General features: G+C 37.9%; 13 protein-coding genes and 1 pseudogene across 42 annotated transcripts; 8 read left to right on the top strand and 6 right to left on the bottom strand.

The window, feature by feature from the left end:
* The first annotated feature begins 5,728 nt into the window (after positions 1 to 5,728).
* LOC124406759 (proteoglycan 4-like) lies at positions 5,729 to 11,987 on the top strand. Of its 3 annotated transcripts, none has more exons than XM_046882347.1 (3): positions 5,729 to 5,810; positions 9,937 to 11,080; positions 11,165 to 11,987. In XM_046882347.1, exons 1-3 carry the CDS (start codon positions 5,793 to 5,795, stop codon positions 11,518 to 11,520), a joined length of 1,518 nt encoding a protein of 505 aa, XP_046738303.1. In that variant the 5' UTR covers positions 5,729 to 5,792; the 3' UTR covers positions 11,521 to 11,987. The 3 variants fall into 3 exon arrangements, with proteins under 3 accessions (XP_046738303.1, XP_046738312.1, XP_046738295.1); XM_046882356.1 differs by having other exon boundaries at positions 11,176 to 11,567; XM_046882339.1 differs by having other exon boundaries at positions 9,937 to 11,987.
* Positions 11,988 to 19,674: 7,687 nt separating this feature from the next.
* Positions 19,675 to 22,677, top strand: LOC124416488. Of its 2 annotated transcripts, XM_046897624.1 has the most exons (3): positions 19,675 to 19,712; positions 19,994 to 20,173; positions 20,261 to 22,677. In XM_046897624.1, exons 1-3 carry the CDS (start codon positions 19,695 to 19,697, stop codon positions 22,277 to 22,279), a joined length of 2,217 nt encoding a protein of 738 aa, XP_046753580.1. In that variant the 5' UTR covers positions 19,675 to 19,694; the 3' UTR covers positions 22,280 to 22,677. The 2 variants fall into 2 exon arrangements, with proteins under 2 accessions (XP_046753580.1, XP_046753571.1); XM_046897615.1 differs by lacking the exon at positions 19,675 to 19,712 and having other exon boundaries at positions 19,951 to 20,173.
* Positions 22,678 to 25,005: 2,328 nt separating this feature from the next.
* Positions 25,006 to 26,183, top strand: LOC124416502 (potassium channel subfamily K member 15). Its single transcript, XM_046897636.1, has one exon. The coding sequence runs from the start codon at positions 25,075 to 25,077 to the stop codon at positions 26,104 to 26,106; it is 1,032 nt and encodes a 343-aa protein (XP_046753592.1). The 5' UTR covers positions 25,006 to 25,074; the 3' UTR covers positions 26,107 to 26,183.
* Positions 26,184 to 28,277: 2,094 nt separating this feature from the next.
* On the top strand, positions 28,278 to 36,890 carry LOC124416510 (carbonic anhydrase 1-like). Of its 2 annotated transcripts, XM_046897658.1 has the most exons (7): positions 28,278 to 28,366; positions 30,008 to 30,345; positions 33,731 to 33,781; positions 33,846 to 34,001; positions 35,117 to 35,340; positions 35,472 to 35,705; positions 35,967 to 36,890. In XM_046897658.1, the coding sequence occupies exons 2-7, from the start codon at positions 30,303 to 30,305 to the stop codon at positions 36,165 to 36,167; spliced, it is 909 nt and encodes a 302-aa protein (XP_046753614.1). In that variant the 5' UTR covers positions 28,278 to 28,366; positions 30,008 to 30,302; the 3' UTR covers positions 36,168 to 36,890. The 2 variants fall into 2 exon arrangements, with proteins under 2 accessions (XP_046753614.1, XP_046753605.1); XM_046897649.1 differs by lacking the exon at positions 28,278 to 28,366 and having other exon boundaries at positions 29,746 to 30,345.
* Positions 36,891 to 40,657: 3,767 nt separating this feature from the next.
* On the bottom strand, positions 40,658 to 72,741 carry LOC124404988 (opsin-2-like). 7 transcript variants are annotated; one of them, XM_046879591.1, is made up of 8 exons: positions 53,908 to 54,062; positions 47,423 to 47,552; positions 46,587 to 47,347; positions 45,600 to 45,773; positions 44,593 to 44,802; positions 43,929 to 44,300; positions 43,104 to 43,434; positions 40,658 to 40,905 (listed from the first exon to the last, which is right to left on the bottom strand). In XM_046879591.1, exons 3-8 carry the CDS (start codon positions 47,243 to 47,245, stop codon positions 40,738 to 40,740), a joined length of 1,914 nt encoding a protein of 637 aa, XP_046735547.1. In that variant the 5' UTR covers positions 47,246 to 47,347; positions 47,423 to 47,552; positions 53,908 to 54,062; the 3' UTR covers positions 40,658 to 40,737. The 7 variants fall into 7 exon arrangements, with proteins under 7 accessions (XP_046735547.1, XP_046735554.1, XP_046735563.1 ...); XM_046879624.1 differs by lacking the exon at positions 47,423 to 47,552 and adding an exon at positions 41,931 to 41,970 and having other exon boundaries at positions 40,776 to 40,905; positions 46,587 to 47,329; XM_046879598.1 differs by lacking the exons at positions 47,423 to 47,552; positions 53,908 to 54,062 and adding an exon at positions 72,536 to 72,741 and having other exon boundaries at positions 46,587 to 47,329.
* LOC124405031 lies at positions 65,128 to 66,095 on the top strand. Its single transcript, XM_046879625.1, has 2 exons — positions 65,128 to 65,690; positions 65,862 to 66,095. Exons 1-2 carry the CDS (start codon positions 65,616 to 65,618, stop codon positions 66,093 to 66,095), a joined length of 309 nt encoding a protein of 102 aa, XP_046735581.1. The 5' UTR covers positions 65,128 to 65,615.
* Positions 65,837 to 70,796, bottom strand: LOC124409139 (annotated as a pseudogene).
* A 906-nt stretch (positions 72,742 to 73,647) lies between the features above and the next one.
* On the bottom strand, positions 73,648 to 79,159 carry LOC124404730 (protein regulator of cytokinesis 1-like). Its single transcript, XM_046879067.1, has 11 exons — positions 78,919 to 79,159; positions 77,354 to 77,486; positions 77,060 to 77,158; positions 76,705 to 76,845; positions 76,120 to 76,236; positions 75,634 to 75,948; positions 75,320 to 75,543; positions 75,095 to 75,239; positions 74,683 to 74,841; positions 74,298 to 74,519; positions 73,648 to 74,185 (listed from the first exon to the last, which is right to left on the bottom strand). The coding sequence occupies exons 1-11, from the start codon at positions 78,936 to 78,938 to the stop codon at positions 73,802 to 73,804; spliced, it is 1,959 nt and encodes a 652-aa protein (XP_046735023.1). The 5' UTR covers positions 78,939 to 79,159; the 3' UTR covers positions 73,648 to 73,801.
* A 672-nt stretch (positions 79,160 to 79,831) lies between these two features.
* Positions 79,832 to 83,122, top strand: LOC124404795. Of its 2 annotated transcripts, XM_046879194.1 has the most exons (5): positions 79,832 to 80,038; positions 80,531 to 80,605; positions 80,952 to 81,315; positions 81,404 to 81,921; positions 82,060 to 83,122. In XM_046879194.1, exons 3-5 carry the CDS (start codon positions 81,048 to 81,050, stop codon positions 82,534 to 82,536), a joined length of 1,263 nt encoding a protein of 420 aa, XP_046735150.1. In that variant the 5' UTR covers positions 79,832 to 80,038; positions 80,531 to 80,605; positions 80,952 to 81,047; the 3' UTR covers positions 82,537 to 83,122. The 2 variants fall into 2 exon arrangements, with proteins under 2 accessions (XP_046735150.1, XP_046735158.1); XM_046879202.1 differs by lacking the exon at positions 79,832 to 80,038 and having other exon boundaries at positions 80,513 to 80,605.
* Positions 83,123 to 84,126: 1,004 nt separating this feature from the next.
* On the bottom strand, positions 84,127 to 85,132 carry LOC124404831 (SAC3 domain-containing protein 1). Of its 2 annotated transcripts, none has more exons than XM_046879264.1 (4): positions 84,994 to 85,132; positions 84,668 to 84,859; positions 84,436 to 84,597; positions 84,127 to 84,224 (listed from the first exon to the last, which is right to left on the bottom strand). In XM_046879264.1, the coding sequence occupies exons 1-4, from the start codon at positions 85,050 to 85,052 to the stop codon at positions 84,221 to 84,223; spliced, it is 417 nt and encodes a 138-aa protein (XP_046735220.1). In that variant the 5' UTR covers positions 85,053 to 85,132; the 3' UTR covers positions 84,127 to 84,220. The 2 variants fall into 2 exon arrangements, with proteins under 2 accessions (XP_046735220.1, XP_046735229.1); XM_046879273.1 differs by lacking the exon at positions 84,127 to 84,224 and adding an exon at positions 84,238 to 84,345.
* A 163-nt stretch (positions 85,133 to 85,295) lies between these two features.
* Positions 85,296 to 86,972, top strand: LOC124404816 (mediator of RNA polymerase II transcription subunit 4). Of its 2 annotated transcripts, none has more exons than XM_046879237.1 (4): positions 85,296 to 85,499; positions 85,661 to 86,067; positions 86,273 to 86,389; positions 86,629 to 86,972. In XM_046879237.1, the coding sequence occupies exons 1-4, from the start codon at positions 85,432 to 85,434 to the stop codon at positions 86,796 to 86,798; spliced, it is 762 nt and encodes a 253-aa protein (XP_046735193.1). In that variant the 5' UTR covers positions 85,296 to 85,431; the 3' UTR covers positions 86,799 to 86,972. The 2 variants fall into 2 exon arrangements, with proteins under 2 accessions (XP_046735193.1, XP_046735184.1); XM_046879228.1 differs by having other exon boundaries at positions 86,273 to 86,392; positions 86,629 to 86,967.
* Positions 86,973 to 87,634: 662 nt separating this feature from the next.
* Positions 87,635 to 94,050, top strand: LOC124404705 (chaoptin). 5 transcript variants are annotated; one of them, XM_046879047.1, is made up of 17 exons: positions 87,635 to 87,703; positions 87,996 to 88,284; positions 88,377 to 88,547; positions 88,661 to 89,136; positions 89,214 to 89,433; positions 89,511 to 89,821; positions 89,894 to 90,118; positions 90,267 to 90,488; positions 90,568 to 90,736; positions 90,805 to 91,052; positions 91,191 to 91,475; positions 91,549 to 91,743; positions 92,066 to 92,281; positions 92,364 to 92,489; positions 92,608 to 92,721; positions 92,841 to 93,076; positions 93,154 to 94,049. In XM_046879047.1, exons 1-17 carry the CDS (start codon positions 87,701 to 87,703, stop codon positions 93,431 to 93,433), a joined length of 3,786 nt encoding a protein of 1,261 aa, XP_046735003.1. In that variant the 5' UTR covers positions 87,635 to 87,700; the 3' UTR covers positions 93,434 to 94,049. The 5 variants fall into 5 exon arrangements, with proteins under 5 accessions (XP_046735003.1, XP_046734997.1, XP_046734993.1 ...); XM_046879041.1 differs by having other exon boundaries at positions 91,997 to 92,281; positions 92,608 to 92,715; positions 92,835 to 93,076; XM_046879037.1 differs by having other exon boundaries at positions 91,997 to 92,281; positions 93,154 to 94,048.
* A 91-nt stretch (positions 94,051 to 94,141) lies between these two features.
* LOC124404810 lies at positions 94,142 to 95,415 on the bottom strand. Its single transcript, XM_046879214.1, has 4 exons — positions 95,217 to 95,415; positions 94,802 to 95,081; positions 94,539 to 94,744; positions 94,142 to 94,433 (listed from the first exon to the last, which is right to left on the bottom strand). The coding sequence occupies exons 1-4, from the start codon at positions 95,361 to 95,363 to the stop codon at positions 94,224 to 94,226; spliced, it is 843 nt and encodes a 280-aa protein (XP_046735170.1). The 5' UTR covers positions 95,364 to 95,415; the 3' UTR covers positions 94,142 to 94,223.
* A 2,782-nt stretch (positions 95,416 to 98,197) lies between these two features.
* Positions 98,198 to 117,469, bottom strand: LOC124404739 (sex determination protein fruitless). 13 transcript variants are annotated; one of them, XM_046879175.1, is made up of 6 exons: positions 116,939 to 117,442; positions 115,592 to 116,160; positions 114,428 to 114,607; positions 110,830 to 110,953; positions 104,875 to 105,004; positions 100,844 to 101,029 (listed from the first exon to the last, which is right to left on the bottom strand). In XM_046879175.1, the coding sequence occupies exons 1-6, from the start codon at positions 117,048 to 117,050 to the stop codon at positions 100,975 to 100,977; spliced, it is 1,170 nt and encodes a 389-aa protein (XP_046735131.1). In that variant the 5' UTR covers positions 117,051 to 117,442; the 3' UTR covers positions 100,844 to 100,974. The 13 variants fall into 13 exon arrangements, with proteins under 13 accessions (XP_046735104.1, XP_046735122.1, XP_046735113.1 ...); XM_046879183.1 differs by having other exon boundaries at positions 100,844 to 101,017; XM_046879148.1 differs by lacking the exons at positions 100,844 to 101,029; positions 104,875 to 105,004 and adding an exon at positions 98,198 to 98,509 and having other exon boundaries at positions 116,939 to 117,451.
* Positions 117,470 to 117,974: the final 505 nt, after the last annotated feature.

The raw sequence follows: 117,974 nt of genomic DNA, 5'->3' as shown, positions 1-117,974 counted from the left end.
ATAAAGGTTTATTCCGCACAATTTTTACCAGTCAATAGCGAGCAGGAACTTATCGCAACTCGGACTTATGTCATCGCGACGCTCCGCGCTGTTTATGCAGCTTGATATGCGCGTTTCGCTCGATCTTAGCTGGTACAGATTATAGAGAATACGAGAAAGGTGTTTGGGTGTGGTCGGCCCTCTGCGAGCTGAGAAATAAACGCGTAAATCTATCTTGCATACTACGCAAACACTTCAGGCTAAACCAGATTACGTTCACCTTCACCGCCCTGGAAATTCTCTCCATTTTATCGTCAGGCACGTTGAGTCGGCCTCTGGTAAAACCACACTGGTAACCCAAAGAAATGGGGAAATCGAAATTATACCTACTCATTACGCAACGCATCGACCAAAATATGGCCCAAGGCCCTGATTTATTTCATTTTGCAATTTTTATAGCTATCCAATTTTCGATATGGTCAGTTACCATCTATTTCACAATCAGCATTTTTTAAATCCATCCAAGTTTTGTTTCCCTATCAGGGCCGACGCAAATTCCCTGGAGTTGAAAATTTTCTCAATAACAACTGATAACAGTTCTATAGCAACCAACAAATTGCTATTTTTCCATGGTACTTATCCATGTTTTTACATTCCTAAGACCTAACTACGAAAACTCTATTAAAAAATTGGTTGAATTCTAAAAGAGCTACTTTTGTCAAGAGTAAGATTACGAAAAAAATTAAACCATACTACAAGAATAAACTTGGGATGTAACCACGGTCCAATTATTTTGATAAAAATTTGAATTGTCTCGCTATCAATTGATAAACTAAAACGAGTATAAAAAAGTTTCGATTTTATTAGTAAAATCAGTACAAATTGACTCAATCACTAATGCGCCTGCATATAGACAACCGAAGTCACATTTACGTAGGCCTGATTGCATCAGCAAAGGAGTATCGAGTATCAAACGCCTAAAGTTGGACCCCGCTAAATGACGAATGGGCCAAAAAGTGACGCAACGCCGTATTACCGTACAATGACAGTGCGGCTAGGTAGGTATATAAGAAGTAGTGACAAAAAGTTCCCACGGCTAAAGTGTCGTTGCACCACGACGAATTTGTGACCTCGAGTAATTTTACCCACCAGTATGTATACTTCGAATTGTTTTAATTTTCAAATATACATATTATGTACACAGGTTTGCCTAAAACCTGAATTATATACCGAATGAACGAAGCTCTCACACTTTGCATCGCCTAAAAGAACGATAATTAACGCCATCCCGGTTCTCATTGGTGTGGGATAAATCGGTTAATTAACAAATTTTTAAGCGTAATATTAAATTGTGAAATTATACCGCATGCGAGGCAAAGAGTTTGAAAGGCTTCAACTCGATATTGCAGATAGAGCAATTTCTCCGTGCAATTTCCTTTTTCGTTTTTTGTTCGGAATATAACTGCGGGAATTTCTCAATTCTGAAATCGAGCCGGTGGCGGCATACGAGTCGCTCGGAAACGCGTCGTTTGCATGCCAGAGAAAGAGTTTTCACAACTTTTACCGCGGAACGCTGAGTTATGAGGTGCAACAATTTTTTCCCTTTCTTTCTCTTCTCTTTCTGCTGCATCCTTGGCATCGAGTCAAAGCCTCGTATAGCACGATTCTGCGGCTTCGTTTCCGTACAATTGACACTTCGGGAAACTCGCAAATAGGATTTTCTAATTACCTAATTACGAGCAGGTGATAATGCGACCTGCATCAATATCATACCATAGATTTTCACAGCAATTTTTCAACTCCAAAATCCAATGAAAGTTGTCAAAAAAAATATTGCGAGAATCAAAAAAAAAACGAGAGTATAATTGATAGCCAACTTACAAAGAAAGCTTAACCGTATCAGAGAAAACCGAAATTTTTCTGCCCACCTCCGAATCTGATCTCGTCCTGAACTTTCATTCGATTTGCGTACCTTTGAAAATTGCTCGCATAATCAAGAATATTCAATTTCGAGCTCCTCAAAGTTCAGTCTTCGAGCCCTGAAGCACTGCGAAGGAAATGGTCTTCCAATTCACAGAACTTGATCCAAGTTGCGAAAATTCAATAATTTCTGAAACCAATAATGCAGAATAAAAGATATATATGAATCAATGGGAGAATATGAAAGTAGAGATTGATCGCTCCTGATTGTTTCTAGCTAATTATTTTACCCATATTGTAGATCCTCTGACATTTTTCATCAATCCAATACTTGCGCCGCGCAGTAGGAATCGATTTCTCATTTTCCAGGTTGAAGTCCAAGTTCTGCTTAACGCCCACGATCCAGAGCCGAGAGCCGGATTGAGTTTTTTCATTCTACCCATGGATCATAAGTCCGCGATATAAATCGTTCCGTTCGAAGATATTAATTACATTATCCACGGGTTTCGAACGGCCGCATGGCGGGGATACCGCGTCGCTGAAAGAAGTCCAAATTTAGATCCTAAGGAAGAAAATCAGCGCGTCTGATCTATGCTTGATGAAGGCGGACGATCGTTTGGTTCGAAGAATAGTTGCAGCGTACGGATTTCAACACCACGGGTGTCCCGCTGTTTCTTGTATTATACCGATGCGTAGGAAACTCGTTGAAATAATATAATACGCAGTCAAGACCGCGTGCACTGTGCAATTTGGCAACATACACACCTAACACTGCGAGAAATTTCTACTATTTGTGGTTACTACACAGTTCTCACCTATATTTTCATTTTACACTTTAACCGAAATCTTCAGCTCTAGGTACAAAATAAACATAAATTGTCTAGCAGTCAGTATAATAAATCTGCAGTACGTGTAACTCCTCGTTTTGATATATCCACTTGTTCTATATCTTGTTGTGACTATTGCGATGATTCGGTATTTGTTAATGCAACAATAAATTGACGTTCAGACCTTGCTTGACTGGAAAAAAAATTTATCAAACTAAACAAACGGATTCAATGTTGGAATGTGTTGTAATAAATATAGTTACTCCAAGTGAATTTTTTTCGTAATTTCAACAATATTTAAATCAAATATCAATGACAAGTAAAATTTTTTCTCCGCACTACGAGCAATCCAAGAAGTTAAAAGTCGAAACAACGACAATCAATGATAAACTATCAGGCAAAGTACCTCCACATAAAGCACGCGCTATATTGTATCCTGTTCTGTTATTCAGGTCGATGGGCTGCCCGCCCATGATGTAACTCGGATTCTTGGCATCGACTCGCGCGCTCGCATACAAAGGTAAAAAGAAAAGAGAAAAAAAAATAACAATCATAAGACTAGCGACGTGCGTTAGTTAAAATCGTCAGACCCGGAACCCCGATTTTCTATCCGGAAATATCGGTTTTTGAGCCGCTCAACGAGGCGGGTGAAACCGTGACCCGATCTTTGAACCCCGGCGTTATTCGAGCCACTGTAAGGTATAGATAGACATAATGTTTAATAATAATTGAAGTGCGAATTGTTCCTTGTCTGCAATTCGATCTCACGTTTAACCACGAGCTTAAATTTAACAACGAAGAGTCGCCTTGTGTGTGGGAACGGTATAGCGACCAAATAAATGTCCAAGGCCAGAGGAGGAATCACATCCTGCCAATTAGCCGGAACGGTGTTAAAAAATGCAATGAATTATGACGTTTGCATAACATTCGGACGCCGGTCTGTCGATGCCTCGAGGCTTTTTCTCATACCCCGATAGCAAATTTTCGACTTCGTCAAACGCGGAATACCAAATAAGCAGATTCGCACTTTGATCGTTTGAAAGATTAACCGCGGACTTTGAAGAACCAATAAAGGTGTTCAAACCGTTTGAAACGACTTATTCAAAGATGTTTGATTGGCATAATTTAGACTTTTCGAGCTTTATAGAATGAAAGAAAAAACCAGGATATTATTGTATAAAAATTTCAGTGTCAAAAATACTCCGACGTTTTTCTCGGACTGCGGGAGAGCCGAGGCGAGGAACAGCTGATACTGAAACGTGATTCTGTGAGAGGGAGCATCTCCACATTCATTCACATCGAGTCTTCATTGACGAGTCGAAGCACCGTGATTTGATAGTCGTGTCTAGAACGAGCTCTGCAACCTCGTAAAGTCAGCTGGCGCACAGTGAAAGCAGACGAAGAGCAAGCTCATTGTCAGCGAACGCATCTCCCCGTGTAAATCTGCCCTGGTGGAAGGTGTAATAGAATTTAATCACCAGGTTAGCGGGCGCCTAGTTTCGTAATTTCTTTTGTCTAAAGAAGTAAAAAAATTACGTGAACAGCCCAATTACGCGACTGGAAGCTAACGGGTTCGGTTCAGAAGTCGAGTTACACATCATAACCGCGCTTTCCTAATTCTCAGCGAATCCTCGAGTGGCTAATTGGCCAGCTGTCTTCAAATGATAAGAGCACGAACGTCGATCGCTCCAATCATCGACAATCAATGCGAAACTCCTTATACGAGATATATATATATTTAGTATACATGAAATTCCACGATGTGTAATATAGATAGTTTTGCAAGAAGGTTGACTTAATGTGGGCACGTGAAATGAGACGGTGATACATACCGCGGCGATCGTACGCGCATGAGATAGTTGTATGAGAAAAAACCTTGAAAGGTCGTAGCTGGTAAACTCCGCGCAGATTTACTCCCAGCCCGATGACACGCCTACCACTTTTCTCACGATCCTATCTTCGATACCATTGACACCCGTCTCTATCTGTAACTAATTCAAAAATAACCCGCAAGATATATTATCAAGGATATTTTAATACATGTCGGTTGGGACTGAACGATAGAAAATCATCATCATCATGGCCTTGCCTCGGTTTTTTTTATCATTATATAGTAGTTCAAGTATGTGAGACAACCTGTTCATAGACACAGTAACTATAAAGTTGACTACGGAGAAAGACGGTGTCATTCGTAATATCATGATGTAGTTGTTTCAACTAGAAGAACTGGATTTCGTATTAGTCTAAAGAAAGAAAATCATAAACTGTCTGAACTTCGTTCCGGTTTCCTGATCACAAGCAATTGACGATACAGTTGTTTAATGCTGACAATTTTTTTACCAGAATAACTCTGTGATTGCCAAATGTCAAATGAATCGTTGGTCTGACTTTTATTGCAAGTCACCAAATCCGTTAATTTTTCTGAACAATTGACACTTCGTTTCCTCTCGGTGTATGTATAGCACATAAATAACAGAAACTGTGGCAGTCGAAGGATAATTCTGAAAATTAATGTCAGAAAGCCGGAAGCTTGACTCGCGTAAAGTACACTTTTCAGAATACAATTACATCTGTATGTACCTACCCCATCAAGTTGCCGGCATCTCTGGTCCCCTCAATCACCTTTCCAAATTTCCCATGACTGGGTGAGAGCTACGAAAATGAATCCCGGTTGCACCTGCACCCATAGAAGAGCAGTGCAATGGTCCTCGTTTTATACCCAGAGCTCGTTTGAATCAACACGTACGCATTTGGCAATGTGCGTGGTTGGGTTTGGCAATGGCCCTGTCATGGCGATGCGGACGTTTGCATGGTTCAAAAACGATGGTACAAGCCGGATTACACGAGGAACATGAACGCAGGAGGCATAAGCCACGGACAACAGTGCTTGCAAAGGCAGGAAGGTAAGGAAGGTAAGGTACGCGAGTGTCAGAGCATTACCCCTCCACCTTACCCCACTCGAGGTAAAACGCTCGTGTAAGTTATAAAGGACCAGGTTCGCGACTTCCCGCTTGCACTTACTCAGTGAAACTCTCAGATACCCGTTGCCCGAGCCCATTAACCACCATGAGGATTATTCTACTGGTAAGTACCCCCGTTTTGGGGTTGAAATTCCTTTCATTCCCCTCGGTCTTTCGGCTTTTCCATATTTTTTTTTCTTCTTCTTTTTCTTTGTTTGTTTTTCAAGACTTTCGCTGTTATGATATCTTAAGCTTGAGTTCTAAAAACGTTAAGAAGTTTAACCTCATCGCGCCTGTCGGCTGTAATGGACGTACCAAAAGATTGCGTCTGGTCTTACCACTAATTAAAAGCGTCGGCAAATACTTTGTGGTTTATATGGAAAATAAGGGTACAGATGAAATAATATAGTGAAACTGGTTGAAACATAAACTTTAATGTAAACCACGCTGGCTCAGTATTCGTTGTTCTTCATTCGCAATCATGGTCACGAAGGGTACAAGTCTTGGTAATTATGCAATCACCTTCCAACTTAATACCATCGATACTCTGGTTTCCATTTGTTGTCGTCATAGAGTGAAAATCGCTAGGCTGAAAGCAGAAACGTCGAGTTCCAAGTCAATTGATATTTATAAGCATTCATATAATTCGTCCCATATATAGGACAGAAAGAAAGTTATACTATGAATTATTTCACGCATAAGAGAGCTCTTGATAAATTTAAAACAATTCTTATATATTATGCACATTGAATTGGATGCCTGATTGCGCAACTGCGTTCCTAAGTATTTGTAATACAAGTACGTTGAAATTAAAGAATACTAACGAAGTCTGCCACATTTCATCAATTCACCTCTCACTCGATGTAATTTCACCGATTTAATTTCCCAGGTGAAATATACATCCAGACCAGATTAACTTTGTTGATTGAGGGAGTTTTTATCGCTATAAAAACAGTTGAGACTTTCCACAGACTCTAGAACGGTGCGAAAACGCGGATCTGCACACCCCGAGTTTTTTTAAATTTGCACGTCTAACATTTAGTGCAAATTATAGCAACAAACGTATTGCCAACACGTGTCGATCGCAGAAAATCGTTGCGACTAATCAACTCGCTTTTCAAAGAGGCCTAGTTTTATCTTAGAAACTAGCCATGGAGAAAACTGAAACATTTACTGCGAAAGCGAGGCTAATATCACAAATGCTTTCTTGAATAGCAACCTGCATCGCGACAAATCGACTTCAATACCGAGCTGCTTGTGCCGGTCTTGCTACTTTCTTCGCGCCGCTGTCAATTCACGCGGTGTTTTACACCGGAAACAATGCTTGTCCAAATCGTTCTCCAGTTAAACACAGCCACCGGTGTTCCCCGACCGATTCTTTCTCCGTTTCGCACTTGTATCGCCTGCAGCCTCGAAGTGATCGGTATTAGATTTCAATCTGCGGGTAAACAGTAGTCAAAACAATTATGTTTCATCTGGTAGCTACCACGACATTGTCCGTGTTCCAACAATGGGACAAATGCGCCACAGGCGAGTGGTTCCAGTTCGTAAATCTCTAGCCGAGGGCTCTAGTACGGAGTGCAAATGGTGGTAATTGGCAGTCTTGCCGATCAACGATCGCACCGAATCCCAGCCGAACAATCGGTGATTGATTACCATACCAGTCGCAAAAAGATCCGTTTCACATTCGGCACTTTGCGTGATTCAAGGGTGACCTGAAATACATATTGCAAAAAATCAAGGCTCCAAAACAGTCGATCGGCGCAGCAATTAGCGATAAATTGCTAAATCGGCATAACGCGTAACCTTGAGGCTTGATGTTCCGGAACATTTTCATCAAAGGGTTGACTTTGACCCTTTGGCGTTGTCATTCTGAATTCACACTATGGTTCGAGCTAGCCGAAGATCGGTACAAACTCTGCTGCCTGTATTAATCACGGCATGTCGTTTCCGGTCGCGATGACCAGCAAAATTATACCATAATAATATACCTTGGATCACCTTGATTTATATTTCAATCTCTTTTTAACACGGTCCCAGGCTATTTGTTTACTATTCTTAACGCTTCACAGCCCACAGGCTCTAATCGAACGGCGATTTTCACGCCATTACGATTGGCCGGTCAGGATTTACAACTGGTCCTTTGATCGTGAGGTACTTTCCTTTGCCGCTTCACGCGCACCGCGACAAAAAACCACTGAAGCTTCTCATCTTCGCGGTTTCATCTGCACTTTCCATCAAATTATTGTTAATCAATAGAAGGAAAACGATCGGCAATCAGGGGGAACGGATCGGCGGCATTGCGCTTGAACTTGACTCGTCACAATTACAGTCACTTTCGATTCTTCTAAGAAGGGAATTTTGGAAAGCCCAATCCTTAGCGGCGAGGTGCATTTGCTACCGATCAAAACGTGATCCATAGAAACTCGAAGTGCAACATGGGGCGTCGCCGAGGTGTCGTTAACGTCACCGACGATCGGTTGTGTCGTAATACCGGCAATGTGACTCAGAAGTACTCGACTCTCGCTTATTATTTTACATACCAACGTGAACCAAATAGCGAGGAGCCATCCGCCTTGAATATAGATTCGTATGTCGGTTTCACTGTCCTCAAATAATTCCGTCATTTTCATAGCATCGCCGATGCAGCACCATTCGTTCAATTTTCAATCCCCAGTCCTGCGATCGACCGGTTATGACAGTGAACACGAGCCAACCTTGATCGCGTTTTGATCACTGATTCGCCGAGGTCGCTGCTGGATCTAAGTCGGATCGTAGTATTTACACAAGATTATTCTAGACGCTAAACAATTGCGCGAAATATAAGTGGCTTAACGATCATCGCTCGGCCGATCTGCTCGAAGGCGTGTTCGGCCGTCTATTTCACTTTCATTTCACCGTCCTTGTCGATCGACACGGAGACCATATACTTTAGTGTTCCCAACTCTGCCAAGGAATATTCCAGAACTCACTTATCTCAGATTGGCTACGGTCATTTCTTGACCGTAAATGACCGTGCGCAATGGTGTTCGTGCTTCGATTTTTACTATATTTTACCCAACGTTGGTCACAAGACCATGCATTTTGCTCGCTTGCTTCAGGCAGTACCCGGTTTAATTATGCCTGTAATAAAATTGCCAATCCTCTTTTTCCATTCTCGATAGGTATTATATCCAACGTTTAATTTTCCAACGATTCTCATACAACAGTCTACGTATTTGTCGGTTTCATTTCCCGCGGTTTTATATTTCCCTTACTTCTCCGCCACGTTCCGGTTAGGAAACAATATTAAAAGTGATTGGTTACGTGACTAAACTGAAAGAACACGTCGTTGAACCATCCGTTCGAAATCGATGGATATATATCACTGACGCGCTTTTTAACAATGAGTTGGGAATATTCCGAAGGTTAGCCTAGGATGCCCACGAGCAAGGGTCAAGATCTTTTCTTTCAACCAGATCAAATTCGGCGATAATGGTTCATTGTAATTTGAGTATGATGATAATTGCGGGTGCTTGTGAAGAGAAAAAAAAAAAAAAAAAACTCGAGGTGGCTTGTAAATTGTCTCGAATTTAACGTTTATGAAACGACCATTAGTCATCAAGGATCCTTTTTCTGCCTCCTTCGTACGTGTCGCAAGGCGTCAATCGAGATTTCGCTCTATATACAAGATTTAAGCCTTTGTAATTAGTGAATACAGAGTAAGTGTGTAAGCCACGGGTAATGACTTATCATAGTTTAGGCCTGACCGACCAATTCTAATCGTTCAGCATCAGTGCCAATTGCCCTGTAAAAACATTTCGTGTAGTTTAGAATTCGTACTTACTCCCGCAAATTTGACTTAAATTTGTAAAAATTGTGCTCAACCATGTGAAAATTCACCCAAAATTCATTCTGCGAGACATCAATAACCCCCCCCCCCCCCCCCCCCCCCCACCCGCGCATTTTTACATTAAACTGCGAACCCGATCCAAAGACTGCGTCGACGGTTCAAGGCGATCTAGTCCGCTGGATCCGAATCTCACGCCGGTCTCGAGGTGCTCCGTCGGATTCGGGTCAGCCGAGCAAGGCGGTTACGAAACCGCGAGGTAAACTGGCGCAGGGCGTTCCCACCGCAGGAAGTATGCGGGCGGCATTGCGCGGTCACGATTCTCGTTATTACACGAGTCTGAAGTCAGGATCGGCCGATAGTAGTTACTGGTCAGGAATTTGCACGTTCCCGGAAGGCTGATCCTTTCAATTTTCCGCAGGTGATCCCAGTCTGCCTCCTGGTCCTTTCGGAAGCGCGACGCGTTCCGCAAAGCCGACAGCGAGTGGAGGAACGGCAGGTGTACTACGTCGACGAGGACGAGGAGGGTGCGGGGGTCGAGGAGGAGGATTCACCGGTCGTCTACCAGCCGCGAACCCGGGCACTTCCATCGCCACGTTCCAAGGATACGAGCGCCTCGAAACCACCGCCTGTCCAGACCATCCGCAACTACAACAAGGTGAACGACGACGGGTCTTTCACGTTCGGTTACGAGGCGGCGGACGGTTCGTTCAAGGAGGAAACCCGGGGCACGGACTGCGTGGTGCGCGGGAAGTACGGGTACGTCGATCCCGACGGTAACAAGCGCGAGTTCACCTACGTATCCGGTAACCCCTGCGACCCCAACGCTCCCAAGGACGAAGACGAGGAGCCGGTGCGTGGGCAGCCCGAGGACGACGTCTCCGGGCCCGCGAACTACCCCTCCGTCAGGCCCGTCCAGCGACCCACACGCCCCACCTTCGCTCCCACGACACGCGCCCCCACCACCATCTTCCAGACTCAGTACCAGATCAGCGACGACGACGAAAGCCAGGAACTCGAAGACGTCAGGCCCCAACCACCCCAGCGCCGTCCCCCCGTCGTCTCCATTCCCCGTCGTCAGCAGTTCACCCAACCACCGACGACCCCCGCCCCGCGTCCAGCCGTCTACCAACCGACCACCCCGCGATACCAGGCCCCGACCACCCCCGCCTCGACCATCTATCGCGCCCTTGAGGCCACCACCACCCCAGCCCCCCAGCCTCAGACCTACAGGCCGCAGTTCGTGCCCGCCGTCGCCATCACGCCGAGGCCCCATGCGGCCCAGGTTGCGGCCCAGTACGCGCCCATCGCGCAGACCGAGAGGCCTGGCGTGATCTATGCCCCGAGGCCCGGGCCCCAGACGGTTCGTCATCGGAGTACCAGTCCCGCGCCGCTAGGTGGCGACGACTTCGCGGCGGAGATTGAGCGGTACGTAAACACCGTGGGACTCAGTCCCAGACCCGTGAGGCCCACGCAGCCCGCACCGCTGCAGAGCCAAAAACCGAAACAGGCGCAGCGCGCCGACCCCATCTACCAATCGGAACTGGTCTTTGACCCGGCAACCGGTCAGTACAATACACAACTTTATCAGACCCTGCCGCAGACGGTCGGAGATTTTAGTTTGAGTCACAAGCTGCAACCGTTTGTAGCACGGCAACAGCTCGCTCAAAGACAGCAGACGGAACAGGAGCCCAGAGCATCCGCGGCATCGATTTACAGGCAAAGAGAACAGCTCCCACAAACCGCCGCCGCCTCCCCCGCCCCCCAGCCTCAAGCCGCCATATACAGGCAGCAACAGGCCCAGCTTTTTCAACAGTCCCAGCAACTCTACGCTCAGCAACAACGCAGACAGCAGCAGCCTCATCGGTTTCAACTTCTAGAGTCCCAGGAAGGTTCTCAACCCTTTTACTACATCTCGCCGTCCCCGTCAACTGGTAGCGATTCTTCCCGACTTTCCGCTGGGCAGATTGATCAGTTCTTGCGCGGTGCTTCCGCTGGCTTTTAATCGCGCTCACGTCGCTGAATTAATTCACTTTGAGAAATTTCTGTCTTTTTTTTACTCGCGACGGTAGAACTACGTCAGATCTTTAACTTACGGTGAACTAACGATCTATCAACGCCAATCGCTCTCATAGAGAGCGTTCGATGAATTCAAACCTTTTATGCATAATATATACGTTATAAAAATATGATTCTTTTTCTACGCGATAATGCTGGTATAACACTTGTGATCTTCATCGCGAAATAGAGTCAAATTTTACCGGTAAATATTACCGACGCGTGCCGATCGTGGCCCGTGAAAATCGATTTAAAATATTCCCCAGCAGTCATTTCTAGCATGATTTATGGATTCAGCTAACGTTATGGAATCCAGCGATCGATGACGAGGTTTTCCGTAAATTTTCTTATAAGGAACAAACGCAGTGAAAGCTCTCTCCTGACGCAATGCACGGGTGTAGCACAGATCACGTTCAAAACCGATTTCCGTGTTACATGGCAAGTATAGCGGTAACAATTCGGTCAATATGTCCGTGTAATCCTAATGTGCAGTAATATCATTTATGCATCACTACGTGATAAGAATAATTCACGGGGCGAGAATTAAATCCGAAAAGAATGTGTCAATTTTTTGCTCTTTCTCTCTTGTTTAATTGCTATTGCAGAAGCGTTTTCGATTTTTTTAGCAATCCACGTAATTTCTTCTTCCTCCTTTTAATTTCGTGGGATCTTATTTCATACACGACGCTATACATACATATGTGCCTAATATATGCCTAAAAGTGGATGTGGGTCACGGTTGTTGCCTCAGGATCATGCACCTCTCTGCAAAAGAATTACCTCCTCTTTCCAAACAATTATAATAGGCGCATATACACTCACACACTTCCTCTGATCCAATCTCTGGACTCTAGACTTAAAACTAAAAAGCCGAGACACGGTGGCCGCGATCTTATGCAAGACACACAATTCGCGTCGCGAACGCTGTCTGCAAGCCACTCTGCCTGCCTGGCTGCCTTTATTAGCGGACACAGGGGAATAAAGAACCCGCTCCTGTAGCCTATAATACCCACGGTATAAACGCAATCACTTTCATTGGCGTGGCTGCAGCTTGTTAAACAACATTCTAATAACGATTCGCAACCGGTGCTGAACCGCGTCAGCAGCTCAATTCCCTCCAAATGTTTGCAGCTGCTGGATTTTCCTTAGAATGAAATGGAACTGCCCGTTTCCCTGACACGAAAACTATATCAATTATTAATCTATCCATCCATCCATTCATCCATTGATTTTTCCTATTTTCTTTTTCTTCTCTTTCAATCCTGTACTCGTCGGCTTTATTTTTTCTCTTCATCTCACACGCAGCACCAGACTTCACGGCTTTATTTAATCTATTTTCTATACCTGTATATATATATATATTATACAAACATGACACACCCGATATTACAATTTCTAATGATATGTAAACTTTTCTCATCCGCATACTAGATTGTACATAGTGTTTAAATTTTAATAATAAGTATACTCTAATTCTCTTACACACAGCGTATTATTATTATCATTATTTTTATCCGCAGTGATAGTTAATATTTAAAGAGAAAAAAAAAAAAAAAAAAATTACGTACGCGAACGTGAGGCGGAAACTCGATAATTGTATAACTTTAAACAATCTTGTGCGTTATAGTGATTAATGTTATTATTATTTTTATACTGTTTGTATGTATTACGATAGTAAGTGAATAAAATGTTATTACAAATTTGCAAATACGCGTTATATGTGTGCACGTAACGTACAGAATAATAATTTAGGAGGAAAAAAAAAATTGGTCAAACAAGATAAGTGAGTGTATAAACCTGGATTTTAATTTATCCGTTAATTTGCAATACCTATATTCATGCCTTGCAGAAAGAAACGTGTTCCAGAATGTACAGATCCTAATTATCATTTCCATTGAAATAAATTGTTTTTCCTATCTCTCTCCTTTTCGCGACTGAGCGAAAGTGCGGAGGCAAGTTTCACTCCCTCGCATGATCGCCCCGTTGTCGAAATAGAAGAAACGAATCGACAACTGCACGAGTAAAAGGGAAAAATGGCATATCGAGCACCGGGAACTGATTACGGTCTGAACGTGTTCGACGGAGCAGCATAATGCGGAAGTTACTTCCGTGATAACAAGGTAGAAAAATAAGAAAGTTGTCGAGTGGCTTATAGAGCGTGCGGCTAATATGACACCTTGTAATTTCTTATTAGGGGGCCCACAGGCGTCGCTCTGGTTATTGGACGAGGTCCGCTTTCCTCGTCGTTCGAAACAAAAGTGAAACTTGAAGCCATAGTCTAATGTCCGAACCAATAAACCCGTTTCGTGAACAATTTGTGGGGGGCGTGATTCTTCGGACAGCTTGTGAATCGGATTTCGTTACAATTGCTAATGGACGTCATTTTTTACGTCGTTGTCTTGGCCCGAACACGCCAGATTTAAAATCACTCCGGCAATTACACATGTGCTCGTTTTTCTTTTTGCTAAAGTTAAGGCCTGATAGAGTGACCCAATGAAACACCTCGCTGCTATTATGAATTACGTAAAATGGTCGTTGACCAAGGCGAAGCCCAAGTCTCCTCGTAATTCTACGACGAATTAAAAATTATCTGTATATATATGCAAGAGAGAGAAAGTGAAAAATGGTACTGACAGAAAGGAGAATATCGAAAAGCAACGGTCGATACGGATAAATCGCGTGTAAATTGTACAGAAAGATGTTTTACGTGCGTTAATTACACACGACAGAATGGGTTTCGTAACAGCTTCGTTACCACCCTCGGAAGTACGTTTGCACTTTTACCTGAAAGAAATTTGCCTCATTACCCTGCCGCTGCATTAGCGTGTATGCATGTGTACCTTGATCCTTGTCTGATTGTGTAATTAGCATTTTTCCTGCTATGTAACACCTCTATAATCCTCGTTTCTAGTTGTGTTCAACCAGTTATGAGAATTCATGGATCGTTGTTCCCTGCAAAGGAATGTTTATAGAGACGGGCACATTTTCATACATTCCTCACTATTTTCACATTTGCGCCTGTTTTACCTTCGCAGTGAAATTTTTACAGTTTGTTCACACCCATTTGACCCATATTGAAACGCCTACGGGATAATGATTCCGCTTGTCACAGAACTGAAACAATGGATCGCCGTCCCGGACGGTGAATTTTGTCACCGCAATAATATAACGCTACGTGATTCACGGACTTAATTCGGCCACAAGATACGGTCGGTGTACAAACGAATGTTAATCAATCATAACGATTCGTCGTTAGAGTTTCTCCCGGCATTTTGCACATTTGTATTTAGAAGGTACAATTTCGACGAGGCGATAAAGTTAATAGTAGAAAACTTCTCGCTCGGAGTTCGGCCTGTAATGCAAATGTAGAGTTAAAAATCGCAACTCGACAGACTGGGAAGAGAGACAAAATTATTACTGCTGAAAAGAAAACAAATTAGATTTAAAATTGGGACTGGTAACTTTTATTTCGAAAATCAGCATAAAGGAATGATTAATCCTCACAGAGCTAATATGCGTAGAATTGAAGAACTTAAGTGTTGATTTCTTTCGCGTTTCACGATCGATTATTAATTGAAATCTAATTATTGACCGTGGGATCAGTTTGCTGAATTGAATGAATCAGCTGGCCAGTGAGCTGACAATTTGCAACTCATGCAACTCTGGTGTATGAGAAAGCGAGAATATCCGATTGTAAATTGAACAGAGCAGTTGAGCTGTTGAGCAAACCTTGACATTGAGGATCTGGCAAATGTAGGCCAATATGCAGTAGCAGACACACGTGACTGCAGAAGACTTGGCAAAGTGGTATATGTAGAAGTTTTGTTGAACCCCGTCCGTTCTGCGCAATTCCATTGCCAGCGAAAGCTGCACACAACGTTCAAATCGAGAGTCATCTATACTTTCTAAACTTCTGCGTTATTCCATTTCACGTTTATCTCATAGCAACGCGTCTTATCGCCAAAACGACGAGTAGCCCATTCGCTGATCGACATCTTACCTCTGGTAATTTTCTTCTGAGAATACCAGCAGGTTGCTATTGCCGTTCCAGATATGCGATGCAGAGCTGGTATCCAGTTTACAAATGCACGCTCTGCGAATACTTTCTCGTTTGTTGACCTCGGGCATAGCTTGTTTTTGCAAATTTATTCCTTGACAAATAATTATATACATGCATAGTGCTTAGCAATTTTCTCAGACTATGCATAACTCGTTACTGCCATTTTTTTTAATTCTTGACCACGAGATACTCAACAGACTTAAGCCCTGATAAAAAAAATTGACCTAAAAAAAACGTGAGTATCCAAATTTTCTGCTAAATTTACATCTCGTAATTTGAACCCTTTTACAGGTTCAAATACAGGAAAACTTATGTGCGACCGGTCTGATTTGGCTTGAAAAAAAAAAAAAAACTCGCGCTTTTCTGAAATCGTTTGAAACCTGTGAAGATGACCTGTTCCCTCCAGTTTCCAGACAAGTTTTTTGACCCGGACCTGAATAGAAGGGAATTTTTTACTTGTCTGATGTATCGAGTAGATTTTATTCTGCAACTGCTGCTACATTACTCGCATTAGTTGTAACACCTACAGCAACTTTAACGCAACATCCTTTGGCCACAGGTAAATGTTAAGCGGAAACGAATGCTCTCTCAAACAAGAGAGGGACAACTAATATGTGCAGTATCCGTGCAGGTGACCCGAATACGTCGTCGAGATCGTCATGTCATATGATCACGTCGCATGCATATAGGTATGCTAAGCTAAGGAGAATCGAACTCGCGAGATATCGGTCGTAAGAACCACGAACCGTGCAAGAAAGCATTTCCATACCTACGCGTGCATTATAATACTCACTGATCGCTGTCTTTGCGAAACGAAAAATCAGCAAAAAGTCGATCTTGGTAAGAAAATAAAACAAGCAAATTTCCATGGTTCTATTATTTTCACTGTTACTTAAAACCTGAATTCACATGACGTTTTTGCAGTCATTACAGCGGGAAAAATAATTGATACTTATTGCGAGTAATTACTTTCATCGTTTCGTCAGATCAATAATCTACGAATCGATTTTCTGATAGATAAACAAAGGTTTAATGTCGAGACGCCAGAGGGATAATTATTAATTTCATGCTGTTTTCACGATTCTATCGGTGGCATTAATCGCCTTACCTTAGGCAACTCAATCGGCACGAATGTAACGCGGGTGGCGATCCATGAATCGTGATACCTATTCGTTTGCAAGGAAATATCAGCTTGACGCCATTACTCGCTGTTTTAATCTATATTAATGCGTGAAATTTATTTAGTTTTTAGTATTTGTGCGGTTTTTCTTTTGCTCTTTCCTCTTTTTTCTCCTTCCGTGTATATAGATGAGCGTAAATGATGGGAAAACTGAATTTCTTGCTGAAAATAATCGGAAAGAGTTCTTACCACGATTAAATTACGTGAAAGATTTTATGTGCAGAAAAATTCATGGAATATTAAAAACGATTGGTTTGAACTCACTCCGACTTCAAATGAATGGAAAGTTGATAATTCCTGAAGCTAGCAATCAACCAAAGTCAAATCAAGGTCCGAAGGAACGACTTGTTTCAGAGGAGGTGATTTAATTTTAGGCCGAGGTATTTCTCACCAGATGCAAATTTCTTCGACATTATCTTTATAACGATCGCGATAGCCTTCGGGGACTTTAATTGTTTCGTTTATTTTTATCGCTGTTCCTTAAACACTTCTCCAAATAAAAGAAAAGGAAAGATAATAAAAAAAAATAACTTCTTTCCCAGAACACAGTAATAAGTTCATATATTCAATCATTCTCGGGGATTTAACGCTCTATCCAGTAAAATGTTGTAAATCGTGTAAAACATTTATATCAACCGGAAACTCGAGTCTTTAAATTATTCCACAGGATATTTGTAACGTTGGGTAATTGAGCGGTCGACGTTAACTTTGTACTTGGCAAATTACAGACGTCATTCGTCAGATGTAAGTTTGGTGAACTCAGTTGTGACTTACGAGTGGAGAGTGAAAAAGGTAGAGACGCACTCCAGTTCCCAGAGAACCGGGCAGGAATGTCGACGACCATATTTGTTTTTCACGTAGACATAAGGCAGCTAGGTACAAGGCAGCACGAATGAATGCAATTAAATAGGTGTGCCGCCTTCATACTCGTAGTAATAACGCATTTTCTGTGGTTATGATGAAGCTAATAACGACTGCCACCGTAAATTTGCCCAGAGAATAATTAAGACTTGTGTAATACCTGAAGGAAATTTAATTGAATTGAAGGAAACGTGCAGCATGTAGAAAATAGAAGACCGCGAGGATATCAGAAGGAATCAGTTTAAGACGATCAATCCTTTTTACTGGTAAATTTTTGCTCAACCATCAAAAATCGCGATGAGATAAAAATTCTTACTTCGCGAACACTCGACTCGAAAGCATTGATTCCTTCGGGTGACTTTGTTCAGAAAGAAAAGAAATCTTCAATGGTTTCCACCAAGTAGCTACTAGAACCTACTGTTACAGAGCTCGCGGAACTGCTTAAAACTCGAATAAGGCTCGTTGTAGGTACTGTAATAACAGAGCAGGCATTGTGACGCTGAAAACGTAACATGAATTTCTCTACCGCAGGAAAGAGACATCCACTAATGTAGGAAGTGAAAAAAAGAAGAATAGAAATGGGCAACAAGAAGAATGAAAGGAGATTAGACCAGACGACAATTGAACCGTGTGAATAACGTTCTGCAATTAAAAATGTACCTCAAAAAACAAACATTCATAACGTGGTTGCTATTTTTTTCTCTTCTGTTTTTATCTATTACCAAATCTGCCTAGCTTACTTAAGGCACTTACACTTCAGGACTCCATGAAAAAAAATATCACCGTTTCGTATCATCAAGTCGGGTAAGAAAAATCGTTAAAAGCGTCAAAACAACAAGGACAGAAGTGAGAAACGAGGAAAATCCTTAGTCGTGAAGTATGGAATGGGCAAAAGTCGATGAAGTCGCTGCCTAAACGACATGCCAGAGGAAAACCCGGGGACAATGGCTTTACATACTCGAGATACAATTTGTATCACGTATCAGGTGACGGGAGATGCTGCGTATACGAGTGTGTATCCAGCACGGTATATACGGAGATCAAAAGAGATAACGAAACGCGAAAAGGAAATTGCGTGATATAATAATTGTCGTGTGGGAGTAGCAGCTGAGGTCTGCTAAGGTTCTGTAGTAGGTATAAGAACTACGGCACAATAAGAGTATTGCACACTATGGGAACTATTGTTACAGATTTTAGTCTACTACTGTTCTACTCTGCTATATACAGCGTAGCTTTGACTCCCACGTGGCTTTCACTTGTCCCCTCGCAACTTTTCAACGTCTAAATTCTCAATTCTGAATTCCTACTTATGTACGTTTGTTTCACTTCACTCTTTCTTCATCCGTTCAATCTCCTTTCACAAGTCTCTATTCCGTTATTAGAAGAGAAATAAAAAAACAAAAAAAACATGATCGTCATCCAGGTTGTAATTCGGACCACATTCGGACAATCTTGGATCTCACATACTGTCCAAGTCAACATCATTTTCCCATTGGATATTGGAAAGTCTACACGCACCCTTCATATACGTCAAACTAAGATTCGAGGCACAGATATAAACGGACCGTTCAAGCCAATTTATTCCCCTTCCATGAGGGACAAGTATTTCTTGATGAAATTCGCACCTCTGTCTGAAACAGGCGCAGGTAAATACTGTGGTATGGATATCAATTATCGAAAGTGTACGTAACGCGAGAAGATTGTGGGTTACGTATCACAGGAACCGTAAGAAAGTAGCAAGGGTATAGAATTCCAATTGTAAAAGGGTGCACATTACACATTCTGTTTACTTCACTTTGCTAAGCTACGCGTTTTAGGTCAACCAGTTACCCGGTACTCACAGGCGTCTCATTGTAATTGGCGAATGTTTGGGGGTCATCAAGGTCGCTCCGTTCCACGAAGAGGGGAACGCGTCTCCGGGGAAGCCAGGGTGAACGGCGGCAACCATTGTGTCACTCTATATAACCAGCTCCGGGAAACTCGGCATCCCATTGTCAACACCAGCCGCATTCGCGGTAACATGGGTTCTACCTGCAAGGTGGGTCTTCCTCGTCGCGTTTCCATCGGCCCTCCATCCACTCCCAATCGTATCCAATCAACGATCAAATGTCCCGTGTGTGTTCCCGATCAGTCAGTGATTGACATCTAGTTGTTACAGATTTTTCGTAGAAAGAGAAATTGATAGTAGAAAACGTGAAACTCGAGTCAAAATGTGATATGATTCAAGTGTGCCAGAAAGTTAAAATTTTAGAAAATATAATAAATGTCGAGTTTTTTGTATATCTACATTGAATGACGAACCGTCTTCTCTGTTTCAAGATGACGCCATGGCTAATAGCAATATTTTGCTTGGTGACGGCAAGCTGCACCAACCCAATGGATCAGCAAACGTCCGAGACGAGTAACGACCAGCAGGTGGCGATCCTGAAGCAAATAAGAAAGGTCAACGAGGACGGATCGTACACCTTTGGCTACGAGGCTGGGGATGGCTCCTTCAAGGTAAGTTGGAGCGGTTCGCCGGATACCAGTTATCACACTTTAACATGCCCATCGTGCACTGACCATGGTCACTAATTACCCCGACAGGTGGAGAGCCGCGATGTTTTAGGCAACATCAAGGGCACCTTTGGCTTCGTCGACGCCGAGGGCGAGATCAAGAGGGTGTCCTACTCCTCGTCAAACGGAACTGGTTTCAAGGCGACCACGGTTTCCCCACTGCAAGAACAGGTCTCGGTGGTCCAGAGCATCCCTCGTCTGAACCTGACCTCGACGTCGACGCGAAAGCCGAGCGTCGTTTACGCGACCGAGGCCAGCGCCAGGTCTTCGGTGGTCCAGACCATTCCGCGTCTCAGGAAGACCACCACGACCTCGACGACGACGACGAGCACAACGACGACGACCGAGCCGCCGTCCTCGAGGCCAACCTACAACGGACATTACATCAAATCATCACCGTCCAGAAACAGGCCTCGTTTCAGCCCGCACCAGCGTCCGGCGCCACTGGTGGTCGAGGAGGACACAGAAGCGGAGGACGAGGACTCCCAGATCACGCGACCGGTCGTCGAGGACAAACGAGCCCCGGTTCATCGGAGGTTAATATTCGCCAAGAGGCCGATCGAACCGAGCCACTCTCTGCGTCCCATCACGGAGGAGTTCGAGGACCACGAGGACGAGGTGAAAATCACTACGGGCAACAACCTGCGGCGACAGCTCAACGAGGACACGACCAAGGCCGACGGCGCAACGGAAGAGGCGGTGGACGAGCACGGCGACGTCTACGGGGGCGCGTTGTCGCTCTCGAGGCCGCTATTCACGACCTCGACGCCACCCCGGGTGGCCCAGAGGATCGCAGGCTCGCGAGCCGAGCGACCAAAGACGATCTACGTGAACCAGGACAACCTGGGCCCCGCGAGGTTCGAACCGAACTCAAAATACGAGGGCCTTAGGGCGTATGAAACTCGGGAAAAGGACCTCCAGGAACAGGAGCGGAACGCCCAGCCGCAGCAACAGGTCCTCTTCAGGACGCCCGTTCAACCCAGTCGCGACTACGCGAGGCAGAGTTCAGAGCCGGTCTACGTCAGGGAACATCCGGACCAGCAACAGTACCTCAGAGAAGTTCCACCCGAGGGTATAATCGTCGAGGCTCGAAGGGTGCCCGATGACGAGGACCCCGCGTCCTACCGACAGCTTCCGCTGAGCAGAATAATATTCCGTCCGCTTCCAAACCACCTTTTCCCCGAGGCCCAAGAGCAGACCCAGCCACGGTACTTGGCGGAGCCGACGGCGCCGGAGCAAGGTCCCAAACCGCGAGTTCAGGTCGGACCCAACTTCTTGCGGCCCCTGATGAGACCTGTTCCTCGTCCACTGCCGTATCCGGAGGACGATCAGCAGTCTCCAGTTGACGAGGCGGACTATTCGTCGGTCCAGGACTACCCCTATAGGGCCCAGAATGTTGCTCCACCCCCGGAACCCCTGCAACCCATAACACCGCCTCTCAGTCGTCGCGACTTTCAGATCCTCCTCCGGCGACTCCTCATCAGTCAATACGGGGCCCGAGCCCTGGCCCACCCTCGAACCTACCTCGAGGACGCTCTTTACGACGAGCAGACCTTCCCCACCTACCGGAACGACTATCAGGCCCCGGTTCCACGGCAAAACCTCTTTCGAAACGGGTACGAACAGGGCCCGCTGCCCAACCAGTACGGCGAAAGACTCGCCGTCCAACCGGCGTCAGGAAGACGCCCGGGATTATCGAGGGTTCTGAACCCCGTTTACCAGCCCGGCAGGTACGAGGATTATCAGGAGCCCGCTTCTGGGTACGGGAAGAGGGTTTACAGGCAAAAGTTCTACGCTCAGGAGACGGAGAATCCTGGAAATGATGAGGAAGTCCTTCCACCGCCGGTCAGGGAAGCTCTTCTGCTCAGGATGCTGCAGCTCGCTATCAACCCCGATCGACCCGTAATGGCACCGGCTGTTATGGCTGCCGCTGCGCCGGCCCCGAACCCCTATCGGTACAGAAAAATGGGACCGGTTAGAAACGTGCAAATAATATCCGATGACTCTGAGGAGGAGAAGGAACTTGGACAAGGTAAAGGAGGGATGTAGATGTTTGGGCCTGTTTCGCAACACCACTGTTGGATGCTGCTCGCAGAAATACGGTACGAACAATGGGCCTTGCGAGAAACTCGGTTAATTGGGTTCGTCGTTAGCGTTGAGGAAAAAACATACCGGGGTCACAAGGCTGGGAATATGTATAATTTTGATGGAGTGGAACTAGATCGAAGAAGAATACAGATGGGGGAATTTATATAACATCATCTGGATTCGTTATTATAAAAAGTTAGATGTACGCCTATTTATGTAATTTTATTTTTAACGTAGTTATTTTCCGCGTGATTGAACGTTGTAATTAGTATAAATATGAATTCCCTTTTGATCAGTGTTCATTCGGAGGTTGAGAATTTGTTAGCTTCGTTCTGTCTAGACAGTAATCATATGAGTAAGGAATCGATTTTTATTTTAAATATTCACCATATATCATACCGAGTGTAGTCAGCGTGTATTTCTGCGTTTCATTTTCATATGTAAATAAATAATAAATGATTATACACTGCGATGAAACGTTATTATGTAAACTATTAAATAAATAAAAGTGAAAGATGAGTAAGATAAGAGGACTGGAGTGTGTGAATTAATTTCATAAGACTACGTCTCGCGAGTGTAACGAACCTCGCACCAACCAGCGGAGAATAAGAGATGGAATAATAATTACGCATGTAGACACACCGGGGCGTTGTGCATATGCTGTTTATGCTGTTTATGCTGTTTACGGTGCATTACGACATTCCACATAACGCCTCCTCCCACCCACGCCACGGCCAAGTATAACGAGTGCGTGAAAAGGTAAGTAGAGAAAACGACATCCGTGAGATTTCCAGGCACTCGCCTAACCGTCGAAGACAATAAAGCCAAGATTGTTGCCGCATTGTCGTTATGAATGAACGTCGAATTTCCGAGAGTCGACTGATAGTGAGTTATATATAACTCGGATCACTTCTATTTTTAGATTCTACAAAATTCTTTCTACTCCGAAGAGAGGCGTCGGAGATCAAGGTTTCGGATAACACGAATCAATCGCGAAAAAATTGGCAAAGAACATGAGTGTGATTCATCTCGTGAACTTTGAACAATTTGATAAGGCTCTGGACCTGACGGACGATCAGGTAATCGATCAATCGCAATTTTTCCACCCATACTCTGTAGGAAGCAAGATAGATCAGATATTTCTCATTTCGCAACCCCCGGCTGGACTTCGATGGCTGTGAACCTTCCTCCAATTATGTCTCAATAAATGTGACAGCTGTGGTTATACTAATTGTAAAGATAGCATCGTACTGCGCGTCTAAGACGTTCTTATCAGATCTGCAAGAGTGGACGGGTGGTTACATCGTTTGATCCAGTGCACGGATAACAAGATTGACAAAACACGACAGTTGCTGTTGAAAAATGAGAAGATAAAATATTGCCGTATTACAAACGTAGAAATATTCGCGGAGGTTTTGAGCTTGCGGGTAAATTTATGGTCTGTAAAAACTGAGCCCAACGTACCCGATCCAGACAACCAGGCGATATGGAGTTATAACCGAGTATAATCGGAGCAGATAGTGAAAGAATAATAACAAGCTAAAATTCTCGTTTTATGAAAAGGCTACGTCAATCGAAAGGCAGTGAAGTAAAATTACCCAAAGAGAAAACGAAAAGCTCGTGTAGATGTGTACCTAATAAAATTGGTAACTGGAAGTCGTCCGGCGATATTTAATCTCTCTCTCTTTGAATACCTGAATTCGACAGGGAGTTAAACAACGGGTGGTCCGAGACGAGGCTATCTGATTCCGTTACATATGATCAAACTCCATCAAACTCGATCAACACGATATTTTTGTATCCCTGCCAACAGCTGGTGGTATTCTTCTACTCCAAATAATGAACTGACTAACGCCGCAAATCGCTTGAACGTGAAGAATTATTGGTTGGAATCCGGTGACTCAAAATCAACGTTAAAGTCGTTCTCATTTCTACCCCGTTGACAAAAATCCTCAGTTAAGGGAATGGAGTATACGAATAGACTGCTAAAAAGGTGAATGAATTTTCGAAATTCATTTCTCGACAACCAATTATTCAATAAGATAACATTTCTTGTATTCAAACGTGTGTAAAACAAGCTGCATCGGAATATTTTTTTTTATCAGAACCAAATAGTACGAGGAATTGTCACTGACAATAACGTCAACCGTATAGCTCAGTGACATGTTTACAATGCCAACGGTATCTCAAAAACAGCTCAAACTGATTCACTTGAAATTTTTCCGATAGCGTGTATGATGCCTTGCATAATTTATCTTCTTAGCAACGGTCGGAGTTTTTTCATGAACAATTTTTTTTCTCCAACTAGAAAAAATAAGACGGTTAAAAACGAGACGGAATCGTAACAAAGAAGATAAAGAATTCAACAATACTGTCTCCAAACTTAAAGTAAATGGGTTTAAACCGTTTTCAGGATATCACGAGAACCGGAAAACATGTCACCGAGAAAAATGGTTCGCGTTATATCGTGAATGAGATAAAAAAAAAAAAAAAAGAAAGATGCTCGGAGCTTACACCGACTTTTTCAGCGTTCCAACGAGCAGCTACCAGGTCGAATCGCGAGCATTGAGCCGAGCGCGGAAGCACGGCTAGAAGTTCGAGCTGGCGAGGGGAGGAACATAGCAATAAAGGTACAGAAATAGAAGAGCCGGAGAGGCTGTGAGAATCCAAATATCTTCTCGGCGGCAGTTTCCGAGCGTCCATAAGCCCGGCCTCCACGTCCGTCGTCTCCGTCTTCCTGTTCCTGGTCTGATTAAATGTCTCGCAGAGCGATGCGGTCGTCGGTGAGGAGCCGCGACTCCTCGAGTACGTCGACGGGCCCGGACCCAAGAGAGCAAGTGAAAGACTGCTGCCGTAAGCTGGTGGCCTTTATGTGCACCCAGGTCGGCGTCGGGGGTCTGATAGTGGGGTACGCGGTGGTCGGAGCCTTCGGCTTCATCCATATAGAGACGATGTCCGAGTACCCGGAAGTCGAGATCGCGGCCCGAGCACTAAACACCTGCGCGAATGACCTCTGGGTCAAAACGGCGGGCGACAGCCTGGTGAACACCCTGAACCAGACGGCGTTCGAGCTCCGGACCAGGGCGGTTTTGAAGGACTTCCAAAACGAACTTGTCCACCTCGCCAAGAAACAAAAGTACCACGGTCGTGGGGTCAAGGACGTCTGGACCTTCCCGGCTGCCCTGATGTTCTGCATGTCGGTCTTCACGATGATCGGTTACGGGAACATCGTGCCCAGGACCCATCTTGGCCGGTGGGTGACGGTCGTGTACGCCGTGATCGGCATCCCTCTCTACATACTCTACTTCATGAATATGGGCAAGGTCCTCGCCCAGAGCTTTCGGTGGCTTTACAGGCGAGCCCACGAGTGCACCGGGAAGCAGAGAACCGGCGGAGAGCGCATAATCGTACCCTCGACGGCCTGCCTCTGGGTAATTTTCGGCTACGTCTTGGCCGGATCCGTGACCTTCGCCCAGTGGGAGAACTGGGGCTTCCTTGACAGCGTTTACTTCTGCGTTACCTCGCTCTGTAAGATCGGCATCGGCGACTTCGTCCCTGGCGTGACTAGCTTTGGGTCTCGCGACGGAAGTCACGCCTCAAGTCAAACCAAGCTCGTCATCAACTTCGTCTTCCTGCTACTCGGCATGGGCCTCATCGCCATGTGCTACAACCTTATGCGCGAAGACGTGCGTGTCAAGGCAAGGGAACTCAAGGAATTCCTCAGAAGGACGGTCGAGGAGGTTCGCCTCAAGTTTTTACTCTGCTGCCACTTGCCTGTCAACGAGTAAATCGTTTAATATTACCGGACAGGTCGGACACTCGGTATTTGCAACGATCTCAATTGCCACGGACCTTTTCATTTCGACAGTTTATTCATTTATGCATTTATTTATTTATTTATTTTCCTCAATTCGAAAAAGGTGACACAAGTTGCAAATGGAATCAGATCGTTGTTTACAGAAATGTGGACGAATAGTTGGATAGATAAAAAATTTTAGTGCCTATGAAAGTTCGGTGTCTGAACATAAGCCTGAGAAAACCAAATCCGAGATCGAACAGCCGATGAACAGTTTTTTAAACGTAGAAATTTAACTTACATATCATATATTTATATATTATATACCTGTATGTGAATATTCTTAATATTTATATACTTTTTTTATATACATGTCTAGTGGTACGCGGGTGAAAAATTGTTTTCCTTTTGTTATCAATTGGCTTCACGGAAGTTGGGGTATAATTTGCCGATAAATAAATCTTTGCGTATATATAATACAATAAGTAAATGAGTTTTGATATTCGCATATAATCAAATTAGCTTGATAACATGTTTGAGAATTCGAAACAAATTACAGGACGCTTAAATCTGCGATACGCGAATGTCAGGTTAGTCGTAAAATGAACATGCATGTACTCAAAAGTAGATTTGCGTTGGAGTTACGCGTGTGTCGAAGAGCAAAGTCGATTTGAATATGAAGCTCGCTTCGGGTGATCGACGACGAATCAACATGATTCCACAAAAGTTCCTGATTTATTTATAAACGATTATTTATCACACGTTTGTATAAACACATAACGAGCAGGCTACAAGACCAGCAAAGTAGAGTGGAAAGTTGGAACTTTTTTCATTTATTATTGCTCTCACGCGACCCCGTTCGGCTATTTAAATTTATATTTAGTAACTGCAGCTAGAAACCTTAGGACCAGACGAACCAAAAGTGAGCTCATTAATCTTCGTTAGTGACCAACGTGAGAAATAATTTATAAACATCGTTAGTCGAAAATTGAAACCCTCATCCGCACTCAAAGTGTTCCGATAATTTTTGTAAAATATTTCTTACGCAAAATCGGATGCGAAAATCAAAGAACGAAATCTGGACTCAACGATACACGGATTTCTTGTTACGTGTGGGCGCAATTTTCAGTTCCAATCAGCCTGGTTATATTCTAAAAAAAAAATTTTACCGCTCAAAATTAGGGTTCAATTAGACTTGAACCAGACTCGAATTTACGAGGGGAGAGACCGGGCCATCAAATAAAGTCTGAATGTCAATTGTAACGGTGTCAATGTCAAGCTATTAGCCCAGAACGACCGAGGGAGCAAATCTGACCGCAGGGCCGGAGTCAGGGGGCCCGGAGCCCCCTGCAGGCGTGAAAATAAGTTCTTTGCAAAAAAAAAAAAATAGTAATAAACAATTCTTCTGATACATATAAACTAGAGAAAGCTCGAATAATTAGACAGTTTTTTCCCCATTTTTAATGAATCAAAAATTGAAGCAAATATCAGCTGATTGGAAACTCCAAACAAAATGTCACAACGACATCATCCATACTAAATTATCTCTATAATATATATTTTAAATAATTCCTGGGTGTAATGTTCGTAATAATCTTTTCTCAGATAAATAGAAAAAAACTCATCTGGATAGCTTTATAAATTATAATAATTCTTTTTCTAAGCCTGTTGACGAGGCCCCCATGGTAGAGTTATTTTGGTATCCCGATTTCTCAATAATTAAGATAGATTTCGAGAACTTTTCGGGGGTGAAAATGGCACCTTGGATTCAATTATTGATGGTAAAATATTCGCATGGTCAGACAGAGATGAGCCTCAAATTGGAATGAAATGTTAATAAAATAATCTCGGAACAGTTGAGACGGGGATGCAGGCATTGCCACGAGAAAAATGCCGCCGTCCGAATCAATTGGAAACACATTCTGAGGACGTGATGATTTTGTGCTCTCTGTAGACACTGAGCACCACTTCACGCCCAATAATAACAAGAATAATAGAATCGCAAACTGAAATTTCGAATCAGTCTAAAGTCAACTAATTTGAAGTGCAAAAATCACTCGTAGGTGTGTAAGTTTCTATGTAAATACACGCCCCAGCACCATCGGGGCTCTTCTTCACAGCCTTATAACGCAAAGAGCTCCTATTGACCAACGAATCAAATTTATGTCAGGGTGTTTACCCGGTATGTAAACCTGGCAAAGAGTATACGAATGAAATTTCTACAAAGAGGGTATATCCTCCGTGAAATTTAGGTAAGCATATATGTACAGAAGGGGTGGAAAGGGGGGAGTTCACGGAGCACTTGAAAAAGTAAAGGGGTCTGAAAATCGCGCGATTCCACACGGCTGACGGAAAAAAAGGTCGATAGTCGCCCAGGGCGAACCACCCTTACAACCCCTCAGTTCCGATCGACAAGCACTGTATCGTTTTTCATTTATCGAATAAAGCTCAATCGCCCGGCTGCCTGCGTAGTTTCCGGTTTCGGATTTAACGACGCTTTTGTGCTTATCGCGAAACGGCCGAAACGCAATTTTTAGAGCGACGCGGGTATTCCGCGCGATTTTTTTTTACCTGCTATTATAATATTGATGAGATACGTTTCGGACTTTCTTCGTCGGGCTTCGAGCCCTTGTGCTTCCGGATAAAGACAGAGGGGTATTCTCTTGAGATCGTTTCATCAGCCAGTGAAATTGGATGAAACATTTTTACCGATAGGCATACCTGTGTAAATGAAAGACAATACATTTTGCAGGTTTGAACTGCTGAATCGAAAATTCAATCATTTTTCGGACGAGTTTATATACATGAAAAATTTCTCAACATGCAAAAACGAAATCATTGAAGTCACAAAAGTGTTTGTTTTATATTACAATGTAATAAAGAGATATCGGATGTGTGAACATTTATAATTAACAAATATACGTACAATCGCAACAGAAATATTCATTCCACAGCTATAGAGTATTTTAATTCACATAATAAATATGCCTTACTTTCGAACGTATAAATATCATTATAATATTTTTTAAATCTACCCAATTCTGACTCACATCTTTAATCTTCTAAGTACTATTTATTATAAATTAATTTACAGTTGTAGAGTAACTGAGGTATTATGATTCGAGAAATTTGTTTTCTGCAAAGTGAAAACAATTTTTTTCCAAAGTTATTTTTGTATATTGATTTCAAGGAGACTTTGTACGGACGGTAGTTCAATTAAAACAAATCAAAAAAACCAAAAATGCATTCGACTATGAACTTCAAGATGTGCCTTTTACGGGTACTTTGCCAAAGTGACAGCAAGAATCTGGGTTGAGAGAAAGATTATTATAAAAAAAAAAAAAAGATATAAATATAAAAAAAAAAGCAATGTCCCCTCGTTATTTTGAGAATGAAAAATTCCCAAACAAAACTACTCCAGATCTTACACCGATATAGCCTTTGCAAATACATCTAATTTTGTACAGCCGTTGTGTGTAATGCGTAAGCAAATAATTGCGGGCTCATGAGTTCTGCGGAATGGTCTGAACGTTACAAAAATAAAGAAATCGGCATACCGTCGTATTTACTATGGCCATTAAATTGCCAGCATTCGCATGTATTCTCTTTTCATATCCGCGATGTATGCTGATACGGCACTTTTTATTCACGACAATTGTAGACAATAATAGCAACTCGATCCGACGTATTAATTAATGAGCCTCTGAACGCGCGCCTTTCGTACAAGTTTCGAGTACAATAAAGATAAAAATTATCACTTGAAAAGTTTTGGAGTTCCGAATGTCGCCATTGCTGTGCCCACCGTTTAAACGAGATCGAGGTAGCAATTTATATGCCCCGGGCCAACACTTGCCGACCGAGTCTCACCGACGGACCGACGGTTTTCAATGTAGATTGCCAATGTACCAGGCAATTGGTCAGTGTACAGTACATTATAAACGCTGTCCGAACGGTGTGCGAGTTTAAATCCAGGGCGAGGAAGTGATCTTCTGCAATATCTATGTGCCCGGCAACGTTATTTGTTCGAGTATCAGTCGCAAACCCGTCGTCCTCCCGGTGGCATCAAATTCATCTCCCATTACCACATCTGTGAACAACGAAGTTTGTTTTTCAAATTCGAAACGAAATTTTTATACTTGACTTATTCTTATTTCGTTGCGATTTGAAAAATCAATTTTCACCGACAAAATGAAGTTCCTCATCTTTGCCGCCGTATTTCTCCTGGACCGAGGTAAATTTTTCATTATTTTTCATCAACGTACTACGATTATAATCTTTATTTATTTATTTCTTTACTTGTTTTTATTCATTTTTTATTCCATTGAATACAAGAAGCTTTATACGTAAATCTTACCGGATTACCGCCGTTATTTCATAGCTTGTTTTTCATATTTTTCTTTTCATTCAAAACACAAGGAAACGATTTACCCTTCCCTGATATTCTCAACCGGTAAAATCGTGTTTTAAATTTTGTTAAAAATAAAGAAGCCATTCCGTCAATGAGCTTATCACAAAATGTGATTTCAAAGCTTTTCATTTTTGTGGCTAAAATTCCGCAACACTTTGCAATCATTTTGAGATGTAACGCTGTATAAAGCTTAGCCGATTGAAATTCTTCGAGTTGCTTAAGTGTTCAAGTCGTTGCTAAGAGTTACCCGGGGCACGAAGTGTGAACCCGACCCCTTGACATTAGGCTCCAATCAAGAATAATGGCATTGCATCTTTTTTCTGCAATATAAATAATAACGCGTAAACACGTCGTTATCGTCGGAATACAATTCTCCAATTGTACAAGTAAATGCTTGTTTCGCGGGAATGATCGGTAATGATTAGCCGTAATTACACGAGCTGTATATAACAAGCACGTACAAAATCTCTTCTTAAACTTTTCATGGGAATTGTTTTTTTCTTTTCTTCTTGTTTCCATTGTTAACTCGACCGCTATCAACGCGCCACAATTGTTTATGTAATGAGAAATGCGAAAACGGTCACGTCCTTATCATCACGGCTCCATACGAGAACGTGCTAAAGATACTGTCAGTGCACAGAGTTTCTTAAACGATACAAGACTTCCACCCACGTTGAAACACTAACAATATTACACACTTGCATTCTGGCACGCTCAACTCGGCGTGAGCTATTATCGAGCTTTGGCATTGCACAAGTTTGTCCTCCGGGAATTTGTTGTAAATTCGGAACGGAAACTGGGTGTGTAATATAGGTGTATAAATCGTCGTCGAAAATAGATGTAAGAGAAAAGGGGGGGGGGGGGGGGGAAGGGGGGGGGGGAAGAAAAAAGAAAGCCTTGCATCAAAAAAACGACGTCAACCGAATACCTTGGAAAAATTAGCAAAAAAAGCTGAGATCCGTTAATTATTTTTTTTTCCTTAACACGGTTACAAGCCTCATTACGATGGCTTACTTATGTATTAATAACAACAAGGACACCCTATTGTTATTAATAAATTGTTACGTACAGAGAGCTGAAAGCCGGCTCAAGTGCAACCGTGCAATGCAGTTCTGCGGAGGTATAAATTGTTGGACAGCACTCGAGTAGTAAGGACCTCGATGATAGCTATGCGCGTTTGCATAAGGTGAATCTATAACGGTAAAGCAGGAATTGCAAAATTGGGAGAAAACATATCATTTGGTAAATGTCGTATTTTAATAACGTCGGAGATAAAAATTTCGCAACAATTAGAATAAGCGAGGAAATTCCGAGACTCGTAAATCGGGTCTTACAGCATATTCAGGGCAACAGGTGGCTCGAGACTTGCCGTTTATATCTACACTTCGGAACTAATCCTTCGGTATTGGAAGAGTTTAAACAGGACGGACGATGATATATTGAGGGTGAAGTAAATTGAGTGACAAATATCGGCCGTCAGTCGACTTAATATGGCTTTAATAGCCCGTCGTACGACTTATCTCGATCTTCCTGTCTGATAGTCATCGTGACATTTCACGAGCGTATTAGAGTTGGGCCAAATCATAGCCGTACAGCGTCGATAAGCGTGATCTTTGTTTATACAAGGCACATCAATTGGTACGATGGCATTTAGAAATGACGTGAAAAATACTTGGCGATGCGAAATACAAAATTAAACTATTTATACCGAAAAACGGTTCTACGTATAATGATTTGCAGTTTTTGCGGTTTATATCGTTGAACGAATTACGAAGGATGTTAAATGCGTCAATTCGAAGTGTAATATTTTACCAGCGGTGTCAAAAGCTCATCCGCGATAAGCGCGTTTTTACAGTCGGTTGACAAGTTGAGCTTTCGATCGCCTTGTTCCGTCGAGAATGAAACCAATCGCAATGTCGCCAAGTTGACAATGATAAATATATATACCTAATGCGATGTCTCATAGCTGTCAATGAAAATTTGTGACTTTTGCAAAACACTGGCGCTTCAATTTCTGCGAAAAAAAAAATACAACTGCGCGTTAAAGTATTCAGCACGTCGTTTTGCCGATTACAATCAGTACCGCCTACCGAATTATGATGATTATGCAACAATGATTTGACAAATTGATAAGACTAGCAATAATAATAACAAATAGTTTGTAATTGTTATATAACTGAAAAATGTCGTCGAGAATGTTTGATTATTTCCTTTTTTTTTTTTTATTTGTTTTTCCTTACACGTCAGGCATCCGATTAATTAACTTTTTAAAATTGATCAAATTGCCTGTGATTAAAAGTCGTCAGGACAGGAAGTAGATAGCGGGAATAAGTCTCCGTCGACGATTTTTGTTCGAGCAATTCATCGGAACGATCTTAACTGATATTACGCTTTGAATTGAAATCAGCGTTACGTAATTTCAATCTCTCATAAGCGTTGAAGGATCAAGTATCGCGGTTCAATAGAGACTTGAAGCCCCAGGCTCTCGATTATGAATACCTACAGGCTTTGCGCACTTGACTTATAAATGCCCTGTCAGGGAATTAATACTTATCCACCAATTTAAATTGCCCAAATAATCTCCGGCTCGATCTTTAAATACAGAGAAGCAGGCCTTCGTGTCTTGTCTTAAGCTATACGTCAATTAAATGGACTTAGTCCGGTTAATCTGCTACCGCGATTACACGATAATACCTCCCAAGACTTGGACGATGCGACTAATTGTAAACTCGGCGTTTTTCGTTTCCTGCGAATTACGCGGTGATCAATACCTGGGCAAATCGAAAGGGAAGGAACGTTATTGTTTCTCATTCCAATTGTCAATTCATCCTCTGCCACGAATTAGGCGTTTATAGTCAGGACTTGCGTCAGCTCTAAGGGAGTACCTATTTCAAGCAGCTGGGATTGCCCGTGATATTAAGTTACATTAAATGTAATTGGTTAGTCCGAGGGGCCGAAGGCATATGCCTTCATGCCTCGTTTACCGACCGGAAATACAGGCGATAGGGGAAAGGCTAGATATCCACTGGATGGCGCTTTGATTTCAGTAACGATCCCGTGGGACTTTTGAGCTGCAGGGAAAGTTTGCTGCATTTTTATACCGAATCTTTCCTAATTTTATAGAGTTGATAATGTGAAATTGAAATTTATGGCAAATTTTTTAGCTTAGATATTGTATTCACTGTTCACGGTTTTCGCCTTTTTGCAGACGCGTTCTTGGCTCATGGTTCTGACGACTGGAGCTACTGGGGTGAAAACGGTAAGAATTCTTTGTCCCTAATGATTGTCGTTGCTTTATGTGATTGGTTTTATTGATATTTCAGGCCCCGAACACTGGCCCGGACTTTGCAACAGCGGTGAAAATCAATCACCGATCGATATAATCACCGATGATGCCGTGAAGACGGATCTTGGCTCTCTCAAGTTTACGAGATACGATTTTGCCTTCAGCGCCGACGTTGTGAACACTGGCCACTCCAGTGAGTATAATCCCTGCAACTTCGATACAGTAACGTGCGTGAGATTTTATAAAAAAAAATTTTAAGGCGACGCGGGAAAGGAAAATTAAATTAGCGATGGCCACTAATTTTAAGCTGAAAATAATCGCTGCATCGGTTAATCGAGTCCAAAAAACTAATCGAACACGTCTCGATTGAATCGGTAAAAATTTTTCGATTAATAAAATATTTTGTATTTTTTTAAATCAGTGCATTTGAAACTAAAATTTCGTAAATTTCAGTAATCGAGTTTTAAAAATAATCGATTATACTCGAACCATCGTGAAAAAATATAAAAAATAATCAAAAATCGATTACTTCTGATCAGTATTAAGAATTCACAGTCAAACCTTTTCGCTGGACGAATCGAAGCCTGGAATAAAAATATCGCGCGTAAAAGCTGAAATTTATTACGTCGAGCTGCATTCGCATAAAAAAAGACGGTCAACCATATTTTCGTTTTTCCTTCTTATCCCCAATATCTATTTCTGTTTCATTATTATTCATCTCCAACGAAGCGAACGCTCTTGGAGATTACCCATGTATGAGTTATCCGCTGTCAAATGCAATCTGGCCGAAATTTTGGGCTGAGGGTGAATCGGTACGAGAGAATAAAACTCTGCAGCTAATATTCGGCACCCCTCCGACTCAGAGAACCTTTCTTATCTGGTTTACGAGCCCCAGGATTGTCGGTTCGTAGATTATTCCGCTTCCCTTGTTAAACGGGGTGAATGCTCGGCAGAAACGCACGCGCACGTAAGATCACGGGGCGAAGATTTCACGGGATAGATTATTACAGAGGCAGCGAATCGTCATTGACCCTGTATGGTTTTTGCATCAGCGAGTTACTTCCGGACTTTACAAATTACCCCCGACCTTTCTCTTCCGTGAGGATTTATTTCACCTGTCTCAAAAAGGATCGTGACTTTCGTCGCTCGATGTGATTTCGCAAAGCCACCTTCGTACGAGGGAGGCTTATCCCTAATTTTGGGGATGAAGGGGCGGAAAATTTGGAACGTGACAAATATTCTCACCGAGATATTTGCGACTCGAGATGCTTCGTCGAGAAATTAAAAATTTCTTTTTTACCTTTTCAGTTCAAGTCGCGATGACGGGGGTGCCGATTCACCTGAAAGGCGGAAGTCTACCTACGACCTACGTCCTCGATCAGATGCACTTCCACTGGGGCTCGGAGCACACTATAAACGGCGAACAAGAAGCGCTCGAACTGCATCTCGTCCACTACTCGAAAGATTACGACAACGTGACCTACGCTTCTGAGTTTGAGAATGGATTAGCGGTGGTGGCTGTCTTGTTTGAGGTAAACGAACGACTAAGGTTCTTTGTTAATTTTAAGAAAACGACAAACGTATACAAAATTCGGTAACACAAGATAAACAAGATTTATCACATTGATCAGAAAATCTTGAGACTAAGTCAGACGCTTTCCAGGTGAGCAACGAAGACAACGTCTATCTTGAACAAATTCTGGAAGCGGTGAAAACCGTGTCCTCGATAAACTCAACGGCGACGGCAAAATTGCAGACTAAGCTGATACCCTCCCTTCTATTACCGAAAGATCACAGCTCGTATTACAGATATTACGGTTCCCTAACCACCCCGGAATGTAAAGAGGCCGCAATCTGGACCGTCCTGGATAACAAGATGCCAATATCTGTGTCTCAGGTAAGCATGGCAGCGATTCGAAGTTCGCGAATGTAGGAAAAGACTAGCTTCCCGGATTCCGACAACATGCAACTTTGTTATAAAATATCCACGGGCAAAGTTCACCCCGTCTTACTATTCGAGTATAAACTTTCCACCGTTGTCCGATGCAATTTTTCCATCATAATATCGTCCTTCGCGTACTGACGGAAAGTTGCGAATTCACCCTTACGACGATGGGAGAAAAGTGATTTTTCAAATAAAATCCACTTCTTATTTCAGATCGAAGTTTTTCGCAAGGTGGTTAATTCCAACAACGAAACGCTCGTCTACAACAACAGACCGACTCAAGATCTGGGATCCCGAACCGTGTATCATCACTTGGAGGGATATTCGTCGGCGCCTAATCTTCAGATTCCAAAAACGCTGCTCGTTATCGCCGGATTTTTCTCTGTCCTGATGCAGGGCGGAAGATCCCCTTGAAATTGCAAGAGCGACGGCATCGTGTCAAGATGACCGTGTGCAAAAATATATTTCTCGTTATTTGGCCTCGCCTTATGCAGCCGCGGCGTAATTTGTATGCTTGGCATATAAAATTTTTTGCAAATTCACTAGGCTTAAGGACATTTCCGAAATGTGAGACTAATTTGCTTCGCGATGACAAAAACAAAACGAAAAAAAAAAAAAATAAGTAGAAAAAAAAGGAAAAGAAAATGAAGAATAATAATAATAAAATTATATCGCGCCAAGGACAGAAATATTTTTCAGACGAACGGAATTTGTTTGAGATAGGAAATGCTAGCTGCTGTCAAGAAAGGACGATAACGACGTTGGTATGCGCGTCGAGTGGATTCGATAGGGCGGAAAAGATCTTAAATTTACGATCGTTGGATCGTTTAACAACGCGGTAAGAATAACGTATTCAGGCATAGAACGTTGACGCAACTAAAACCGAATTTGTGTGTTATAAAATATGTAATTCGAACGTCAGGCTGAACGCAAATATTGTATTTAGATACGTTGTAAGTTTTGTAATACATGACGCGTATCCTGAAATACATACAGAAAATCGCAGGAAAATTTCTCTTCCATTAAATCCTCCAGCTAAGGGGTTGCCCATTTTTTTCTTTCAACTACGTTATAAAAACGACATTCAACAACTTGACGAGGCTCGAAACTACGCATGGATAATATTTATCAAAGGAGGAAAATTTTCGGATTACTGGGTAAGAATAATTGCTGGTTTTGTCGTTGCGAGAAGCACGATTCAGCCAGCTAAACTTGACTACCAATTAAAGGATAATAAGAAATAACTCACCAGGATGAAATTTAGGTGTAGAGAAAATTCTTGTCGTCTGCTTGAGACCGCCTTTCCACGCGCACTTAATTGCAGTGAAAGAAGAAAAGATGAAAAGCAAAAAGTCGATGAAACATCGTGTGTAAAGCTTGCAGGTACTCGCGCTAATCAACGAGAACGCCGTTCAATCACCGGAGGACTTTATTAACTCGGCAATTGGAATTCCGCTAATAAAGGACACACTCATTACGGCTATAATTACTATTCAGTGATACTTTAGCTTCGGTTATCCAACAGGAAGCACGCTCGTCCCTTGTGGATGCAGCGCACGCTTTATACCACCAAACAGCTTTATACACAGGCAGTTTCACCACGCGATAAATCAACAGGATGTAGGGGTGAGACGACACTGTTGTTTGCGAAAAGCGTCATGCCTCGTACAGCAACGCGAAGAGAAAAAGAAAAATTTACATCACGTCGCACTTTCGGGTGAACGTAAAAATTCAATTCAATGCCGAACAATTTCACACAGTTCATAGAAAGATAAATGTAAAGAAAAAAAATTCATTTTTCATTTATTTAATCCCAAGTATCCGATTATTGATAAATTTTATTTAACTCTGGGATTTATTGTCAATGAATAAATAAATAAATAAATAAACAATCACTGTCGTATTTATTGTTATACACGCCGCTCTGTTTTGGCCAAAATTTGGCAAAGTCACGATCGGATATTATGATCGAACAGCTTTCGGCGTGTTTACGGTTTGCCGGTCGGTCGTTGGCTGATTGTGAGTAAACTTTCACCACCGAATAATAACGGCCGGCGGAATCAAGAACTACGTTCGTTTCATCAGAATTACCGAATATTTCGAATTCCAGTTCGAATGCAAAGATAAGACGCCGGCTGTATTGATCCCGCGGGAATACGTGACTCACTTCCAGAGGCACCCCATAAGCCGATCAAGGAACGCATTCTATGCTCACAGCGATCTTTCATCTCGCGATTCTCCGGTGACAGCATGACAAGGATGTTTCCCACAATTCCTATGCCAAGCATGTTTTTATCGCCGTGGGGATTATATTCGTTTCCCTGGCGTCAAAGCGTGGCTTGAATCTTGACTTATGGGATTTAATACGTGTAGACACGCGCAAGGTTTTCTCAACGTATTAGAAAGTCCTGCAATGCAATATTTGCAATAAACAAATACAAATAATAACGAGTGATTAATTTGGCTCATCTTGATGGGACCAGCATTTTTAAATCTTTCAGCATTTTTTCAATTTTATCATTCAAATGACACAAAAACTACAAAACTCAAAACTTAATCGATTCTAAGCTAAGAACAGCTGCGTGAATTGAGACTAAAGCCGTTAAAAAAATTCGTGCATCTCCTCTGGAAATATAATTTTTCTCATCAGTTCTATGTTAAAAAAAGCTCCGTTGGTTGATACCAAAACCGTCCAAATACGTTATACTTTTTTCAACAGATATCGTCGCACAAAAATTGATCAGAGACACAAGCTCTTGTCAAATGTTCATCCGAAAATTGTTGGAGATGGTTCTCTATATCATGAGACGTCGAGATCTTGTAAAAACTCAACTTTTCACTGCCGGAACGATTAAAACGACTTCCATTATTTTTTTATTCTTAGTTCTAAGAATCGACCAGGTCTTTTATCCACTTTGTTGAACTTTCATCACGATTGAATTCCACGATGAATTCGGTTCAATGAATTTCATTCACTAAATTTAACTTCACCCTTTTCAGTATCTTATACCTTGAACCTTGTATTAAACCTTTCTAAGACTAAAATAAATGCGGGTAAATAAAAAATAAAGAGCTTCCCTTTTAGAACAATACGTTTTCAATCAAGGAGGTCGAGACCATTTGGGATCGACCTTTAACCTTCGAAAAAATCAAATTCATTCAAGATCGCTACAGTCGCGGACTTTACATTATGTCGAATAATTAAGGGATGTATTTTGGCACAATCAAGATCAAGCCACTGTCCCGATTCCGTTTCTTGCAAGTTAGTCTCGTTTCCGAGATTTTGGCAATCAATTTTTCCAACAGCCTCGATAAAGCCTCGGAACTGTTGTAATTTCACTCAATTATTTTACAAGTACCTCGCACTAACCAGCGACAAGATGAACCTTGCAGAGGCCCTAATTTTTTGGTAAATTTATATAAACCAATTAAGCTGATAATATTCAATTAAAAAGTCCAAACACAAAAGCAAGAAAATTTGCTGCGGTAAATAAAATTTGGCACGTACAGAATTTCTACCATCCTTCGATAAAATTTAACCTCTGGTTATAAATGATAATGTGTTTTTTGATCAACGTTGTTTTTCTTCTTTTTTTTTTCGACAGAAAACAAATAAACGAGGCATTGATTATCCAATCCTAAGAATAATAATTACTGTATACACGTGTGTCTTTATACTAGATCGTAGGATTAGGTACACGTATAGTATTGTTTCAGTTTACGTACTATTTATACGTACATTTTTTACATTTTACATTGTTTAACAGACAAGAAAAATTTTCATATTCTACATCAACCATGTACATAAATAACGATTTTTCTTTTACCTGGATATAATCTCGCGGAAGAATAGTTTCATAGGGTGTCTAGATATTTCGGTGACAAAGGGGGCAGAATACAAAACATATATATATATATATATATATATATATATATATATCTATGATACATAATACAACCTCATTCTCTGTTAAAATTCGAGTATATATGATATCTAACTTATATTTATATATATACATAAATATATATGTATAGACAACTAAAAAACATCGAAATTTACATTATTTATTCCGAAGCTTCCCGACTTTGTTTCAATTCTAATACCGCAATGCTTACATGTATAATAACTGTGGATAAACTAAATCCTAAAATTTCCTGACACGAATATGAGGTAATTAGAGATTTGAAATGAAGCCGCGGAGTTTGTTAAAAAAAAAAAAAAAAACAGAAAGAAAACTTTTGATCATTGGTCCTCCAGCACATTTTCACTGCTGCGACGCGTGATCGACAGCGACTTAACGATTTTAGTATATTGAAATAACGATATAGCATTTTCTTAGCTAAATATTAAATATTTCTTACAGGTTGGTTATTACCGTTAAACTATTTCCAAAAATAGTTGACATCTTAAATTAGCGCTTGAAGAAAATATATATTCACGGCGTTATTGTGTGTATAGTATAACACACTTACGTCAAGAGTTTCATACCAAAATATTCAATATACTGTATCACTATACGTATAGACTATATTATTACATAACATGGCTAAAATATAGGTAGACATTTATACGTATAATATATAAAAATATACCCCTGCTTCGATCCGGATTGAATACGATACCCAGCACGTGATAGTTTTTCCGTTGATGATCGCGCCGTTAATTTTGAGTTTCGTATATTTTTTTCTTTTATTGTTACCTTCATCTCTTTTGATAAATAAATAAACTATACATTGATGCATTGGTAGACGACTAGGATATTTTGTAGAGATCGATTATCGGAGTGCTGATATTTATACAAGTTTGACATAAATTGAAATGATAAAATAGAAGAATGAAATTCTCTCGATACTTGTAAAATATTATTCCTATTCGCTAAGTGTTTTATATATGATAGACGCGAATTTTACTCAATCAACGACTTATGTCAAACAACGATTATCCTGATACGGAAGAATCCTGTAAAATAAAATCTGGTCTTGATCACCCGATTTCCGGTGAGTCGCTATACAACGCCAGGACAGTCCTGGGTTGGTTAAAAGAGCAGCTCGTGGTTCTGACCGAGGAACTGAAGTTCGTCGCTGTATCTCTGGAAACTGATCGACGCGATGCCATCGATATTATCTCGATACTTCCGAGGCTCTGCATTTCCTACCAAACAGTAGAAAAAAAAATAGACAAACGTCTAGCTTCGTCTTAACGCGAAATCGTTTCTGATTTTTTTTTTTTTTTTTTTTTTCAATTTTTTTTCGCTTCTTTTTCCTTTTTCGTTCATATTTTTTATCGACAACAATTACGTTCTATGTTAATCTAGCGCTGAAATTACGTCTGTAATATCATATAAATAAAAGTAAAATTTACAAGCTTGTTCGCTAATTTCTAAACAAAAAATCTAACACAAGTGTGTGGCGATTCAAAGCATTTCAACGATTAAGAAATTAACATTAACCGCCGTAAGCTGCACAAATGCTAAGTCAAAAAAAAAATAAGCTCCAGATTTTTAATCGCTAAATTATATTTCTAAGCTTTTTTTTCATAATTATTAACATTTCATGACAATTTTTAAGCAAGCTTCGAACCTCACCTTCGATCAGTCTAATACTCGAGTAACTACTGCTATTGCAAACCCATACGAAATCTATACGAAGCAATCAAACAGATACTGCGGTACGGATCAGCTCGAAGCACTGAGAAATTAACAGAAAAATAGGATTATTCAATTTCACTTGTTATAGTCGATTTAAATTTTCAAGCTTAGAGTTACAGTTCTGAATTAGAGTCTAATATATACATATACGAAGCGAAACGTACTGTTGTCAGAAAAAATGGAGCGTTAAAGATAAGAATGCTGCGTAAGCATTCATTTTTGGAGTGATGTTATTCTGCATTTTGTAAATCAAAAAAGATATATATGTGTGTCGTGCATTTGATATTTATCACTGCAGATATACCGCTATTTTTAGTCATCTGAATTGCATGAAGATTTACCGTTGTATACATATATTCAAACCCCGTTAACTTGTATGTAAGTCCCTTGAACAACAAAAAAAAAAAAAAAAAGAAAAGAAAAAACGTTCGAATAAGTTTAAAACTGCGGTGAAAAAATATATTCTTGTAACAAAAATTTCAACGAATTTTTATACACTTGAAGATTCCTTCAGCAATACAAGACTTACATTAACGAGGATGCACGACACGTCCCAACGATATCCAGTGCTGCGTAAGCGATTTCAATTTTATAGTGATTCCAAAAGGGTTAAAATCTAGTCAGGCTTTTTTTTTGCATATAATGTCATATGTATATATATATATGCGTAGATAGACCTAAATTCTACAAGCTGTTTTACTATATCACGTATGGAGCATTGTATGCCAAGTTGGGTAACATTCTAGGCTGACTGTCTCAGATCTGATCAACGTTCTTTTATTCATATCACTCTACCGGCATCAGCAACTTGAAACGATCTCACATTTTTACCACATTTTTTGTAAACGGATATTTATTCATGAATCAGCCGTTTCCAAGAGTAAATTTATCTGTACAAACAATATTTGTCTCAGGGTTTTGGTTGAATGGTTGAATATTTACTGAATAATATTTCAAAGAGATAGCCGTAAGAAATATTGAATTTTGAACTGAATAGAGAAACAATTTAACTGACTCATTCTCCGCAAAATTTTTATTTATTAATCGTTATTTTGTGTGTGGCAGAATGAATGATTATACACATCGAACACATAAATTCCGAGTTACAATCTGCAGGAGAGTGGAAATGAGCGTAAATTTTTCAGCTCTGAAAAGTTTGAAAAGATTATTAAAAAATAATGTGATATTATTGTGAATTTGAAAATGTGGTTGTGAAAAAAATTCCGAGTCTAGGTGGCATAAAAGACTTCTATACTGCAAGGAAAATCACTATTATCAAATTTCCCTTCTCCACTCGCTATGTCCTACTTCGACTCGGTCGATTTAATTATTCTGTAATCTTGATTACATTATTGTGCAAATATTAGTCTACATAAAAACATTATATGTTATTATACACATGACGAAAATACAAACACACACAGAGACGTGCACCAAGGCGAAAACGATTCGGCGCCATGTATCTTTCCCCCCCTCCAATTGATGAACAAAACGAGGATGAGGAGGGTGTATACCATAAAATCTATAGAAAATCAATTGAGAAATAACGGCAATTGAACATACAACACAACCCGAAGAATGAAGAGAAAAATAAGGAAACACCTATGAAAAACACAAAGAAGAATACACGTGATTGCTGCTCTGATATAACGACTAGACGTAAGTTAAAAGCAAGCTACCGGGAATTTATCGGTAAAACAACCTCTTCGACGCCGTTGTCGAGGCCATCCGGATGCCGCGTTAGACGTGGACAGGTCGTTTGACTCCGGTGCTGAGGGCTCCACTGTCTGGCGGAGCGTTTGCGTCGGCTACGTTTCGTCAGATGATGAAGCTCGCTTCTGAACCGAGGATGGGCAACCGCGTAGACGTAGGGATCCAGGCAGGAAGCCGTCTTGCAGAAGAGGGCTGGGACCATGCTGGCCAAAGGTGTGACCAGGTGACTCTGCCCGAAGACGCCGAGAAGCGCGACCACCGCGTAAGGACTCCACGAGACGAACCACATCCCGATTATACCGATCACTACGAACGCCAATCTGTCGGGTTTCGTCAGGGAGAAGAAGAAGAGAAAGCAGAAAGTCAAGTCGCTATTTTCTGTGTCTGGGTGGTGAAGTGGCTGTTATAATATAAACCGTCTATTGGTGCTTCGAACGGGGATTTTTATCGGCCATAAACGTGCAGTGTGAAGTTTCGGAATAACGTGAAGCCTCGTATCGTGTTTTTTCGTAAACGATTTGGACTGACTTTGGTAAAACGATCCGAGATTTGAGGAGAAAATTCTAGGTACCGTAAAAAAATCCGCCATGGACTTCGGATATTGCATCATTTGATGTCAATCTAATCTACTGCCTGATGTTGAATTTCGAATGAGCGCAAAAATTTCGTGTAATTTTGTGGTCAATTTGAAAACTAAAATTGTTGCAGCATTTACGTGTAGAGTCTGGGATAGCGGAGTCATGCAGTTCGTTATCAGCAACGGTTTCTTCTCCCTTTCGTTATTTGTACACCGAAAATAAGGGGAAAATCGCACCTTAGCTCCGTCCGCCTTTTCTCTTCCTCCCGGCAGTGTTTGTTGGAAGTCTCGACGACCTGATCGCCGACGTTCAAGTGACGAGCGGCCATAACGACGCGAAGTATCCCGATGTAGCAGAAGGATATCAGTCCAAAGGGCAGGAGCCAGGCTGCGACGAAGAAGCATAAAATGAATGCTTTAACCCTGGGCTCTGGAGTGAGGTAGTCAAAGCTACAGCTGGTCAAATAGCCCTCGGGCTTGTATCTTCCGAGGCTGGGAATGACCAGTGGAAGGCCGGCGAATGTCACCCCGTAGACCCATGTCAGGACGACGGTGACCCGAGCTCTGGCGTAGGTCGTCCGCTTGAACGGTTCCGCAACCACGTTGTACCTGTCGTCAAATATCGAGGGTGGGTAACCCAGCTATTTCCTGCAGAGTCTGTATAAATCCTCGCAAAGCCTTGCCGAAAACACAGAGGGTTTTTGTACAATGAAGGACGAATATTTTATCTTAAAAAATTTCCACTTTGCATTCCTTTTTCCTCTTTCGCGAATTTAATGCCTTCCTCGGAACGGATTCCACGCAGGTGAAAAACTAACGCGGATAGGGAGGGACGAGAAAATACAGATTTCAGTGATGGTATCTATTGTTCCGAAACTGTCGGAAACGTGTCTTATCTCACCTGTCGGCAGCGATACTGGCTAGGGTCATGATAGAAACGGTCCCAGTCAGACCACCGAGGAACCCGTATAATTGACAGGCGAAATTTCCGAGCGCCGGTCCGTGGTAGATACTGTTGTAGATAAATATCGGCATTTTGCTGAGTAGTAGAAGATCGCTGACAGCCAAATTCATTACCAGAACATTGGCGGGCGTTCGCAGGGATCGGCATCTGCCAGGTTACACAAAACATTTTCAAACTTTTGTTACAACTGTGTAAATTAAACTCGTATTGCGGCGATAAGTGTTCGTGAAAGTTGTCTCACGTATAACGTGCGTAAAATTTGAACATTGTGAATAGGTGATTGAATTGAACAGAATTTAAAAATCGCGTAAAAATTTATTTTGAATAATACAGAATTAATAAGTAATTTGAATACAAGTAAATGCAAATACGAAAAGAAAGATAAAAGGCGGAGACTTTTTTTTAAATAACTTTGCTCAATTTTCTTTCTAATGATAAAAAATCAAATCCGTCTGAAAAGGGTGAATTTCAATTTTCGAATCGATTTAAAACAAAGTTTAATCTTATCCACAGAAGACCTGATTCTTGGCAATTTGATCGTGAGATCAAAGGAAGAACTTTGCAAGGCGGCAGCTCGCCGGCAATGTATCCATGACAGAAAATCATCTTGTTAAGAAAAATATGAAGACAATAAAAACAGAAGCATAAAATATTACGTTTCCAGAAGTCGTTCGACTTCAAAGAACCTCGAGATCAAAGTCAGTATCTGTATATCCAAGAGTTTCCTTTTCGTATCGATTAAAAGTACCTCGAAATTCTTGCTACGTATACAGTGCGATTGACATTTTTTGCCGAACGTGTAGTATAAAAGTAAAAATAAAAAACCGAAATGCTCACGGATTGAAATCGTTAATCCTTGTACAGCCATGGGTGAGCCCTCGGCGATTTCCAACTTTCAATCGAGCCATTAACGCGTACGACAGGTTTATCCAAAAGATACTTACCTTAAGAACATGTAGATGGCAAATGCGTTGCCGCAAACGCCGAACACCATAATAACTGCGTAAAGAGCAGCCAGAGTGTAATAAGCGGCCGGAGAAGGCGGCGGAAACTTTAGCCAGTGGGTGTTGAACGATGAAAAATTTTGTGCCAGCCACAGGTGAACCGGCCACGTTGATCTGGTCAATTTGAATTAATTGACGTTATCAAGTAGAGTTTTGTCAGGTGTGAAACAGCCCAATTAAACAAAGCGAGAAACTGAACATTACAGCGAAAAAAATATTCAACTCATATAGTTCATTTTGGTATCGTTTCGATGTTTTACTTTGCGAAAAGTTCACGCAATCATTATACTTATATTGGATTGAAAAATATTTGCTTTTCCGTTTATTTCACTGTGAAGAGTAGGTTTCTCCTCGAGAATTCGAGGTAATATAATAAAAGCCAACCGACCAAGGGGAGGAGAAATGAAAAAATACCGTCCCTTTAATACTTGGCATTTTTCTGCCCCACTTTTGCAACAAGCTGAAATTTGTTACAAACTGTCTTCACCATACATCCAAGTAACGATCGCTGAACGCGCAGTGTTTCAAAGAATTCGTCGAAAATTCACGGGTTATGAAAGGCTTGCGGAATATCAAAGCTCTCATACCCCAAAAAGCAAACCACGTTCTTCGTTTATCGAGCGTGCGAGTAAAATTGATCTCCGGTTTTATATACCGGCGCCTAACAAGTGTGCTTGACCTTAGCGAGTGAAAATGATTGGTCACGCTTCGTCTCGCAGGTTCAAACGTCGAGTATACGTTTGTGGTGTAATTATACTGTATTAATTAATAATAATGAAAAACTATAGGTATAACGAAGAAGAATCAGGAGGGTGAGGTGTTACAGGATAATAAAAAAAAAGCAAGAAAAGAGAAGACTAGTAAATAAAATAAAAATCATATAACGAATAACGGGTGTATTTATCGAACAATTTCGAATACTCGTACCTGAAATGGTCAATTACATCATCAGCACAGTTGATACTTCCGGTATACTTGTTAGTGCAATTTTCTCGCGTAATCGGCTGAGACCTGTTCTCGTGTATTCCGCGAGAATTATTGCGCGATGACGTTGATATTTCAGCGGTATCCGTGACGTCGGATTCCATGCGAGAAACGTTGTGCTGCCAGGAGTTGAATTTCTGTCCAGGATTGATACTGTGACTACGATAAATGCCGATCTGCAGCCTCTTCTCGAGCCTCGGACGATTTTTCTTATGCTTCTTACCGTTCCACAAACCCTGCTTAAAATCTCCCGTGAAGTTAGTCAGCTTAACGTTAGGAATAAGATGTGTTATCTCGCTTATGAATTCCTCAGTTTTTATGTAGATGTTTTCTTTATCTCCGGAAATTCTTTTCGGCAATATCTTCACGGCGTTCAGACACGGCTGCGTGTTATTCCCAGATTCCGGATCGATGGCGGACCAAACGCAGGAAAAATTCAAATTGAAATGCACCTCATGGAAGCCAGGACTGTTCCCATAATGATCTCGAAACACAAACGTATCGCTCTTTTCACCGCCGCTTGTGCACAGCGCCGGACCGACTGATGTCAATGGCATTATTGGCGCTAAATTCAGTATCAAAAGTAACCAAAGCGAAGGCATGGGTGAATGTTCCTCCTGGCTTCCCACATCCACTTTAGAATTTTACATTGGGTCCGCAGCTGGGCCTTGACCCTCACAAATTGTCTGAAATGAGAAAACGGAATCAATCATTTCAATGTACAGATAATATTTTTTTTGTCCAGACGTAAGCCATTATCAATCCGTATTTTGGAAAGATATTCGATATCTGGCAATAACACGGTTACAAAGGAGTCCCTTTAACGTTATGTACTGCGTACGCACTTGGCTGGCAGTGATTCCTGATCGCGAAAAGGCAACTTGATAGTATTGTGATAAATGAAACTTTCTACGAACAGCATCACGGTGCCCAAGGTCAAATTAATGCGACAAGCTTCGTATAACAATACGCCTTTGTCCGGGCCTTTTGGAAATGACAGAGAAGTAACTAAATTCTGGATGCTTCTTAACGACGACCGCTTTTCACGTCTGCGTTACACAGGACGAGAAACGAACTTTCACCTTTTGCGTATAATTATCTGGATTTAAACGCCCGATAATACTCAATCATGCTGATTTCAAATGTACGTATATTTTATCGTTGGGCAATATTATAACGCGAACTTGGGTAGTTGGAATATGTGACTAAAGTGACTACCTTCAAGCAAGGACAATTGATCTTTCCAAATGCTCTATCGGTTTTAGAAAATCGCGTCGTAGGTGTAATCGAAAGGTGATTAAAGCTTTCAAGGGTTATTGGAAATCTTCAATAAGCATTTCCAATTCGGTTCAAGTTTCGTACAATCGTCGACGACTGGCTTCTAGATGTTCATTTACTTAAGTAAAGGGTTGTATTGACTTAAGATCTCGTCGTAAGCTGACCGATCCGCCTACGACAAATCACCAAGTACGAGAATGCTTTTGATCGGAATGAAAGACCTTTAAATTATTATTTCCATAGAATTTATATATCAGTGGACGGTTATTATAATTACGACTTTTATGTGACGAACGTTATCCACGGAAAATTGCTGCCCGTTTTCAGGGCATGCGGCATGCTCGTTAAGTGTGAAAATAACGATCTGAAACAAACTACATGCTACCTGAAATATAAGTCACGTATAAACGATCCTCAAACTCATCCGGGCGAAATCAATTCAGTGCGAAGTGTTGCCAAGAAATTCAAAAAACGCTTGGGTACGACTACGAGGACCAATTAGCAACGAAAGCTTTATACCCTTGACATCACTTCATGCCTTAGACGATGACTATACGTAGAATCAGAATGTGACGCGTTTGTTAATTGTCCAGAACTGTTTCGGTTCTCTATAAGTTAGCTAGAAGTAATTCGGTGAATTGTTGAACTCGCAGAAAAGAGAGTAAACGGCAAAAAATTAGGCCGATATGCAAACTTTATCGATTATTGTTTGATCGATATACGTTATAATACGAACTGAGCATTTTCCCTGCAGAGAACGTATGAGAATAACACACAAAATTGTGTTCATGCGTACCCATAAATTGAATAACCGTTTCGTCACTTGTACTCAGTCATCAACTCAAGTTAGTGAATTTTTCAGGAGATGGATATTTTTTCGTTCGCACGGAAACAGGGATAATCATAATAAATTCCTCATGTGTATTCAAGCCTTCCCCGTTTCATGTATAGCACAACACAGCTGGAGTCTCGTATAACGGTTACAATTTGAAATGATATCTGAATATTTTGCAAGGACGAAGGAAAAAGATTATGAAGAAACTCGAATCGCGATTGTCGAAGGACGATGAAACGAACCAGCACCTTTTTGAAAAAACTAAATCGGGTTCTTCCAGAATCTTCTGGTGTAAGTTTTACTTTGTAGGTTTGGAATTGGCTCTTGGAAATTCCACAGAATATTTTGCAGATTGGTTATTAAACTTTTAATTCTTCCTTCTCTCGTTTCTCCCTTCTTCGTCCATGTTTTCTTATTACGCATTTCTTACTCGTTACATCGAAGCGCAAGGAAAATAAGCTTTATCTAACGAGATTACTTCCGTGTCTCTTTGACAGGAATAAGTCTTCGTGAAAACAGAATCAAAGCTTCTTTAGCATGAGCTTGAAATTTGTAATGTTATTAAAACAAAACGTTTTCAGATAACATCTTTATTTCAAAATTTCCCGGCGAGTGTCTGAAATTAACAAAACGTTACACGATCTATATTTCGAAAACTGAACTATCTAATTAAAAGTCATTACAATTTAAAAGCTGACCAATTAATTTCCAACATTTCGTTGACGACATCCTTGCTAACTTCACCCTCCTTACTCGATTCGGAATTTACGTGGCTTGTTCACCACTTTAGTAATCAATGTCTTAAGTGCCTTAATACCACTTCAAGTTTGCGTAGATTACCTCCGACTTCGTTGAAATAATTGTTAGACACGCTGAGAAGTTGAAAATTATTCAGGCAATATATTTTACTTTTCAGTATCATCGAAGAGCTTACGTGTATCTGAAATTAGTCTTTATTTTGTCTATCCGTCCGAAAAAGCTTTAATTCCTTTGAATCTATAATCTTCATCTTCAGCCACTTTGACTAATCGTCGGACAGATATGTTCCCACGTCGAAATCTTCTTCGATTTCCGCAGTTGAGAAATTCACATCTCGATGGATCTGAATCGAGGGTAATATCGACTATTGCCAAGTCGTTGAGCTTCGACAATGACCTTGAATAATTCAGGGTCGGGACTTCAATTTGGTTTCCTTTGTTCCCCTCTCTTTTTATTGAATAAACTTTCAGAAGGCTTCCGATCGATGAGTGAAGATGCTGTATAATACGATTCACTACATGTATTTAGTTATTTCAACTTCACTAACCGCGCATCAGTTGAATAGGGTTGAATAAAATCTTTGCTGTCCAGAGCAGAGGAAATTATTAGTCCAGATGAGATATTTAGAAATGAAAATCAGGTCACAACGCGCTGACCTAGAGTGAAATAATTTTCCGTAGTGATAGTGGCGAGTTATTTGAACCAAACAGCTTTCACAGGTATATGAGACATAAACATATACTCTCAAACCTTGAAAAAAAAGTCAAAAATAAATCGGAGAAAATCAATTCTGAGATAATGAATAATCGGATGCATGTAATAAGTGTTCAATGAGTTATATTGTAGGAAAAAAAGATGGAGTTGAAAAAGAGAAGGAGAATTAAATGAAAAAAGGAATGCTCTGTTAGCTCTTAGATAGTCAGTGATCAATTGTCTTCGATCGGTAAGATCAATAAGAGAACTGCTGCAGTAAGAGAATTAACTGAAGCCTAGCTTTCTAACGAAGAATTTAATCCTCGTCGCTACTCACGTTACATGAACAAATTCTACTGGCAGGTTATTTAGAAATCGTGCAGCGATGAGTTGTAATCGATGAAATACATATCTATAGGTTTAATGTTAATGAAATTTTTATCCAGAACACGAGCGGTGACCGCAAGATGATGATTATTTATTATATATTAACTAATTACTGACCACCGCGATATGATGAGGTATTGAAGGTACTACCTCATCGGAAATGCCGTACAGAAATACGATCCGTGAACTATATCATTGAGAAAATTATTTATAGTGAACGGGAGTTGATACGGTTATATTGAATCCTTGAGCAGCGAGGATATATCCTGACACCCGCTCTCCGTGTCTGAATAACCAATGAGGATATACTATAACCAGTGAATAAAAATCGGGGAAAATATGCATCATTGCATATATAGAAGATCAAGTGACTATGCCTATGTTACCTCGATTCCGAAGGAGTTTCAAGTTCCTCGGGAAGAGTAAACAGATTGATTGACCGAAGTTGATACCCGAGGCAGCTTCTGAAACTCGTAAGCCATCGAACCGTAGGAAGCCTCTTAGAAATCTCCTGCAGTAGTTACAGAGCAAAGTTTCAGCAACTGAAAATTCCCGATAGCGGACGGTGTATAAAATTAACTATAAACTTGGAACAAGATTTGAAATGCCGATGGATACGCAGGTGCAACGGATAACAGGAAAATCGTCCGCAAGGTGTCACGCTAGGATTCGTTTTTACGCCGTTTTTTAATTTAAATTCAGGTGAACGAGAGACACTTAATCGATAGCTATACGTAGTCTCTCAGAGATACGGAATTAACTGACGAAATCATGCAGTCCCACGACGCGACGACTTAATGCAACTCAGAGCTGGGGATCAGGATTTACAAAGATACTTACATAACACGGTGCAGCAGAAAAGATAACTGACACGAGATACGAGAGAAGAAAAGATGCTGCTCATACAACGGTAAATGCTGGTCCGGGTGCTTTTTAACAAAGCTTGCATATCAGATAATATATAATTGGCAGATGAGGTCATCGGGAGAATAATTAAGGTCATCAGGGTTGCCGTTGGTCCCTCGGTAGTCGGGATCGTTGTCGTCCTGGGTACCTTGGCTGCTAGAGGCGAATCGCGAAGTAGAGAATTTACAAAGAAGGAATCAGTGACTAGTAATTTCCTAATTATTGCCTAATTTAATTTGTACTTCGAGTTCGCCCTGGGGTAAAACGGTACAACTTAAACGAGATTACACGACAGCTCTGTACTGCTAATTCCTTCCTAGCTAATATGCAAGTGTCAAGCGTAATTCATCCCGGCTGTACTTCTCGAGACAGCGATTACATACGTGACTGGAATCCTTCACCTTGTACACATTAAATTATACCTGCCATGATGCTTATCAAGATTAGGAAGATCTCGGCCATGTGCCTTGGCGTTCCGGGTGGCAAAATGAACTCCGTGAAGGTAGCCTTAATTGCTCGAACTCACGCGTGCACGGCATGCTGTACGTGAAAATGCGAGATACATGCATTGGAAAATTTCTACTGATTGTGAACTGCGAGAGGGGGAAAAACCGACTGGTGAAAGCAAGAGAGAGAGAGAGAGTGAGGAAGCCGATAAGCTTCGCAGAGATTTCGATGTAGATGTAAAGCTATCAGGAGATGGAATATTAGCACTATACACATTGGTATCTACTTGGGACGAGGCTTCAACAGATTTGTGACGTACATGTTCTCAAGACGCAATATTCGAGGGTACGAGAAAACGCGGTTTGACTACCGATATATAAAGTCCATACATAATGTATGTCCTCCAACCGAAAAGCTCTCCTCTGAAAAGCGTGATCCAGGGTTCGGAGGAACCTTTTCGAAGAGAATATTGGACAGTTGAAACGACTGAACCGATGGAGTTCAGAGATTCATCGAAGAAGATTAAGCAACCTGAATTTCAACGAAAGATTCAACGGTAAAATACAATCTACATATTCTATTTCATGATGATTTTCTCTCCTACTCTCTCTCTCTCTCGTTCACTCCCCCCATCAGGATACCAGTAACAATTTCGCACGCCGAGCAATCATGACGGAAAATACTTTTCAAGCTATTTTTATGCGTTTATAAAAAAATACGAGGATGATGGAACTGCCAAATTGCTGTGGAACCTCGAGGTAAATAAAATTCGTATGAATCGGAGTTTATTTTTTAACCCAGTTGCTGACATTTCCCAACTTTTCATATACCGCTCGCGCACACGTGGTCGAACGAGGTGTGAACATGTATATTAGACATTAGGTGTATACGAGGCGCCAACTTAGAGCCATTGAGGAAGAAAGAATGCGACGAAGGGAATCAGTTGAAAACGTAGTGAATTCATGACAGTAGAGACGTCGATTTAAGCCAATTACTCAGTTCCCAAGCCTTAGTTCCTCAGATAATATACTCGTATGACATTGTCTTGATCATAACTTATCTACACGTATAAACACAAGAGTTAAGCTGCCTACGAGAAGCAGGAATCCAAATCAAAATGAATCCATCAATCCCTTGAGCCGTACATACGAGTCGGTTCAATCTAAGCCGAATAAAAAATGGCCAGAATAAAAAGTCCTAATGACCAGAGACGCTCGTCGCTGTCGTTCAAATCATTCCAAGATATGCATACCGGAGTTAAAAGCAACAAATGACTTTTTCCCTTTTCTTTACTACGGAGACTGACGAGGTGTCTTTTAATTTTCAAAGTGCATGTTGTGCTGCTGCGGTAGGTATATCTGTGAACAGCTGCGGCATGTCGAAATGATTAAAAAAATACTTCGAGTCCATCATCACGGCCTGATTAAATAGTCCCCGAGACCGCGATGCAGACGTTTGACACGGTTTCGACTTCTGTCATGCATACTGCTGGACAATATCTGGGACGGAAGTCGATGACAGTTCCGATTGGCCTGCGGAGTGCTTCTTGAGTTCGCCTTGACGCCGAAGGCGGTGAGCAGGCTTGAAAACAAAAGTGTCGAATCAGCACCGAACACCCTCCGCGAATCAAAAACCGTTCAAACTCTTCAGGATGAAATTGGCCGAGTCCGCATTTCGCCAGATTTTAGCGTTGTGCGGATTTCCCTGCGCGTGAAAGAGCTCGCAAAGTCTGAGGGAGATAGAGAAAAAGCGATTGGAAAAGTTTGTAATCTACGTTTTTCATGAAAATTGATCAACTTCGATGAGGAATGAGGCGTCATTGTCATATCCGCAATCCGATGTGCGCGGAACACTGCAGGCTATATGTAATTGCAATCTTGTGACTGCGATAATTGCACAGTAACTATTATATACAATTAATGTATAACATATGTGAGATGTGGAGTGTAATAAACGTACCTTTGCTTTCAATTGCATTCATAATTGGAATGTATTCTGTTTCAGTTAAGCACAGACGCCAAGAACTGATGACAAATATGTTGCACAGTCTGTATAAACACGAACCAGAAAGCACACGAATGATTGATTAATCCTTGGAACGTTCGCGAGAAGATCTTGAATTGAAATCCGGATCTCGTTCGATCGTTGGTGGTTATAATACAGCAATCGCTCATAGAAAATGGCGATATAATGAACAAGAATAAATGGATACAAGATTTTTATTCATTTCGATACTCTCGGGTGCAACTCGAAATTATCTAATACGAGGCTGTTATATCCCAGATATGAAGCAATGAAGCACGTGGATAAAACACGACGGGAAAGCTGCGCGGTGCCGACCGAATGACTGGCTGGTTGCGACTGAACACCGAAAGAGACTTCCAGCCCGAGGGTAGTGCTGGTGGTGGTGGTGGTGGTGGTGAACCGATGAATAGAGCAGTTTAAAAGTGGGAGACGGTGGTGGAATTCACGATAGAGAAAATTGTGCAGGGATGAGGATGAGAGGGGAAGGGGGAATATCACCCTCCGTGCACCTTTGCCTGCCCCAGATTCTCCGGCGTGTATGAATATGAATATGGATGTGAAAGTACGTTGCATCGTGGCTTTATAATAATGCAGCAGCTCCGCCGTGAATTCTATACTCCAGGATCGCGAATTGCTGTTGGTAAATTTGGATGCTTGCATTCACCCTGCGTAATTGACGAGCCATTATGTAACCGAGGGTTCTGCTATTCGCAGATGAAAGTGAAAATCAGGAAATCCACGGAGACCTCTAAGTTTTGTCTTGAATATCCTCTTTTTCTTCCTTCCCTGAACGAAGTTATAAATTTTTCGATAAAATTTTGCTATGACAGAACGAACTTCACAACAATTTTTCTGTATACTTGAGAGGATTTATTAATTGAATAGTTCACGAATAAACAGGAAACGGGAGGTGTTGATTTGCAGTAAATATGGAATTTAGATATTGAAGGTACGTAATAAAATTGTTGTGGTATAATCATTTGCACATTTCTATAAATAGAAAAATTCGAGCGCAGTAAGTGAAATCAGAATTTGAAAAACCTCCGAGCGAGTGTATAAGACTAATTGAAATTATCAGTAGTGGTTGGAAAATTTATAGATCGCATTAAACACCATGTTTCGCAGAATTTTAAAGACCAACTGCAAATGTTTGATAAAATTCCCTGTCTTTTCTCGGTTTTCCAGGTTTTCCAGCAGAGTGGCTACCCTGTTAGAAACGCACATCTGTGGTTAGAATGATTTCTTTGCATATGCTGCGGTGTGAAAGATCAAAACTCATGGAACGTCCATAATCTCAGGCTTCTCGCCAGCCTTGAAAAATAAAGATCGTTAAAACTGTAGCTTGAGACGAGCTTCGCTGGCGCACGTGGCTTAATTGCAGCATCAAGTACAGCAGTGCTTCTTTCAAGTCGGGGTTGTTAATCCAGAAAAGGGATTCGTGCAGGGTTGAAATTTTCACAACCACACTGACGCGACTTTTAAAATCTCACAAAGCAGGGAAAGAATGAAATTCGCGTTAAGATAAATTACACGCAGGATTAATTTCTCCAATAGTAAACGATTTTCGCAGTGCGTAAATACCGCAACATTTCAAAATTTGCATTATGTTGAAACAGCTTGTGTGTTGACACATTCTAAATGTTTTTTGTCTTCTTACCATTTAAATTTTTTCTACGCCCAACGGTCTGCAGACGATATGTCAATATTGCCATTTTTCATAAACGCGTGATGTACTTCTCTCCGGTTAATTACATAATTCAATATTTCTTGTCAACTTTAATAAAGTTTAATGAATTGAATCTGAATAAAAAAATTAATTAGCCCTCCGGCAGCTATTACACGAGTTAACAGAATCTCACAGAACCTTTCTCATATATAACACCTTCATAGCGACGTAGTATGTTTTCAATTTTCGTTTCACCAAACGAAAATATGAAGAAAGGCTCAACTGCGAACCAAACAATTAATAACAAATTCCATGAAACATCATTGGGTTTAAAAATTCTGATATTATTACACTTCGTACCTGGAATTAAAATTATTAGATTGCATAATATATAATATTATACAAGATATGAAAATTTACAGGTAGCACGCTTGCTGAAATATCGACCATTATTTGTCTAATTAAAGCCGACGTAATGTCGGTAGATAAAAAAATTTTACTCAAGAATTGTTGGAAAGTCGGCAAAACGGTGACTATTCGCCTAAAACGTGTTAACGACTATCAATAAGTCAAAGAAAGAAAGCTGTAAAAACCACATGTCGACAAATGTCATCGGAAACATCACGATCGACAAATCAAAAAAAAATAATAATTGAATAGAATATAAAACTCGCCTTACAGCGAATGTAATAAGGTGAAAAAATCTGATAAGTATTAAAAAAATTACTTTTCATTTCTACGGACATTGGTTGGCACGTGGTCAACTATATTGGCTTTAAATACGCCCGGTTCATCAGTCTCCGATTAATTGACTATAATAATTGATAACGCATCGAGGGATGAACCCGACTTCGATGTAGAATCCTTGGGTTAAATGCTGTCGCCCCAAATCTAATTAGCTTTGTGCGATATGAAATGGAATAATTGAAGCGTAATTGAACACATAACGTGAACATTTTCAAAACTGCGGGGCAGCTTATACACAGCTGTGAAACTCGAACAATCACCGAAGCACATTGAAAACCGAACCATCTGAAGAACGAGCGTCAATTCACGTCGAAAACACTCGAGGGTAAACATATATCATAACCAATAAGACGTGTAATTGAAATTCGATTGAACTGTTCAAGCCCTTGACCATTTATTTCATCTGGTACCTTTATTCTATACGGCAAAGTTATTTGAACCATCCTTCTTCGTGTCTGGTCTTGTCTCCGCTTCGTACGCCTCAAGAAAACTTTCAAGCAAAGCTGTTGCTCCGTTGCTATTTGTTCTTAAGTCGTTGAAAGCTGGAGCTGACTCAAAGAGGACTGCTGTGTACAATTCGAAGGGGCTTTTCAGATCCTGTCCTTTATCCAGGATACTATTCAAAGAATCCGACCATTTCTGTTTAAGCTGCAGATAAGTAGTTTATTATACTTTTAACCACTTTAGCGGGGAAAGAAAACTATACACTGCAGTTTTGGACGTACAATGAATTTTGATAATTTTCAGATATCCTTACGCTTTGTAAAAAAATATAAATCTTAAATTTTTCAGTATTTCGTGTTAGTCTCAAGTGATTTTCGGTATTTTTTTTTTTTTTTTTTAATTAACATGTGCAGAAAAGATTCAGCACTTTTATGATATCTTCATTATCTCTCTAACCGACATAATTACGAAGGCTTATAAGGATTAATACGACAAAGCCTCGTTGCGCAACTTCATTAGCGAAAAAAGTATTACCTGTCCATCTCTGGCTTGAATTTTTAAAAGACACAAAAACAATACAGCACAAGCCTGACGTTGGGATTTGTAATTCATTTCTATACAGCGAGGACTGATTAAACCGCAACAAAAATCTCTGAATCCGTACGTATTGACTGAAAAAATTACGCTTATATTGAAGTAATGCTCGAGATGAGGTGAAGTCTTTTGAAAACATGATACAGGGTGGGTCGAAAAAAAAAAAAGAACTGGACCGATTTTAAACGTGAATAAAATCCAAACGCGTTGACCAATTTTCGAAAACGTTTTCTTCTCGAATGTAGAAGAACGATTCTTTCATTTCACGTTTGAAAATTCGGGAAATATTCGTTGTTGAGATTCACGCTCCTGCTAAACAGATTTTAAAGAAATCGCTGGTGGATTGAAATTTTCGAAAATTGGTCAACGTGTACGGATTTTATTCACGTTTTAAATCGGTTCCGTTTTTTTTTTTTTTTTGGGTCCACCCTGTACATAATACGAATGCAAACGAAATCTGTATTACTACTTTTACACCTAGTGTATATCCATTTTCATAAAGAGACCAATAATTGTAAACCGTAAATAAAATGGAAGCTAAGAAAGGATCTATCCACGCTTACATAATTTGAAAGATTGATTCTACTTCTACTTTGTATACTCATCCTGATACATGCGTACTGATACCCTAAACGATTATGTAAAATAAGGAACCGCTATTGTTAGACTTTTAACTCTCCAGTGCTTTCCTCACGCATTAAATCAGTTATAAATGCGGTCCATGAAACCTCCCTATTTATAATCAACCCCAATGAATATTACCAAAAGTGGCATAATAAGCATCTCGGCGTATAATTTTCAGTATTCATCCACTTTAGGTGGGTGGGACACGGTTGGCAAACGACAGTTTAGCACTTCGAGGAATTATTACCGCCAATCGGAATTTTCAACGGAACGTTTCGCTTAGAAACTTGTAATTTTTTTTTTGCCCGTATATATAATAAAACCATGGTAAATTTCCTTGTACCTTTTCGTCATTTTCAAATAGAACCAGACGCACTGAACATTCATGATTAAAATTGAATTCATATCTATTATATTAATATATTCTCATGAAAAAATCTAATGACTAGCCGAATCCAGGATTGGAACATCTAATAAAACTGGGTAATTTTGCGACGGTTCCAGTTTCCATTTTACCCGCATGTAACAGCAAAATAAAGCTCGCGTAAGCACACAAGCTCCTACTGTATTCGCAAGCCGTCATTTGGCCACGAAATGAGCGAGAATGAACGTAAATGAAAAAAAAAAAAAACAACAAGAAATGTAGTACTATGCCGAAAGTCAAAATGCCCTCTACGTCCCCGCGTTTTTCCCCACGTTCGCAAGACGAAATAAACCGGCAAAATTGCCGTACAAAATACTGCCTCGCCTAATTTTCTACCATGTGTGTGAAAAAAAAACTCTCAACATATATACAGTCATCAGAGAAATCCGCGACGAGGACGAATGTACTGCGTTTTAATTAATTCAGTGGAAATTCAGGCTGCACAAATTTGGCGCGTGAATCAGTTGAATGTATAATATGATAATTTGTATATTACGCTTCAAGGATACGAAGAATAAATTTCTTCCTTCAAGTTGATCTCGACAATTAAACACATCGTCAATTCACCTGTTTTCACAAGTCAGTGATCGGCACTCGATGAAAGTTCGATTCATGAAGAAATGAAGAACAACGTAGCGCATTATTTGAAACGTGCTGCAATCAGGAAATACGTAGGTAGATATGTATACGAATTTTCTATACGCGATTCAATTGACAAACGTATGAAAAGGATTCAATTAGACAGATAATCAAATTTACTAATTAGGCCGGCATTTCTCTAAACGTCGTCGACAGACGTCTTTTCATACTCGGTACAGGTATTAAAGAGGAGGGGGCGGAGGGAGGGTGTACCACCCTATAATCCCGCAGTCTGAGCTCATTACGCAAAAACATAACCAGAGAATTTGCACTTGCGAGAAAATCCGTTTCGAACGATGTATGTACGTGCTTGTGTAAACAGGCCTGAACCCTGAGTAAATAATGTTCAACAGGCACTGGAGCTTCGAATATCGATTGGACGTTTTATTTTACAAGCGAACTTTGCGAAATTTAGATTTGCCATGGTTCGCGTGTGCAGCTGCTAGCCAACACTTTCGGGGAAACGGATAACAAGCCGAAAGAAAAAGTCAGTGGAATTGATCAAAGTAAATCAGTCAATAAACGGGAAAGTCCAAGCGTGCTCTGTGCAAAACCATTAAACCTTTCAGGTCTTGTAGGTGTATAGAATTTGGTCATAAAGTCCACAAAGCGCGGTAAGTCTCGCTGTGAAGTCGTTCAAGTCGTACCTAGAAACGAGAATTCTACGAAACGACTTTGAAGCATGATTCAGATTTCTACGGCATTATAATTATAACGAACGATTCGTGACTCAGACGATTTATCAGAGAAAACCGGGATCAGAGAAAATGTGGGAATTTCCGAAGTTGCGGAATTACGAAAGCCCACAGTCTAGGGATCGAAAAATAACTAGCTGAATTGACGTGTCAATTTTCAATCAGGTTTGTAAATTAACTATATTTCACCTGAATTAATGAGAATTAACTGAATAAATGCAAACTAACTGATTTAACGAGAATTATCCGAATTACTAAAAATTAACTGAAATATCGAGACTTATCTGAGAAATAACTGAATCATAAAAAATTAAATCAAACTGATTTGAATTAGTTTGAATTCGTGCCAGAATTATCTGTTTACAAAGGAAAAAAATTAAATTTAAATAAGAAATTAAGTTGGCTTATAAAAAAAAATATATATAAGTAATATAAATAATGATCAATGTTATTTCCCTCTCGGACGTCTCAAGGAGTCTTTCGACCCTGAAACCAAGTATCCGAAAGTCCTCGGAGAGTTGAGACCTCCGATTAACCTGAGGGAAATTTGAGAGATGCATTCCGTTAGGCAGAAGCGCAGGATCAAGGCTTCGCGACATTGTCTATACAATATACCTCGTCCCTACAATTAAGCTACACCATCTCCTCCACTTTGTCTACCTGCGACTAATTGTGTCCACTTGATCCACATTCGCGTGTCAATTCGTGTGCGAGAGACCTCGTACCGTGTCATAGGTGGAGCCATGAGGTTTCGGCCGCTAACTACAGAGTGAGCAATTAAGCGATTTGGTTCCGCGTTAAATTCATGGGTGTATTATATGTCCATGTAAACTCAATAAACGGTTGACCGTGACATTTTTTTATTTCATCGAGGATTTTCTATGTCAATTAGTACGACGTCCTGAAAACCTCGCACAAAAATTTTCACCGTCAATTTTTTGAATCACACGCTTTTACCCTGTCAATTTTTTAGCCTACCTCAAAAACAGCCAAATAGATTTTTTTTTTACGAGAAACAATATCGCGTTCTCGAGTCAAAACATTTTTATCCACGATTCAAGGTGAAAAGACGTTGTTTTCCTATTCTATATATCATTTTATCTATTTTTTATCGTTCCTTAAGAACATGAGCTTCAATGTTGATTTTTCATTTCGCAAATGGCTTTGAAACGGTGAAAAATTTAGTAAACTTGTTCAATTCCACTCCATTGATAACTTATTGGTTTCAAAAACTGTTTCTTGCAAATTCACCGAAAAGGATATTGTTTTCTCTCAATAGTCAATACAGTATTGCTATTTTTTTCATCAAAATCAATATATCATTACAGAGTTGGACAAATAAATATTTAACTGTACCATCGTCAGAAAACCAGATTCACAGTGGAATTGTGAAGAATTCTTGCCATGACCAAATTTTTCACCATTAATCTGATAAACACTCAACGTGCTACCACCTTGTTACCAATTACCAAAAAAGTGTAGATTTTAAGCTAACAAACCTCCTTAAGCAGGTCATTGCATTTTAGTATTTTCTTTATTACACGTCTCCTTACTCCGAGTCCTCTTCGCGTTCTTATCCGAAACATGAGGTAGAGAAATACCGGACGGGTAAAAAGAAATGAAATATGAGTGTCATACTTTTTAAGGAAAATGTAGGAGTAAAAAAAATAACACAGAATCGCCAGGATGACTTGGCTCGGCGAGCTGTCGTAGTAATTATTTTCAAACAATCAGATGATAGCCATGTGGCTATGTACAACCTATGATAATAAAAATTACGGAGTATGAAGGCGGATCAGATAAGATAAAACAAATGCCCACTCAAATGCCAGTAATATCGTTATTTGCAAAGATCCTACCGTGCTCCTGTTTTTAAAGAAACGTATTAAAAATTGAAAACAATGATTTTTTTTTTTCAAGAAAAATTATTCATCGCTGAAAAATTATTAATTTGTTCATTTCTTTACACATCTACCTATATAACGATAGTCAATGGAAAATTGGTTTCAGAAAGCATCAACTTTCATACTCAAATCGCGTGTGACTTGTTTTATTTATTTTTTGTGCGTACTTTTCGTTAATGCAATAAACTAATTTGACAACTGTTTCGAAAATAATGCGTTTAATTTTTTATTTTTTAACCATACGTCAAACGTAAAGTAATACTCTCCCCTTTAAGAGGCGAATACGAGATTATATGCAATATCGTAGCCTCGAGACTTGTTCAAGTCGAGTGATTATGTATACCCAGAGTAGATATGCACCCTATCCGTAGGTAGGTACGTGAAAAACGTCGTGAATAATTTTAATGATGCGTGGCATGTATAATCTCTCAACTATTTTCAGAATTTGTCTAAGAAATGGAAATAAGGATGCAAACTTTCCGCTACGAAGTGCACCTGAATAATGCAGATAAATTATAGATAAGGGCATACACCGAGTGTGAAGAGATTCTGAAAATTATACGTCTCCGTCGAAGTGGGTGTAACTTACAAAGTCAAGTCCTCGTTAGTTGAATATGTTCGTATACCGGGTCCTATTATATGTCCTATCCACTCACATATTCCTGAATCTGTATGACTATGTACGCGTACAAATAGGGGTGCACATGTTACGTAGTACCTGTATACATATATAGTGAAGCTGTTAAGCTGGAAGGTCTTCGGTGGGAGCAAATGTTACGTTTCCGACCAATTCGGTTGGGGGAGGAAAAAAGTTTGATAAATGTACAGAAAATACCTCGTAAAATACGTATCGGCAACAAGGGAAGCTCTGAAGGGACGACAGGAACGGAACTGTCATCCTTACATAAAGAGATCAATTTCGGCTAAACACACCAGCGCATGCCAAGGCTTACCTAACGCTAATAAATCTCGATACGTTCGATCAGTTTATGCGTGTACAGTGTCTACACATAATCTATGTATTACCTAAGAAGCCTAGCCTTTAGGGCGAAGCCAACATGCTTCCCAGAGGTATAATCTGCAATCCATGACCGCTAAGCATGGGGAATAAGGGCAAAAAAAATTTTTGTATTATGCAGGTAACGATCGATAATCTATAGCTATAGGTATAATAACTTGTTATGAAATATTTACGGAAGTTCGTTTGCCGATGAGACGACCCACGGAATTAGTGAATTTTTTTACACAAGAAATTATTACAAGCTGGTCTGGAAATGAGAAAACAAATCTGTTTGGCCCGTTACTCGGAACTCGTAATTACGAGCTCGATTCCCGGCGGAGTTGTACTTTTTTATACATAAAGAAATAAATCTCTGTACAATTGAGGCCGCTGCGCCGCACTTATTAAAGTTTCATGAAGCACGCGGGTTGTAAGCACACAATAAACTATGACCATCGTTTACCTGGCCGTAGGGAAAATCAAGGGATATTCAAAGCTTCGCGTAGGACCACGAGAATGCTTATCTAGTGTCACTTCGTGAATCATTTACCCGACAGTGTTAATTAGCTTACCTTTTTTGATCATTTTTTTTTTTTTTTTTTTTTTTTAATTAACACATAAATATATTTGTTTATAATATAAATGGACATAATCGAATAAATTATTCATGTATCAATCAAATTACAACACCGCTAAGTTTCAAACACAAAGAGAAGCAAAGAATAACATACAGATAGTTACCTCGCGCTGCTGCTCGCTGAACGATCAATTACCACCATTGGACTGTATAAACGATACACTTTGGGATTCAATACTATGCAATTGTTAGATATTCAATTACTTCCAATCACACACAACCATTTTAACCATCGGGAGTCGGCAATGTTGCTGACCAGACTACGGAAAACCGGTGAATCGGTCAAATACTTAGCTTTCGATGAAAAGTGAGTTGGTTGAGATTTCGCACAGCCTGCGGGAATTAACACGCGCGCGTCGGTAATCCGAAAAAAACGCTTGACTCGACTCTAGAATGATCGGCAGACCGAAATCTACTAGATTAACACAACGGAGGAATAAATGAATGATTCAAACCGATATGCTCGTCGTCGCGCTGCAGGCTCGACACTGACCACTCGACAATTAAATACCGTGAGCCATTCTAGTATTTACCAACGTTGCATTCGGTGTAGAATGCCATGTTCTTGGAAAATATAAACTCGTACTGACCTTACAGGTCTTCAAGTTCAATTACTCGACCGCACTGAACGAAAACAATAATCTCGAAGAGTTTTGCAATATATTTCCGGTACTTTATTGTTAATGGCTTACCAAACGAAAAACTATCAAGTACCGTCATTATACACGTTTGAAATAAACATTATATCTTATATAGAGATTAGAAAAGGAAATAACTTGCTGCTAATTCTATCTGTTATATCAAGTAATGCACATACACTTATGTATCTACAATTAGCTACGCTCACAGTAATAAAATTCTCTCTCAGTTTTCAACAGTGATATGGATCGTTCAGGAATCGACATCATCTAATCGCCATTTTGTTCTTTATATAGTACTTACAGTGGGAAATAACTAATCCGATATAATAAATAGACAATTGATGCTGACGGATGATTGATTGAAGACGATTTTGGGCTTAACTAGAAAAAATACCTCCACAAATGTAACGTGAGTAATCAAAACAAGTTTGCAATTCTGATTTGGAGATCATTGAGTCCCACTGACAGAAAGTACAACAGACTGACAGTCCGTCATTTTACTAAGATCCTGTTTTTGCTTCCTTAGTCAGAATACCTGAAGCTATCTCAAAAATTTACAAAAGCAGGTTTTTAAACAAAACAATTTTTTTTCTAGACGCTTGACTGATCAAAAACAGAAGTCATATACTTTTCCGCAAATCCGATATGCGAAATCGGAATTGAATTTTTGTACGCAGGTCATAAATATTATACTTTCTTGGTTAATAAATTAAAAATGTCCAGAAAATCAAATATGAAAGGTTAAGTGAATGATTTTCATTAACTTTTATTCATAATAATTTATCAATTTCACTTATTCGAAAGAATATTTACAAATAGTATTTTTGTGCAGAATGGTCTGCGTTTCCCGCTGCAAATAAATTGTATTTTTGAAAAACCACGTAAATCTAGCGTAAGTTAAAAAATTAGTTTTATACGTCCGCTGCATCTTCGTCCGCAATGAAGTTATTAGCCTTGACTGAAGACTATATATTCAGTCAACGGTATGGGTTATGTAATAAACATATGTACACAAATTACATGAGGTACATATAGGAACAATCATTTATTTTTATCCTTTGATTAACTTCATCGACTCATTCTCCCATTATTTGCATCAAGAAAAGGTTTCTAACTCTATTCCTTTTAAACCGGGTGTATGTTTATTGTGCATCTACTTGGATAATATTATTTTTATCGTTCCGATGGAGTTGGATTATCATTGCTGAATTTGGCTCAAATGAATTTGCGTAGATGAAAAGCATGCGGCGTCCATACGGGGTTACATTAAAATTTCAGTGCGTTCTCTCTTTGGTTCGTCCTTCCATAGGCATAATAATATTCGACTCGGCATTGTCTGGGTACATACTCTATATTATCTTAGGTACACGCGGTGAGCGATGGTAACATCAGTTCTTGTCACCTTTGCGTACCCACCGCCTACCGACTTGAGTTTGCTTGAGTTGCGGGTGCAGGGTAGACGCAGAGGGCGCCGCTTGACGATGAATTTTAGAGATCAGAGTTCATAATCGGTTACGAAAAGTCCCATAAGGCTATCAGTTTTTATATATCCTCAGTCAACGTTTATACTGGGGAAAATTTTCAGGAAGTAGATATTTGCAAGGCTCTTGGGTCTGAACCTATTGGAATGGTGGCCAAAATACCAAGTGAAAATGAACTAAAGAAATTCAAATTATACTTGGAGAAAATTGAAGCTGAAAAGGTGAACGTTGTATACGATATTTTAGCCACGGTCATTCCAGTAATATTTGTCTCTAGTTTGTTATATAGTCGTTCGATTTGATGTCAAAAATATTTGTAAACTCTTTGGCTTCCCAAAATTTGTACCTTTTCTCTAATTTGGTTTTGTTTACTTCTCATCTTTCAATCGTAGACGCGCATGGAAGGAACATTCAAAGAAGCCCAAAGCGGTATAATCGCGATAATGGATGAACTAGGTCTTTCACCTGAAAATGGTTTTGAAAGCCAAGTTTATACTGGGGAAAATTTCATTTACAACAGCGTGAATATGGCGAAATTGAGCGAATTTTACGATAACTTGAAGAAAACGCTCGTAAATGCGAAGCAAGCGGCAGCGGACAAACGAGAGCAATCAAAAAATTTGTGAAAATATCTAGAGGAACCGACTGAAAAATTTCAAGAATTTCAGGGGAAAAATAAAGGAAATACTGTCGTTACCCTAAAAGCTGTGAGTTTCTCTTTCAGATTTGATTCAGCATCACTCTAGTGTTACCTGTCGTTAAGTATTGTGTCTAGCCAATTTTTTGTGATACTTCCGTTTCATGATGAAATCAAAAGATGCAAACAGAAGAGGAATGAGAATATTGCAAAGTATGTACAAAATCTAAGCTGCCTGCTGAATCAATGTCAAATTGGCGACGAAGAACGTCGAGCTTTCAAGCCCTTGATATATCAACACCAACTGGACATACTCGCGCTCGAAGAGGAAGCTGTTTGACTAATCGTACGATTTTCGTTATCGTTTAGTATACTCTTATCTCCGCGAGTGAATATTCTTCTTGAAACCTGAAAATTGGAAATATGTAAAATGCTGGATTATTTCTTTTTTTCCAGATTGAAAACGCAGAGATGCAGGCTTGTTTGTAGATGCAAACTATATAAAATAAATCTCTCTCACCCTTCCTCGTTTAATTTTCGATGCGCTGACTGTCATTTTCCTTGATTCGCTACTTCGATGACCTCTTTTTCGTGAGGGATTGGAAGGTGTCAGATCACTCTGCTGTTTCCTCTGTGTGGAATTCGCAGGAGATGGACGCCGTATACTCATTGCGGACGGTGTGCGTTTAGAAACGCTCAAAGGTGTTTTTTTTTACGGTTGTAGGGTGATCTTTTGCCTGCTTCTGAAAATTTAATTCCAAGCATATTTTACAATATTTACATAAATAAGTAATAACCCCGATTTTGATTAATAAAAATGAATGTGTTCAAGAAAACTTTTCCATGTATATGCTACCACAATCGCGCTTTCTTAAAAGAATTATGGGCATATACTAGCTTGCTTACCCTGGCTGTAATCATAGTTTGTTTAGCTGCTATGTATTCTGCCCAAGATCTTTTCAACGTTTCGGCCAATGGTACTCCGTGTGTGGTAAAAGGTTTTCCATTTTTCGATTGGTAATCTTCAAGCAAACCTTCCAATTCTTTCTCTATCTTCGGCAGTTTCTGAATGCATAAAAATTGATACATAAATCCGACTGAGCACTTTTTTAATTCATTAAAATATCACACTACAATATTATCATCGCAGATAGATGATATTATTGCAAGGCTGGTCACAAATACGAAAACAGCAAGAACGAAAAACGACGTAATCTATCGCTTGCTTTTGTTCAATCTAGTGCAAAGTTACCAGTACAAAGCATTTAGTCTTCAGAATTGATATTTAATGCATCAAATTTACTTCTGATATAAATACCTTTTGAATAACTTTACGCTCTTTTTCTTCTGCAAGGAGTTGACCACCTCTATTTTGATAACGATTGGGATCATTCGCACGCTGTTCCAGATTCTCAATTTGCTGCCACATGTTATCTCGTTCTTCCAGAAGTTCAAATATTGCTCTACAAAAACCACCATTACTTATCAACGGCAGACCTTCTTCTTATATGGCATATAGTACAAAAATTGAGAAAAATGATACCTGTTATCTTCGTAGTATTTAAAGAGAAACTCACAGCTTTTAGCCCAACGACAGCACATCCTTTATTTTTACCCAGAAATTCTTGAACTTTTTCAGTAGGCTCCGCTAGATATTTCCACAAATTTGATAATTGCTCTCGTTTGTCCTCTGCCGCTTGCTTAGCATTTATGAGCGTTTTTTTCAAGTTATCGTAGAATTCTCTCAATTTCGCGATATTCACGGTGTTGTAAATAAAATCTCCGCGATTATATACTTGGCTTTCAAAACTGTTTTCAGGTGTAAGACGTAGTTCATCCATTATCGCGATTATACCGCTTCGGGCATCCTTGAAAGTCTCTTCCTTGCGCGTCTAAGATTGAAAGATGAGAAGTAAACAAACCCAAATTAGAAAAAAGGTACAAATTTTGGGATGCTAAGGAATTTACAAATATTTTTGACATCAAATCGAACGATTATATAACAAGCTAGAGACAAATATTACTGAAATGACCGTGGCTAAAATATCGTATACAACGTTCACCTTTTCAGCTTCAATTTTCTCCAAGTATAATTTGAATTTCTTCAGTTCAGTTTCACTTGGTATTTTGGCCACCATTCCAATAGGTTCAGACCCAAGAGCCTTGCAAATATCTACTTCCTGAAAATGAGTTATTAACAATATCATAAATTATTTACATCAAATGTAAATTCATCCAACACCTGAAGACCTAATCGTCAGGGAGTAAATGACGGGTTTTCAATTTTTTATCATGAATTTCAACTTCAACCAACCTTTTTCAGAAGTTCCTCGGTGGAGTTTAACCTCTGTTGTTTAACCGACCGTAACCTTTGTAGGTGATGATCAATCTTTGTTCTTATTTCATATAGCGATAAGTTTTCATATCCATCAACTTTGACTTCAATTTGCAGATCCTACAATAGGGCGGATGTCAAAATGGTGAAAACTAATCAATACAACTATGCAGTTTCTTAAGGGATCGAGGAAAATCAGCAGAGTTCGAAAGTGAATGGTAATTCAAATTTGGTATAATTAAATGACTGTAGTCAATATAAAGCTATTGTTGATAAAACGATTGATAAATCTACAATAAAACGAAAATAAATGTACAATACTGAATAATCAAACCTTTTGGAGGGTAATTGCCTCATTCGTCAGTTGATCGACTTCCTTTGCCAGCAGTGCTCTTCGTTCTTCCATTTCAGCAAGCATGGCACTTTGGAGATCCTGTTGTATGATCCGCCCATTAAAAATTAGAACCAACACTTAAAACTATACTTTAAACTATACTTTTTTCCAGCTGCATAAATTAATAACCAAAAATATAAGCAATATGAAACAGCATTTTGAATGTAAGTTACGAGTAAGCTAACTTTATTCCGGGGCAGTGGGTGGTAGGCACGTTAAGCCGTAAAGTATTACCTCAAAATGTTCGAAGACTTGCTTCAAGTGAATTTCCTTAGTTTCAAGAGGAGAACCTATCTCATCCCAAATGTTTGCGACCTTACCCATAAAATCCCTAATCGAATCAGAGATCTTTTGTGCCACTGGTTCCCTGAAAACATAAGTAGCACCTCAATGTTGTGTTAAAAAATAATCAATAACACATAAAATGGCTTCAACTACTTTTAGTTTGAAACGACCAACACAAATATACGATCAATTCGTGACTATATTAGTGGCAGGATTAACCAAGAATATTTATTACAAAATTGCAGTAGAATTTTAATATGAGCGTGTTGCACGAGAGTCAGTGAGAAGTAAAACTTCGACTACTTGACTATGTTGCGATGAAGAAATTTCAGTGCTTAAGTTCGTACTTCTATAAAAACTGCCACTCCATTTTTTTAAATTCAAACTTTTTTCAGTGTGGATAATTTGCTTTTGCTCATTCACTTTTTGTGTTATCAAATATGAACCACCCAATTTCATCGAGATCAAGTTTAGCCAAGATTTATAAGATCAATGTTTACTTTGGTTATTTTTAATTTACCTATTACAAGATTGTTTATTGATTGATTGATTGATTACTCATTTATTGCAAGAAATCATCCAACTTGACCAAAATTGTAACTACGTTTAAAAGGATTTAAAATGATGACAATCCCAAAGGAATGTCGAACAGTAACATTTTTGAGTAAAACAAGTTTTCGGCGACATTATGCAAACCAAATAATCTAAATTAGCTAAATTGAAGTTACAGGATTCCTAATAATCGGCAATGAGTCTCAACCACAATATTTATCGAAATTGACTGCATTTTATTCTACTTTTGTATAAAGTACCTTAGTTTGCAAAAGAAAGGTTTCACATGAGTTTACTTATCAATTATGTGTTCGTTTTTTACATTTCCAAGCTACACCCCGACTAATATATCGAAACCAAAGCTGTTTCACATTCATTTTACCTTGGTCCATCAAACGCAATGCCCATACATGGTAGAAGAATTACCATGCTACGATATGAGAATCAAAACACACTACAAAAAATAACTTGGTCTTAGATGACAACATTCCAACTAATCCCGTCATTGTGGTCCTATTTTGATTGCGGCGTCACGGCCAACACCTCTAGGGTCTGCAAACATTAATCGGCAAAGAGTCGTGACAGTCGTGACACAAGACCCCTCAAATTCGCATGACGTTAACAACGCATTTTTTTTTCCTTCAACCAGTTATGGGCACCTCAGCCCATATACCAAATTAAGAACGTAATCTGATAAAAATGAATAGATCGAGGTAATAGTTTCTCGTTTCAATTGTGTGGGTTTTTTTCACGAGAATCAAACCAGCCATCACACAGGCAACTACAGCGTCCAACTCCTTGAAACTGTCTAAAGTTTGTCTGATGCAGCGGTCTCGGCCTTTTTCGGGTGCAGACGTATTTTCGAAATATTTATCATGACGGTTGAATCTTAATTAATGCATTTCAGAAGTTCTGAATCGTCTCAACGACAACATATCGTGCCCGTGTAAAAACTGGCTGGTAAAGACGATAACGAACTGTACTTACCAAAGTGGAGAATCTTCCGTTTTTTTCTGGTCTTGGTCAGAAGAATAAAATTGAAACAATATTATTAAGTTATAGAATATATCTTTTAAAATAACTGTCAACAGTATAAAATATCGAGCAATTTCTTTAAAATTTATATATTAATACGATTTGTTGAAGCAGCGAGCACACATTTCGCCGTTACGACTGGTGTTGACTGAGGATATATAAAGACTGATAGCCTTATGGGACTTTTCGTAACCGATTATGAACTCTGATCTCTAAAATTCATCGTCAAGCGGCGCCCTCTGCGTCTACCCTGCACCCGCAACTCAAGCAAACTCAAGTCGGTAGGCGGTGGGTACGCAAAGGTGACAAGAACTGATGTTACCATCGCTCACCGCGTGTACCTAAGATAATATAGAGTATGTACCCAGACAATGCCGAGTCGAATATTATTATGCCTATGGAAGGACGAACCAAAGAGAGAACGCACTGAAATTTTAATGTAACCCCGTATGGACGCCGCATGCTTTTCATCTACGCAAATTCATTTGAGCCAAATTCAGCAATGATAATCCAACTCCATCGGAACGATAAAAATAATATTATCCAAGTAGATGCACAATAAACATACACCCGGTTTAAAAGGAATAGAGTTAGAAACCTTTTCTTGATGCAAATAATGGGAGAATGAGTCGATGAAGTTAATCAAAGGATAAAAATAAATGATTGTTCCTATATGTACCTCATGTAATTTGTGTACATATGTTTATTACATAACCCATACCGTTGACTGAATATATAGTCTTCAGTCAAGGCTAATAACTTCATTGCGGACGAAGATGCAGCGGACGTATAAAACTAATTTTTTAACTTACGCTAGATTTACGTGGTTTTTCAAAAATATAATTTATTTGCAGTGGAAAACGCAGACCATTCTGCACAAAAATACTACTTGTAAATATTTTTTCGAATAAGTGAAATTGATAAATTATTACGAATAAAAGTTAATGAAAATCAGTCATTGACCAATTCGGTAGACAATTGCTAGTTACATGTTGAAAGTCTGAGAGAGAAAAAATTATAGCATCAATCCAATTGCTGGAACATGCAATCCAAGCATGCACAGACAAATGGTGACAATGATAAATAGTATTCAAATATATAAGGTTTTGCCGAAGTAGAGTAAAGCAATCGAACGTAATTTAATGTTTGTCAATCCCTCTTTTCACTCATAAAACTTTTTTGAAACGTCATATAAATTAATTACAATTTTAAATTGGACATAAAAAACTAAAGACTGATATTACCTAGAGATGGTTTTTCCGGATTATTTATAATCGAATTCTCATCAATTATCGCCAATTACATACGGATGGTTTCATGCTCAACAGTTTATCGCTCGAATGAATGCGTCAAAGGTCGATGCAAAAAGTTTGGACACGTGCAGTCTTTGAATTACGATATCTCTGTCTAAAAAGGATACAGAAAATGTCGTAAGACCTTTCGGAAGCTTCAAGAGTCTTCTACTTTCAACAAATCATTGACCTTGTCTAAGATAAGATTCCGACGTTACTATATCACCAGCAATAGGTTGAAAATTGTGGTTCTCAATTTTTTCATTCTATTCTGTAGACCGTTACCGTAGATAGAATTTGTTTCGTCACCACTTGTTGGAGTATTCATGGAAACCCAAATAAGAATCAGAGACTTGCTCTTGAAAATACTCATTTTTAAAATGATATTGATAATGAAAGGGTACGTTTACAAATAAATATATTTGTTAATAATATAAATGGACATAATCGAATAAATTACTCATGTATCAATCAAATTACAACACCGCTAAGTTTCAAACACAAAGAGAAGCAAAGAATAACATACAGATAGTTACCTCGCGCTGCTGCTCGCTGAACGATCAATTACCACCATTGGACTGTATAAACGATACACTTTGGGTATTCAATACTATGCAATTGTTAGATATTCAATTACTTCCAATCACACACAACCATTTTAACCATCGGGAGTCGGCAATGTTGCTGACCAGACTACGGAAAACCGGTGAATCGGTCAAATACTTAGCTTTCGATGAAAAGTGAGTTGGTTGAGATTTCGCACAGCCTGCGGAAATTAACACGCGCGCGTCGGTAATCCGAAAAAAAACGCTTGACTCGACTCTAGAATGATCGGCAGACCGAAATCTACTAGATTAACACAACGGAGGAATAAATGAATGATTCAAACCGATATGCTCGTCGTCGCGCTGCAGGCTCGACACTGACCACTCGACAATTAAATACCGTGAGCCATTCTAGTATTTACCAACGTTGCATTCGGTGTAGAATGCCATGTTCATGGAAAATATAAACTCGTACTGACCTTACAGGTCTTCAAGTTCAATTACTCGACCGCACTGAACGAAAACAATAATCTCGAAGAGTTTTGCAATATATTTCCGGTACTTTATTGTTAATGGCTTACCAAACGAAAAACTATCAAGTACCGTCATTATACACGTTTGAAATAAACATTATATCTTATATAGAGATTAGAAAAGGAAATAACTTGCTGCTAATTCTATCTGTTATATCAAGTAATGCACATACACTTATGTATCTACAATTAGCTACGCTCACAGTAATAAAATTCTCTCTCAGTTTTCAACAGTGATATGGATCGTTCAGGAATCGAAATCATCTAATCGCCATTTTGTTCTTTATATAGTACTTACAGTGGGAAATAACTAATCCGATATAATAAATAGACAATTGATGCTGACGGATGATTGATTGAAGACGATTTTCGGCTTAACTAGAAAAAATACCTCCACAAATGTAACGTGAGTAATCAAAACAAGTTTGCAATTCCGATTTGGAGATCATTGAGTCCCACTGACAGAAAGTACAACAGACTGACAGTCCGTCATTTTACCAAGATCCTGTTTTTGCTTCCTTAGTCAGAATACCTGAAGATATCTCAAAAATTTACAAAAGCAGGTTTTCAAACAAAACAATGTTTTTTCTAGACGCTAGACTGATCAAAAATAGAAGTCATATACTTTTCCGCAAATCCGATATGCGAAATCGGAATTAAATTTTTGTACGCAGGTCATAAATATTATACTTTCTTGGTTAATAAATTAAAAATGTCCAGAAAATCAGAAAATGAAAGGTAAAGTGCCCGGAGCGGGGGCGAGGCGTGAGGTCGTCGTTGTTTTTGGACTCCGCGATGCCGAGCGCGGAGTGGACGGTAAAATATTGGGCGAAGCTCTCCGCGGTGTGCTGAGTGTCTTGACGTGTTTTCTAGTTGGCTTCATTGGGGTTTTAATTCGAGTAGAAGTACTCGCTTGAAGATTTGAAGTTTTCAGTACTGTTCGGGGCAAAATTGAGCTACGCAACTCTTCTTTATCCATTAAATGGCCCTGAAATTCATCGTATCCCGACATACTCGCACTCGAAGAGGAAGCTATTTGACTAATCGTACGATTTTCGTTATCGTTTAGTATACTCTTATCTCCGCGAGTGAATATTCTTCTTGAAACCTGAAAATTAGAAATATGTAAAATGCTGGATTATTTCTTTTTATCCAGATTGAAAACGCAGAGATGCAGGATTGTTTGTAGATGCAAACTATATAAAATAAATCTCTCTCACCCTTCCTCGTTTAATTTTCGATGCGCTGACTGTCATTTTCTTTGATTCGCTACTTCGATGACCTCTTTTTCGTGAGGGATTGGAAGGTGTCAGATCACTCTGCTGTTTCCTCTGTGTGGAATTCGCAGGAGATGGACGCCGTATACTCATTGCGGACGGTGTGCGTTTAGAAACGCTCAAAGGTGTTTTTTTTATGGTTGTAGGGTGATCTTTTGCCTGCTTCTGAAAATTTCATTCCAAGCATATTTTACAATATTTACATAAATAAGTAATAACCCCGATTTTGATTAATAAAAATGAATGTGTTCAAGAAAACTTTTCCATGTATATGCTACCACAATCGCGCTTTCTTAAAAGAATTATGGGCATATACTAGCTTGCTTACCCTGGCTGTAATCATAGTTTGTTTAGCTGCTATGTATTCTGCCCAAGATCTTTTCAACGTTTCGGCCAATGGTACTCCGTGTGTGGTAAAAGGTTTTCCATTTTTCGATTGGTAATCTTCAAGCAAACCTTCCAATTCTTTCTCTATCTTCGGCAGTTTCTGAATGCATAAAAATTGATACATAAATCCGACTGAGCACTTTTTTAATTCATTAAAATATCACACTACAATATTATCATCGCAGATAGATGATATTATTGCAAGGCTGGTCACAAATATGAAAACAGCAAGAACGAAAAACGACGTAATCTATCGCTTGCTTTTGTTCAATCTAGTGCAAAGTTACCAGTACAAAACATTTAGTCTTCAGAATTGATATTTAATGCATCAAATTTACTTCTGATATAAATACCTTTTGAATAACTTTACGCTCTTTTTCTTCTGCAAGGAGTTGACCACCTCTATTTTGATAACGATTGGGATCATTCGCACGCTGTTCCAGATTCTCAATTTGCTGCCACATGTTATCTCGTTCTTCCAGAAGTTCAAATATTGCTCTACAAAAACCACCATTACTTATTAACGGCAGACCTTCTTCTTATACGGCATATAGTACAAAAATTGAGAAAAATAATACCTGTTATCTTCGTAGTATTTGCGCAACGTCTCGACCTCAAGTTCATGAAGGATTAGCAAGTCCTCCGTAAAAGTTTGATATATCAAGGGCTTGAAAGCTCGACGTTCCTCGTCGCCAATTTGACATTGATTCCACAATGCTTCAATTTGGGAGCGTAGGTTTACTACATACTTTGCAACATTCTCACTCCTTTTCTGTTTGCATCTTTTGATTTCATCATCAAACTGAAATTTCACAAAAAATTGGCTAGACACAATACTTAACGACAGGTAACACTAAAGTGATGCTGATTCAAATCTGAAAGAGAAACTCACAGCTTTCAAAGTAACGAGAGAATATCCCTTATGTCTATCCAGAAATTCTTGACAGTTTTCAGTCGGATCCTCTAGATATTTCCATAAATCTTTCAACTGCTCTCGCTTTTCCGCTGCCTCTTGCTTTGCATTGAAGAGCTTTTTCTTCAAATTATCATAGAAATCTCTTAATTTCGCGATATTCACGGTGTTGTAAATAAAATTTCCGCGATTATATACTTGGCTTTCAAAACTGTTTTCAGGTGTAAGACGTAGTTCATCCATTATCGCGATTATTCCGCTTTGGGCATCCTTGAACGTCTCTTCCATGCGCGTCTACGATTGAAAGATGAGGAGTGAACAAAACCAAATAAGAAAAAAAGTACAAATTTCGGGAAGCTAAGGAGTTTAAAAATATTTTTGACATCAAATCGAACGATTATGTAACAAACTAGAGACAAATATTACTGAAATGACCATGGCTAAAATATCGTATACAACGTTCACCTTTTCAGCTTCAATCTTGTCCACGTATAATTTGAAACTCTTTAGTTCAGTTTCACTCGGGATTTTCGCCATCATTCCTATAGGTTCGGATCCAAGAGCTTTGCAAATATCTAGTTCCTGAAAATGAATTATTAACAATGTCATAAATTATTTTGTAACGACTTGCTCGTCGGTTATTCCCGAGCGGTAAGGAATAACCGTTTTGGTTCTACTTCGCTTTTACACTATTGTAGTAACCAGGAATGTAGTGAGGATTTGACGATTCTGTTTATAGGTTTTTATTCGATGGGTACAGTTCAAGACGTGGATCAGAAGTGAAGTAGCGAGTCGAGAGCGAAGCGAGAGTCACTGCAGAAAAGCAGGGTGAATAGTCAGGGTTCTGGGAACGAGAGGAGATAGTGTAGTCAGATGAAATGGAGAATATCATTGATAAGTGGGACGAAGAATGACTGGTGAGTGTGAAGAAGGGCTGAGTACGTAACAATTTACATTAAATGTAAATTCATCCAACACCTGAAGACCTAATCGTCAGCGAGTAAATGACGGGTTTTCAATTTTTTATCATGAATTTCAACTTCAACCAACCTTTTTCAGAAGTTCCTCGGTGGAGTTTAACCTCTGTTGTTTAACCGACCGTAACCTTTGTAGGTGATGATCAATCTTTGTTCTTATTTCATATAGCGATAAGTTTTCATATCCATCAACTTTGACTTCAATTTGCAGATCCTACAATAGGGCGGATGTCAAAATGGTGAAAACTAATCAATACAACTATGCAGTTTCTTAAGGGATCGAGGAAAATCAGCAGAGTTCGAAAGTGAATGGTAATTCAAATTTGGTATAATTAAATGACTGTAGTCAATATAAAGCTATTGTTGATAAAACGATTGATAAATCTACAATAAAACGAAAATAAATGTACAATACTGAATAATCAAACCTTTTGGAGGGTAATTGCCTCATTCATCAGTTGATCAACTTCCTTTGCCAGCAGTGCTCTTCGTTCTTCCATTTCAGCAAGCATGGCACTTTGGAGATCCTGTTGTATGATCCGCCCATTAAAAATTAGAACCAACACTTAAAACTATACTTTGAACTATACTTTTTTCCAGCTGCATAAATTAATAACCAAAAATATAAGCAATATGAAACATCATTTTGAATGTAAGTTACGAGTAAACTAACTATATTCCGGGGCAGTGGGTGGTAGGCACGTTAAGCCGTAAAGTATTACCTCAAAATGTTCGAAGACTTGCTTCAAGTGAATTTCCTTAGTTTCAAGAGGAGAACCTATCTCATCCCAAATGTTTGCGACCTTACCCATAAAATCCCTAATCGAGTCAGAGATCTTTTGTGCCACTGGTTCCCTGAAAACATAAGTAGCACCTCAATGTTGTGGTAAAAAATAATCAATAACACATAAAATGGCTTCAACTACTTTTAGTTTGAAAAAACCAACACAAATATATGATCAATTCGTGATTAACCAAGAAAATTTATTACAAAATTGCAGTAGAATTTTAATATGAGCGCGTTGCACGAGAATCAGTGAGAAGTAAAACTTCGACTACTTGACTATGTTGCGATGAAGAAATTTCAGTGCTTAAGTTTGTATTTCTATAAAAACTGCCACTCCATTTTTTTAAATTCAAACTTTTTTCAGTGTGGATAATTTGCTTTTGCTCATTCACTTTTTGTGTTATCAAATATGAACCACCCAATTTCATCGAGATCAAGTTTAGCCAAGATTTATAAGATCAATGTTTACTTTGGTTATTTTTAATTTACCTATTACAAGATTGTTTATTGATTGATTGATTGATTACTCATTTATTGCAAGAAATCATCCAACTTGACCAAAATTGTAACTACGTTTAAAAGGATTTAAAATGATGACGATCCCAAAGGAATGATGAACAGTAACATTTTTGAATAAAACAAGTTTTCGGCGACATTATGCAAACCAAATAATCTAAATTAGCTAAATTGAAGTTACAGAATTCCTAACAATCAGTCTCAACCACAATATTTATCGAAATTGACTGCATTTTATTTTACTTTTGTATAAAGTACCTTAGTTTGCAAAAGAAAGGTTTCACATGAGTTTACTTATCAATTATGTGTTCGTTTTTTACATTTCCAAGCGAAACACCCCGACTAATATATCGAAACCAAAGCTGTTTCACATTCATTTTACCTTGGTCCATCAAACGCAATGCCCATACATGGTAGAAGAATTACCATGCTACGATATGAGAATAAAAACAGACTACAAAAAATAATTTGTTCTTAGATGACAACATTCCAACTAATCCCGTCATTGTGATCCTATTTTGATTGCGGCGTCACGGCCAACACCTCTAGGGTCTGCAAACATTAATCGGCAAAGAGTCGTGACAGTCGTGACACAAGACCCTTCAAATTCGCATGACGTTAACAACGCATTTTTTTTTCCTTCAACCAGTTATGGGCACCTTAGCCCATATACCAAATTAAGAACGTATTCTGGTAAAAATGAATAGATCGAGGTAATATTTTCTCGTTTCAGTTGTGTGGGTTTTTTCACGAGAATTAAACCAGCCATCACACAGGCAACTACAGCGTCCAACTCCTTGAAACTGTCTAAAGTTTGTCTGATGCAGCGGTCTCGGCCTTTTTCGGGCGCAGACGTATTTTCGAAATATTTATCATGACGGTTGAATCTTAATTAATGCATTTCAGAAGTTCTGAATCGTCTCAACGACAACATCGTGCCCGTGTCAAAATTGGCTGGTAAAGACGATAACGAACTGTACTTACCAAAGTGGAGAATCTTCCATTTTTTTCTGGTCTTGGTCAGAAGAATAAAATTAAAACAATATTGTTAAGTAATAGAATATATCTTTTAAAATAACTGTCAACAGTATAAAATATCGAACAATTTCTTTAACATTTATATATTAATGCGATTCGTTGAAGCAGCGAGCACACATTTCACCGTTACTACTGGCAGTCAACGCTGCTGCTTACAAAAGCTGCTCTGCATGGCGTACATGGAAACGTATTTCTTTTGAATTCACCTACAACTTCTCGATTGGATAATTTCCGAGCTTTCCTAAATCTATCAGTTTTGGTCATGTGTTCCTGAAACCTTCGTCTCCGCGACCCGTCATTGAATAACTCAGGAGGAAGACATGTCCATGAGGAAGACGAGGGACGTTATAAATAGTCGATTTCGTCTGTTAATTTACCACTAGGTACCGCTAGTATCGGCTCTTCCTGGCGGCGAGTTTTCACACAGTTTAACATATTTGTAGGAAATCAAAGTTACAGATAACATAGGGTGAATTGAAATTAATGTTAAAGTACCATCTTTTGATTTTCATGCATCATTATATCAATACCAGCCAAATTACAGCATAAATAAGCGATACCAAACGTAGTGCTCCCCTCAAACTATGCTTCCATCTGGTGTTCGATCTTCGATATGGAGTTATGGAAGATACATTCTAAATTGTAAGTCAAGATATATGAAAAGACTTGACAATTAGCTGGCACATGATTGGTCTGTTCTTAAGTTTATTCCTTAAATTTCAGATTTTTATTGGTTGTTACAGCCAAAGTTCAATGCCGATGCACTGATTTGCTAAAAATGACCTCACGTCGTAACCGATTGGTTGAATCTGACGCAAGAGATAAATAGAAGATATCAAAAGGCTTTGGAGCCTCGTGACGTGGTGTATTTGATACGAAGGCCTTCGGTCCGCACGGTGTCATCATCGTTTTCAGTAACGGTGAGAGGAGAAAATTCGACCGGCCGTGAAGCCGAAAGTTGTGATAAAATAGTTAAAAAAACGGCAATCTCTTATCCAATCTCCGCGACAGAGCCTGTAAGCCCTGTTACAAGGCTGTAACTAAGAATTTCCCATCACAAAGGAGGGTAAGTAATGTTAATTCTTTACCATATTGTAAGATATTTAACATAATTGGAACGTTATGTTGTTACATAACGCTTCCTCGTACATGACTAATCAACTACAGATTTCTTGCTGAAATATTTAGAAATAACTGTTTTATTGTTTTATCTAATTTTTTTCTATTATATCTATTTAACATACCGAGATGTATATACCAGAATACATATATACTAACCACGTTCTTACGTCCGTATAACATTTGTCATAGTATTTTTCTATCGAAGGATTATATAAGCCGTTTATGGTTGTAATAGGTTTTTAATGACAGGGCGTGGTTGGTACCTTGTATAATATTCCGAATTAGCATTTACGTACAGTGATGAATCATTCTTATTATACCGTTAACGGAAGTAGGTTCTACATTTCTACTAAAAAACCAAGTTTTTACTTCGGTTGTATCACGAGATGAGATAAGAAATACGTTGATAATCATCTAGAAATATGTATTATTACAGGCTTTCAGAATCCCTCCTATTCGCGAGCAACTAGAAGGCAGCAACATTTCATTAGAGGAAGCAGGTGAATTTTCAGTAAGTTCTTGCAGAAACAGTTAGCATAACCATTAATGGAATGTCAGAGTTCGTGATAATATTATTTTCCAATTCTATGAATAATATTATAAATTTTTTCAACCGTTGGTTACATGTGTTACGTCTAGTAAAAAGTAGAGAAGTAAAATATAAAACCTGTTTATAATATAAATACTTTTAAGTAAAATGTGTTTGGTCATATTGAACAGTTTCATTTGATTGGTAATCCAAAATTATTGCGGTCAGATTGGAAAGTATAAAAAAATATTTTAAAAATTATAGGGAAATTACTTTCACATCAAGTAACTACGGTTTTAATAAATATTTGCAATTTGAATACTTTTAGTTACCACAACAATGGAATTCGTTGCTAAAGAAACCACCTGCTATTCGTGGCGTGATATCCAGCGGAGTAAAGAAATCCCGATGCTCCTTGGAAAAGATGGAAAATTCATGTTTGAAACAGGAAACTTATCCATTACTGAGCCCAGTGATGGAATCAGAATTGCTACTCGAACCCTGGCCCCTCCTAAAAAATTCCAAAGGCAGTACTCCCATGGTTTCTACCCCCTCGTTTTGGAGAGAAGAATTTCAGGACCTAAGAGATTGGTGCGTGGACCCGCAAAGTATAAGCCGGTCCAATATATCACGTTCTCCGCAAGGACAACGCGATTATCCTACAGGTGAAGATATTACGACGAAGATTTCAGGTCAGTTGACGATATTCCTCATTGATTAATTAAGCGACAATAGAAGAAATAAGATGAAGATAATCACAGTCTGCGTCTTTCATTGCAGGTGTGAAAGATAATTACTACAATTTATCTAATATAAAATCAGAATTTGGAGAAAGCACGGGAATAGGTGACAGCTGGACTGTAGAAAATAACATCGAATCTATAGGGATGTCCTTCGAACGGTCCCAGCCCTTAGGGCAAGACCAATTTAATACCACAATGGACATATCCAATGTTTGGATGGATCTGACGCCAGCAACGAATACAGATGAACAGCAAGCTGCAACTAGTACAAAGTTTATCCCAAATATAAACAAAAGCATACCAGATTCAAGCTTTCAAATGATAGGAGAAAACTTCGATAACTGGTTTCCAATCACCACAAATGTTAACGACTTTTCACGCAACGATTTAGTAAACATTAATCAATCTAACTATGATCCTACAACCTTAGACAGTTATCAATCAACTTCTGCTAATTCCACTGTTCAAGAACAAGAAACGCAATTACTGGCAGATGGTTTATTAACAACAGATCTTGAATTCGAATCATTCGATCTGTTGTCATATGTTTGCGAAGTAAGTTATTTTCATTATACCTATTATCATTGCAAACTATAATGTTTCGATATTTTGGCTTTATTACATTCAATAATATCATTTGTGTCTAAAATGAACTGTACACTTATTGCTTTTACTTTTTGTTTGTTACTTTAGGAAAGCGGACAATCACTCATGAACAAATCAAAAACCACCACATTAGAAATTGTCGAGCCATCGCAAGTTGTGAATACTAACAAACGCAAGTCGAGCAAGGAAAATAAATCCGTTCAAGTCAAAGCAAAAACTGAACCTGTTGTACCACCACTCAAGATTAGTTTAAAAGCTACAAAACCGCCAATAAAAAAACGAAGGATATCTAAAGATGTAGATCAAGAAAGTGGAAATTACACAGACAGCGACTCAGATTCACAGACATCAGATTATAGCTACAGAGAATTACGCGAAAAAAATAACAAAGCTTCGAGAAAGTCTAGAATCAACAAAAAAGTCAAAGAAGCAGAAATGATGAAGAAAGCAAACGATTTGGAAAAAGCTAACGCAATTTTGAAAATGAAAGCAAAAGAATTGGAAAGACTAGTAATAGCCATGCGGAAAACGTTGCTGCAACTTGCATTGAAGAAGGAATCCTAGAAGTCTCATTAGTGGACAATACGTCATAAAAACACGTGTGAGTTATCCAAATTTCTGGAAGGAGAATATTGAAAAAAATCATACATATATGTGTATACACATATATGTATATATATATATATATATATAAAAATATAAATGTGACTTGCCATGATTTAGTTTTAACAAACGGGTTTATGAGTTAATTATGGTTCAAATAACATTAAATGATTATCCGAGAATATTACTAACACAGTATAAAATCTCAGTAAAAACACAAAATTTTGGCACATTAAAAGCAATAAATTGCTTGTCTGTATAACACTATACATGCCACATTTATTACCTATAAATTAATACCTAGTTTTATCAATCAATTATTCAAAATCATATTCGTGCAACATTTAAGATTATACATGATCAAAAAAAAATTAGATGTACAAATATAAGGCACTCACTTACTTTTACGCATATGCAAATTTTGCAATATTACAAAAAAAAAAAAAAAAAAAAACTACATTTTATGGGTACTGGTTGTTTTAATGTGTTTAACATCACAATTTATCATGTATTCGTATTAACAAGTTACAATAAAAAATATTGCACCCAAGACCACGTGTTTTGTCATCTGTTTAATTATCGACCAACCCTATCGTAATTTAAGGTAGCTTACTGATGATATATTGTTTGTAACATAATGCATTGAACACAAACTATATCAATAATTTGCACTTAATTTCATTCAAGATCAGCAGTGTGATTATGAGAATAATTCACAAAGTAATTCCTGGATTAGATCATTAGGAATTGAAATTTTTTATTCGAATACAAGGTCGTAATTGAAGTTAAAATAATCTTCTAGGCATGTATAATTCTACTTGAACATACCTTTTAATCACGAGTAACTATCGTCGTTTATTGCATCATCATCTTGTAATAGAATTGTAGGTAGATATTTTTCAAATGTTTGAAGAGTAAAATACGTATCTGGGTTCGCCTGAAAATGATTAATACAACTAATACAACTATATGGTAATTAACAATTGTAATCATAAAGTAAGTGAGCGGTCAAAAAACTGTGCAATATTATCAGGGTTAGTGCGATTGGTCTTTACAAATTCTTCCTTCGAGACTTACCAACAACACTTCCTTGTTAAATTTCATTGCCTCAAATTGTACATTTTCATATGCAAACGACAAGTTGAATAGTTTACAATCTGCTGAAAGTTTCTCAACATCTCTGTACATCAATATTTCTTGTAATTTTAGACCAGGGAATGTTAAGAGCTTGCTGTTGTATGCTGCACTCATTATTTGAAATGTCTCCCTAAAAACAGATTATATTAACCTGACCTATTTGGCACGATTTGCAATCTCATTAAGTACTGGAGCACAAGTACCTCCTCAAAAGCCGCAAATTACTTAGAACAGCTAATCTTAACAGCGGTGGAAGTTTTTGTATCACTCTTAAGGTTCGGACATAATTTTTCAAGAACCACGCAAAGGATATCTTCATGGCCAGTTTCACGTTCTTGCTTCTACACGTGTAATAGTTCGATGTAATGCAGAAACAGCATTGTATCATCTTAGTAATAGCAGTCTTGTAATTTACCTGTACTTATGAGGAAGCGATATACCTCTTTCAAGAGCCGAGGAATTGCCGAGATGCAACAGCACGTACAAAGCTTCCATTTGAGATCGGTTATTACCTATTGAAAGTCTTTCGATATTTTCTTCAAAATTAGGATTATACATCAGGGATTGTCCTTCAAGTTCATCATAAAGTACGAGCAGTTGTTTAAGACACTCTATAAGGTGCTGACTATTTATCTTCGGATCAAATAGAGATATGTTTTTTTCACATAGTCTGAAAACTGATTTTATTACAATCAATTGGCAAGAACATATTCGTCTCTTTACCTTTGGCCTGCGAAAACATGAAATCGAACAATTGGCTCTAGGATTTGAACACTTTGAGGTCCTCGTATTCTTTGAATAACAACTTCCTGTCTAATAGCTCTCAGTCGATCAAATACAAAATCATAAATCATTACCCAGTCATAATCGACTCGCGTAACAATACTGTAAAAATAATTTGTTATACAGCATGTGCAAGCTATGAATTCATAAAAATGCTCATGCGATAGCTTACTTGGTGAACAAATATCTGATAGTCGATAATAGAACAGAAGCCGGTCGAAGTTCACTTGTATCTGGCATGAGCTGCCCTGCTGCAGGTCGACTAAAGCATTTTACAGTCTTTGAAGGATCTGCTTTTGGTCGTTTTAGATGTTTTGTTTTCTCGTCAACTTCGAAGGCATGCAGTAAGCCCTCTCTCTCCCTCCTGAGTAAGAATCAGTGAAAATAGCAACAAATTTTTATCGATATATTAATGAGGATAACTCAAGTGAGGTTTCCCTGTGGTCCTATAACGGATTTGGTACCGGATTAAAATTTTCAGATATACACACAACTTACATCCATCTCTCTTTCTCCGGGCACATAAATAAACACGTCCCAACTATAAAGTCAGTCATCACTGTTAAGTAATACGTGCTCTAGTTAAACAAGAAGAAACGATCAATGATTTTACACGAACTAAACTGACGTTTCGACTTTCAACCGGGAACAATCACACGAATGGAGTGGTCGGCTGGCTGGCGGTACGATGTAGCTTTATCACGTGACCACTCACGTGACCTACGCTACGATTCAATACTAGCAGCGATAAGTATGTATGCTGTATGTATGTATGTATGTACCTGCTCGATGCCACTCGCTGTTGAATGTGCGTATTCGATTTAGGTTACGTTTCCAAAACGTAACAACAGCGAGTAGCGGGTATAAAGATAAACAATGACTGGAAAGTAACAAATTGTATTGTGTACGAAAACTGGAACGATATAAACGTGTAAAATGGCATCAAATCGCAGCACACGTGAAGTATTATTATCTCTTGTTGATGACATGGAGTTAATAGCCAAGTAAGTATTTTTACTAGTGTTAGAAAGATCCCAAAATTTCGTATGTGAAGATTTGTCGAATAAAATGGTCGAAAAAATGAAACTAAAACATAGAGTACGCTCGACGTTATTGTAATTATCAACAGACCTCGAAATTCATACGTCTTTTTTATTTTCCACAGAGAGCTAATCGAGAATACGATAGCGCAGAAGCATTTGAAACTATCCAGCAGCGAGCACGCTCAACTGACAGAGTTATTAGTTGCCAAAGACAATGAGCTAAATTCGACTTTGAAACTGGCATCGGAACAGGCAAAAATAAATCAGAAAATGGATTCATTAAAGGCAGAGGTCGAGAGGCAGGATCAAGATATTCAACAATTACAACGTCAGCTGAAAGAAGCTGAGCAAATACTTGCCACTGCTATATACCAGGCCAAACAAAAACTCCAGTCTATATCTCGGGCCAATAAGAGGCCTGTTCCTTCTGAAGAACTCATTAAATTTGCTCATCGGATTAGTGCATCTAATGCAGTTTGTGCTCCATTAACGTGGCAGCAAGGGGATCCACGCCGACCATATCCAACAGGTGAATAAGACATATACGCAATAATTTACGAAACATATATTTCAAGTATTAAACTTTACACAGAATCATTTTTCTTGCTCATCAAATTATCAATCTTACACTTTTGTAGTTTATTCTTTGCTCGAGTCAAATAACTTTTGAAATATTTCACAGCGATATCATTTCCCTTTCTCTTAGTATATGATAATTATTTCATGTCTCTTAGATATTGAGATGAGGCTGGGCGTCCTGGGGCGACTCAGCGACCTTCCACTCAATGGGCAAATGATCGGATCTCATCCGGGCATTCCAGCCGAATTGCATCGAGCTGGACATCCAGCAGGTGGTGAGAATACATTACAAGCTTATTCGATCTATCACTACTCTTCTTTGAGAATCGATTCCAAAACAAATTGGAGAAGTTATCCAATATATTGTTTGCTACTTGTTAGTCTTATCAAAATAATATCGCAATTATTTTTGAAAACATGCTGGAGAACAATTGTCAATCAAAAAGAAAGTTCATTTACTCAAAATCATCACAGCGATTTCTTGTAAGTAACTCCAGATAAATCATTTCAGAGCCTCCAGTATCTCAGGCAAACCAATTTGCCTGGCACCCATCAGGAGAGATCCACATGTCCGTAGGTGGACAAGGCAGTGTAGCAATGAATACTCATAAACAAGAAACGGAAGACGTTGAAGTAATGTCGACAGATTCATCCAGCAGCTCCTCGAGTGATTCCCAATGAACAGTAAATATTTCATTCGTCATACCCGACTCATGATTGGAAACATTTTTGATAAGGAAAAACGTTGAAAACCATGTTAATGTAACACCACTACGTGTTTCTCATTTACTTTATAAGGACGGAAATGTTAATTTAATTTAACGTTTCTCTTTACTAATTGTACAATTAAATTCAACTGCTTAGTCATATGTATGCTGTAGTATCAATAAGTAAAATAAAATATTTTAGTGAAATTAATTCCAGCTCCACCCATTACTTACCTGTACAAATTATTTAAAACTGTCTCAGTAAAATAAGTCGAAAAAGTTTTGCCAGAGCTGTGCATTATACTCTCTAAAACTTCATGTGCTTAGTACACGGCTTGAGGAATTTTCAAAAAATTTCATTGAAAGAATGTAGGCAAATATCTGGGTCATGTTTGTAGGGCAAGTTTGTGTTAGGAATACAATTATTGGGGTATGTAAAGCCTTGAGCTTACCCCGGGCTTATGTGGTACGTAGAAATGGGATCAGTGCTCTCAGCTATTTGTACCAGTCTTTAAAACCTGATTCCAATGTGCCATTCAGAGGTGAATTTACTTTTTCTTTTCACTCTGAGGATTTCTTTTAAGTAAAGTAGTTGGTCATCCATTTTTATGAATAATATTTTGTAAACTATTTTCTCAAATGCATCTGCGTATTGAAATATAATGAATGTGACTCGAATTAGCTGATTTGATATCGGTCGTAATGGTGTATTACTCACATTAGCTTGACATCACGGTTCTAATCGTGTAAAGGGAAGCACAAAAACTGCTCCTAATCCTCAAGCCCTGTAAGTGAAACATTCTCCAATGGCCCACATTCCAGTTTGTTCCAGAGTCAGTCGTCCCTCTTCTATCCCAACTACAGTGTACATAAAGAATGGTAATTTCATACTTGTCAGAAGTTTTGATAATTGTTCACCAAGTCCAAGTGCATAATTATACTGCGCAGTAATACAATTATACAGTAATAAAAGTCCAATAACTGGAATATTAATATATGTAGCCCAGGATTAAAATAAATTGTGTAAAAATTTTGAAGAGAAATAAACCGGATTGTACAAACAAAAGTTTGTTAATAATCGATTTCACTTAATAGCTTGAGTTACTTGAGAGTTGAAAATCATTACGTAAATTGCATAGCCATTCTAATCATTATAGGTATGTTTTTCCAGAATTTGGGAACGTTTGTGAAACTCGGCTATATCATGCTGATCGTTACACTAGTTTTGATGTTCTGGTCTGCGATGGTCAGAATGCATGAAATCCAGGTGCAATATCCGCCGTGTTTTTTCAACCCGCTCTGCACCTGTTCCAAAGCCATTCCTGATCTAGGCATTGTATCTTGTCACAACGTGCCGATGCCTCGAATCCCTCAGCCCATTAACTCTTCAAAAGTATTTATACTCAAACTAGAAAATAATGGATTGCACTTTTTGCAGCCACAATTTTTAATTCATACGGGTATGTATACAAAATCAGTGTAACCCAACTAGTATTGAAGATATTATTCCAGCAAGATATTATAGTTTCATTACGGTTTATTCATATTTCAGGTCTTTACAAACTTCAGATCAAGCACAACCTTTTGTCAGATATACCAGATGATGCATTTTTGGGACTTGAGAGATCTTTATGGGAGTTAGAGTTGCCGTATAATCACCTAATTCATGTACCTAGTAGATCTTTTAGACATTTGCAAAGATTACGACTTCTGGATTTAACAGGTAATCAGTCACAATTCATATAATTCCAATAAGTGAAACGTTTGGCATTAAATTAACTAGCATAATTAATTTCCTAATTTCCCAAGATTATCAAATATTATCTAATTTTGTAGGCAATCGAATATCTGAAATAACACCTGATAATTGGCGAGGTCTCAACACGTCGCTTCAAACCCTTAGGCTTGGCAAAAATTTCGTGGACAGACTTCCAGCGAATGCATTCAGTGGCCTGTCGGCCTTAGAAGTTTTAGATCTTCATGGAAACAGCCTGTTAGAAATTGATGCGACGGTGTTCAGAGATGGAATTGATTTTCTCACACACCTTTATTTGAATGATAATCAACTGAATAATGTGCCGTATGCACAGCTCTCTACCTTAAAACACTTGCGATACTTGGATCTTAGTCACAATAGAATATCGAGAATGTTAAATCCACAGATTGAAAATGAGATTCGTGGGATGCAAATGTCTTTGGATGAACTACGTTTAGATTACAATCAAATTAATATCCTTCTACCAGACGCATTTCAGCATTTTCGTAGAGTTAACAAAACGTACCTTGACGGTAATCCACTCACTATCATACAGGTATATATTCTTTTCACTTATGAAATAATTTGTTATATATGATTTAGTTTTTCTTAATTCTTTCTTACATCTTATAGGAAGGAGCATTCAAAGATTCAAAAATGCGTGAACTCTACTTAGGCGATTGTGATCTGATGGAGGTATCAAGTCCTGTCTTTATGGGCTTAGAATCATCTTTAGAATTACTTGATTTAACTGGAAACAACATTACGGAACTTCCTGTTCACTTGTTCAGAGATTTTGACTATCTGAGAACCTTTTTGTTCAGGGAAAACAAAGTTGATGCTCTCACGCAAGGTAAGATCCAATATCCTTTCAAACTTTATTCAAAATGTTACTGAATCTTTAACAATTAATTCTCATCTGTCTCTCAGGAGAAGATTTCAACGACTTTCAATACTCATTATACAACTTGGATTTAAGTGGGAAGAAAAATCGCATTATATCTTTACAAAGCATGAAGGAAATGAGAAATCTACGCTTCATATCTTTGTCCCGAATGCCTAAATCTACACTGTCACCAGAAGACTTTTTAGACTTTGGAATGGATTTAAAGGAGCTCAGAATAATTCAAAGTAATTTGGATACAATCAAAAATCATGCGTTTAAGCATGTCCGAGGAATCAAATATCTCGATTTTTCGGAAAACTCAATTTCGACTATTGAAGATGACGCATTCGCCGAAGTGGGTAAAAACATTCATTCAAACCACCAACTCATGTGGTTTCCTTCACAATGTATCGTTTTATTTTCACAGGTAGGGCATTCGCTTTTAACGCTTCAAATTTCGCGTGGCCTCTCTTCGTCGGTTACAAATCTTCCAGCCAACCCACTGAAATCTTTGACGAACCTGCAGTACCTTGATTTCAGTAATAATAAAATACAAAACATGCCTGAAACAGCTTTTCATTTCTTGAAAAGAATCCGACGTATTGATTTGCAAGATAATAAAATCGAAAGCGTACAAAAGGGTACATTTCAGGTAAAAGAAAAAATTATTATTTTTAAAAACTATTTAAAACTTCAAAGACCAATTTTCATCATTAGAAAATCTTTCGGATTGTTAATGTAGTTTGTGACTGAATAGTGATTTCTCTCAGTTGGGTAAACTTGCAGTTCCTTTTTTTCAGGGTGACATTCATTCTATCCTTGATGAAATAAACTTGGCGTTCAATGAAATCAAGTACATCGGCAGTAACAGCTTTGTAGATCTACCTTCCCTGACAATTCTGAATTTACAAGACAATGTCATTGATAGAATCGAACGACGAGCATTCATGAATATGAACCGATTGAAATACATCAATCTTCGGGGTAATAAAATTAAGGATATAACAGATGAAGCATTTCAGGTATTCTATTTGTGATATTAGATTCATCAATAATTTTCATTGTAAATGTTGTCCGTAATAAGATTTCTCTTTTTCTCAGAATTTGCCTGATCTTGAATTAATGGATTTGGCTTACAATCAGTTACATGAACTAGACTTCATGTCTTTTGATCAGGTAGGGACGCTATCGTCATTCAAAGTGAACGCTAGCCACAATAAAATTCAAAAACTGTGGATCAACAGTACGACTTTCGCACCACATAGTAATAGTAAGTATAATTATGTATGAAAGAATAATTACATACCCATGAAATCAAAATCGTGCTTTTTTTCGCAGTCGGAGGTATTATACAATCGAACATAAAAGTTCTCGATTTGAGTCACAACAACATCTCTGACATAATGAGGTACTATTTCAGACCCGTTGAATTTTCACTCACTCATCTATACCTGAGTCATAACAAATTACTGAACATTACTCAGCATGTCTTTGGAAATATGCCACATCTTCAATGGTTGGATTTAAATTTTAATGACTTGATGGACATAAACTTCGACTGCTTCAAAAATACAAGAAACCTGCAGGTTTGGAATGCAAAGAAATATATCTGAAGTAACTCTTTTCTAATAAAGTCCACTCAATGTAAAATTCACCAATATTTGTCAATCAAATAGAGATGTTTTATGACGTGATAAAATAATTCCGCAACATATCTTATTTAGATTCTACTGATGGCTTGGAATGATATCACTGAAATTCCTGTGGAGTCGTTTCGATCCCTAAAGAAATTACGTATCGTAGATTTGTCACACAACAAATTGCGAGCACTGCCAGATAATTTATTCACCGAAGGAAACCTAGAGAGTTTAGATTTGTCTCACAATCAATTCATGCGACTCCCAATGAAGAGTATGTCTCCGTCTGCTGCTGCATCCTTGTCAAAACTCGATACGTCATGGAACGTATTAGCTGGATTGCACAATACTGATGCTATATTCAGATTTAGGGTAAGTGAAATATCTATCACGACATTAGTCATGCCAATTTGCTGTGTTTAGACATTTTGTTTAATATTCGCAGGACATGACTTGGTTGGATTTATCATACAACAGGCTCGTTAGGCTTGATGATGGAGTATTTTCAGAATTGGCCATGCTGTCTTATCTCGATCTGAGTCATAATAAAGAAATAATTTTGGAATCTCATGGTAAAAGTTTTCATGGCTTAGAAGACACATTATTGACCCTTGGACTTAGTAACATGTCCCTGTACATGGTAAGTTCAGGACTACATCATTTTACAGATGTTGATTGCTTACAGGAATATGAAGTGTTCCAGCATCCACAAGCAAAGATATTACAAAATTGCTGTTATTCCTTCCACTAATTTTGAGTTTTGTTTAAAAATCTTCGTTTTTTATTTAGTGTTCTCAGAAAAAGTCCTAAAATTATTATATTAAATAGGTAATTGCTTGTGGTGTGTCTTGAAGACTAGATTAGGTGCTGTGAATATAATCAATGATGCTCAGGTTCCAGAGCTGCCGCTTCGTCGTTTGAGGACACTGTATTTGGCACATAATAAACTTTCATCTATACAGTCAGATATGGCTGCCAACATGACGTCGCTCCGCCACTTGGATCTTAGTTACAACGAACTGTCTACTGTCCCACTAATAACCCACACACTTCCTGAGCTTAGGTCTCTAAATCTTGCTGGAAATCCTATCACTAGCGTTACGAATACAAGTTTTTTGGGTCTCGCTGATAGCCTTGAAGAGCTTGAAATACGAAGACTACCTCTCGATGTGTTTGAAGTAAGTTCGTTATTTATTTCAAGCCAAACAATGCAGCGAATCTTACCAAATCTACATTCACAACTGAATTTATTTTTTGTAGGCAGGTGCATTGTGTAAAGCATCCAAACTTCGTAACTTACACATAACAGTGTTTAAGAAGGTGAAGAATTTTAATTTGCCTAACATATTAAACTACAATCATGGTCTTCGGAGTTTACATGTTGAGGTGAGCAACAATACTATAATACAGAGCTTGTAATAATGAATAAATAACTAAAACTGATTACAAAAAGTAATTTTAATTATAGATATAAAACAGTAAAGGTATACTTTTGGAATTCTAGGTTGATCACGACATTAACTTGGAGAAGGAAATGAAAGGCACATTCCCGGCCAAGCTGTACAATATGACTTTTAGTGGCAGAGCTCTAACATCGATACACAAGGATATACTTCAGGTGAGTGTCTCATATTGATCGAGTAATATAGTCCTGTCATTTGTAGCCATCATACTATTTCTGTTGCTATTAATTTTTTTTTCTTTTATTCATTGTGCAATAGCCTAATTTTTTTTCAGGGTATTCGAAACTCACAACTACATTTTACCCTACGTAATACAAGCGTCAAAATGGTCCCTCGTGAATTATTCACTAATGCAGGGAGTGTAAGAAACATATCAATTGATATACGTAATAATCACATTGGATCGATCGGAAACCCATCGTCTGGCCACAAGCCAGGTATACCAGGAAGAACATTCCTCACAAAGCTTAGATTATCTGGAAGTTATCTGAATTGCGATTGTGAAATTGGGTGAGTGATTAGAAAATACATGAATTTTACATTGTCTTGCCCGATACAATTTACACTTTACTGAATGCTATTATCAGATGGATTGAGATGTGGCAACGTAAGCAAAGGCAATATTACGAAGATGAATGCGGCACATATACTGATCATATTTCTGAACCAGACGAAGATGACAAATATAATTGCTGGGATAATGGTTGGGATGACGACCTTCGTGAGACTTTTTGCCTGAATAAAAATAATATCTCCCTCTTGGAAGCACTCAAAACTGATCTCGAATGTGGCTGGGGATCAGCTAATTCACCAATTTTAACTAATGCTGTAGTGGTATTTTCAATTTTTATGATGAATGTGTTCTAAATTCGAAATTTTAACAGATTATTTTTATGCACTAATATCATGATAGACAGTACTCGTATTAGAAACACTCTACACTTCAGACCCATACCAATGACAACCATTATTCATTTCCACTTAAAAATTCGAACAATGCCAAGTACGAATAGTCAACAAAGAGCATTTTGGGCAGTGAAATTGAATCATTCGTATGTTATGAGAATGATCTAAAATAAACATGTCGTGCGTAAAAATTAGATCTAGACATTGATATTGCATAGGACTAAACAAATTTTTATTAGCAGGCGAATGATTTGATTTTATCTTATATTTTCGCTCCAAATGATCTGGAGGTAATGCGTAAAATATATATTACTCGGTAGTCAAACATATTATAAAAACAAAAATGAAAAAAAAGAAAAAAAAACGTCAAGATATTTTAAGTATTAGCGTTCCAGCACAATCTTACCGGCATAATAAATAATTGTTTTAAAATATTACTCCAGAAATAGAAATTATAACATTCACAAATTCTTTTCGTCAGCGTTGATACTTGTAGAATTATACATCGACTTTGATACAATTGCAATAAAGTTAATATTCCATACAATTAGATTATATCGCAATGGATGTATTCTTTTTTCATATAATTACAAATATGTAAATGTATATCAACAAAATACTTAATAAAACTGTCACAAAATATATGTATAACAATAAAAAAAACCTGAAGGGGTATGAATAAAACACCAAAAATCTACAGTTTTTTCACATACTTCACCCCACGCTCCTAATCTCCAAATTTGATCCCAGTTCAATTGAGCAACATGATTTTCGTTAAAATCTCGACAACCATGTATATAATTGGAGTGATAATGAAACCAAATATGAACATGAGACAAATATAAATTGTTAGCAGCTGTAATCCAAGAACTAAATACTTGACACATATTTGTTGTTTGTCTGGAGTATAGATGATGTTGATTACTTTATCCAAAACAAAACGCAAGATATACAAAAAGACCTGGAATTGAAAAAATATATACATTCAGTTATATCGGTTTCAAGGCAAGAGTTTGGTCGTTAAGATACTAAGGAAGAAAATATAATGACAATCATGTTTATTTACTTCAGCAACTGGAGCAATGTTGACTATGATATAAAATAGAGCAAGTAAAGCCCGGCCCGTTGTTTGACCCATCACACTTATCAGTGCAGCGAAGGAGTACTCTGTTCGCGGAGTGCCATGGGTTTCTTGATACCCAGCCAAATAGTCGCGAATATTGAATAACAGATTTTGCTCTCGATCTTTAGCTAATTCCTCTTGTAGACTTTCTGGAAAAATGATTGTTTTAAATTTCTACTAGTAATGAAAAAAATTGACATCTTCACCTGTTACATCCGCATAACCAATGTTCCAACCACTGTAACGATGTGAATTCGACATGCTATATAAATTTTTGCATTTCCAGTCAGCAGTACTTATTTTGCAAGAAGGCACCTTTGGCTGCACCTGTCCTTGCCCTTTCCAAGCTTCATTGTCTTTCCAATCACCTGACTTATCATGTTCCTGACAAAGTGTATTCAATACTTTCGAGGAGATCACATCATTTTCGGAATTTGTTATAGATACCTGATTAATTTCGGTATCAAAAAGTTCCTCAGGCGAGACCTGTGCAACAGTAATAAAAGTATGATTTATATTGCTTAGTTCTTATGCTCAGAAATCCAACAGATGTGAGGAATTTATTAGAGTTCGACATTCGTTTACGTTATTGAATAGAAATTTGTTTTACATTACATTTACCTTATCGGATCGCTTATGTCTGTTCATTTTTAATAGATATTCGAGAGTACGTTGTTGCTTTTGACGTTCTGCCACTTTTGACGGGGTAGCCAAAATTGGTCCAATAGAACAATCTTCATCAACTGCTGAAGACTCGTTTCCATACATAGTGATAATTTATATCAATCACTAAAGTAAGTCAAATTCTACTCAGGATGAATTGGCGCACAGTAATTTACTTGTAAAAGACTGAATCAGAATAATTTTTCAGACGTAACAGACATGAGATATTCTGAACTTGGGAGTGAAACACTTGAATTCACTGATGATGTCTTTCTGTTAGCAGTTTCAGATTATAGAAATTTGGTAATATCTACAGGATGTGCAGTTAAATAGCATATCCAGTATTGTATGACCAATTGGACAGCAGGCGGGATGTGTTATTAACTGTAAGGGTAAATGTGAATGTCAATAGCTGGCAAATGTACACAAATTGATATTCACTTTAATTAAATATATCTATATACATTATAGGTACATCCTGGTATATAAATTGAATTACTGTACAACAGTAGAGTTAAAACACTTTCAATACTGTTCACAAAAATACATGATACAAATGAGTTACAATTATGTAAACATACAACATTCATTTACAACCGTACACAGGATGAGCTTGCAATTAGGACAATGTATTTTGCTAATGTTCGATTTTTTTTCTCGTTCCACACAGCCCCTGGGATAGTTTTATTATACATACTATTGAAAAACATGACAATATTTAACACTTTTATATTGTAATCACATTAATTCTTTCACTATTTTCTTTTTCTTTTTCAATTTCCATCTCAAAATCATCAAATAGCACTATTTGCGTTTCAAATTTTTTGTTGATGAAATTTCTCAATTCATTAACAATATTGTTTCTTTCGCAAAGTATTATATAAAGTGAAAGTCAAGATAAAACACTAAAATTGAAAATTAATGCTGTATACTTAAAAATAATGTTTATTCCATTATACTAATTAATGTGACGACTTCGTTGAAGTTCGCTTTCATTGTTCGTTTACTAAAATAAAATCATTTCAAATTGCCCGAAAGTAAATTAAATCTGTATAATTTAATTAAAAATCACATTTTCTTAATACTGTTTGAAATAAATATTGAACATTATAATAGAGTCAAAATAAGTTACTGTACAAATTTTCCTACTAAACTTTGAGAAAATAATACGTAACTCCAAATCAGAAATACAGAGTAGTACACGTATCATTTATGCTGATACTCATTCAAGTGAAATCACAGCTGCATAAGGAAAAATAATAAACTGTCCTTTCATGTATGAATGATGTTCCTTTTATCAATGTTACAACTGCAAGTGAGTAATGTAATATGACCATTGAGATTACCATAAAAAAATCATTTAAACTGTCCAAGATTTTTTATTTTGATTTCTGTCCAAGAAATTTTCATTGAACAGCAGTGGTGACCAATCCATAAAATTTTTTCATTTCTAACAAATTCTACTGCTTCTTGTTTAGAATTTTCACTATTGGAAACTGTCAATTCTCTATGGGTAATTCAAAGCTCTACCTCTACCAATCCACCTAATTGTATCTGATTCAATTTTATTCAGTGTTGATGGGCTTAGTCGTTTTTTTCTTTCTTTTTTTACCAGAGCGAATTGAATTTATAGTTTACAATGAATGGATCAAATAATATATCAGTTCCACGAAAGTTACACTAAAACTATATATTTACAACGATAACCATTTTCAGTGCAGACCTTATTGTTAGAAGCACTGTTGTAACAAAATTATAATCAATCAATTTTACACGTAGCATTATTTACAGAAAATCCGTCATTTGAATGATTAAAAAATGCAGTAACAGTATAAAACTAAATTCACAAGTTCATTCAAAAATGCTTTCTTAGCAATATGCGTATCTTATGATAACTGTAATTTAAGTTGGGATTTTCATCTTAAAAATATATTGAGTTGATCCCTGTTTTTAGTACCAATTGGAGAGTACCAGGTAATAATTCAGTAATTTGTAAGTACTTATTTCAATTATTTCAAGCAATGCTGTATATTCAATTTCGTATTTTCCCAGAGGGAAAACAGAAGCTCATAAATTACAAACATCTTGTATCTCTGCCTCAACATACGTATTAAATATTTTCGCGATTGTTAAAAGTTCGAAAACTCACTAGCAAAACTACATTCAAATCAGGATGAGTCAACTGGCTTCGTTGTTGCATGATACCGTCCAATTGTACATATGTTTGACAGGAATCTTATTGTACATTATAATGTAAAAACAAGAATTTCGAACACTTATTGTAACGTTGATTTAAAACTCGTTAAACGGAATATTGCACTTGTCCAGTGTTTGTAACAACAATTTTTTTTCATTTAATCTATCGGTTATTATTCATAATTCAAGTAGTGACTAATAAATCTGCCTCATTGTTCAGTTGAAGTGTATAATTTAATTCGTTTATAAGAGATGCCCTAAATTTGTACTCAGCGAAAAAATAAAAATTCTTAAGATTGTAAATAATTGAAATACATTCTGTCATTCTCAACACCATCTATACGGAGCGTGGTAGATGGCTGTTGATTAGGTGAATCGAATCTTTTCACATGCGATTTACAGCCAATAGTTGAACAATATGGAACAATCAGTTCTGTGAACGACAACAGATGTTAGACAAGATGATTATCATTAAGTATATTTTTTTTGTATTTTTTAACTTTTTTTCGTTTTGGTTTGTTCACATGTATGAATTGGAAAACAGTAACGGGGTAATTAATCACATGAAAATATCAGTCTCCCCTGATATCGTGTGCCATAATCCTGATACAAATATAATTGTTCGTTACACCTCTAATTTTGTTGGCTTTGTCAAACGAGTAACTTTAGTAAATACTTTTTCCTGTGCATCGAAAACCATGTGTATTAATTCACATTGGAAACTTTTTACATCAGTTTTCTCCCCTTCATAGAATCCATTAAGCAATATACTTTTGTAAGAATGAATGTTATTTAGACTAATTTTTACATCAACGCCTTTGTGAAAAGAAGATCTCTGTGCTTGGTACGTATGTGAGAGCGTAACGTGTCGATTCGGCTGTATGTGGCTGGACAGTAAGGGCACAGTGATCGTTGAGCCGTGTGGATATGGAAATGATGCCATCGGTTGGTTACCTGTTTCCCGCAGGCTCTGCAACGCCAGAGAGTTGGACTGCTCACAGATACAGCAAACATCTCATGATAAGTAAGTCCAGTCGCAATGCTTGGGAGTGAACCTGAAAACCCCCAACTTTCTAATGTATTTTTGTTCATTAATCTATGAGTAATGTTACTCTGTCAAAAATTTCACCTCACAGAATACACATATCATAGGAAAAGAAAAATATTTATACATACACACACACACACACATACACACATTATATACATTTCAGAAAACTCATCTCATTTTACACCATGCACAGTTTTATCTCACTTACATCATTGCCGAACACACCATTCAGTCAAATTGATTGTTTCAATTTCACGGTCATTCATATTTTACAATTGTAGCATCGATTTTTATACATCGTAAGCGTAAAAGAAGACCACTGAAGCCATAGGTACATGCCAACAAGTATTGACGATTTATTCAATTATTTGAATACAATTTTTCAATGTTAATTTTTATTTTACTCAATGTAGAAATGGAAGTAAGCGTTGGTTGTGAATCTTACCCCTGAAGAATGATTTCACTCACGTCATCTTTTCTACTAATTCCTGTCGATAATAAAATAAAAATCAATTTTTATTACAAAGAAGTCTTTATATTATTTTTGAATGTTTTTGAATATATATAAATATATTACATATCATTAGAGCCTCTATGTTCCTTTCACAATCTGTGCACTACACATTTATATTCCACTTAATGAGGATTATTAACATGGAATGAGAATATAATAACTTAATAGCGTAACACTAATAGTATCAAATCATCTTATGATAAAAAAGTTTATATTATATTATTGCTACTAAGAAAGAATCTAGCTTAACAATTTTATCAGTCCAATATTATTTCATAACGCGCACAACTGTGAAAGAAGATGTTGTATTGTAAAAAATGTTACTATTATGCAATACTAATGGCATTACCCAGCTAGTTCCCTACTCATAATGATCGCTGAATTGGAATAAAATAGTCTTTGGTATACCAAACCAATTCAATTGAACAATTTACATTAATTATTACAATATCAATATACTACTGGAGCAAAAATCGAAATTAGTCATCTTGTAGAGTGGAAAAAATTTTCTCGAGTAATTTTTCTTCATTCTATTATCTCAGGCATAAGGAGAATAATCTGGGATTTAATTATGTTAATTACGTTTAGCACCAAACGCCTGAGTTTTCAAAACCAATTGAAATGCAGGTTCAGTAGTTGGACATTTTTATTACACCTGAAGCATTGGAGTCTAACGAGAAATGAAACTTCGCGTAACTGATAATATGTAACAGATATCTATAGATAATACGTGTCAGAAATACTATGAATAATAAGTGAATGATTCAATTCTGAGTTCGACTATTTTCTGATGCGTCACAAAGTATCTAATTCGAAATATTTTAAAACAATTATATACAATTGAATAAATTAAATCACAAGTCAGTATACAACCTGCGTTTACATTCATCTTGTGAACGTTAGAACTTCTGTTAGTTGATACAAGCTTGCCTTACAATTTTTTAATCTCAATATAAAGTAATATTCACTCGGAGCCCTACTCGTATTTCCTAATTTACTCTCAGGCTAATTGTTAGGAGGTAGTATAAAAATGGAGAAAAATATATTCTCTGCTGGGAAAGAAGTTCCTGGCTAGCTTAATTGAATTCATATAGCTGGAAGTATTTCCGACGTTATTGGACGTGAGCATGTTTGGCGCGTGTGTGTGTCAGCAAAGTGTCGCTACGCGTATAAACAGCTGGGCATAGCTGACAGGCATATTTTCCTGGATAATGAACGTAGTAATGGTTTCGCACGTTAGTAACGACCTTACCACACAAGGAACATCGTCTCCTCTCGTCTGAGTTACTCACTCTCTCAAATATCTGAGATATCCTCCAGTTTTTAAGTTCTGTAACAATAGAAAAGTCAGTGTGAAATTTTCATACAATTAGCAGGATAAGGGGTGTATCAGATTTGTCATTACCTATACTCATATTCCATTCATACTTGCATGTTCTTCAAAACGGCACATTTCTAAGAACAAAAATCATGGCATGGCGTTGTTCTTTTGTAAAAATGAATCACACAAAAGCCGTCTTGGCGCTTTTAGATGATTTTTATTGATATTTTTTATCATTACAAACTTATAAACAATCCTCACCAATCTACTCAGTACTAACTAAATTGATATGGAAGACTTAAGGTATTTAGAGAAGAAAAATATCAACACAGACCTTTGAAGAAAATGTCAGACGACAAGCCATGCTTCGAAGGTCTATGCTAACATTTAATGTATTATTTGGTACCGCCAGAGTATAAATAATATACAGTTTCAATGCTTCATCCTAACATGCAATTTCAAATGATCTATTCTTGAGTAAATTTTATTGCATATATGACAAGGGAACTGCACTGGATTATGAAACTGATTATGATGCCACTTGTTGCGAACCGTTTTGCCACATGTTGTACAGGCGTAGAGGGTGGGAGCACCCGTGTTAGGCTTGGGGAGCTTGAGAAACAACTGCGTTTGGTCAGCAACGCGTAGATACGAACCAGTCACCCTTCTCCCCAGCCCTGCAAGCAATACTTTTACAAAATCGTCCGGGGTCTGAATCCACAATATCACATAGATAAAACTCAATTTAAATCCTAATTAATTACACTACCTATTAAACGATTTGTTGATAAGAAAAAATTTGAGATCAATTTTAAACGCATTAGATCTACAAGAACTGGAAAATAAAACAAACGGTTAACACACAATTATGTTTAATCAAAAAATTAGTAGAAATACATTAAATGCACATGTGGTTAATTTTTTTTCATCCATATTATCTACATTATAATTAAAATGTATAATGTATAATGTATAATGTAACATAAGAATTATGTTAGAATAATAATAATAATATATGTATGTATGCATGTGTATATATCTACATACACATATATATATATATATATACATACATATATATATACACATACATATATATATATAATTTTTTTTTTTAAATAAAATCGGTTATTCTTAGTCTAATATATTTTATCTGCATGGTCAGAAATATGTGCCTATTGTACGTTTCGAGCCAAAGTTATATAATGATTTATGTATAGTAAAACGACGTTCGTTATTCTGTTATATGTAATGAAAGATTTGATAAATGGTTTAAGGGTAATGTTTACTAGGGTATGGTACAATAGTATAAATGTAGCATAGTAGCTCTAAACTTTCAGCAGTTCGTTTATGTTATGTGTAGTGCCACAGTGTGCCGCTGTTGCTGTCAAATTGCGATACAGCACGTGTCCGGTAAGTAACTGTAATTGTCATCGATTTTCAGTAGAAGGCGACAGAGTAATTTTAAGACATAAATAAACGAACGGAAACAAGAAGTGTAAAAAAAATTCAAGTAAAGATTCGTTTCTGCAACTGCATTAGAAAATGCAAATATGGTCTGGGCAAATGAAAATTCAGATTAAGAAATGTTCCATTGAACACAGAAGAAATCAAACAATTCGTTCTGATATTGCAGTAATAGATTTTCAATCAAAATTCTTTTGCGTGGAGGAATAGTCCTAGACGCGAGATATACAACTTCCCCGAAAATAACATAATAATTGTATATATATAATAATATATAATAATATGAAGATATATTATAATTAATTGTAATTTGTATATATTATTATATAAAGAGATATTAATAATAGTATTTTTTTTTTTTATTTAATATAATAATGTACAAGGAGCTAGGTGTTATCACTCAACAAGATGTCTACGCATTAAAATGAAACATTAACGTACCCTTATCCTATCAGCTAAGCCTAGTCCCTAGGTTACACCTATCCTATTTAACTACACTCATAATGTTCTCTTGCACAGCCATAGTTTCCTTTTCTTCGCACTATCGTAGCTTGTCTCGCGTTAATTCAATTTTAATCCGTCATTAACTATTTAACATCTTTCTACCTAGGTAATACTCTCTTTCTTTACGTTCCCCTTCCCATTTCCCCCGCCCCCTGTCGTGGTATCACATTTCCTATGTACACAAATCGCTAATAATTTCAAATTTCAAGAACTCGGCGAGCCTCTGCTCGGTTTCTTTCTTGTATTTTTTCTTTTTACTTTGACAATTGAAAACTTAATATAGTTATTGAGAAATAACCCCTCGCTCCATACTATCGCAATATTGCACGATTTCTTTAAATTCTTCTCAATTTCAATAAGGTGTTAGCACCAATCTATTATATCACAATGTTCCACTCCACACCACGCAGTTGTAAATATATAAATACCTATATGTAGTAGTAATTTTAATCAATAAGAAGTTTCAATAACAGCCAAGGAGCCTGCGATAGTGCAAGCTGTTTGTTATGTGAAATCTGTGCCGAGTATTTTGAAAAACATCAATTTCTTTTGAATTTAAACCTTTGAAGTTAACATTACGGGAAAATGACTTATGGATCGTTCGAGCGAACTATCTCAAGTAACTTTTTGTTGAGAAAAAGTTATGAACTTCAGATAGCACTAACGAGTGCTGACAAAGAATCTTAGTGACATGTATGTAGTATGAAACATAATCATTGTTTTTTCTTATTAGTTTTTCTTTCCTCGTGAGAAAAAATATCAAACAAACAACATGGATCAGAAGAAGTGGTTAATTCTTCGTTATTCCGAGAAAAAAAAACAGAAAAAAAATAATATAATAACAATAATAATAAATTCATTTTAGCTAAACACCCGGCGAATATTTGGTAAGCTGGAGTATGAGCTACTGTAGAACATCTACAGCCTTGTATTCGATCGTATCTTTGAAACAATAATAAAAAAAACCAGCGGCTGGTCTGCCAGGGGTAGGCCTACGGTGCACCTTGACATTTCTTCACTGTTAATAAATTAATATGTGTAGCTGTATACATGCTCTCATCAAACAGTAATAGAATATATAAAATCATAAAACAGTAAAACAATATTAAATAAATTATCAATATATTATTATACTTAATAATCTGCATAATATATTAATATTCTAGATATATATTAAATTATAGGTATGTGTGTAGCCATAACTATGCAAAGTGCTATTTTAGAGAACATGAAAGAATAATCGTGAAAGAAAACAGAAAAAAAAAAATGAGCAAAGAGAAACACACCGAAGGTAAGATACATAGTTACATACCATTTTCAACGTGGCCCTTTGAATAGCTATTTGACTGTGTATTTGTCATCGTTACAATATAGGTCGTTATATCATACGTGTTTTGATGTGAAAAAAAAAGAAAAAAAAAAGAAAAATACGGGAAGAATAAGATTGCACCTCAACCAATTAAATATCAATGTGCAATGATGTTGTGAATATCTAACCACCCCTTGGATAAATTGTGTTTTAATGTTACTATCTCCAACCAATGTAGAATATAACAGTAGATTATATAAAGTATAAAATATAGTACTATAAATCATCCAATACAATAATAATAATTTTTTTTTTCTTGCCTACAGATTTAAGTCCCAATCGTGGAATGTCTCATAATTTCCACTATTTGCTGCATTATAGTTTGCGGTGTGCAGTTTTATCATTATATAGACTTTAGGTGTTTTGTAACAAGTAACGTTTTGTAGTCAAAGTTCATATTAGAGAAAAAAGAATTAGTTTTCTTAACAGACATATTTGTTATTTTATACTATTTTCATTTTTTTTTCTTTCCGTTTTTTTTTTTTTTTATACATATCAAAATTGGCGACATGTAGGACAGAATTTTCGTTGTGGATTAGTAATTTCTTTTTTTCCGTCTTTACATTTAGGGTGTATTATATGTATTTTTAATATTGCTATTGAATGGAAATTATTGTTTCATAATCTAATATGAAATTCAACTAAAAACTTTCAACAACTAGATGACTCACCCTGCAAATCGAATGAATTACTTTATACGTCTTCATTTTTTATAATTATTTTTTTTTCATCATTTTCCGTTATTTTATTTAATATTAATAATTTATTTCCTGGCTGCCAACTTGCCAACGCTACTCAGCAGCAACTAAGGGAGGAATTGGCACCACATTTGCTCCCAATTATGTATAGTTTTCAATTGCCATGATTTTTGGACCAAAACTAAGGCTGCCCTCCTTGTCCTATACATTGTCCTTAGATCTTACCTCAACAATTAATTTTGTTTTTTTTTTTTTTTTACTATTTTTTTTATAAGCGTAGAACCTATAGATTTGGTGTTCAAAATTATGAAACACTCTTTTCTTCTAGAGCGCCTAGGAAAGAGTGTTCATAGTATCATTGTTGGCAGCTAGTGCCAAGGAACCAGCCATGAAATCATTAAGATCAATCTTTCTCGCTTCGGGATGTTTAAATTTAAAATGTGTGCGCAAATTGTCACTACGAGTATACGTGGCACGACAGAGAGGGCACTCAAACCTGCCAGGGAAGTGGACGTGGTAGTGGTTCCTGATGTGCGTCACCACCTTGCCGCACAGCTTGCACCTGTGAAGGTTGCAGCCGCCTGGCACCCGGTCAAACGTCAGCCGCATGTGCCAGGCTTTTGAACCTGCAACATCAACACAAGACAAGTCACTCAATTGCACCTTCCCCACCTATGCTCGCTAGATTTTCTGTTTTTTCTTATACTGCATTGATCTAGTCTATTACTCATTTATGCTGACGAGCCAACTGTTACCTCTCCATTAACGATATGTTATAATGGAAAACAACACAGATATGTACAGACAAAAGAACGACCGACAGTACACTGTTGCATTCAACAAAGTTTTCTAAAATTATTCCCTATGTGACATCAATGGTCCGACTGTGGAAAAATTATCGTCAACATGGAGATTGAAACTCGTTCAAATCTATGGATAATATACATAGCAATAACATGGCTTGTACAAAATAGTATGTAAAATAGTATGTAAAATCGTTCGCAATAACGATGATGTCAATGAATTTACATGTCCAGCACTGCCGCATAAATGTAATGTCAATTAAACTAGATCAATTGTCCTGATTAATGTACGCCTGATACATAAGTTAGTTTAGCCACTAATTACTTGTGGTATCGTAGCCTGAGGCAATACTTATTATTCATGACAGCACACTAAATCTCGGTAGTTGACATCTCGATCATTTTGAATGGTAACAGTTTATATTCATGTACATAAATGTATGCATATATACATACATAAATATATATATATATACATATATATATATATATATATATACACGCGTACATGTATGTATAGGTATATATATACACAAAATTGGGAACGATAAGAGTACCTTTGTTAAAGTAGGATCCGTTTGTTAGATTAATTAGATTTTCGTGAAGTGTCAGTTGCATGTAATTACTTGTGAGAGCGACAGATAGGGAAGAGATAGAATAGAAAGATAGAAGGGAGATTACATTGTTATAAAATGATGATTGTTAATTTCATTTGATTTAAAACCAGATAGATCGGCTTGTAATAACTATCTGTTGGGAACACGTAATTCAGTTTTTATCAAACCCTTCCGTCCTTTACCGCCCCCTCCCATCCCCGACCTTTCACCCCACCAACAAAGACATACCTGTTATATAAAGTAAAATTATCATTTATTTCACAAATAGCAAGTACAAAAATATTACAATTTACATTATAATATTCTATCATCTAAGCATTAATAGCTAAATATAAATTACGGCTTCAAAAGCAAAGAGTTAAATACTTATCGGACTACGTAATCTGTATGGCACATGAGGGGTACAATAATGATTAATACGTAATGGAGATTCTTTCGTTGAATACAAGCTACTACATTGTAGATTGAAATAGCTCCTACATGAAATATAATATTAGATCTATTAGGTGCACATAATAGCAAAAAAATATGCTGCCCTGTGTCGAACTCGTTTTTACTATTTTCAGTTCATGTCCATTGAAATATGTACAAAACATACATAATGGGTTGAAATGTGAGAACCTCGAAAAAATACTAGCTGAAAGTTAATGGGGGACAAGAGAGGTACCTGTTGAATGCGGGATTTCTTAACTTGAACCTATGAGTTTGCATTTGGTAAGACTACGCTCATCGACGCCAAGTATAAGTATTCATCTACATTCAGGGTGGGCGAAATAGCGTTTAACCGCACAGAAAGTATAATTGAAATTGGTGACTTCCTAATATGTTGCGTAAAGATCACTAGAACAGTGTTATAGATGGGCTGATATTAGTGCATACGCCTTTGGTTAATACGCAAACAAGCATCAAGATATAAAGGACATACTTGTATTACTTATGAAGCTAGAATAACGCTTTATGCGAAAAATTTGTCAAATAATTAATGTGCGAGTTATTTATTCTACATAAATGACGAATGTTTACTTCTAATGTGTGCCTTAAGATTGTCACTTCGAGTGAATACAGTATTGCAAAATGGACACTGGCAATTCTGCGATTGATGGGATCGAATGTGGTGCCAACGATTACTGACTGATTTGCCGCACTGCCGACAGCTGTATAATTGAGGACTGGATTCACCGGGTATTGGAATGAACATGTTATACCCGTTAGTTGCCTCTGGCCCTCTCATTACCCATGTATCCCGGGGTCGCGAGGGAGGAGGCATCCAGCAGGAAAGCCGGAGCTCCGTTGGTTGAGTTAGAGGGGAAATCCCCTCCTCTCTCTTCAGTGAGACATCACTGGCCAACACTGGAACAGAGAGAGAGAGAGAAGGAGAGATCCCCCTTAGCCCTTGGCAACACATAATCTTTACAATCTCACCACTCACATTCACTTCCATCAATCATTCACTTACTTATCGGATATCCTTGACCTTCTTATCGAGTAGCGATTCTCAATTAACGTTAATATTCCTTAAATTAAATTTAGTCACACACATAGCTTAATTATCTATAATATTAAAACATACTTTAGGATTATTAGGAATACTAGGACCTATGTCTCGTGAGTACGATTCGACGTTCATTCTGCCAATGTCAGTGTTAAGAAATACCTTTCTAGTTAACTTTTTAATCGTATAAATTTTTCTCCGATCCCTGTCAGTGATATCGAAATACCACGAATATTTTTCTTGGATTCTATGAATATTGTTTTAAAGATAGCGGTGCTCAGGACAAACGTATAGTTGTGTGACAATGTCCTAGTATTCGCGTATAATAAGAATGAAAAAAAATACAGAAAGATTGCAGAACAGCAAATGAGGAAATGTATTACTTGTGTTGCACAGAAAAATTCTCCGAATTTGTAATAATCTTTGAAAAATGTTTTCGAATATGTGAGAATTAATTCAGCCAAAAAATGTGTTGCTGCTAACTATTTGTATATTGGGATGTTTACGTTTAATGTGATCCTTTAGATTATCTAATCTTGTCCTATGACAGCCACACATTGGGCAGACATAGTTTCCTGGATTATGCGTCAAATAATGATTCCGTAGATTCGATACGACTCTCCCACATATTTTACATTTACTCGTATATGTATGTGGTAGTTTTTCATAAAAATCAGACACATTTACTTTCTCTATATCCGATATCGGCACACTTTCAATGCTTGGAGGAGTAAAAAATGTCGAATCTGTAAATAGAGAAAAGCGAGGGTAAAAATGACCATCTAAATAGAAAAGATTTGCGACGGAACGTACTTGATCAGACATGCATTTATCTAGGTATGTACTGTTATGAATTATATGTATTAAAGATTACATATTGATTAGTCTTGTACTAAAAGGCACCACAAGAAAGCCTAAAAACCTGTTTACAATTAGCCCATGGGCTTGAGACTAGTTACAATGACTTAATTGAGCCATAATCTTAATGACTCTAAATTCTTATTCAGTCTTCGACGTTTTTCACAACCTTTTTGTATAATACTGTTTCCCTAAATAAATTACTAAAATGGCAATTACAACAATGGCAAATATATATTAGTTATGAGAGGGAGGGGCTGAGGGAGGGGAGGGTCTTTTGGATTCTGGGAAGGGAATATAATATCGTGTACGTGAGTTTTTAAATTATATATAAATATATATATATATATATATTATTTTTATTTTGTTTCGTTCTGTTTTTCTTTTAGCGATTAGGTATTGATGCCTTGTATTTAGGTGAGATAGTCCGCGTTATCTTTTCCTAAAAAATGTTTCGTATCCAAAGGCATGAACGGCGAGGGATGATTTCCCTCTCGAATTCCATGTTTCAGCTTAATATGTCTCTTTAGATTGTCGGATCTGGTCAATGATATCAGACATATGTGACACTGATATTTGTCAGGGAAATGTGATTTCATGTGCTTTTTAACGTTGGCCACAGTTTTTCCACAGATCTTACAACATTCCAAACCAAGGTGTGTGTCTATTTTATAATTGTCATATTTTACGTCCTTTTCTTTTTCGCTAGTTCCTGTCGATCCTGGAATACAAGATCCCTTTTGAATCTTTAATATATCATTACAATTGAATCTAACAAAGTCCAGGCTCTACAATTATTTATTATTATTATCATCATTTCTTTCAGGTATAGAAATACATTTAATCAATTGAAACAACATACCGAACCTACTTTAGCAAATATATTATATAAGCACACACCTACTTGTAAAGGTAAATTAAAAAAGAATACTAAATAGCAATACTTTTATGCTTACGTTTCTCAAACATCGTAAATTGCCAACTGACGACGTCATTTCATCTTCGGCTCTTCTACTTATTTCACACACTACAATTGTCAAGACTGTTGCTAAATAGAACGCAAACGCATCACGACAGTGAATATATATATATATATTTTTTTTTTGTATCGTTCGGCTTTTGTTATCTTTTTTTTTTCTTCACTCGCATTTTAAAAAACGCATTTCATCCTTGAAATGGACAGTGTCAAATGGTAACACCATGCAACAGCAAATGAACAGCATATAAGATATGAGAATGATGGTCGAGTTCGCTAGGTACTTTTTTGTAGACACGGTAAGGAATGCAAGAGAGTAGAATACAGACATGCACCGGAAACCCCAATTTATACCGAAGTATCAAGTCAGCAATTGATCTCTGCATACATACATTCACGCACACCTCACACAAACCTACTGCATAGACACGCACACATTCGTATGTCTTCGGGTACAGGAGGTTGTTTCAAAGGATCTATAACACATCGCAACATTTTCAACGTCCCGATTACGACCAAGCGCCAGAAGTTATTTTCATCAAACAACAATATAGTCAATGATAGTATTCTATTCAAGGAAGTATTGTATGTGTATCGACATATGCTGACAGACGCAACTTTCGTAGATTCAAAATCCTAAATACCAAAGTGAGATATAAAAAAAAAACCATTGTTTGTCGGTTGTAATAATCAACAGTACTGTAATTCTTTATATCAGCTTGATATTTAGATTTATTTGAAAGCTTCCTATCAAAATATGAAGAAACTTACATAACCCTTCGATGAGAAAGAAACGTATAACTTTGAGATACAGACGTCTAGTAAACATGTTATATTCTTGCTTGCCTCCTTCCATAGCGCCGGATCTCTTTGAACGCTTGAAATTGGAGTGGTTTGATACCTTCGAAGAATACCTCGTACTCGTATTCGACACATCAGTAATCAACAGAATCATCAAACTTACTTAGCAACCCACACGCTATATCGAAATTTCGCAAGTATGGTCCATTTGCTTATAGTTTCAACAAACGAAAATTGTTAGGTGCTGTCATGATAACACACTTGCATAATTCTAATACACTGAATCAGCAAATGCACAATACCATCACCACAATACTAAAGTTTACATAATAACCTGGATCCTATAATATACATTTGGCTACTCACGTCATTTGAAATCGAGGGATACTTTTACGTTATATCATATTATTTGGAAGTTTAATTTTAGTAAGCATGCACAGTATTCCCACGATTTCTTTTCATCCAACATATTTCCCATCGCAGCCAACTTCTGAATAAAAGATGTAACAAATATTCAAATAAAATCCAGTCTTGTACATATAAATTCTGTCAGAGTAAATAGACATGATAAAAATCAGATAATCAACACAATATGAGAAAGCCGTTATAGAAATAAGATGTGATTTTTGAGAGCCAATTGAGTTGTTAAATTTCATAATAGGTATAAATAAAGCATAAAATCTAACGTTCTAAAGTTCTTTCACAACGTTTCATCAAAGTTGCACACACGAGTTTCTGTCAATTTCACTCGAGTAATATTAATTCGACTACTACCGAGTAAAATGTGTGTTATCAAATATTTTACTCATTGAGTGTCTCTGAGAAAGGGATTTGCTTTTTATTAACAGCGTAGGAAATATGTTAGATCGTGTTAAAATGTCATTTTAATGAGTTCAGATCTTACCATCAAGTCCGTCAAGCATTTCATGTGGGTTGTGGTGTTCAGATGGTTCTGTTCCTGGTACGCCGTCACTGAGGGTACCTGTGGTTGGCCCTCCATCCTCTCCTAAGAGACTTACAGGATGTCCCTGTGCATGACAATGGGGCAATTTAGTGTCATAGTTAGTGTTACATCGAAAATAGCTGTTATTATTTAGTGTATATAAACAGCTTCAATTTTCTTGCAACTGTCGTTATTAGGACTGTGTATAACGAGCTTTGCCGATGGAGGAATTGATGCCAATCATTTTTCAGCCAATGTATAATACTCATTTCTTATATTCAGCATTATGCTTTTGATGAGACATGGCAAATTTACTGTGGATAGAAAAAAAAATTCTTGCTTTTGGTTGCCGAAAATCTGTATTATAATAATAATAATTCAATTATTAAAGTGTTTTTTATCCAGTGAACAATAAGTACATGTTGATAATGATATTGTCTAATAATAGTAATGAATAAGAAATTAAATTTTTGTATACAAAAATGTCGTACTAATTATTAACATAATCGTGACATTGTTATAGATTAACGATAATTTCAACAATTCAAAGAATATAATAACAACTTTAATAACCTGCCCACATAAAAATATTTCTTATTGTCTCATGATTATTATACGTATTAAACGATCTATTGGTATTTAGAATGAGAATTGATCTTCGGTGGTTTACGCGAAGCATGGAATCACCGCAAGTGTTTGGTATAACCACCTTTGCGTAATATTCACAGTAACTTTTACTGTACACTGGGAATTAATATTAGAAAATGCTCCAAAAGTAGATTTAATATTCAAGTAATTATTTCTATTGCTCGAGCACATGTATCGAACTGACCAATGTACTCTGGTTCAGATACTAGTAAAAAGTATTTAAATGTACAAGAAGTCAAGCTCGATTACACATTGCAACCGTGAAAAATATTATCACAATATATTTTAGCTACAGGGGACGCTCCAGTAAAATTACGAAGATCCAACCAATTTCATAATGATATCTACATAATGTAGTAACGGTGTGTCTTTGAGAGGAGTTTACATAAAAAAATGTGTTAAAAATACGTTTCACACAACATAACAAATAATATCCTTTTAACATAATGAAGCTGCTCGTGTTGCAGGTAGGAATGTTAATGGATATGTGGAAAATTGTGTCATTGACACATTCAGCTGCTTATTTCATGTGTCGATAAAAGTATTTTTTTGATTCAGCCTCTTTAGCAATGCATAAATTATGTGCTTTACATTTGTCGTGATGATTGACTATCTCGAGCCTAAAATTTCCATTCCCAGCTGCGAAGGATGTACGAATTTCTGGAATAGTTTCGCTCCACTTTCTGCAATACTTGCAATACATTATATGAGATTTCTCATCGTACCGTAACCAATTAAACATTTCCAACCAGCCTGGCCTGAATTTGCCTATTCTTTTCCCTAAATGAGAACGAGATAACAATTCGCTTGGACTTAACTGAGGAGCTGACAGTTCCCGTCGCAGGATATCCGAACCAACATTGATAAAAGAATTAAGATCATCCTGCGATTTAGTGCTGACTGGGCTAACTTGTGAAGCGAAAGTATGAGATTGCCCAGGCTCAGCTTGTACCGTGTAATGAGACTTAATCGCATAAGATTGTTCATGGGGTGATACACAATTTTCCGTGATACATAATTTGTCTGTCTCTCCGTAGTAACTGAATAGGACATCTGGCGCTCTGACTGAAAGGTAGCCTCCAGCCATGATGGCCGTTTTGCGCGAGACATGCTTTGGAAGAGAGTTACGATTGCTAGAATCAACCTGCGTGTTCTGATCATCCATTGTTTTTTCACTCTTCCCATCACTTTGAACCTCCCGCGCCACATTAGTCTGTCAACAGAGAAGGAAAGGACATGTGTTTAATAAACACATCTAATGATTTCAAATTTTTTTTTTTTTTCCAAAGAAAAAAGTTCTTTTTTGTTTCCTTTTCTCAACTCCACATATCCCTTCCTTCAAATGTTTTATTCGACCAAGGAAATAATCAACAATTAGCGGCCAGATTATTTTTGCATCAACTGATTTTTGTTGAGGAAGCAGTATCGAAAACATGTATTTTTAAAAAACAAGCAACGCACCTTGAATAGAATGATGAAGATTGATTAGAAAAAAAAAAAAAAAAAGCAATCGAAACTATAAGTACATGTCTAAAAGATAAGTTCTTTCCTTGGAGTAACATTGTGACATTTGAACATACATTTATGTTCTGCGCACCCATGAAGAATCTCCTATTAGCTAAAATCATAGAATCGTATCTATGTCTAGATGTTTCAATGTAATAATAATTTCCTTGCAGTGTAGAGGATATACGAATAAGCCCGACCGCTTAATCCAACATACTTGGGTCATCTGCAATAGTTTTACCATGAAAATGCTAAGATTTTTCGTAATTGATTAAGTATAATATATTGCACTTACAATATTTACTATCTATAGAAAGTATCTGAATAGAGAGTGGACATTTGTGAATACACTGTCAGTGCACTCGCTTTAGAATACTCATATTTTCACTTCTCGATTCACTTACCGATCAATTAATGTAATGTACTTTTCTCAGTCTTACATAAAATGGCCATATAAACGGATTTGTATGGCGTTGGAAAAGAGCTGAATGTAAATTGTTGACAAATAAAATGGTTTTAAAAAATTGCGAGTCAATAAGCGGAGGGTTACCCAACTGCTCTTTAATTCTAAGAGATTCGTTTGGTAATGCTTTAAACTTTACTCTTGCAAGGAGAAGAGGTACTAGCTCATCTATAATATGTAGAAAATTTTGAAAACAAAACTTTACATGATCTTGGATCTAGTATAAACAAAATTATTCGATTCGTAGTGTGTAATTTAATGAAAAAGCTCGTCAATAAGAACGAACTTGCTGTATCATATGGTGAAAATCTAACAAATGACGAATAATAATTTTGCAACCTGAATCTCACGCAACCGTGTTCAGGTTTCTTCGCCGTAACTGTGCAATACGAATTATTGCACGAATTTATTATAATACCTGGTGAATGTCAGTGCAAAATTATGTTAATGATATTCACTAACAGGAAACTTGTGCCGACGTGCACGTTACATGTAAATGCTTGCTCCAAAGGTTTATTAAAAAATCAAATAACCTGTTCAATATTGAGATTGATCATTTTAACAACGCGACAGAGCTGGATTTAAGTTTGAGGTATCACACAATGGAATACATGAAACAATGGCAGGAAAATCCAGCTGTAAAGTTGAGGTGCCAAGCACTATTATATCAAGTATAACAATATTTTTTAATGATAATACGTTGTAATGCTGAATATGAGTTATTGAGTTCATAGCAAGGAAGAATGGTAAAATGAAAAAACAATTTCGATTTATAAGAAATTCGAATATCAAGCTGCTCGAACATCGTCAGTTGTTCGAAAAGATTTACAGTCTTGAGGAAGACAATAAAATCATAGTTAGCATTGGTAGCGCTCCTAACAAAATACGCCTTCTTACTGACGATAGTAATGAAAAATGCAACAAACAAATATTATTACTTACGGGAAGGGTGATGTTTTCGGGAAATTCAGATAGGTGGTGGTCAATTTCTTGTTTTATAGGAGGCTGAGGCTGAGACGACGGAGTGATGGGTCTTCCACCATCCTCCACATCACTCCCCAGTGTATTATTTAATTTCGGAATTACTGGGGGACTTGATTTGTAACTACATTGAGACGATGTCTGAAATTGAAAAACTTGCTACAATAATCAAATTTTTTTACACTTGACAGCAAGTTTGAAGAAGTTTGCAAAGATATTAAAATTCCTACTTTTAACATATACTTGGCGCGAACGTTCCAGCTTGTTCTTTACATTTCATCTTGTTTCGACAAATGCAAGTAGTTTTTCAACAAATCAATTCTTTCTTATCAAATATCGAGATGAAAATATAACGGTAATTTATGAAAATTTTCACTTCAAATCCATATACCAGTCAAATAATATGAAAGAGAGTACACTTTCACACATGTGAATATGATATTTAAACTAATCTTATCTGTAGTGTTGTACTAAGACATGAATAATGAGCTAATTCAAAATTACATAAGATTACATTCATCTGAATTTTATTTTTTCTTGATTAAAGCTTCAAGAAGATGTGACAAAAAGTAGAAGTTGAATGCGAGCCAGATGTAGCATAAATACGTGCACTAATTTGATGCCGCTCGGTTAGACAATTATTTTGGTATTTAATCAAAATCAATTCAAGAACATAATTTTCAACAACCGGTCAATTTTTAGAAAATTTCATTAGTAATTTCATTTGTTGTATTATTTTTATTAAACTTAAGAAGATAATTTTATCGTACGTGACTCAATGATTTGAAAACTGTGTCAATCATATTTGCACAAGATCGATGAGCCAAAATGAAGAATCGAATACAAGCATATGGAATTTTCACTGCAAATATTGAACGTCTGTTACTTCGTACTCAAATTAAGAAATTTATCTAATTAAGAAAAATATCAAGGTTACGAGAATCATCCCTGAGATGAATTTTCTTGCAGAATAAATATAGTACTTTTGATATTATTAACCTTCTTCAGAGGTTTTCTCTGAAATCCATTAATTCCTACGCAGTAAAATTTAACCTTTGATCAGTTTTATACTAAGTTGAAAAATTAAAATGTGTAGGAAGAAAATTGTCATCAACATTGACTTACTTGAGAATCAGACAAAAATCTTTCGCTTGGAGGCCCGGTGAGAGAGACATCGTAATTTGTAGAAATTTTCCTTTTCCTTTTTTCTGGATGGGATTGAAGATTTGGCGATTCGGTATGCCTCGTGCTGGTCTGGGTTTCGGGTTCGGGCGATGGACTTTTTTCTTCAGTTTTGTTATTTACACTATTATCAGTGAGTCCCCTAATTTGCAAAGCTTCCGCAGTCTTGAGGAACATAGGTAACAAATGTTGACTAACATTAACTTCGCCCTTGTACATAAAGTGCAGCAAAGCCTTCATCTCTGTGTCGTTAACATCCTTTAGAAATATTATCGGATGCGGATGAGTGTTCTGTAGAAATATGTTCTCGAAGTACGGACTACACGCCGATAATATAGTTTGGTGGGCTTTGAAAGTTTCGCCTACGCAGGCCAATGTAACGTCGCAGAGCGCTTCGCGTGCGAGTAAAGAGCTTAACACGTCCGTCAGGTTGGCAGGATGGTTGTTCCACCGGAGGCAATACTGTTGGTCCATGTTGTCTATCTCCAGTCCCAACCCTACAATCAAACTAACTGTGCTAAACTTCCTTAGCCTGGTTCGTTGTCTTTTTTTTTTTCTTTCTTTGTTTTATTATTATTATTATATATGGTTTTTTTTTCTTTTCTTTTTCTTTAAAGAGGAAGAACAACACAAAATAAAACCACAGTCCAAGAAAAATAAGGAAGAATGTGGTTTATGTATGTACTTAGTATGTGTACCGAGTCTTTGGTGGTAAAAACAGGAGTGAGGAAAATGATAAAACCAAGCGACTTATCCAGTCAACCCTTGCACTCTGTAGTATCAATACTAAAAACTAGAAAAACTCGATAGCCACTCACTCCACAATATCTAGTTCTTCCACACTGTGCAAACGTGCCACATTGCAATATAACTGTAAAACCCTTCAGGGTTCAGGAAATTACTACACGTGTCAAAAACATTTTTGCAACTCGACCTCGAGTTTACGCGGTACGCGATTGCGAATTCCTTCAAATGCCACTAGTCAGCCTATCGACGAGGTTAGAGTGGAAATTGCGTCGCAATATACACCACCCACAAATATGTTAATTCGTATATTTCGGAGTAAATGTTTTCGACAATGTCACTATTCGCGAAGCTTGGTCGCCATTGTCGCCAGTGCATTTCTGGTACGCTCATTCGCGAAAAATTTACGATTCGTATCGTCGTTTTCAACTATACGCCGTAGACAGATAAGATATTTTTGTTATGAATACGTGTATACGGTAGAGACGATTCCCGTTGTGTATTAAGAAATATCGAAGGTTTGTTGATATACGGAGAATTACTCACCTTTCGCAAACTTTTTGCCATTACAACGCCACCCGACCCTTAACATCCACTGCCATATCAATCTACTAATGCCTACGGCCTTATTTTTAAAATACTTTTGACCTTCGTGCATCTGCCGAACCAGCCAGCGGAAAGGGCGCTCAAATTCAAACGCCGCATTTGACGCGACATCCCGATGCTTGCCAACGAGTCGTGAAACTTTTTACGAGACATTATCGATTTGTATCTTGTTTCTTTTCATTCTTTGACAAATACATCCTGGCATCATTTCTCGTTGTATTTCCACCGTTCGAACGTGGGATTAATGATTTAGAGTGATTTAATTGTAATAGCGTGGGTACTCGGTATTCATATTAACTTCAATTCGTACAATTTCAGGTATTAATAAATTAATCATTCAATTTCAAATACATAATCTTCTGATCTTCCTTGATGATCTTCGTTGTTGATCTTCCGTGATGACGTATCGTTAAATCAAATTACGGAATATTATCGGATAACTTTCAATTACTTTTTTCATTGATATAACGACGTTGTGCTGAATGTATTTTCATTATCTTCCAACGTGACTTGTTGAAAATAATATTCAGGTTGACATCAATTTTTTTTTTTATCAACGATATCTTTTGATCAAGATATCACAACCCAGTGAAAATAATGCAACAACTGCGAAATGCATGTGCAAACACAAATTCCATCAAACATACAAATTGCATATAACGTAGATATGTTGAAATTTACGTAAATAGGAGAAATTCAGTGAACATATGAATATGACGTAAACGTCAATTGCAAAATCGGACAATCGAGGAAAATGTTTCCTTTTTTTCAGTCTTCTCTTTCGTTTCATTAGAAGCATACTTTTGGCACTGCAGATCAAAGAAACCGTTGATTGATGTCCAGCGTTCCCGGACGCAAAATTTGATCGAAAAAGTAATATATGTAAACATGTATATGCATAATAAAGTAAGCAACGCACGCCGTTTGCAAAGAGCGCATTGTTACCTGGTTTACTCAAATTCATGGACATGAAATT

The sequence above is a fragment of the Diprion similis genome, chromosome 1, assembly GCF_021155765.1.
Source record: "Diprion similis isolate iyDipSimi1 chromosome 1, iyDipSimi1.1, whole genome shotgun sequence".
In the NCBI taxonomy this organism is placed as follows: Eukaryota; Metazoa; Arthropoda; class Insecta; order Hymenoptera; family Diprionidae; genus Diprion; species Diprion similis.
The sequence above is the reverse complement of the archived record's forward strand: the minus strand, read 5'-3'. Positions and strand labels throughout refer to the sequence as shown.

Excerpts from the sequence above, each read along its gene's own strand:
- LOC124416488 (XM_046897615.1), top strand. The coding sequence starts at position 19,967 with ATGACGAACCGTCTTCTCTGTTTCAAGATGACGCCATGGCTAATAGCA. Across the intron at positions 20,174-20,260 it reads CTGGGGATGGCTCCTTCAAG|GTGGAGAGCCGCGATGTTTT; the intron begins GTAAGTTGGAGC and ends TTACCCCGACAG.
- LOC124416502 (XM_046897636.1), top strand. The coding sequence starts at position 25,075 with ATGTCTCGCAGAGCGATGCGGTCGTCGGTGAGGAGCCGCGACTCCTCG.
- LOC124416510 (XM_046897658.1), top strand. The coding sequence starts at position 30,303 with ATGAAGTTCCTCATCTTTGCCGCCGTATTTCTCCTGGACCGAG. Across the intron at positions 33,782-33,845 it reads GAGCTACTGGGGTGAAAACG|GCCCCGAACACTGGCCCGGA; the intron begins GTAAGAATTCTT and ends TTGATATTTCAG. Across the intron at positions 34,002-35,116 it reads TGTGAACACTGGCCACTCCA|TTCAAGTCGCGATGACGGGG; the intron begins GTGAGTATAATC and ends TTACCTTTTCAG.
- LOC124404988 (XM_046879598.1), bottom strand. The coding sequence starts at position 47,245 with ATGCCTTCGCTTTGGTTACTTTTGATACTGAATTTAGCGCCAATAATG. Across the intron at positions 44,803-45,599 it reads GCCATCTACATGTTCTTAAG|ATGCCGATCCCTGCGAACGC; the intron begins GTAAGTATCTTT and ends GTAACCTGGCAG. Across the intron at positions 44,301-44,592 it reads GCCAGTATCGCTGCCGACAG|GTACAACGTGGTTGCGGAAC; the intron begins GTGAGATAAGAC and ends ATTTGACGACAG.
- LOC124405031 (XM_046879625.1), top strand. The coding sequence starts at position 65,616 with ATGGTGGCCAAAATACCAAGTGAAAATGAACTAAAGAAATTCAAATTA. Across the intron at positions 65,691-65,861 it reads AGAAAATTGAAGCTGAAAAG|ACGCGCATGGAAGGAACATT; the intron begins GTGAACGTTGTA and ends TTTCAATCGTAG.
- LOC124404730 (XM_046879067.1), bottom strand. The coding sequence starts at position 78,938 with ATGGAAGATTCTCCACTTTG. Across the intron at positions 75,544-75,633 it reads CTCTCGTTACTTTGAAAGCT|TTTGATGATGAAATCAAAAG; the intron begins GTGAGTTTCTCT and ends GTGAAATTTCAG. Across the intron at positions 75,240-75,319 it reads AAATACTACGAAGATAACAG|AGCAATATTTGAACTTCTGG; the intron begins GTATTATTTTTC and ends TGGTTTTTGTAG.
- LOC124404795 (XM_046879194.1), top strand. The coding sequence starts at position 81,048 with ATGGAAAATTCATGTTTGAAACAGGAAACTTATCCATTACTGAGCCCA. Across the intron at positions 81,316-81,403 it reads TATTACGACGAAGATTTCAG|GTGTGAAAGATAATTACTAC; the intron begins GTCAGTTGACGA and ends CTTTCATTGCAG. Across the intron at positions 81,922-82,059 it reads TGTTGTCATATGTTTGCGAA|GAAAGCGGACAATCACTCAT; the intron begins GTAAGTTATTTT and ends TTGTTACTTTAG.
- LOC124404831 (XM_046879264.1), bottom strand. The coding sequence starts at position 85,052 with ATGACTGACTTTATAGTTGGGACGTGTTTATTTATGTGCCCGGAGAAA. Across the intron at positions 84,860-84,993 it reads CCGGAGAAAGAGAGATGGAT|GAGGGAGAGAGAGGGCTTAC; the intron begins GTAAGTTGTGTG and ends ATTCTTACTCAG. Across the intron at positions 84,598-84,667 it reads ATCAGATATTTGTTCACCAA|TATTGTTACGCGAGTCGATT; the intron begins GTAAGCTATCGC and ends TTATTTTTACAG.
- LOC124404816 (XM_046879228.1), top strand. The coding sequence starts at position 85,432 with ATGGCATCAAATCGCAGCACACGTGAAGTATTATTATCTCTTGTTGAT. Across the intron at positions 85,500-85,660 it reads GACATGGAGTTAATAGCCAA|AGAGCTAATCGAGAATACGA; the intron begins GTAAGTATTTTT and ends TATTTTCCACAG. Across the intron at positions 86,393-86,628 it reads AGCTGGACATCCAGCAGGTG|AGCCTCCAGTATCTCAGGCA; the intron begins GTGAGAATACAT and ends AAATCATTTCAG.
- LOC124404705 (XM_046879041.1), top strand. Across the intron at positions 90,737-90,804 it reads TTTCGCACCACATAGTAATA|TCGGAGGTATTATACAATCG; the intron begins GTAAGTATAATT and ends TTTTTTTCGCAG. Across the intron at positions 92,282-92,363 it reads TACCTCTCGATGTGTTTGAA|GCAGGTGCATTGTGTAAAGC; the intron begins GTAAGTTCGTTA and ends TATTTTTTGTAG.
- LOC124404810 (XM_046879214.1), bottom strand. The coding sequence starts at position 95,363 with ATGTATGGAAACGAGTCTTCAGCAGTTGATGAAGATTGTTCTATTGGA. Across the intron at positions 94,745-94,801 it reads TGGTTATGCGGATGTAACAG|AAAGTCTACAAGAGGAATTA; the intron begins GTGAAGATGTCA and ends TCATTTTTCCAG. Across the intron at positions 94,434-94,538 it reads ACATTGCTCCAGTTGCTGAA|GTCTTTTTGTATATCTTGCG; the intron begins GTAAATAAACAT and ends TTTCAATTCCAG.
- LOC124404739 (XM_046879074.1), bottom strand. The coding sequence starts at position 117,050 with ATGCACGAAGGTCAAAAGTATTTTAAAAATAAGGCCGTAGGCATTAGT. Across the intron at positions 116,161-116,938 it reads TGGCAAAAAGTTTGCGAAAG|TTAGTTTGATTGTAGGGTTG; the intron begins GTGAGTAATTCT and ends AGTTTAGCACAG. Across the intron at positions 114,608-115,591 it reads GATTTTTGTCTGATTCTCAA|ACATCGTCTCAATGTAGTTA; the intron begins GTAAGTCAATGT and ends TTTCAATTTCAG.